This window comes from Aegilops tauschii, chromosome 2 (genome assembly GCF_002575655.3).
Source record: "Aegilops tauschii subsp. strangulata cultivar AL8/78 chromosome 2, Aet v6.0, whole genome shotgun sequence".
Lineage (NCBI taxonomy): Eukaryota > Viridiplantae > Streptophyta > Magnoliopsida > Poales > Poaceae > Aegilops > Aegilops tauschii.
Genome location: NC_053036.3, coordinates 381665621 through 381809799, shown reverse-complemented (window position 1 = coordinate 381809799; position 144179 = coordinate 381665621).

Below are 144179 nucleotides of genomic sequence, written 5' to 3'. Positions count from 1 at the left end.
TTAAAACAAGCAAACAACACACGAAAAACAGAATCTGTCAAAAACAGAACAGTCTGTAGTAATCAAATTTGTTCGAAAACTTCTGGAACTCCAAAAATCCTGAAAAACTAGGACAACCTAGAAAATTTTCGTACTGATCTACTGCAAAAAGAATTAGTATTTTATCACGTTCTGGTGAGTTTAAAAAATTATATTTGTGAGCGCAAAGTTTCTGTCTTTTTCAGCAAGATCAAATAATTACCACCCAAGAAGATCCTATTGGTTCTACTTGGCACAAACACTAATTAAAGAACAAAAACAAATCTAACCAGAGGCTAGATCAAAGATTTATTCCTAAACAGAATCAAAAAGCGAAAGAAAAAACTAAAATAAATTGGGTTGCCTCCCAACAAGCGCTAACGTTTAACGCCCCTAGCTAGGCATAAAGGCAAGGATAGATCTAGGTATTGCCATCTTTGGGAGGCAATCCATAAGTAGCTCTCATAATAGATTCATAAGGTAATTTAATTTTCTTTCTAGGAAAGTGTTCCATGCCTTTCCTTAATGGAAATTGGAATCTTATATTCCCTTCTTTCATGTCAATAATTGCACCAATTGTTCTAAGGAAAGGTCTACCAAGAATAATAGGACATGAAGGAGTGCAATCTATATCAAGGACAATGAAATCTACGGGCACATAGTTCCTATTTGCAACAATAAGAACATCATTAATTATTCCCATAGGTTTCTTAATGGTGGAATCCACAAGGTGCAAGTTTAAAGAACAATCATCAAATTCACGGAAACCTAGCAAATCACACAATGTTTTTGGAATCGTGGAAACACTAGCACCCAAATCACACAAAACATAGCATTCGTGATCTTTAATTTTAATTTTAATAGTAGGTTCCCACTCATAATAAAGTTTTCTAGGGATAGAAACTTCCAATTCAATCTTTTCTTCATAAGATTGCATTAAAGCATCAACGACATGTTTAGTAAAAGCCTTATTTTGACTATAAGCATGCGGAGAATTTAGCACGGATTGCAACAAGGAAATAAAATCTATTAAAGAACAATTATCATAATTAAATTCCTTGAAATCCAAAATAGTGGGTTCATTGCTATCTAAATTTTTGACCTCTTCCATCCCACTTTTACCAAATTTTGCATCAAGATCTAAAAACTCCGAATCATTGGGACGCCTTTTAACTAAAGTTGACTCATCTCCAGTCCCATCATTATCAAGATTCATATTGCAAAACAAAGATTTAATAGGAGACACATCAATCACTTTTAGACTTCATCTTTATTATCATGAAAACTAGAAGAACACACTTTCACAAAGCAATCTCTCTTAGCACGCATCCTAGCGGTTCTTTCTTTGCACTCATCAATGGAAATTCTCATGGCTTTGAGAGACTCATTCATATCATGCTTAGGTGGAATAGATCTAAGTTTCAAAGAATCAACATCAAGAGATGTTCTATCAACTTTCCTAGCCAACTCATCAATCTTAGGCAATTTTTCTTCAAGCAAAGCATTGAAATTCTTTTGGGAAATCATAAATTCTTTAACACTAGTCTCAAAATAAGAGGGCATCTTATTAAAATTTCCATAAGAGTTGTTGTAGGAATTACCATAATTATTAGAGAAATTACTAGGATACGACCTAGGATTAAAGTTTCCTCTATAAGCGTTGTTAGCAAAAAAATTCCTACCAACAAAATTCACATCCATAGATTCATTATTATTCTCAATCAAAGTAGACAAAGGCATATAATTGGGATTAGAAGAAACACTCTTATTAGCAAACAATTTCATAAGTTCATCCATCTTTCCACTCAAAACATTAATCTCTTCAATTGCATGCACCTTTTTACTAGTAGATCTTTCAGTGTGCCATTGAGAATAATTAACCATAATATTATCTAGGAGTTTAGTAGCTTCTCCTAAAGTGATTTCCATAAAAGTGCCTCCCGCGGCCGAATCTAAAAGATTTCTAGAAGCAAAATTCAATCCGGCATAGAAATTTTGTATAATCATCCATAAATTCAAACCATGTGTAGGGCAATTACGTATCATTAATTTCATTCTCTCCCAAGCTTGTGCAACATGTTCATGATCAAGTTCCTTAAAATTCATAATATCGTTTCTAAGAGAGATGATCTTAGCGGGAGGAAAATACTTAGAGATAAAAGCATCTTTGCACTTATTCCAAAGACGAAAACCAAGTTTTAGCACGATCTCTAAGCGAAAAAGGAAATAGATTCAATTTAACAATATCATTGTCCACATCTTTCTTCTTTTCCATATCACACAAATCAACAAAACTATTTAGATGGGTAGCGGCATCTTCACTAGGAAGGCCGGCGAATTGATCTTTCATGACAAGATTCAGCAAAGCAGCATTAATTTCACAAGATTCATCATCGGTAAGAGGAGCAATCGGAGTGCTAAGAAAATCATTGTTGTTGGTATTGGCAAAGTCACACAATTTAGTATTATCTTGAGCCATCATGACAAACAAGCAATCCAACACACAAGCAAACAAGAAGCAAGCGAAAAAGAGGCGAACGGAAAAAGAGGGCGAATAAAACGGCAAGGGTGAAGTGGGGGACAGGAAAACGAGAGGCAAGTGGCAAATAATGTAATGCGAGGGATAAGAGTTTGTGATGGGTACTTGGTATGTCTTGAATTGTGCGTAGACTCCCCGGCAACGGCGCCAGAAATGGCTCGTTGTCGGGAGATCAAATCTTGACTTGACTTGGTGTACACCTCCCCGGCAACGGTGCCAGAAATCCTTCTTGCTACCTCTTGAGCATGCGTTGGTTTTTCCCTTGTAGAGGAAAGGGTGATGCAGCAAAGTAGTGTAAGTATTTCCCTCAGTTTTTGAGAACCACGGTATCAATCCAGTAGGAGGCCACACGCAAGTCCCTCGTACCTACACAAACAAATAAGAACCTTGCAACCAACGCGATAAAGGGGTTGTCAATCCCTTCACCGCCACTTGCAAAAGGGAGATCTGATAGAGATGATAAGATAATATTTTTGGTATTTTTAAGATAAAGACTAAAAGTAAAGAAAGCAAAATAAACGGTGACAGAAATAGCTTGTTGACGGAAGATTAATATGATGGAGAATAGACCCCGGGGCCATAGGTTTCACTAGTGGCTTCTCTCAAGATAGCATAAGTATTACGGTGGGTGAACAAATTACTGTTGAGCAATTGATAGAAAAGTGCATAATTATGAGAATATCTAGGCATGATCATGTATATAGGCATCACGTCCGTGACAAGTAGACCGACTCCTGCCTGCATCTACTACTATTACTCCACACATCGACTGCTATCCAGCATGCATCTAGAGTATTAAGTTCATAAGAACAGAATAACGCATTAGGTAAGATGACATGATGTAGAGGGATAAACTCAAGCAATATGATATAAACCCCATCTTTTTATCCTTGATGGCAACAATACAATACGTGTCGTTTCCCCTACTGTCACTGGGATCGAGCACCGCATGATTGAACCCAAAGCTAAGCACTTCTCCCATTGCAAGAAAGATCAATCTAGTAGGCCAAACCAAACTGATAATTCGAAGAGACTTGCAAAGATAACCAATCATACATAAAAGAATTCAGAGAAGATTCAAATATTGTTCATAGATAATCTTGATCATAAACCCACAATTCATCGGATCTCGACAAACACACCGCAAAAAGAGTTACATCGAATAGAACTCTAAGAAGATCAAGGAGAACTTTGTATTGAGATCCAAAGAGAGAGAAGAAGCCATCTAGCTAATAACTATGGACCCGAAGGTCTGTGGTAAACTACTCACACATCATCGGAGAGGTATGGTGTTGATGTAGAAGCCCTCCGTGATCGACGCCCGGTAGAGCGCCGGAAAGGCCCCAAGATGGGATCTCGCGGGTACAGAAGGTTGCGGCGGTGGAATTAGGTTTTCGTGATGCTCCTCGATGGTTTCGGGGTACGTAGGTATATATAGGAGGAAGAAGTAGGTCGGTGGAGCCACAAGGGGCCCACGAGGGTGGAGGGCATGCCCGGGGGGTAGGCGCGCCCCCAGCCTCATGGCCTCCTCGTTGATTGCTTGACGTCCACTCCAAGTCCTTTGGATCACGTTTGTTCGAAAAATCACGCTCCCGAAGGTTTCATTCCGTTTGGACTCCGTTTGATATTCCTTTTCTGTGAAACACTAAAATAGGAAAAAAAACAGCAATTTGCACTGCGCCTTGGGTTAATAGGTTAGTCCCAAAAATAATATAGAAGTGTATAATAAAGCCCATTAAACATCCAAAACAGAATATATAATAGCATGGAGCAATCAAAAATTATAGATACATTGGAGACGTATCAAGCACCAGGGGGCCCGCGAGGCAGGGGGCGCGCCCAGGGGGTAGGCGCGCCCCCACCCTCGTGGACAGGGTGTGGGCCCGCTGGCCTTGATTCTTTCGCCAGTATTTTTTATTAATTCCAAAAATATTCTCTGTGAAGTTTCAGGTCATTCCGAGAACTTTTATTTCTGCACAAAAATAACACCATGGCAATTCTGCTGAAAACAGCGTCAGTCCGGGTTAGTTCCATTCAAATCATGCAAGTTAGAGTCCAAAACAAGGGCAAAAGTGTTTGGAAAAGTAGATCCGATGGAGACGTATCACTGCCTCCTTCCCTTGATGAACAGTGAGTTTGTTGGGGGGGGGGGGGTTGGATGAACAGGACCCCGTGGTAGTAGAGGCCGTTGCCGCTGGATGAATAGGACCCCGGTCGAGCCAGTAGGGGTGGATGAACATGACCCCATGGTGGGCTGGATGAAAGGACCCCGTGGAGGGCTGGTTGAACAGTAGCCGGTGGAGGGCTGGATGAACAGTAGCCCGTGGAGTGGTGGTTGAACAGGACCCCGTGGAGAGGGCTGGTTGAACAGTAGCCGGTGGAGGAGCGGTGGAGGCTGGATGAACAAGAGACCGTGGATGAACAGTCATAGGTGGAGGCTGGAGTAGGTTGACGGTGGATGAACAGTAGCCCGTGGAGGCAGCCGACAGTGGAGATGAACAGTATCCTGTGGAGTCCCGTTTTGCGGTACGCCACACCCCTCCCGATGAATAGGACCCCCGTTTCGACCGTAGCGCTCCAACACAAGTCTGTTTCCTCCGTTTTGTGGTATGCCACATCCCTCCCGATCAACAGGACCCCGTTTCAACCGTAGGAGATCCAAGAGAAGTCCGTTTCCTCCGTTTTGTGGTACGCTAGACCCCTCTCGATGAACAGGATCCCGTTTCGACCGTGGCCGGTCGAACACAAGTCCGTTTCCTCCGTTCTGCAGTACGTCAGGCCTCATTTCGATCGGCTGTTCTGTCCAAACCGGTTGGCTCCCGATGAACTCGACGCATTCCGACCCAGTCGGTTGCCTCCCGATGAACATGATGCTGTTTCTCCGTTCCGACCCAGCCGGTTCGCTGCCCGATGAACAGGACACCGTTGCTACCGTCCATTGCCTCTCCATGTACACAAGCCCTGGCCATCCGTATATATGCGCGAGTACGCGCTCGAGACCCCACCCATATGTACGTACGTGGCTGTATTTTTTGCCCTGTGGCTGTACGTACGTGTACAAGACTTAGACATGACTGCGTGAACTGCTATGTCGGGTGCTCTACAACGACACGTGCCGCTACTTACTTGGCCATGGTTCATACTTGTAGAGAGACTGATCGACTAGTATGTACGTACACGTTCGCGACCAGAATGACAATGCTACGTACGCTTCGACCAGGTGGGTCCCAACTATCAGGCACTTCCTTGCGTGCGAAGATGTAGCTGGTGGATCCCAGCAGTCAGGGGGAAATATATTTTTTGTGAAATATAGTGGCCCGTCCGGTGGGTCCCTGCTGTCAGGTGGAGGAATAATTATTTTGCGTGTAATAAGGAGGCACTTCCTTGCTGCTGCCATGGGCCCAGCTGTTAGCCTCTCCACGTACAGTACTCTTCCGATGGAAGTCGTTCGTTGACCACATTGACCACGCCACTCCGAGAGCACCAAGGCGGTGGACGACGGCGAGGCTTAGGAAGGGGACGACGCGGAGCGGGGAAGACGCGGCAGTGGATTGATACATCAATTTTGCATCATGCTTTTATATCGATATTTATTGCATTATGGGCTGTTATTACACGTTATGTCACAATACTTATGCCTATTCTCTCTTATTTTACAAGGTTTAAATGAAGAGGGAGAATGCCGGCAGCTGGAATTCTAGGCTGGAAAAGGAGCAAATATTAGAGACCTATTCTGCACACAGCTCCAAAAGTCCTGAAACTTCACAGAAGTTATTTTTGGAATTAATACAAAATACTGGCGAAAGAATCCACCAGAGGGGGCCCACACCCTGGCCATGAGGGTGGGGGGCGTGCCCCCTGCCTCGTGGGCCCCCTGGCAGGCCTCCAGTGCCCATCTTCTGCTATATGAAGTCTTTCGTCCGAGAAAAAATCATAAGCAAGCTTTCGGGAAGAAACTTCGCCGCCACGAGGCGGAACCTTGGCGGAACCAATCTAGGGCTCCGGCAGAGCTGTTCTGCCAGGGAAATTCCCTCCGGGAGGAGGAAATCATCGCCATCGTCATCACCAACGATCCTCTCATCGGGAGGGGGTCAATCTCCATCAACATCTTCACCAGCACCATCTCCTCTCAAACCCTAGTTCATCTCTTGTATCCAATCTTTGTCCCAAAGCCTCAGATTGGTACCTGTGGGTTGCTAGTAGTGTTGATTACTCCTTGTAGTTGATGCTAGTTGGTTTATTTGGTGGAAGATCATATGTTCAGATCCTTTATGCATATTAATACCCCTCTGATTATGAACATGAATATGATTTGTGAGTAGTTATGTTTGTTCCTGAGGACATGGGAGAAGTCTTGCTATAAGTAGTCATGTGAATTTGGTATTCGTTCGATATTTTGATGAGATGTATGTTGTCTTTCCTCTAGTGGTGTTATGTGAACGTCGACTACATGACACTTCACCATTGTTTGGGCCTAGAGGAAGGCATTGGGAAGTAATAAGTAGATGATGGGTTGCTAGAGTGACAGAAGCTTAAACCCTAGTTTATGCGTTGCTTCGTAAGGGGCTGATTTGGATCCATATGTTTCATGCTATGGTTAGGTTTACCTTAATACTTCTTTTGTAGTTGCGGATGCTTGCAATAGGGCTTAATCATAAGTGGGATGTTTGTCCAAGAAAGGACATCACCCAAGCACCGGTCCACCCACATACCAAATTATCAAAGTAACGAACGCGAAATCATGTGATCGTGATGAAAACTAGCTTGACGATAATTCCCATGTGTCCTCGGGAGTGCTTTTCTCTATATAAGAGTTTGTCCAGGCTTGTCCTTTGCTACAAAAAGGATTGGGCCATCTTGATGCACCTTATTTACTTTCATTACTTGTTACCCGTTACAAATTACCTTATCACAAAACTACCTGTTACCGATAATTTCAGTGCTTGCAGAGAATACCTTGCTGAAAACCGCTTATCATTTCCTTCTGCTCCTCGTTGGGTTCGACACTCTTACTTATCAAAAGGACTACGATAGATCCCCTATAGTTGTGGGTCATCAAGACTCTTTTCTGGCGCCGTTGCCGGGGAGTGAAGCGCCTTTGGTAGGTGGAATTTGGTAAGAAAAAATTTATATAGTGTGCTGAATTTATTGTCACTTGTTACTATGGAAAGTAATCCTCTGAGGGGCTTGTTCGGGGTATCTTCACCCCGACCAGCAGAGCAAAGAGTTGCTCCTCAACCTACTGAAACTACTGAAAATGTTTACTTTGAAATTCCTTCGGGTATGATAGAGAAACTGCTAGCTAATCCTTTCACAGGTGATGGAACATTACATCCCGATTTGCACCTAATCTATGTGGATGAAGTTTGTGGATTATTTAAGCTTGCAGGTATGCCCGAGGTTGTTATCAAGAAGAAGGTCTTCCCTTTATCTTTGAAGGGAGATGCATTTACATGGTTTAGGCTATGTGATGATATGGGATCATGAAACTACAACCGATTGAAATTGGAATTTCTTCAGAAGTTTTATCCTATGCATCTTGTTCATCGTGATCGCAATTATATATATAATTTTTGGCCTCACGAAGGAGAAAGCATCGCTCAAGCTTGGGGAAGCTTAAGTCAATGTTATATTCATGCCCCAATCATGAGCTCTCAAGAGAAATGATTATTAAAATTTATGCTCGGCTTTCTCTCAATAATCACTCCATGCTCGATACTTCTTGTACTAGCTCTTTTATGATGAAGACTATTGAATTCAAATGGGATTTATTGGAAATAATTAAACGCAACTCTAAAGATTGGGACCTCGACGAAGGTAAGGAGTCAGGTATAACACCTAAGTTTGATTGTGTTAAATCTTTTATGGATGCCGATGTTTTCCGTGAATTTAGCACTAAATATGGACTTGACTCCGAGATAGTAGCTTCTTTCTGTGAATCCTTTGCTACTCATGTTGATCTCCCTAAGGAGAAGTGGTTTAAATATAATTCTCCCATTGAAGTAAAAGTAGTTGCACCTATTAAAGTTGAAGAAAATACTATCACTTATAATGATCCTATCGTTCCTACTGCTTATATTGAGAAACCACCTTTCCCTGTTAGAATAAAGGATCACGCTAAAGCTTCAACTGTGGTCAACAAAAGTAACATTAGGACACCCAAGCCCCCTGAGCAAATTAAAGTAGAACCTAGTGTTGCTATGGTTAAAGATCTCTTTGCTGATAACATTGATGGGCATGTTATTTACTTCTGTGAGGAAACTGCTAGAATTGTTAGACCTGATACTAAAAATAAACATAGACCTGTTGTAGGCATGCCTGTTATTTCTGTTAAAATAGGAGATCATTGTTATCATGGCTTATGTGATATGGGTGCTAGTGCAAGTGCAATACCTCATTCCTTATATAAAGAAATTATGCATGATATTGCACCTGCTGAGATAGAAGAAATTGATGTTACAATTAAGCTTGCCAATAGAGATACTATTTCACCAATCGGGATTGTTAGAGATGTTGAAGTCTTGTGTGGGAAAGTTAAATATCCTGCTGATTTTCTTGTTCTTGGTTCCCCACAAGATAACTTTTGTCCCATTATATTTGGTAGACCCTTCTTGAATACTGTTAATGCTAGGATAGACTGCGGACAAGATGTTGTTACTATTGGTTTGGGGGATATGTCTCATGAGTTTAATTTTGCTAAATTTTGTAGACAACCCCATGACGAGGAATTGCCTAGTAAAGATGGAATTATTGGTCTTGCTTCTATTGCCGTGCCTCCTAATGATCCTTTAGAACAATATTTGCTAGATCATGAAAATGGTATGTTTATGAATGAAAGAAGGGAAATAGATGAAGTATTCTTTAAACAGGGACCTATTTTGAAACACAAGTTGCCTGTTGAAATCCTGGGGGATCCTCCTCCACCCAAGGGTGATCCCGTGTTCGAGCTTAAACCATTACCTGATACTCTTAAATATGCTTATCTTGATGAAAAGAAGATATATCCTGTTATTATTAGTGCTAACCTTTCAGAGCATGAAGAAAATAAATTATTGAAAACTCTGAGGAAGCACCGTGTTGCTATTAGATATACTGTTGATAATCTTAAGGGCATTAGTCCCACTCTATGCCAGCACAAAATAAAATTGGAGAAAGACGCTAAACCAGTTGTTGATCACCAACGACGGTTAAATCCTAAGATGAAAGAAGTGGTAAGGAAAGAAATACTAAAGCTTCTGGAGGCAGGTATAATTTATCCCGTTGCTGATAGTCAGTGGGTAAGGCCTGTCCATTGTGTCCCTAAGAAGGGAGGTATTACTGTTGTTCCTAATGATAAAGATGAATTGATCCCACAAAGAGTTATTACAGGTTATAGAATGGTAATTGATTTCCGCAAATTAAATATAGCTACTAAAAAGGATCATTACCCTTTACCTTTAATTGATCAAATGCTAGAAAGATTATCCAAACATACACATGTTTGCTTTCTAGATGGTTATTCCGGTTTCTCTCAAATACTTGTGTCAAAAGAGGATCAAGAAAAGACCAATTTTACTTGTCCTTTCGGTACCTTTGCTTATAGACGTATGCCTTTTGGTTTATGTAATGCACCTGCTACCTTTCAAAGATGCATGATGGCTATATTCTCTGATTTTTGTGAAAAGATTGTTGAGGTTTTCATGGATGATTTCTCCGTATATGGAACTTCTTTTGATGATTGCTTGAGCAACCTTGATCGAGTTTTGCAGAGATGTGAAGAAACTAACCTTGTCTTGAATTGGGAGAAGTGCCACTTTATGGTTAACGAAGGTATTGTCTTGGGGCATAAAATTTCTGAAAGAGGTATTGAAGTTGACAAAGCTAAAGTTGATGCTATTGAAAAGATGCCGTGTCCCAAGGACATTAAAGGTATAAGAAGTTTCCTTGGTCATGCTGGTTTTTATAGGAGGTTCATTAAGGACTTCTCCAAAATCTCCAGGCCTTTGACTAATCTCTTACAAAAAGATATTCCTTTTGTCTTCGATGATGATTGTGTAGAAGCATTTGAAATACTTAAGAAAGCATTGATTTCTGCACCTATTGTTCAGCCACCTGATTGGAATTTACCCTTTGAAATTATGTGTGATTCTAGTGATTATGCTGTAGCTGTTGTTCTAGGGCAAAGAGGTTATAAGAAATTAAATGTTATTCATATGCTAGTAAAACTCTAGACAATGCCCAGAAAAATTATGCTACTACTGAAAAAGAATTTTTAGCTGTTTTTGCATGTGATAAGTTCAGACCTTATATTGTTGATTCTAAAGTAACTGTTCACACTGATCATGCTGCTATTAAATATCTTATGGAGAAGAAAGATGCTAAACCTAGACTTATTAGATGGGTTCTCTTGCTACAAGAATTTGATTTGCATATTATTGATAGAAAGGGAGCTGAGAACCCCGTTGCAGACAACTTGTCTAGGTTAGAGAATGTTCTTGATGACCCACTACCTATTGATGATAGCTTTCCTGATGAACAACTAGCTGTCATAAATGCTTCTCGTACTGCTCCATGGTATGCTGATTATGCTAATTACATTGTTGCTTAATTTATACCACCTAGTTTCACATAACAGCAAAAGAAAAAGTTTTTCTATGATTTAAGACATTACTTCTGGGATGACCCACACCTTTATAAAGAAGGAGTAGATGGTGTTATTAGACGTTGTATACCTGAGCATGAACAGGAACAGATCCTACGCAAGTGTCACTCTGAAGCTTATGGAGGACACCACACTGGAGATAGAACTGCACATAAGGTATTGCAATCTGTTTTTTATTGGCCTATTCTCTTCAAAGATGCCCGTAAGTTTGTCTTATCTTGTGTTGAATGTCAAAGGATTGGTAATATTAGTAGACGTCAAGAAATGCCTATGAATTATTCACTCATTATTGAACCATTTGATGTTTGGGGCTTTGATTACATGGGATCGTTTCCTTCCTCTAATGGGTATACACATATTTTAGTTGTTGTTGATTACGTTACTAAGTGGGTAGAAGCTATTCCAACTAGTAGTGCTGATCATAACACCTCTATTAAGATGCTTAAAGAAGTTATTTTTCCGAGGTTTGGAGTCCCTAGATATTTAATGACTGATGGTGGTTCACATTTTATTCATGGTGCTTTTCGTAAAATGCTTGCTAAGTATGATGTTAATCATAGAATTGCATCTCCGTATCACCCACAGTCTAGTGTTCAAGTAGAATTGAGTAACAGAGAGCTCAAATTAATTTTGCAAAAGACTGTTAATAGATCTAGAAAGAGTTGGTCCCAGAAACTTGATGATGCATTATGAGCCTATAGAACTGCATATAAAAATTCTATGGGTATGCCTCCGTATAAAATGGTTTATGGAAAAGCATGTCACTTACCTCTCGAACTAGAACATCAGGCATATTGGGCCATTAAAGAGCTCAATTATGATTTCAAACTTGCCGATGAGAAGAGGTTATTTGACATTAGCTCACTTGATGAATGGAGAACCCAGGCTTATGAGAATGCCAAATTGTTTAAAGAAAAAGTTAAAAGATGGCATGACAAAAGGATACAAAAGCGTGAGTTTAATGTAGGTGATTATGTGTTGCTATTAAACTCTCGTTTAAGATTTTTTGCAGGAAAACTTCTCTCTAAATGGGAAGGTCCTTACGTTATCGAGGAGGTCTATCGTTCCGGTGCCATATAAATCAACAACTTCGAAGGCACAAATCCAAAGGTGGTGAACGGTCAAAGAATCAAACATTATATCTCAGGTAATCCTATAAATGTGGAAACTAATGTTATTGAAACCGTAACCCCGGAGGAATACATAAGAGACATTTTCCAGAACGTTTCAGACTCCGAAAAGGAATAGGTATGTGGTACGGTAAGTAAACCGACTCCAAAACAGTTCTAATGGCATTTTTTCTCCGTTTTGGAATATTTAAGAAAATAGGAAAAATAAGAAGTAGTTCGGGAAGGACATGAGGCTTCCACGAGGGTGGAGGGCGCGCCCCCTTGCCTCGTGGGCACCTCGTGTGCCCTCCGGACTCCGTTTTCTTGCACGATACTTCTTTTGGTCGGTAAAAATTCATTATATAATCTCCCGAAGGTTTTGACCACCGTATCACGCAATTATCCTCTGTTTTTGTTTCGAGCTGTTTCTGCCGCAGATTAGAGCAAGATGTCTTCTCAAGAGTCGGTCGGGGAGAGCCGGGTGTTTAATCCGACACCGAGACCAAGAGCAAACAGTGATGCTGACTACTTTGGGCCATCAACGGAGGAAGAGATGGAGGCCGACTTGAAAAGGATAGATGCCATGGAGGAGGATCAAGAAGTTACTTCCCGTTTCTGAGCTGGATTCACGATGGGGGAACTACAGAGCTCATCCATTCCAACCTCTGTCATCCCTTCCAATGTTAAATTTCTCTCTTACGAAAATATGAAAAATAGTGTTACTTGTTCTCCCACAACTATGCAACATCCATGGGTGCAAGGAGCTTTATCCGTCACGGGTAAGCTCTGTAAGGAAGTAATGGATCTCAAGCAACAAGTCAATAAGCTCGAGGAAGAGAATCGTATCCTGAAGGGCATCATCGCCAAGAATATCACATCACCACCTCCGAAGAAAGAGACATAATCACATGGGTATGGGCACTTCCCTTGGCAACTGCCAAGCTTGGGGGAGGTGCCCCGGTATCGTATCACCATCACACTCCTATCTTTACTGTTTTTCTTAGTTCGATCCTTTTGGTAATATCTTGATCTAGTAGAATAAAGTTTTAGTCTGATTTAGTTTTGAGATTTGCCTTTTGATCCTTCTATGTAATCGAGTCCGTGAGCTATATATATATAATAAAGATTAGTGTTGAGTCAAGGGCTTGATTATCTTGCTATGATCGTGAGGGAATTAAAGAAAAAGAAGGAATAAAAACAAATAAAGAGATCATATTGATCTTATGGAGAGTAATGACTTCACATATAAAGAGTGTGATGAATAAAAGTTGTTGAAAGTTGACAAACATAGTTTTGGTCATCGTTGCAATTAATAGGAAGTAATAAAGAAAGAGAGGTTTTCACATATAAATATATTATCTTGGACATCTTTTATGATTGTGAGCACTCATTAAAGTATGACATGCTAAAGAGTTGATGTTGGACAAGGAAGACAACATAATGGGTTATGTTTTCTTATATCTGAAATAAAGTATATTGTCATGGATCATCCAACATGTTGAGCTTGCCTTTCCCCCTCATGCTAGCCAAATTCTTTGCACCAACTAGAGATACTACTTGTGCTTCCGAATATCCTTAAACCCAGTTCTGCCATGATAGTCCACCATATCTACCTATGGATTGAGTAAGATCCTTCTAGTAAGTTGTCATGTTGCTTGCAATAAAAATTGCTTTCTAAATATGTATGATCTATTAGTGTGGAGAAAATAAACTTTATACGATCTTGTGATGTGGAAGAAATAAAAGCGACGAACTGCATAATAAAGGTCCATATCACAAGTGGCAATATGAAGTGACGTTCTTTTGCATTAAGATTTCGTGCATCCAACCATAAAAGCACATGACAACCTCTGCTTCCCTCTGCGAAGGGCCTATCTTTAACTTTTACCTTATGCAAGAGTCATGGTGATCTTCACCTTTCCTTTTTACATTTTATCCTTTGGCAAGCACATTGTGTTGGAAAGATCCTGATATATATATATATATATATATATATATATATATATATATATCCAATTGGATGTAAGTCAGCATGAATTATTATTGTTGAAATTACCCTTGAGGTAAAAGGTTGGGAGGCAACACTATAAGCCCCTATCTTTCTCTATGTCCGATTAAAATTCCATAACCATAAGTATTGCGTGAGTGTTAGCAATTGTGAAAGACTAAATGATAGTTGAGTATGTGGACTTGATGAAAAGCTCTTATATTGACTGTAACATCCCAAAATTCTAAATTTTGGAATGTTATAATAAACAGATAGATTGGATTGATTGTTTGATTGATTGAGTGAAATTGAGTGGAATTCGAAACTTTTTGAAAGTTAAATGAGAGGGAATAAAAGGACTTTCCCAAACTTTCATTTTTGCTGTTATGATCTCCATGAATTCAAATTCTTTTCACCACAAAACCCTGGAGAGAAGATGACATGACTTCTTCCATTTATTTAAATGACAAGGGGTGTTGAAAATAATTGAATTTCATCTGAGAATATTTCCAATCCTGAAACTTTATGCAACTCAATGATTTTCACGAGCAAAGATAAAATGACTTCTTCAAAACATATGAAATAGGAGTTGGGAGTTTCAAAGGATTAAATTCAAAGTCCCATTGAAATTATTTTTTCCAATATTGGACTTATTTGAGTTTTATTCAAATTATTTTTCTCCAAAATAAAAATATACAGAAAATAGGGTAACATGATTCCCTACATTAGAAAATTGGAGAGAAATAAATTTGAAATCATTTTGGTATTTTAAAAATGATTTTTATTGGATTTTATTAAGGCAGTAGCACTTTTTGCTTTATTTACATTTGTGAGGATTTTATTTGACTTTACAAAAATGTTCATGTTGTAGAAAATCTTTTTTTGAAAATTTTAATATATAATATGCCTATATAAAATTTTAATTTATTTTCTTTATCCGGTTTTACTTCTGTTTCAACTTAAAAAAAACTGTACATGCAGCCCATAGTTATTTACCGCCCACACGCGTAGCATAGTGGCAGCGGGCGCCTCATTGGTTTTTCCCTCTCCTAAATGGGCCAGGCCCAGCCATCCTTTTTATTTTTTTACTTAGGCCGATTTTTGTTAAAGAAAAAAAAACTGCAGTGTACGCGCGCGCAGCCTGCCCGTGGTGCTTTTAGCCCATGCGTTCCCCGTTTATTTTATTTGTTCGTCTACGTTTAGTCCCACATTGCCTAGTCTTTAACCCCTAAACTTTTTTTCACCTATAAATATAGACCCATAAAGCCTCCAAAAATTATCCATTGCGGGTTAAATCAATATATTGGTTTGACTAGCTAAAAATATATTTCTCCTCTCCGGCGGGACTTTTGGAAGTTGTCTCCACACTCCGAAGTCGTCTTTTCTATACCTTATAAAGGTATATTTATTCATTCTCTGTATTTATACGTTAGATCTAGAATTCTTTTATCCGTAGCTATTTATTTTAATTCTGTAAAACAGCTTGGCCCTGATTTTTCAAATAGCCATAACTTTTTACTCGTTCATCCGAATTAGATGAAACCAGCGTCTAAAGTTTCGTCTTGTTTTCACCTATCCGGTGAACCTGTCACATTAATTTTTTTAATTTTCAAATTTCGAAATTTGTTTCATAGTCAAATTTCTTTTGATCATATCTTTTTATCCGTACCTCCGTTTTCGATGAAACCAACGCCCACTTTTTCGTTACGATCCCCTCTATCCAGTTAAACAACTTAAACATGTTTTTGAAAGTTTTAAATTTGATTTCAAACAGATTTGTATTTAAACTACTTTTGTTCATAACTTAAGTTTCGTAGCTCCGATTTAGTTGATTCTTTTTGCAAATCGAAGCTCTTGACCTAAACTTTCTGATAAGGCCAAATTCATATAATTTTGGTACTGTTAGAAATTGTTTTATGTTGCAAGAGTTATTTGCTTGGTTTTGATGTTTCCCGAATCATCTTCTTCGTTCTTCTCGATCTTTTGAGTGATTGCTTATGTGTGGTTACTATTGCTTGCTTACGATAGATTGACCGGAGTGTGACGAGTAGATCTATCAAGAGTTTTGAGTGCGAATCATCTTCATCAACATTGCAGGCAAGTTCACACTTTGATCATACTTTCCATACCCAGTTTTATTGCATTAGATCTTTTCCTCAAACAATTGCATGGTTAGGATCTAATTAAATTGTGGGTATTGGGAAGTAGTTGAGGTAGTACCTATTACTTGTTTTATTTTATCAAACCCTTGGGAGTTACTTCTACGTTGCTATTATATTGCCATGCTATGCTCGTAGACGTGGATTGGGTTTGAGAGATATTCATGACAGATGTGAGATTGTTAATAATGGTTTACTTAAGGTGGCAACTAAAACTCACATCTGGGTGGATTGAGGCACCTGGAGAACCCAGTGTTGTCTGTTTGTATAAGGACCGCCACCCAGGCTCAAAGGGATCATAAGATTATTCATGCTAGAAACTTCCGTGTGCAGCCGCAAGCTATTATGGGCTCTAGCATAGTTGAGTAAGTTGTGGGAAACCTTTCCATGATGGGCTAGCAGATGTAGGGGATTGTAGGTGTACCGGCCTATCTATCGGTTAAGGGGACCTCTTCGGAAAGACTGTGTCTCGGTCATCCGTTTCTCAAACATCATGTAGTGCGAGAAATCAAACGGAGGCGATCGAGTCTTGTGGGAAAAGTGCACAAACCTCTGCAGAGTGTACAAACTAATCATGATTAGCCGTGTCCCCGGTTATGGACATCTTGAGTATCTAGTTCTTGGATTATCCCGTTGATCTCATCATGTTACTTTAATTAATCTTGTTGGGTTAATGATGATACTTAATTGGGATTGAGATGCTGTCAATCATCTCAATGTTTCACAACCACCATGATAGTTAAATAAAATTTATTCCTTTGCAGTAGGGAAAAATTGGCTTTTCGCAAAAACATTATAACCATAAAGCTTTTCCACCAGCCATATATGCATGTAGTGATAGCCTTTGTTCATCATTTCTCTATGGTGTGAATTTGCCAGTACATTCAATGTACTGACCCGTTTTCGGGCTGCAACGTTTCATGTTGCAGGATATCTTACGACGAGTAAGTGATACGTTAGGGTTACGATTTCTACACTCAACTTTGCCGTTGGTGTTGATGGGAATCCACAACCTTGTTACTTCCGCTATTTGAATTGAGGTAATAGTTTTTACGTTACTTTATGCATGTGATTTACCTCTGTTATAAATCCTCGAGTACTGTGTGTGTCAGCATACCGATCCAGGGATGACACTTAAGCACAGAGACTTGATCCATTCGGGTCGGGTCGCTACATTGACTCTTTCCGATGTTATGATAAATTGCAATTGCTTCAATGACTGAGATTACAGTTTGTTGGTTCTCAATGAAGTTTCTGATTCATACTTGACATTGTGAATAGATTATTACTTGAGCAAAAGAAATAATATGACAATATCCATATATGTTGCTGTTATAAGAATGATCATGATGCCCTCATGTCCGTATTTTATTTTATCGACACCTCTATCTCTAAACATGTGGACATATTTATCGTTATCGGCTTCCGCTTGAGGACAAGCGAGGTCTAAGCTTGGGGGAGTTGATACGTCCATTTTGCATCATGCTTTTATATCGATATTTATTGCATTATGGGCTGTTATTACACGTTATGTCACAATACTTATGCCTATTCTCTCTTATTTTACAAGGTTTACATGAAGAGGGAGAATGCCGGCAGCTGGAACTCTGGGCTGGAAAAGGAGAAAATATTAGAGACCTATTCTACACAGCTCCAAAAGTCCTGAAACTTCACGGAAGTTATTTTTGGAATTAATAAAAATACTGGCGAAAGAATCCACCAGAGGGGGCCCACACCCTGGCCACGAGGGTGGGGGCGCGCCCCCTGCCTCGTGGGCCCCCTGGCAGGCCTCCGGTGCCCATCTCCTACCATATGAAGTCTTTCGTCCGAGAAAAAAATCATAAGCAAGCTTTCGGGAAGAAACTCCGCGACCACGAGGCGGAACCTTGGCGGAACCAATCTAGGGCTCCGGCAGAGCTGTTCTGCCAGGGAAACTTCCCTCCAGGAGGGGGAAATCATCGCCATCGTCATCACCAACGATCCTCTCATCGGGAGGGGGTCAATCTCCATCAACATCTTCACCAGCACCATCTCCTCTCAAACCCTAGTTCATCTCTTATATCCAATCTTTGTCCCAAAGCCTCGGATTGGTACCTGTGGGTTGCTAGTAGTGTTGATTACTCCTTGTAGTTGATGCTAGTTGGTTTATTTGGTGGAAGATCATATGTTCAGATCCTTTATGCATATTAATACCCCTTTGATTATGAACATGAATATGATTTGTGAGTAGTTACGTTTGTTCCTGAGGACATGGGAGAAGTCTTGCTATAAGTAGTCATGTGAATTTGGTATTCGTTCGATATTTTGATGAGATGTATGTTGTCTTTCCTCTAGTGGTGTTATGTGAACGTCGACTACATGACACTTCACCATTGTTTTGGCCTAGAGGAAGGCATTGGGAAGTAATAAGTAGATGATGGGTTGCTAGAGTGACAGAAGCTTAAACCCTAGTTTATGCGTTGCTTCGTAAGGGGCTGATTTGGATCCATATGTTTCATGCTATGGTTAGGTTTACCTTAATACTTATTTTGTAGTTGCGGATGCTTGCAATAGGGGTTAATCATAAGTGAGATTTTTGTCCGAGAAAGGACAGCACCCAAGCACCGGTCCACCCACATACCAAATTATCAAAGTAACGAACGCGAATCATATGAGCGTGATGAAAACTAGCTTGACGATAATTCCCATGTGTCCTCGGGAGCGCTTTTCTCTATACAAGAGTTTGTCCAGGCTTGTCCTTTGCTACAAAAAGGATTGGGCCATCTTGCTGCACCTTATTTACTTTCATTACTTGTTACCCGTTACAAATTACCTTATCACAAAACTACCTGTTACCGATAATTTCAGTGCTTGCAGAGAATACCTTGCTGAAAACCGCTTATCATTTCCTTCTGCTCCTCTTTGGGTTTGACACTCTTACTTATCGAAAGGACTATGATAGATCCCCTATACTTGTAGGTCATCATGGATGCCCACGCGGAGAGGAGTACGAGGATTCACTGGTTTGGCTGTGGCGTGAGGCTGCCGTCGCCGCAGGGCCTGGCCATCGGTGGGAATAGTAGGGGCGGTGAGGCCTCAACGGCAGCACAGCCGGCCACAGGAGGCAAGAGCACGCGGTGGTCTGGATGGCTGGAGCAAGAAAATCAGAGGCTGAAGAAGCAGGACGACCGTTGGATGTTAACAATCCAACGGTCAGTGGTGATAGAATTGTTTGTTGACTAAGTTGACAAAGCCCTCCGTCCGCGTCAACTTAGTAGGCCCACAAGTCAGCCTCCCACTATGGTGGGTCCCAGATAGCCGGGGGAGTATTCATTTCTTTGTGCGTAATAAGGAGGCACTTCCTTGCGTGCAAAGATATAGCTGGTGGGTCCGATTGTCAGCGGGAGTATTCATTCTTTTTGGCGTAATAAGGAGGTACTTGCTTGCGTGCAGCCATGGACCATGTAGGTCCCAACTGTCAGCCTCTCCATGTACATCCATCTTCCGATGTTGTCGTTTGTTGACAACGTTGACCACGCCGTGCCGAGAACACCAGCGCGATGGACGACGGCGAGACCCAGGAAGGGAATGACCCGGAGGCGGCGAAGCCACAACAGTGGAGGGATGTGGGTGAGTAGAGGGAGGGCCTGGCCAACGGTGGGAGTAGTAGGGGGCGGTGAGGCCTGCGGGGCAGCACAGCCGGCCACGGGAGGCGGGAGAAGGCGGTCCCGCCGGTGCTGGATTTGGCGGCTGGAGCAAGAAGATCAGAGATTGAAGAAACACGACGGCTGTTGGATTGACATTCAACGGTTACGTCTGCTAGAATCGTTTATTGACGTATATAATAAGTAAAAAAATCTTTCATACGCGTCAACTTAATAGGCCCACAAGTCAGACCATTCCCTACTTTTCTAATAATTTATATATAGCTCATTGCAACTTTTTATACAATTTATTGCAGTCCGTTTTTATCGTTGGCCAGGGCCAGGGTTAAAAATTTGAACGAAATTTCGCATATTTTTGTGGGTTCCAAACTATTTTTAATACCGAAATATCGAGCCAGATTTAAAGTACTTTGAAGATATATTTAAATTAGGTTAAGCCCATTGAAATTGGAATATGAAAATGTGAAAAAATTCAGAAATTATAAAGTAATTGCCAATTTGTCATCTGTTTTTATATTACAACCCATTTCATATTACTTTCAAGATTTGCAGGCGTCTTGAAAGAGTTGCAACCCATCAGGGCATAGAAAAATAAGTAGGCCTGGATTGGGTATTCTTCAGAAAAAATAAACAGGGCTCATTTTCAAAAAGAAAAAATAGCTGGGCTGGTCATATGGTGAACATAAAATATAAGCCTGGGCTAGACGGGCCACAGCCCAGTTGAAACCCTGCTCCGTCTCAACAATAACAAAAAAATACTACTCGAGCAGCTACGTCCCAGGTGTCAGCCAACATTGTGTTGTTCTCTTGTCTATTGACTATATATGCTGACAATGTCATGGGTCCCAGATGTCAGGAAACCACTAGGAGGAAGCATTTTCTTTTTCCATACGCTGACAATGGAGTATATATAACAAAAAATGAAGAACTTCCTTGCGTCCGGCCATGGACATGCTGTGCCCATACTGTCATCCTCTCTAGGTACAGTGCTCTGCCGATTCCTGTTGTTTGTTGACCATGTTGACAATGTGAGAGGGCGGCACCGCGGTGAGCACACCAAAGCGCACAGAGCACGACGGTGAGGCCTCGGACACCGGCATGAACGATTTAGGAGACGGTGGGGCGGCGATGCATGCGCTGAGGCGCAGCCAGTTGTGGGAGGCGGAAGCAGGCGGCCCCGCGGGCACTGGTTTGGTTTTGGCGGCTGGAGGAAGACAGGACTGAAGAAACACGATAGACTGTAAAAGCAGCAGGAGTACTTAACAACCTTAACTGAAACCAGCAGGGGCACTTAACAACCATAGTTGAAAGCAGTATGAGTACTTATACAGGTTCAACCGTACAAAGCACGCCTCGAACAGTGCTACTTTGCCTACAGTTAACCAAGGGTGAGGCCGCCAAGCCCCAGGACAAGGCCCAGGCGTCACCCCGCGCATCCAAAACCTTCTGAAAGCGGCTTCATCTCGCAATGTGGTCAATAAACAGGATATTCGCTTTAGAGCCATGGAAAAGCAGGAACATAATCTTTTGTCCTATTCTCCAAGATGGACGGGCCTTCATTATTTGAGACCACCCATGAATATGTATCTTTTCACCTCCAAGGGGAATGGAGTAGGTCCACATAAACATCATATTGTGACCAAGCGCAAGTCTGACCCGACCATGGTCAGGCATCTGTATAGGAACAATAGAACTAGGCAGTTTCTATTTCAAGAAGATCACAGCTGTAAAACTATGTATAAGCAAGAGTTTATGAACAACATATATAACAGAAAATAGCTCGTACCATAAGTTTCTCGACACAGTTGGACCTGTTCAACGAGTGCAGCAGTGGCACACATATCCCACGTGGCCTTCCACCATTGAAACGCCCCACAAGGACCTCAAGATGATCAATAAAGTGTAGGAGCTTGTGGATGTCGTCCCAGTGTCGGTGTACAAAAGTAGGGGTCCCTTTTTGTACCCCTTTACTTGTGCGCGGGCAGTCGCAGCCCCACACCCGTGCCACGCTTGGCGGGGCAGAAGAAGCAAAGATTACCAAAGCCGTGCTCAAGACCAGAAGCATGAAGAGCCGAGGGGCGAGGTGAACCTCCCCCAGAAAGGTCCTTGCCGGGGCGGCCTTCATGGCCCCGGCAAGAACCTTGCCGGGGCAACTTACCCAACACCAGCAGGGCTGCCACCCTTGAGCCTAAGAGTTCCGACGTCCTCAACCACATTGGAACCAAAGCTCGGGAGGCGCCTCCGTGGTGGCATACAGATCTTTGTGAAAACCAAGAACATACAAGACTAGATGAGAATCAGAAGACGAAGATCCTCGGCAAGATCCTTGCCGAGGATACCCACGAGACCCCCCGGCAAGACCCTTGCCGGGGACACCAACGACACCGCGGCAAGACCCTTGTCGGGGCCCCGACAAGACTCTTGCCGAAGACATCCGCGGGGCCGCAGCCAGGCCCACATCCGCCAAGGCTCCACTGCCATTCCCACACAGCTGCCAGCCCACCAACTAGGCAGGCACCTGCGTGGTGACATGCGGCTTCCAGGCCAACTCAGCAAGCACATGCGTGGTGGCATGCAGATCTTCGTGAAGACTCTGCCACCGCACCAACTCAGGAGCTAGCCAGCCAGCATGGCGCTACACGCCTCGTCAGCTCGGACGCGTGTCGGAGCGAGGCGAGGCGGCAACAGGTGGGACGAGCTTCCTTGCCGTCCCCAATAAAGCGAGAAGGGCACGTCGGCAGCGCATTAAATGCGTTTGTCCTACGGTGCCAGGAGACAGACTCGACCACTGTACAACTTTCCACCTCCTGTGTGCCACTGTGGCAGCCCTTTTTGACTATAAAAGGAGGCCCGCGCCATACTAAGAGAGGATTCAGACTTTTTGGACCCGGAACGCTTTGTAGCTAGTCCAAGAACACCAGATATACCCAAATAAAGGAGGAGTAGGGTGTTACGCATCACTTCCGGCCCGAACCTGGATAAATCTCCCGTGTTGATCCCTCAAACCTGCTCTTTCCACAGCCCCGCGCCCGCCGACCGTAGAAGGGATTCCCCGTGATTCCATAGGTGTCGTTTCCACCGACATCTTTGGCGCGCCAAGTAGGGGGCGCGAGCTGTGAAAATCCGGTTTGAAGGTCAGCGCATCGACTTCTTCATGGGGATGGCTGGAGAGGAGAAGGCGACGTGGCTCAGCCGCCCTTTGGCGCCATCCGCAACCACAACAGCTATCCGTGTGGCCACGAAAAGCTAAGTCGCGCAAAATTTGGAGTAATTTCATTTGAATAGGTCTGTCTTCCTCAAAAGATCTCGTTCCTTGTATGGGAAACCTGCACACAATGGGACCCTTCCGCTATTGGCAACACCCTTGATCTGTTTCGAGCCTGCTCAACAGTTCAAGCGTCCGCGCTGAGAACGGCAAGGTGGCCTACTCGCTACCACCAGCGCTCTTATCCTATTTCGAGCTCGCTCGACAGCTCAAGCGACCGCGCTGGGGGCGGCAAGGTGGCTTGCCCGGCAGCAAGTGCCCCCCGGCAGGCTACTAAGGATCCGTCCTCTAAGCACCCGGCATGGGTTTGCACGCCGGCAGCCTTATCCAACCAAGCGTAGGGTGCGAACATACAAAGAAAGATCTGGCAGGAAGATAGCACGCTTGATCTTAAAGTGTTGCAGAGTTATATTACATCAATTGTTGTTGTGGTTCTAACTTAAGATAAAATTGTCTTGGCCATGAACCCGCAACGGCGATGGGAAATGGGGTGCCTAGTCCCGGCGCTGGCCCTCCTCCCTCTGGACTCCATCGATGTAGTCGGTGATGGGCTTGATACGCTCCTTGAGCGCCGCGAAGTCCGCCTCCTACGTCAAGCTCTCCAACGCGTTGGCGAAGTTAACAGTGGGGTTCCAAAACGCCACCTTGGCCAGGGCGCCCTGGCAGAGCCTCCGGGACCCGTTGGCCAGGTAAGTTGCCCGGTTGGAGCGGAGTTGATCCAGGGCGTCGAGGATGCGCTCGAAGAACAAGGTCAGCCTGGCGTTGGGGCTCGTGTTCCTGTCCTCGGAGAGCCTGACGTCCGGCATGCCCATGACGGCTAGCTGGGCGGTGAGCTTCCCGGCGACGTCGACGAGGCGGTCGATCTAGAGGTTCACGCCCTTCGCGTAATCCTCGTACTCGGCGGCGCCGTCCCTCCGCAGTCGTTTCTCCTCCTCCAGGTCCTTGGTCAGGGTCTCTTCCCGGGCCCTGACCTCCGAAAGCGTCCCCTCAAGGCCATCCAGCTTCAGCTTTAGGTCGTTGGTGGAGTCGTTGGCCTTGGAGAGTAGCTCGGCCTTGCCGAGGACTGTGGCCTGCGCCTCCGCCAAAGCACCGTTGGCCGCGTCCCTCTCCTCCGTCAGCTCCAAGACCTGTTTCTTCAGCCCATCCCGCTCCACCTCCAGCTCTTTCACCTTGTCGGCATGGACTAGGGCCTGAGCATTGAGTGCCTCCTTGTGCCTCTGCTCCAGCTCCTAGGTCCGCTACGCGACGAGCTTCTCGACCTCCTCATCCTTGCCGCGGAGTGTGGCGGCGAGCGCCTCCTCGCGAGCGGCAAGGTCCTCCTCCTGGGAGTTTAGCTCAGCCTGGTGCTGGTGCCGAGCGGCCTCATCCTTGGCGGCCTGTTCCTTCACCGCCTCCTGGGCTTTCTCGACATCAGCCTGCTTCAGGATAAGCTCCTGTTTGCGCTCGGCCAGTAGATCCTGGGCAACCTTCAGTTCTTCGTGGGCCTTGCGGAACCATGCCTGCGTCTCGGCAACGCGCTCCTCAAGATCCGTCTCTGCCTTGTCCGCCGCCGCCATCCTGGATTTTGCCTTGTCCAGGCGGGCACGGTGGAGCGCCTGGAGCTTTTGGAAGTTGACGCTCATGGCCCGAAGGAGCTGCTCCTCTTGGGAACCGCCGCCATCGGCGGTCCGTTCGTCAACAACCTCAAGCCCGGCGGTGGCGAGCGCCTCGTCGTCGAACACCTCCCCCTCGGTTGGCGCCCTAGTGCTCGCCGTTCCTGGGAGGTGGACGAACAGGTCGTCGGCCACCTTCAAGTGCTTTCCCAAGCCGGAGGCTACAGAGGAGGAAGGTTGGTCGTTGACCACCCCCTCCCCGGCAGGCCCCTTGCCGGCCTCCTCGGCAGCAGCCCTGCCGGCCTCCCCGGCAGGCCCCTTGGCGGCCTCTTCGGCGGCGGCCTTGGCGGCCTCCTCGGCGGCGATCTTGTCGGCCTCAGCCTCGGCGCCCCTGGCGACCTCTTCGATCACGGTGTCAATGTCCTCCCAGTCCACCGAGGAAGGGTTTGGATACCAAGAAGGGGAATAAGACAGGGGAAAGGTCAAGGTTCAAAAAGGAGAAGAAATCGACGAAGAAGGGGTATCGATTTGGGCCGACCTTGGCGAAATCGGCAGGGACGACGCGCATGGCAGGGTGCCCTGTCATTTTCCTTCCCCATAGGGGCAAGAAGTAGTTCCTGAGGTGGACCGCATCGACCGTCGAAGGGAAGTAGGCAAGCTGCATCCGCTGCACCGCCAACTCGCTCTCCGGCACCTCCTTCTCCACAGCGTCCTTAGCCGCTCCCTTGCCCTTGCTAGTTTTGGGTGCCATGGCGGCTGGGAGAGGGCGAAGAAGCAAGAAAAATGGGGGCGCGGCGGCAGCGAGCAGAGGCGAGAGCTTCGAATCTTTCGCCCGAGGAAGAAGATGGGAACGGCGGTTCCGAGATTGGAAAAGGCGCAGAGGGTAAATGAGCCGTGCCCCTGCATTTTCCCCTTTTTATGGGGAAGGCGCGGGCCGCCTCTTTACCACGATGTGACGCATGCGTGCAGCAGCCACCCCACGCACGACCCCCACGTCACGCATTCAACGCGGGTCATGGGGAAGCGCAGCGAGCGAGGGAGTTACTGCAGTAAAAACTCCGCCGCCCGCGCGCCGCGCACCGTTCTGGGCCTGGCCCAATAATGCCCCGCGCTTATATGTGGCCCAGGCCCGGGGGCTCCTGTCGGTGTACAAAAGTAGGGGTCCCTTTTTGTACCCCTTTACTTGTGCGCGGACAGTCGCAACCCCACGCCCGTGGCCACGCTTGGCGGGGCAGAAGAAGCAAAGATTACCAGAGCCGTGCTGAAGACCAGAAGCATGAAGAGCTGAGGGGCGAGGTGAAACTCCCCCGGCAAGGTCCTTGCCGGAGCGGCCTTCAAGGCCCCGGCAAGAACCTTGCGGGGGCAACTTGCCCAACACCAGCAGGGCTGCCACCCTTGAGCCTAAGAGTTCCGATGTCCTCACCACATTGGAACCAAAGCTCGGGAGGTGCCTCCGTGGTGGCATGCAGATCTTTGTGAAAACCAAGAACATACAAGACTAGATGAGAATCAGAAGACGAAGATCCTCGGCAAGATCCTTGAAGAGGATACCCACGAGACCCCCCGGCAAGACCCTTGTCGGGGACGCCCACGACACCGCGGCAAGACCCTTGCCGGGGCCCCGCCAAGACTCTTGCCGAAGACATCCGCGGGGCCGCAGCCAGGCCCACATCCGCCAAGGCTCCACCGCCATTCCCACACAGCTGCCAGCCCACCAACTAGGCAGGCACCTGCGTGGCGACATGCGGCTTCTAGGCCAACTCGGCAAGCACCTGCGTGGTGGCATGCAGATCTTCGTGAAGACTCTGCCACCGCACCAACTCAGCAGCCAGCCAGCCAGCGTGGCGCTACACACCTCGTCAGCTCGGACGCGTGTCGGAGCGAGGCGAGGCGGCGACAGGTGGGATGAGCTTCCTTGCCGTCCCCAATAAAGCAAGAAGGGCACGTCGGGAACGCATTAAATGTATTTTTCCTATGGTGCCGGGAGATAGACTCGACTACTGTACAACTTTGCACCTCCTGTGTGCCACTGTGGCAGCCCCTTTTGACTATAAAAGGAGGCCCGCGGCATACTGAGAGAGGATTCGGACTTTTTGGACCTGGCATGCTTTATAGCTAGTCCAAGAACACCAGATATACCCAAACTAACCAGGAGTAGGGTGTTACGCATCACTTGTGGCCGGAACCTGGATAAATATCCCGCGTCGATCCCTCAAACCCGCTCTTTCCACAGCCTCGCGCCCGCCGACCGTAGAAGGGATTCCCCGTGATCCCATAGGTGTCGTTTCCACCAACACCCAGTCAACTTCAGTGCCATCAGTAACAGCCGAGTTCTTATAGAATAACAAACGAGTAGCCTTCTTAACTCTGAAAAAACCTACATGTGCCACCAATTATAAGAAAATATTAGTTAGAAGTAGCATCTTCGTGAGAGATTCTTTGCTACTTCTCAAGTTAAATTGTGATTAGTTAGACAAAATAGGTGGATTAAGAAGTAATCGAGGCAACAAGCAAGAACCAGATACGAAACTAACATGGATGAACAATTGGAACGACGTCGGGGTGGAAGATCGCAGTGAAGATGAGACCAGGTTCTGCTATTTCCATCAACATTTGTGCGCCAACTTTCAGTCTGTAACACTTGAGAAAGTTTATCCAAGTTCGGCCATAAAAAAGCAGAGATCTTCTTGGTTCATGAACCCAACTCAGAACTTATATCCATGGCTTGTCTTCACTATGACCATTAAACTGGTGCATTCAGTTCTGGCAAGGCCGAGCATCTTGAGTACATGTGTTCTGGCAAAGCAAGGGATGCACTGCAGGAAAAATAATATGAGAACACAATGTATTCCCTATCCAAATCTAGAAATAATTTCCTCCTTCACGTCAGTGTTGACGATGGTACTAGTACCTTTTTTCCAAATATAGCAATCCAAATATCCAAATTAGTCGACAACATGTTCAAAAAACCCCACCCTCCCGGATAGAAAAGAGGATTCTAGGAACATACTGTGCGCGTTTTAAAATCCCGTGTTAGGATGAGAAGGAACAAGTGTGGCATCTCGCCGAGGGTGCAGAAACCTGTAGGGTCCTCGCACTTTGGGCACTGCAAATGAAACACACTAGATTCAGTAGGAAGAAAAATGCATCAACAGCGGCGGCTACCATCCTAGGATTACCCGCGACCAAGGGACTTGGATTTATTGGGGATGGATGAGGAATTCATACCTGGTTCTCCATGAGAAAACCCTATGCAATCGCCGAGAGGGGGTTTTCTCTAAACAAGCAGACGAGGGAGAAGGGAGCCCTAGTGAAATATTGCCGCTTCGTCCGTCCAGCTTACTGTTAAAGCTGAAAAGGTGGGGGTTTTTGTGATTTGACGGCTCATTGGGCACTACTGCGGCGCTACGACCGGGGTGTGTCTACCGTGCAGTTGTGCACTCTAATTTGGTGCATATGGCACGTGGACCCCGTTTCCGGATGCCCCACATATCAGCGAAAGGAAGTAGAAAGACAGGAGTAACTAGTTACACATAAATATATTTTTGACAGAGAGATACTCCCCTTTTAAAGAAATATAAAAATCTTTTATATCAAAACTTTATACATAAGAAAAATCAAGGGGAATATATAACATATATAATTATAAAAACGGAGTTTTTTAACATAATATAGACGAGTTGGTGATGATGGTGTGCCCGCCATCCTACAATATAGGTCGTCCGATTTATATCTGACGGATAGGATGGAAACTATGGCAATTTTGCAAAAAGGTACCCACACACCTCTCCACATTTGCAAATAAGGCCTTCCCTCGTTCATCCTTTTCTCTCACAAGATAAAATACTCATACAAATGCATCTTGATGTTACGTGCAATGCACGGGCATTATGCGGGTTCAGCTCATTATGGTGGTTCACCTGAGAATATAATACTTAGACAGGCTCACGGTTCTGGACTTTGGGCCACAGGCCGGTGGGCCTGCATGTTTGGGGGGCCATGTGTTCTACCTCAGCGCTTTTCATATTGCAAGCGATCGGTATGGCGCTGGTTTTAGATGCTGTCGCAAGGCGAATACACAAAATTGAATAAAGCACGACAACTGTTAGAATGAAATCGGACGACAGTTCCTAACCAGCAATCAAAGTTGCAATTCTATCAACGATATACCACGTGATAAATAATATTGTCGTACTACTTAGACGCACAAGACACTTGTTTCACCATGCCTGATTATGACATCAAAATCTCTCGGAGGATAGATCAGTTCGGCAGTTGCATGCTGCTACTGAAGAATTTCAAAGTTGATTTGGACCAGCTCTCCTTGCCGAGAAAGTTCGATTTTGACATCATCCCCTACCTCAAGATATGATTTAGATTTGAACCTTGACTATCCTTTAGCAGCAATCATCATGCGACTATCCGTTGTACTTACGGTATATTGAGCAGGTTCATTCACACCAAGGTTGCGCATGGTAAGAGAAACTTGGCCACGGTCGCCCGGATTGTTGAATGACTCCCTCGTTGCTCTAGGAATTCTCTGTTTGCAAACAAGAAGACATACACAAATAGTTAGATCAACACAATGAATCATGTGAAACAACATGGAAAGAAAAAAGAACGAAGCACTTGGGTAGCAATGCTTACCAAGAAGGTGGACATGTCAGTTTTTGTAAGGACTTTGGTATAAGAAGTGCGAACTGCAGCCCAGTCTGTTGCCGGTGCAACTGCTGGTTCCGTTGCCGCTACACGGGCCGGAGCAGATGTAAGTGCAAGTGTTGGTGTAGGTGCCGAAGCCGTTGCTGGTGCCCGTGCGACTGGTAGTGCCGCTGCTGCTGCCGGAGATGGTGCTCCTTGTAGAGCTGGTGCCGGTGTCGGAGCAGGTGCCGGTGTCGATGCCCGATCCTCCAGTAGATCAGCCTGAACCACTGATGTGGTCGGTGCCCAATCCTCAGCTCGATCAGACTGAGCTACTACCGCTGTCAGTGCTAGAGCAACTGCCGGTGCTCGATCCGTTGCTGAAGGTGGTACCGATGTGTGAGACAGCGGCGATCGTGTCTGGTCTGCTATGATCAGCTTTCTAACTTGACTAGGCTCCGTGACCGTGATCCAGTCTTTTTCTTCATTTCCTTTAAACGCGAGAAGGACTAATTGTGGCGTGTTTGTTAAACCAAACTGCAGTTCATCATAGGGATTCAGCTTGTACTCAGACAATAGACTGGTCCAATTTTTTCCAGTAATATAAGTGATGGATAGTGCCTTCGTTACTGACATGACGTAAGAAGTGAAACCTGCAAAAATAGCCATCGTCGAGCAAACCAAACGGTTTATTCTGTGATGAATGTCACATGGCAAAACCTTCATCGTAAAATTGCAGCAAAAGAAAGAAAACATGACATTAAATCAATACGATTTACTTGATGTGACATGAGTGAATCCTTACCAGGAAATCACTATGTTGAAGTACTAAACAAAAGATTGATCTTCCAACTACGCGTGGCATGTAGGGCCCCGCCTACTCCCACAAGCAGGACAATCCAAAGGTCGTGACAAATCGTATGGACCGAACATCCATGGGACTAGAAATCCTGGTGGGTGCGATAAACCCTGCAATGCATATTGGAGTGTAACCATAATTGATAAACCGTCCTCACAAAAAAGATGATCTGGATACTTCAAAATATACAGACTGAATTGAGTGGACATATGTTAACATAGACTGTTCTCATAACTCACCACACACCAAAAGCGGCAGTACTAAACAATACAGGGTTCACAAACACAAATCAAGTACTGAACAATAGTACTTACTACAGACAAGCAAAGTTGCACTAATTAAACTCTGCAGACTATTTCTTGCCACCGACCTACGGGATGAACCCCGCATAACTAACTAGGCCATGGACTTCGTGAGAGATGTCTACCTGCACCATCACCATCTCGTCAACCTTGGAGAACCTAACAGAGTGGTCTTTCCACTCATAAACATGACGATGAAGATAGGCCGCATCAGATTTGTTGGGAAGCTTTACAAGAACCACACCCTTCATAATCGAAGGCACAACCACAAAATTGTTGTGGTCAAGTACAGCCTCGAGAACACGCCTGACAACAATGCTACAGGAAAACACTAGTTCAGGACACGTGGCGACAAGGACACAACAGATGGATAGTTTAGCAGTACAACTCATCGTCAGGTCTTCCAGTTCACACGGCATGACTTTGAGAACTTCATCTTCACTGTGGACATGGTTCTAATTCAAACAGAAACCAAATATTTTATTACTACCTCTGTTCAGAAATATAAGATGATTTTCGATATTTTACTCCATATGTGACTACATATACGCACAGAAATGAGTGAACAAAGACACTAGAACATGTCTTCAAAGGCATGAGAGCAGAGGGATTACTTGCAATATCCATAACACAAGTTACTGAGGCAAATATACCCTCTTCAAAGGTAGCATTGATGTTCATAAAGTAGTTTAAAGTAATCTATAAGAAATCAGTGTCAACTTCTCGCATCTTTTGGTCAAAAGAGGAATTTAGAACCATCATCTGGCACACAAAAATCACATGCAAGATCACCCAGAAAGTTGTACTACTACTACTAGTACCGCGTGTTAGATGAGAAAACACGATCAAGATCGAGAAAAAGATCGTCAAGAAGAGATATTACCTGGACTTGCTTAATGAGGGATCCCGGAGAGGGGGGGCTTGGACAGGGCGATGTCTTTGAGCTTGTCTCTGGTAGTCTCGGCGGGGTGCTTGCACTTCTTCATACCATGAGCCTCGACAGTTTTGGTCAGAGCCATAGACATCACTTCGGCCGGTGCTCCAGCGTCCATCAAGAAACTGTCAAATAGAAATAAAGAAAAGAAACTATAATCACAAACCCAAAAGAAGAACAGAGAGGGAGTTATAGGATCAGTCTCGGGGTTGCAAGACCGGGCCTTGGCCAGAATCAACACCATTGATGCGCTCACCTTTCCTTCTTTGGGAGAGAAGAACAATGGCAGAAGCAGGTCGGGGTTTTCTTGAAGAAATGAGGAACAAGATGAGGGAGAAGCGAGTGGGGGTTTTCTTCAAGAGAGGAAGCTGAGAGAAAAGAGTGAAATGATGGTTGCTTCGTCCATCCAAGTTACTGCTGGAACGAAGGGGTTTTTGTGATTTGACGGTTCATTGGGCATTACTGTGGCGGTTCGATCGGGGTAGTCTACCGTGCAGTTGGGCACTCTACTACGGAGTAATTTAGTGCATGGCTAGTGGACCTCGATGCTGGCAGTCCCACACGTCGCCGAAAGTGAGTAGCAAGGTTCCCGACGACCATCGAGGAGGATCCGCACGGTAGAGCGTGTCCACTACTTTTCTGAAGAAAAAAATGATTACAACAAGCGTTTCCACTCTTACAACAGAGGAGTGAGAAACGTGGCAGCCACTTGAACATACACAGTGCTCCTACTACTAGGCATGTGCAGTGGTTCATATGTCAGTACTACATAATCTTGTTGCTAGTGTAGTAAGATATGACGATAACAAATGATGTTGTGTGCATGTCAACTATATGAACAATAATGTAACATAGTACCGCTTTTTCGACTGTCCGGTCGAGAATGAACGGTGATCAATATTAACAGAACTAGGTCTACAGCGCACGGAGAGTACGGTGCTACAGTACTCCACGAAACATGGACCATATGAAGCACGAATCAGTTTAGGCAGGGTGTATGAAGGGTGCATGGGATGGGAGCAAATGTTCCCTTCTCGACCCACTTTTGGGTGTTTGGCAGAGTGCATGAAGGGTGCATGAGTCCACACTAGTAGGTTAACACAAATACATGAAGAGGGAACAACTATATTGAGATGAGAATGCAACCAAACACACCCACACGCTTTGTGCTACAGTGACTGATCTGCACCATCTGAGTTTGATCCAACGGTCATGTTGCACCGAGACATGGACATGCCCATGCAGAGGACGCCTAAACACCACCGAAGTCCCTCTGCTTCTCGAGGCACACGACATTGGTGATGCAGGGTGCAACCGCCCGCAGAGCCCGCTCCCGGTCGACGGGAGCCTGCAACCCCTCCTTGTCCAGCTCCGCCCCCAATGGCACGAATGTATTCTGATGACGGAGCCCTAAGAGGATTTGCCCGGCAATAGTGAGGGCAGCCCGCAACGCCTCCTTGTCCAGCTCCGCCCCCACCATCGCGCGGATACGGCTCAGCTCCTTGGAGATATAGGTGAAGAAGGAGACCAGGCCAGGAAGCCGCAGCTCGTTGAAGTTGACGGGGTGGTCGAATGGGTTTAGCCCGACGGCCGGCATGGTCGCGCTGGCACGACGCTAGGCATTGCGCAGCCGCAACACGTGTGTGGCAACTTGGTCCACCAAGTGGCTGAGGTGATCCTGGACCTCGTCACGATCGGCCCGCTCGCGCTCCCGGTGGCTCCCCTGACGGCCTATCGTATCTCCCGCTTTCTGCAGCAACGCCGCCGACGCCTCGAGCATCTTTGTGGTGGACGCGTGCCGCTTTTGAAGCTCCGTGAACTCCCGCACATAACGGAGGAGCATGGCACTCCTCTCCTGCTTAAGCTCACGGAGCTCCACGTCCTTGGCCCTGAGCTCCGCATCCTTGGCCTGGAGCTCCTGTGTCAGGCGCCTCACCTCGGACTCTGTGATCTGCGGCGCCACCATGGCACTAGGTAGAAGCAATGGGGAGAGGAAGCAAAGGGGGTGAAACGGCTGAAAGGCAATGCAATCTACGGGAAGGCAGAGGGAGCCAGCCGAGGAGCAGGGTGAATCTTTTGGTTTTCACCATGGGAAAACACCATTCGACGATTTTTCACATCAGCGAGCAGTGGGTTTTACAGGCGGAGTCATCATGACTAATTGCTGTCGCGCCTGCTCCCATGAATAAAAAAATTAAAAATCCCGCCGTGCCTACTCCCGTCAATCAAAAAATTAAAAATCATGCCGTGCCTGCCGCACCCAAACACCAGAGCCATACCGTGGTGGATATTTAAATTTACCTGCCGGCAAGGAGATAAAAAAGGGGTGAAAAAACAAATGTGGCGGCGGCCTAGCTAATCGTTCGCACTAGTCCAATTAGCTAGCCACTGTGCTTCACTGATGTACTCGGCGGGAAAGGTGGTCTTTCGTGGTTTGACGACTCATTTACTTGCTTCGATGCTATGAACGAGGAGGACCCAGAAAACGTGCGGTAGGGTGTCCCATGTCTCGACAAGGAAGAATATATGCGTGCACCACCCGGGAGGACCCCAAAACCGCGCGGTAGGGTGTGCCATGTCTCGGAACGAAGGAAAAATGTGCGTGTAAAAATATACTATATCAGACGTAGTACCTATAGTTCAACCTCGGGATCCAGCCAGTTGGTCAAAAACACCCCACTACCACACAACTTCATCATGCTAACGTGGCATGGAGGATAGGTGTGGTTAGCTCCATCTCGACCGGCCGCAACGTCTCTTGTTCTAGGAGATTCTTCTATTTTCCAAGCTCTTTTGAGTTATAATAACACCACGGCAAGCTAGCGCCGCTCTTCGTGTGTGCCCGTGCGTCTAAAGGTTAGACGATGGAGAGGAGAGAGAGATCGCAGACCTAGGACCCACCAGTAAGTGAGTCAATGGTCATGCACATGGTGATGAGGCACTCCCTCTACTCTACTCAACGTAATACTGTATAAAATCAAGTTATGGGACAAAGCCAACAACCGTTGTTGTTTCAGGCTATCGACTTATGCTTTGTAGTCCAGGTTGCCAGTTCGAATCTCGTCTTTCAGATTTGTTAGTTTTAGGTCCAAATTTGATCAATGACAAGTGGGACCCCCGTGTGTTGTTCTGATATTTCAGTGTAAGATGGTTTTTTGAACAAACACTTTGCGCGGTTAGACAAGTAACGGCATGAGTTACACGTATTTTGCAAGTTTATGAACAAAAATGACAGCGGCATAGAATATCACATCCACCCCCAGCTTAGATGCTATGGTGATACGAGTTTTTACATCGTTGGAACTGAGATCCAATGGCTTGGGAGTAGTCTTTGTAATTATGCGCAATTTCCAAACTCTCCAAGGTTTTTTTGCAAATAAAACATTCAGGCCTCATGTGTGCCATTGCATCTTGGATCCAACGGCTCCCCGTTGCTCATATTAGGTGCTCCCTGTAGCTTAATTAGCCGCTACGGTGATACAAGCATCTAGGTCATATGATCTGTGATCAGATGCCACATGTGTAGTACTTGTACTTTCTGCGCAATTCCCAAACTCTCTCAGGCGTATATTGCAAAAACATTCAAACATCCTACTGTGAGCCGTTAGATATCCGTGAACTCGTATCACCATAGAATCTACGCTGCGGGAGCACCTCATATTCTCCCGTGCGAGAAAACATCAGGTGCTCTCGTAGCTTGGATGCTACGGTGATACGAACTTCAAGGTCGTTTGATCTGAGATCCAATGGCATCTGAGCAGTCTTTGTGCTTGTAAGCAGTGGCGAACTCTTTGGGGGCTTTTCTGCAAAAAAACATTTGAACCACGAGGAGTTGTTGGATCACAAATCCAACGGCTCTAAAGAGCTTGTATCACCAAAGCATCTAAGGTGTGGTAGCACATGATATTCTTACATACAGGAGAATATGATGTCCTCCTTCATCTTAGATGCTATGGTGATATGAGCTATGAGGTCGTTGGATATGGGATCCAAGGGAATCTGAGTAGTTTTTGTACAAATTGTGTGCAATTCTCAAACTCATTAAGGTTTCCTGTAAAAATATTAAGACATCCTGTGAGCTGCTATATCTTAGATCTACAAGCTCCAAGCAACTCGTATCTAAGGTGTGGGGGCACATGATATTCTCCCGGGGAGGAGGGGGTGCACAACCAATCGGTGTTTGGGAGGGTGGGGACAAATATAATCTAAACAATCCTAAACAGAGCTCCACAATTTTATCTAAGGTCGAGGGGTTAACCCCTGGCAATCTACATAGCTCTGCCTAAACACAACATTTGCATGTACTGTTATACTAGACTTAATATTCATGTTTCAGTTTCCTGTTCATTTTAAATATTGAATTGACGACCATGCATGTCTTACATTTTACTCCCTTCGTTCCTAAATATTAGTCTTTTTAGAGATTTCAAATGGACTGCCACATACAGATTTATATAGACATATTTTAGAGTGTAGATTCACTCATTTTGCTCCGTATGTAGTCACTTGTTGAAATCTCTAAAAGACTAATATTTAGGAACAGAAGGAGTATTTTTGAATTCGTGTCATACATGCATGGTTTGGAAAAATAGATGCACTATACTTATTGGATTGTTGTTGTGTTCGTGTGTGTGTGTGTGTGTCGGGGGAAACGACACCTACAGGATCACATAGAATCCCATTTGCTACGGTTGGCGGGCGCGGGGCTGTGGGAAGAGCAGGATTAGAAGATCGACACGGGGGGATTATCCAGGTTCGGGGCGCAAGTGATGCGTAATACCCTACTCCTGCTGGTTTATGTTTATCTGGTGTTCTTGGACTAGCTACAAAGCGTGCAGGGTCCAAAAAGTCCGAATCCTCTCCCAGTACGCCTCGGGCCTCCTTTTATAGATTAAGGGGCTGCCACAGTGGCACACAGGAGGTGGAAAGTTATACAGTGGTCGAGTCTATCTCTTGGCACCGTAGGACAAACGCATTTAATGCACTACTGACATGCCCTTCTTGCTTTATCGGGGGTGGCGAGGAAGCTCGTCCTAGCTGTCGCCGCCTCGCCTGGCTTTGACGCGCGTCCGAGTTTACGAGGCGTGTAGTGCCATGCTGGCTGGCTGCTTAGTTGGTGGGGTGGCAGAGTCTTCACGAAGATCTCCATGCCACCATGCAGGTGCTTGCTGAGTTGGCCTGGAGGCCGCACGTCGCCACGCAAGTGCTCGCCTAGTTGGTGGGCTGGCAGCTTTGTGGGAACGGCGGTGGAGTCTTGGCGGGTGGGGGCTTGGCTGTGGCCCCGCGGATGTCTTCGGCAAGAGTCTTGCCGGGGCCCCGGCAAGGGTCTTGCCGCGGCGTCGTGGGCGTCCCCGGCAAGGGTCTTGCCGGGGGTCTCGTGGGTATCCTCGGCAAGGATCTTGCCGAGGATCTTCGTCTTCTGATTCTCATCTAGTCTTGTATGTTCTTGGTCTTCACAAAGATCTGCATGCCACCATGGAGGCGCCTCCCGAGCATTGGTTCCAATGTGGGTGATGGTGTCGGAACTCTTAGGATCAAGGGTGGCGGCTCTGCTGGTGTTTTGCAAGTTGCCCTGGCAAGGTTCTTGCCGGGGCTGTGGAGGCCGCCCCGGCAAGGGCCTTGCCGGGGGAGTTCACCTCGCCCTTCTGCTCTTCGTGTTTCTGGCTTGGCGTTGCTCTGGTCGTCTTGTGTCTTTGCTTCCTTCCTCTGCCCCGCTAAGTGTGGCCGCAGGCGCGGCTCTAACTGCCCGTGCACAAGTAAAGGGGTACAAAATAGGACCCCTACTTTTGTACACCGACAGGAGCCCCGGGGCCTGGGCCACACATAAGCGTGATGCATTGTTGGGCTGGGCCCAAAACGGTGCGCGGGTATGCGGGGCCGAGTTTTACTGAAGTAACCCCCTCGCCAGTTGTGCTTCCCCATGACCCACGTCGAATGCGTGACGTGGGGGTCGTGCGTGGAATGACCGCAACATGCTCGCGTCATCCCGTGGTGGATAGTAAAGAGGCGGCTTGCGTGTCCCTTTAAAACTGCAGGGCTGCTGCTCATTTACTTTCTCTGCCTTGGAACCATCGTTCCACGTTTCCCACTACATCTGCCCCTCGCGCCACGTACGCCGCATGCACGGCATGGGGTAGGTGACAGACGCATGGAATATGGGAAGGCGCGCGGGGGCCGATACTCACATGCCTTTGATTGGGCGGGGAGGGCGGTCGATGGCCTTGCTCGTTGCCACTTAATGAGCCGGACCTAAGCGGGCTCTTCAGAGGCGTAGAGCTAGTCTTTTGGCCTTCCACGCTCGGCTATAAAAAGGGAACTCAGGGTAGGAGGAAGAGCATCTCCCTGTGCTTCCCCTCCGTCTCCATTCTTCATCCACTGTCATGGCGAGAGAGCGTGGTCGCGGCCGTTCTTCCGCGGAGGCGACCAGGTCCTCCTCCCGCCAGAGAGCTGCGGCGGTCAAGGAAGAGCCAGATGCCCAAGGTGAAGGCCATGCTCGAGGCGGGGGCGCCAGACGAGGCCCCGGTCGGCGAGGCGGCCGAGGCGGAGGCGACTGAAGCAGAGGTGGGCGTGGAAGGGGGACGCCTGCGTCGTTTCCATCTCTGTCGCTATCTCCTCCACCATCTCCTCCTGCTTCATCGAGTGGTCACATTGGGGACACGGCGCTCAACTTTATTCTGCAGCTGCGTGGGCCGCCGTGCAGCCGCCTTTGCCTTCCCGGGGCGTTCGCGAGTGTGCTGGAGATCGACCGGCCACCGCAGCTGAGGCTTCATATGAAGGGGTGTTGCCACGGCGACATGTGGGTGAACACAAGGTTTCCTGCTCCTCATGTGATGCTCCTTCGTCGGGGCTGGAAAACCTTCGCATGTCTTGAAGGATGGGCACGTCCTCTGCTTCAAGCTAGCAGAGAGCGACCTGCTCTCCATCAAGGTCTTCGCGCGCTCGGGACATAGGCTAGGATGTTGTGCGGAGAGCTCGACCGATGATGAAAGCTCCTCCTCGGGCGACAGCGACGAGGAGGACAGCGACATCGACAACAAGGGTAGCGGGCGGGAGGATGACGGGTCCGACTAGGTGTCGGACACACCGTCCCTGGGCGACGCCGGCAGCACCACCATTTGCATCACTAGCTCCTTGAACCTCTCGGGGCCGCTGCTTCTGGTGGCTGGCGGTGGAGGGCCGGAGAAGGCGAAGAAGGCGGGTGGCGGGCCGTCAACTTGGAGTACGATGGCACCGACGCCTTCATCGCGTATTGCCGGCCCGCTGCCTCATCTTTCGGCCCCTTCCCTGGCACCGTCATCACCAGCCTTCTCTTGGCGTCTTCTGCTGCTCGTACCTCGCCTAGGCGCCCCTTTTCCCGTCCCGCTTATCCTGATCTGTTTCCTGAGGAGAGGGACAAGAAAAGGATTACGGGCATCTTATCCTTTTTTAGTTTATAAGCCTGCGGGCATTTGTCAGATTTAAACCTTGTAATCCCCTTGCTCATGTTTACATTCTGTACGAACTGTACTTGTTTGGAACGTATTAATGAAAAAGGGTGCTTGCCGGGTTCTTTGTGCGTGAGCGAGGCCCATGCCAAGGGATGAATCCTTGTTATTCCTAAGATAAACATTGTCACCCGGCAACAGGCCTCGCCGTCCCCTTACTTCATAGCACGACCGTACTCACGCTCTCGGCGGAGGCAGGGGCGAAGTAGGATTAGGCCCTTCGTTTGCTTCCTTGTCACCGCAACTACAACCAAGTTCCGGCCCAAAGAATAGTTCTTGGGCACAGGAAAGGGGGAGCACGGTGGCCCAGGAATAAACGAGGCTTCATACGTCCCAGTTCCATACGGAAATGCATAACAGGGGATAAAAGACTTATCTGAATCTGCAGCCCCCGGCAACCTTGGCTTGCCGTGGTTGGATACTTGAATCTACAGCCCCCGGCAATGGCTTGCCGGGGTCGAGGATGTCGATCTGTTTCCCTGCCCTTAAATGGCTTGGCAGAAACGCATGTGTAGCCTGCGAACCAAAGAAAGGACTGGAAAGGACGGAAAGACACACACCCGACCTCTATGCTAGGGGTTAGCTGAGCACTATCAACCCTACCAAAGAGAGAGACTTAACCTAGCATGCATGCTAAAACTTAGGGAGCCCGCGCTTCATTTATTTATGCTCAGGCTCTTCGCCTGGCTCTGTACAAAGGGTTACATGCCTTGTCGGCAAGGCTTGTACAAAAGGTGGTTTGCCGGGAGGCCCGACGACCGCGCCTCATGGGTAAAAATTACGAAGATGTTCGATGTTCCAGGAGTTGCTCACTGGGATACCATCTTCGGTCTCCAGGCGGACTGCGCCAGGCCTGGTGACTCGTATTACCCGATAAGGGCCTTCCCACTTCGGCGTCAACTTGTTGGAATTCTTGGCTGACTGAACACGCCAAAGAACAAGGTCACCTTCCTCAAGACTTCGGGCATGAACCTTGCGGCTATGGTAGCGGCGCAAGGCTTGCTGGTAGCGTGCAGCTCGCACAGCCGCCCGAAGACGATCTTCCTCAAGGAGCGTCGCGTCATCTTGCCGCAACTGCTCTTGCTCAAGCTCGTCATAAGCGAGCACTCGAGGTGACCCGTATGTGAGTTCCGTGGGGAGAACTGCTTCTGCCCCGTATACCAGGGCAAAGGGTGTCTGGCCAGTGGTTCGATTTGGTGTCATCCTGATTGACCAAAGAACCATTGGTAACTCATCAATCCAGCGCCTTCCGCATTTGTGCAGCTTGTCAAAAGTTCTGGTCTTGAGGCCCTGCAGCACTTCCGCATTCGCCCTCTCAGCTTGCCCGCTTCTGGGATGGGCAACAGAAGCGAAACAGACCTTGCTGCCGAGGTCTTGAATGTACTGCATGAAGGCGCGGCTCGTCAACTGCGTGCCGTTGTCGGTGATGACTCTGTTCGGCACACCAAAATGGCAAACTAGCCCCTTGAAGAACTTGACGGCTGACTGTGCTGTCACCTTCCTCACTGCTTCCACTTCAGGCCACTTTGTGAACTTGTCGATTGTGACATACAAGTACTCAAAGCCCCCGACAACACGGGAGAAGGGGCCCAGTATGTCGAGCCCCCAGACCGAGAATGGCTAGGAGAGAGGGATTGTTTGAAGGGCTTGAGCTGGTTGATGAATCTTCTTCGAATGGAACTGACACGCTTCACACTTGGTTACTAGCACAGCTCAAACTGGACGGCTGTGGGCCAGAAGAAACCTTGCCGGAATGCCTTGCCAGCAAGGGCTCTTGACCCTATGTGGGAGCCACACATACCTCCATGTATCTCTGCCAACAGCTCCAGTCCGTCCTCTTGAGGAATGCACTTCAGCCTGACACCATTTGGTCTCCTCCTGTACAGGGTATCATCCACAAACCGGTACATGTTGGACCGACGAGCTACTCTTTCTGCTTCTTCCTGCTCCTCAGGGAGTTCCCCCGTTTGGAGGAAACGGACGGTGTGCTGTGCCCATGTCAGGGCCTGGGGCTCGACGGCGAGGACTAAAGGCTCATCTTCGGCCGTAGGGGCGGCCGCCTCTACGGTCAGGGCCTGGGGCCCTGCCGGAGGTGGTTGCCCCTTGGTAAGCTTGGGGTACCCGGATACCTCCTTGCCGGCGGCTCCTGGGAGCTCGGCGAGAAGGTACTTGCCGGGGCTTGTCTTCCTTCGCTTGTTCTGCCCTGCTGATGGCTCTACGGGTGGCTGAGTTAACTGAAGTACAAAGGTACCTGGTTCCACAGGCAACTTGAGGGCAGCGCATTTTGATAGGTTGTCGGCAATGCTGTTCTCTGCTCGGGGAACATGCTCTACCTGTAGGCTGTTGAAACGTTCTTCCAACTTCCTCACTTCATTCACGTAGGCCTCCATCAATGGGCTCTGGTAATCTTTGTTAACTTGCTTGACGATGAGCTGCGAATGACCTCTGATGACGAGCTTCTTGATTCCGAGGTCTGCCGCGATCCTGAGATGGGCAAGCAGCCCCTCGTACTCTGCCATATTGTTCGTTGATTTTTCCCGGGGAAAGTGCATCTAGATTACGTACTTGAGGTGCTCTCCGGTGGGTGCGACGAGTAGTACGCCGGCACCAGCACCTTGGAGTGAGAAAGCTCTGTCAAAGTACATAATCCACTCACTGCTCGTCTCCTTGCCGGGAAGGGAGGTCTCTTGAATCTCATCGTCGGGCATTGCGGTCCATTCTGCTATGAACTCTGCCAGGGCTCGGCTCTTGATTGTTGAAGTACTTTCAAACTTGAGGCCAAAGCTCGACAGCTCCAACGCCCACTCCACAATCCTCCCAGTTGCATCTGGGTTGTGCAAGATTCGTTGCAACGGGAGGTGAGTGACGACGGTGATCTCATGTGCTTGGAAATAGTGGCGCAGCTTCCTCGAGGCCATGAGGAGGCCGAAAAGTAGCTTCTGCATACCAGAATATCTTGACCTAGACCCCTGCAAGAGGGAACCGACAAAATAAACTGGGTGCTGTACCATCTTCTTCTTCTGTCCCACTTTGCTCATCTGCTCAGACTCCGCCTTGCCGGGGGTTCCGTCTTGCCGGGGTCAGACTCTGTCGGGGAGGGCCCCGGCCCGGCACCCGATGGCTCCGCTGCTACCGCTGCTTCTTCCCCAATTTCCCTCTGCGCCACCATCGCTGCACTGACCACTTGATTCGTTGCTGCCAAGTATAGCAGCAACAACTCTTGTGGTTTGGGCGCGACTAGTATTGGCGTGGAGGAGAGGTACCTCTTCAAATCTTGTAGTGCAGCCTCTGCCTCCGGAGTCCACTTTACTGGACCCGCCTTTTTCAAAACTTTGAAAAGGGGAGGGCGCGCTCAACAGATTTGGAGATGACCCTACTCAAGGCGGCAACGCAGCTAGCGAGCCTACGGACGTCTTTGACCCGCTTCGGTGCTTCAGACTGTTCGATCACCTTGATCTTGTCGGGATTTGCTTCAATTCCACGCGGAGACACAAAGAACCCAAGAAGTTTGCCGGACGGGGCACCGAACACACACTTCTCTGGGTTGAGCTTGAGGTTGATCTTGCGTTTGCAAATGTTTCCTCTAGATCTTGCACGAGCGTGGCCCTGTCCTTGGTTTTGACCACTATATCATCCATATAGGCTTCCATATTTCTATGCAGCTGGGGCTCAAAACCCATTTGGACCGCTCGGGCAAACGTCGAACCAACGCTCTTCAACCCAAAAGGCATCCGTACAAAACAGTACATACCACATGGGGTGATGAACGCGGTCTTCTTTTCATCTTCCTTCATCATGAAGATCTGGTGGTATCCTGAATAGGTGTCAAGGAACGACAACAGGTCACACCCGGCAGTGGTGTCTACAATCTGGTAGATGAGTGGAAGGGGAAAGGATCCTTTGGACAAGCTTTATTGATATCTGTGAAGTCAATACACAGTCTCCACTTCCCATTTGCCTTACGCACCACCACCGGATTGGCCAACCACGTGGGGTGGAGTACTCCTCTAACCAGGCGTGCCGCCTCCAACTTCCTGATCTCTTATATGATGAACTCTTGTCGCTCCAAAGCTTGCTTCCCGACCTTCTGCTTGACGGGCCGCGCATGAGGACAGACGGCAAGATGGTGCTCAATCACCTCCCTGGGAACGCCGGGGATGTCGGATGCTTGCCATGGAAATACATCGACATTCGCCCACAGGAAGGCGACGAGTGCGCTTTCCTATTTGCTGTCGAGGGTGGAGATTATGGTGAAAGCCCCGCCAGTGCCGTCCTCCTTGATGGACACCTTCTTGGTTTCCGGTGGTGCAGCCTTGGATTTCTTGCTCTTGCCGGTGGAGCTCTCTAGCACGTCCTCAATGGGAGCGCAGCACTTCGAAGAGGCATGCTTGCCGGAGTGGGTGCAAGAGGTCTCGCCGGAAAAGGTCTTGCCGGAAGGAGCCCTGCTGGCGGGTCGGACGACGCCGTGGAAACGTTGTCACAGGCGTCGGCCCGACGGGCCGGTGGCTGGTGTCGCGGCCGTGGGGGAGGGGAGTGCACCATATTCGCAGCATCTCTGGTCCCCTCACCGCCGACATGCACCAGCTCGACAGAACGCCGGTGTGAGGGTCCTGTTGGGAGCGGCTTGTTTTGGTTGGCAAAACTGACAAGGCTTCGAATGGTGGCCCTCCACTCGTCGAGCTTCTCCACAGTAGGGGGAAGTCGAGGAGCAGTTGCATGCGCGCCAGTGCTTCTGTGGGCGTGGGCGGTGGCGAGAGCTGCGTAGACCGTGACGCACTCCGGCTTCTAACCAAGTCAGAAGGGGCTCTGTCATGGTCTCGTGATCGCACGCCGCTTCCGCCGGCGTCCGAGCGCGCTCGCCTGCCTGGTGCGTCCTGCGAGTGGCGCACAGGGCTCTTTCCGTGGCGGTGCCCAGGGGCTCCGGCATCGCGGTGTTGCTCATCGCGCGCGGCCTGGGAAGGCCGCGGCGCGGGTGCCAGCTGGGGCGCCGTAGAGATTGCTGCGCCGCCCGTCGTCTTGGGCCCGTACAACATCGCTCGCCCGGCTCCGGGTGCCAGAGTGTCGTGGATGCTCACGGGCGGCGCCTCCGGCGCCATCCGTGGCCACCCCATCGCCCGCTCACGCTGGTGCGGACGGGCCTGCTCCAGGCGATCTAATCGCTGTCATCCCCTTCTTCTTGGGGGGCATCGTGAAGATGAAGTCGAGGCGTCGGCTTCAAAACTGAATTCTCACAGCTTGCGCCCCCTACCTGGCGCGCCAAAGATGTCGGGGGAAACGACTGATACATCCATTTTGCATCATGATTTTATATCGATATTTATTGCATTATGGGCTGTTATTACATATTATGTCACAATACTTACGCCTAGTCTCTCTTATTTTACAAGGTTTACATGAAGAGGGAGAATGCCGGCAGCTGGAATTCTGGGCTGGAAAAGGAGCAAATATTAGAGACCTATTCTGCACAACTCCAAAAGTCCTGAAACTCCACGGAAGTCAGTTTTGGAATATATAAAAAATGTTGGGCGAAGAAAGCACCAGAGGGGGGCCACCCACCATCCACGAGGGTGGGGGTGTGCCCTACCCCCCTGGGCGCGCCCCCTGCCTCGTGGGCCCCCTGGCAGGCCTCCGGTGCCCATCTTTGGCTATATGAAGTCTTCCGTCCTGGAAAAAGTCAGAAGGAAGCTTTCGGGACGAAGCGCCGCCGTCTCGAGGCGGAACCTGGCGAAACCAATCTAGGGCTCCGGCGGAGCTGTTCTGCCGGGGAAAGATCCCTCCGGGAGGGGGAAATCATCACCATCGTCATCACCTTCGATCCTCTCATTGGGAGGGGTCAATATCCATCAACATCTTCACCAGCACCATCTCATCTCAAACCCTAGTTCATCTCTTGTATCCAATCTTTGTCTCAAAACCTCATATTGGTACCTATGGGTTGCTAGTAGTGTTGATTACTCCTTGTAGTTGATGCTAGTTGGTTTATTTGGTGGAAGATCATATGTTCCGATCCTTTATGCATATTAATACCCCTCTGATTATGAACATGAATATGATTCATGAGTAGTTACGTTTGTTCCTGAGGACATGGGAGAAGTCTTGCTATAAGTAGTCATGTGAATGTGGTATTCGTTCGATATTTTGATGAGATGTATGTTGTCTCTCCTCTAGTGGTGTTATGTGAATGTCGACTACATGACACTTCACCATTGTTTGGGCCTACAAGAGGGCATTGGGAAGTAATAAGTAGATGATGGGTTGCTAGAGTGACAGAAGCTTAAACCATAGTTTATGCGTTGCTTCGTAAGGGGCTGATTTGGATCCATATGTATCATGCTATGGTTAGGTTTACCTTAATACTTCTTTTGCAGTTGCGGATGCTTGCAATAGGGGTTAATCATATGTGGGATGCTTGTCCAAGGAAGGGCAGCAGCCAAGCACCGGTCCACTCACATATCTAATTATCAAAGTAACGAACGCGAATCATATGAGCGTGATGAAAACTAGCTTGACTATAATTCCCATGTGTCCTCGGGAGCGTTTTCCTTTATATAAGAGTTTGTCCAGGCTTGTCCTTTGCTACAAAGAGGATTGGGCCAACTAGCTGCACCTTGTTTACTTTTGTTACTTGTTACCCGTTACAAATTACCTTATCACAAAACTATCTGTTACCCATAATTTCAGTGCTTGCAGAGAATACCTTACTGAAAACCGCTTGTCATTTCCTTCTGCTCCTCGTTGCGTTCGACACTCTTACTTATCGAGTGGACTATGATAGATCCCCTATACTTGTGGGTCATCAAGACTCTTTTCTGGCGCCGTTGCCGGGGAGTGAAGCGCCTTTGGTAAGGAAAAATTTATATAGTGTGCTGAAATTTACTGTCACTTGTAACTATGGAAAGTAATCCTTTGAGGGGCTTGTTCGGGGTATCTTCACCCCGACCAGCAGAGCTAAGAGTTGCTCCTCAACCTACTGAACCTACTGAAAATGTTTACCTTGAAATTCCTTCGGGTATGATAGAGAAAGTGCTAGCTAATCCTTTTACAGGAGATGGAACATTACATCCCAATTTGCACCTAATCTATGTGGATGGAGTTTGTGGATTATTTAAGCTTGCAGGTATGCCCGAGGATGTTATCAAGAAGAAGGTCTTCCCTTTATCTTTGAAGGGAAAGGCATTGACATGGTTTAGGCTATGTGATGATATTGGATCATGGAACTACAAACGATTGAAATTGGAATTTCATCAGAAGTTTTATCCTACGCATCTGGTTCATCGTGATCGTAATTATATATATAATTTTTGGCCTCGTGAAGGAGAAAGCATCTCTCAAGCTTGGGGGAGGCTTAAGTCAATGTTATATTCGTGCCCCAATCATGAGCTCTCAAGAGAAATTATTATTCAAAATTTTTATGCTCGGCTTTCTCTCAATAATCGCTCCATGCTCGATACTTCTTGTACTGGTTCTTTTATGATGAAGACTATTGAATTCAAATGGGATTTATTGGAAACAATTAAACGCAACTCTGAAGATTTGGAACTCGACGAAGGTAAGGAGTCAGGTATAACACCTAAGTTTGATTGTGTTAAATCTTTTATGGATACCGATGCTTTTCGTGAATTTAGCACTAAATATGGACTTGACTCTGAGATAGTAGCTTCTTTCTGCGAATCATTTGCTACTCATGTTGATGTCCCTAAGGAGAAGTGGTTTAAATATAATCCTCCCATTGAAGTAAAAGTAGTTGAACATATTAAAGTTGAAGAAAATACTATCACTTATAATGTTGATCCTATTGTTCCTACCACTTATATTGAGAAACTACCTTTCCCTGTTAGAACAAAGGATCATGCTAAAGCTCCACCCGTGGTTCGTAAGAGTAATACTAGAACACCTACACCCCCTGAGAAAATTAAAGTTGAACCTAGTATTGCTATGTTTAAAGATCTCTTGGCTGATAATATTGAAGGGCATGTTATTTACTTCTGTGATGAAGCTGCTAGAATTGCTAGACCCGATACTAAAAATAAACATAGACCTATTGTAGGCATGCCTGTTATTTCTGTTAAAATAGGAGATCATTCCTATCATAGCTTATGTGATATGGGTGCTAGTGCGAGTGCAATACCTCATTCTTTATACGAGGAAATTAAGCATGATATTGCACCTGCTGAGTTCGAAGGTATTGATGTTACCATTAAGCTTGCCAATAGAGATACTATTTCACCAGTTGGGATTGTTAGAGATGTTGAAGTCTTGTGTGGGAAAGTTAAATATCCTACTGATTTCCTTGTTCTTGGTTCCCCACAAGATGACTTTTGTCCCATTATATTTGGTAGACCCTTCTTGAATACTGTTAATGCTAAGATAGATTGCAAAAAGGATGTAGTTACTATTGGTTTAGGGGATATGTCTCATGATTTTAATTTTGCTAAATTTTGTAGACAACCGCATGATATTGCCTAGTAAAGATGAAATTATTGGTCTTGCTTCTATTGCCGTGCCTCCTAATGATCCTTTAGAACAATATTTGCTAGACCATGAAAATGATATGTTTATGAATGAAAGAAGGGAAATAGATGAAGTATTCTTTAAACAGGGACCTATTTTGAAATACAACTTGCCTGTTGAAATTCTAGGGGATCCTCCTCCACCCAAGGGTGATCCTGTGTTTGAGCTTAAACCATTACCTGATACTCTTAAATATGCTTATCTTGATGAAAAGAAGATATATCCTGTTATTATTAGTGCTAACCTTTCAGAGCAGGAAGAAGAGAAATTATTGAAAACTCTGAAGAAGCACCGTGCTGCTATTGGATATACTCTTGATGATCTTAAGGGCATTAGTCCCACTCTATGCCAGCACAAAATAAAATTGGAGAAAGACGCTAAACCGGTTGTTGATCACCAACGATGGTTAAATCCTAAGATGAAAGAAGTGCTAAGAAAAAGAAATACTAAAGCTTCTGGAGGCAGGTATAATTTATCCCGTTGCTGATAGTCAGTGGGTAAGTCCTGTCCATTGTGTCCCTAAGAAGGGAGGTATTACTGTTGTTCCTAATGATAAAGATGAATTGATCCCACAAAGAATTGTTACAGGTTATAGAATGGTAATTGATTTCTGCAAACTAAATAAAGCTACTAAAAAGGATCATTACCCTTTACCTTTTATTGATCAAATGCTAGAAACATTATCCAAACATACACATTTTTGCTTTCTAGATGGTTATTCTGGTTTTCTCAAATACCTGTGTCAAAAGAGGATCAAGAAAAGACCACTATTACTTGCCCTTTCGGTACCTTTGCTTATAGACGTATGCCTTTTGGTTTATGCAATGCACCTGCTACCTTTCAAAGATGTTTGACTGTTATATTCTCTGACTTTTGTGAAAAGATTGTTGAGGTTTTCATGGATGATTTTTCCGTATACGGAACTTCTTTTAATGATTGCTTAAGCAACCTTGATCGAGTTTTGCAGAGATGTGAAGAAACTAATCTTGTCTTGAATTGGGAGAAGTGCCACTTTATGGTTAATGAAGGTATTGTCTTGGGGCATAAAATTTCTGAAAGAGGTATTGAAGTTGATAAAGCTAAAGTTGATGCTATTGAAAAGATGCCGTGTCCTAAGGACATTAAAGATATAAGAAGTTTCCTTGGTCATGCTGGTTTTTATAGGAGGTTCAATAAAGACTTCTCAAAAATTTCTAGGCCTCTGACTAATCTCTTACAAAAAGATGTTCCTTTTGTCTTTGATGATGATTGTGTAGAAGCATTTGAAATACTTAAGAAAGCTTTGATTTCCGCACCTATTGTTCAGCCACCTGATTGGAATTTACCCTTTGAAATTATGTGTGATGCTAGTGATTATGCTGTAGGTGCTGCTCTAGGACAAAGAGTTGATAAGAAATTAAATGTTATCCAATATGCTAGTAAAACTCTAGACAGTGCCCAGAGAAATTATGCTACTACTGAAAAGGAATTTTTAGCATTTGTATTTGCTTGTGATAAGTTCAGACCTTATATTGTTGATTCTAAAGTAACTATTCACACTGATCATGCTGCTATTAAATATCTTATGGAAAAGAAAGATGCTAAACCTAGACTTATTAGATGGGTTCTCTTGCTACAAGAATTTGATTTGCATATTATTGATAGAAAGGGAGCTGAGAACCCCGTTGCAGACAACTTATCTAGGTTAGAGAATGTTCTTGATGACCCACTACATATTGATGATAGCTTCCCTGATGAACAATTAGCTATCATAAATGCTTCTCGTACTGCTCCATGGTATGCTGATTATGCCAATTACATTGTTGCTAAATTTATACCACCTAGTTTCACATACCAGCAAAAGAAAAAGTCTTTCTATGATTTAAGACATTACTTCTGGGATGACCCACACCTTTATAAAGAAGGAGTAGATGGTGTTATTAGACGTTGTGTACCTGAGCATGAACAGGAACAGATCCTACGCAAGTGTTACTCCGAGGCTTATGGAGGACACCATGCTGGAGATAGAACTGCACATAAGGTATTGCAATCCGGTTTTTATTGGCCTACTCTTTTTAAAGATGCCCGTAAGTTTGTCTTGTCTTGTGATGAATGGAAAAAAAAATTGGTAATATTAGTCGACGTCAAGAAATGCCTATGAACTATTCACTTGTTATTGAACCATTTGATGTTTGGGGCTTTGATTATATGGGACCGTTTCCTTCCTCTAATGGGTATACACATATTTTTGTGGCTGTTGATTACGTTACTAAGTGGGTAGAAGCTATTCCAACTAGTAGTGTATACCATAACACCTCTATTAAGATGCTTAAAGAAGTTATTTTTCTGAGGTTTGGAGTCCCTAGATACTTAATGACCGATGGTGGTTCACATTTTATTCATGGTGCTTTTTGTAAAATGCTTGCTAAGTATGATGTTAATCATATAATTGCATCTCCATACCATCCACAATCTAGTGGTCAAGTAGAACTAAGTAACAGAGAAATTAAATTAATTTTGCAAAAGACTGTTAATAGATCTAGAAAGAATTGGTCCAAAAAACTTGATGATGCATTATGGGCCTATCGAACTGCATATAAAAATCCTATGGGTATGTCTCCGTATAAAATGGTTTCTGGAAAAGCATGTCACTTACCTCTCGAACTTGAACACAAGGCATATTGGGCCATTAAAGAGCTCAATTATGATTTCAAACTTGCCGGTGAGAAGAGACTATTTGACATTAGCTCACTTGATGAGTGGAGAACCCAGGCCTATGAGAATGCCAAACTGTTTAAAGAAAAAGTTAAAAGATGGCATGACAAAAGGATACAAAAGCGTAAGTTTAATGTAGGTGATTATGTTTTGTTATACAACTCCCGTTTAAGATTTTTTGCAGGAAAACTTCTCTCTAAATGGGAAGGTCCTTACGTTATCGAGGAGGTCTATCGTTCCGGTGCCATAAAAATCAACAACTTCGAAGGCACAAATCCAAAGGTGGTGAATGGTCAAAGAATCAAACATTATATCTCAGGTAATCCAATAAATGTTGAAACTAATGTTATTGAAACCGTAACCCCGGAGAAATACATAAGGGACACTTTCCAGAACGTTTCAGACTCTGAAAAGGAATAGGTATGTGGTACGGTAAGTAAACCGACTCCAAAATAGTTCTAATAGCAATTTTTCTCTATTTTGGAATATTTAAGAAAATAGGAAAATAAAAAGTAGTCCGAAGAGGACACGAGGCACCCACAAGGGTGGAGGGCGCGCCCTACCCCCTGGGCGTGCCCCTGCCTCGTGGGCACCTTGTGTGCCCTCCGGACTCCGTTTTCTTGCACGATACTCCTTTTGGTCGGTAAAAATTCATTATATAATCTCCCGAAGGTTTTGACCACCGTACCACGCAAATACACTATGTTTTTGTTTCGAGCTGTTTTCTGCCAGAGTTGTCAAGGCCAGGCATCATGTCACCCCCCTCCTCCAACAATGAGGGCAACGAAGCTTGGCTAATGAAGATAGAGCTGAGGAGAGAAGAACCCGGGGAGATCAACAAGGATGGTAGGATCAAGGAGGCGATGGAGGATCAAGCTCCGCCAGCAGAAGAAGAAGACATCCTTCAACCTCATTACAATCTTCTTACCCCAACTGAGATTGAAGCTTTCAAGATGATTGAATTAGCTCGCATACAAAACAAGTATCTCCCACGTGAAAATATATTGTTGAAGGAGCATATCACCGCGCTCAAGGGCATTATCCGCAAATTGGAGGATCTCCTACGCTCGATGTGCGACACTACATCATCAACAACTCCCTCATCACCACCTCCATAGAAAGAGTCATAAACACATGGGTATGGGCACTCCCCTTGGCAACTGCCGAGCTTGGGGGATATGCCCCGGTATCGTATCACCATCACACTCCTATCTTTACCGTTTTTCTTAGTTCAATCCTTTTGGTAATATCTTGATCTAGTGGAATAAAGTTTTAGTATGATTTAGTTTTGAGTTTTGCTTTATGATCCTTCTATGTAATCGAGTCCGTGAGCTATATATAATAAAGATTAGTTTTGAGTCAAGGGCTTGGTTACCTTGCTATGATCTTGAGGGAATAAAAGAAAGAATAAAAAGAATTAAAGAGATCATATTGATCTTATGGAGAGTAATGACTTCACTTATAAAGGGTATGATGAATAAAAGTTGTTGAGAGTTGACAAACATAATTTTGGTCATCGTTGCAATTAATAGGAAGTAATAAAGAAAGAGAGGTTTTTACATATAAATATACTATCTTGGACATCTTTTATGATTATGAGCACTCATTAAAATATGACATGCTAAAAGGTTGATGTCCGACAAGGAAGACAACATAATGGGTTATGTTTTCTTATATCCAAAATAAAGTATATTGTCATGGATCGTCCAACATGTTGAGCTTGCTTGTCCCCCTCATGCTAGACAAATTCTTTGCACCAAGTAGAGATACTACTCGTGCTTCCAAATATCCTTAAACCCAGTTTTGCCATGAGTGTCCACCATACCTACCTATGGATTGAGTAAGATCCTTCAAGTAAGTTGTCATTGTTGCAAGCAATAAAAATTGCTCTATAAATATGTATGATCTATTAGTGTGGAGAAAATAAGCTTATACAATCTTGTGATACGGAAGAAATAAAAGCGACAGACTGCATAATAAAGGTCCCTATCACAAGTGGCAATATAAAGTGACGTTCTTTCGCATTAAGATTTTGTGCATCCAACCATAAAAGCACATGACAACCTCTGCTTCCCTCTGCGAAGGGCCTATCTTTTATTTTTTGCTTTATGCCTTATACAAGAGTCATGGTGATCTTCACCTTTCCTTTTTACATTTTATCCTTTGGCAAGCACATTGTGTTGGAAAGATCCTGATATATATATATATATATATATCCAATTGGATGTAAGTCATCATAAACTATTATTGTTGACATTACCCTTGAGGTAAAAGGTTGGGAGGCGACACTATAAGCCCCTATCTTTCTCTGTGCCCGATTAAAAATCCATACCCATAAGTATTGCGTGAGTGTTAGCAATTGTGAAAGACTAAATGATAGTTGAGTATGTGGACTTGCTGAAAAGCTCTTATATTGACTCTTTCCGATGTTATGATAAATTGCAATTGCTTCAATGACCACGATCATAGTTTGTTAGTTTTCAATGAAGTTTATGATTCATACTTGACATTGTGAATAGATTGTTACTTTAGCATAAGAAATCATATGACAATATATATATGTTGCTGTTATAAGAATGATCATGATGCCCTCATGTCCATAATTTATTTTATCGACACCTCTATCTCTAAGCATGTGGACATATTTTTCGATATCGGCTTCCGCTTGAGGACAAGCGAGGTCTAAGCTTGGGGGAGTTGATACGTCCATTTTGCATCATGCTTTTATATCGATATTTATTGCATTATGGGCTGTTATTACACATTATGTCACAATACTTATGCCTATTCTCTCTTATTTTACAAGGTTTACATGAAGAGGGAGAATGCCGGCAGCTAGAATTCTAGGCTAGAAAAGGAGCAAATATTAGAGACCTATTCTGCACAACTCCAAAAGTCCTAAAACTCCACGGAAGTCAGTTTTGGAATATATAAAAAATATTGGGCGAAGAAAGCACCAGAGGGGGGCCACCCACCATCCACGAGGGCGGGGCGCGCCCTACCCCCTGGGCGTGCCCCCTACCTCGTGGGCCCCCTGGCAGGCCTCCGATGCCCATCTTTGGCTATATGAAGTCTTTCGCCCAGGAAAAAGTCAGAAGGAAGCTTTTTGGATGAAGCGCCGCCGTCTCGAGGCGGAACCTGGAGAAACCAATCTAGGGCTCCGACAGAGCTGTTCTGCCGGGGAAACATCCCTCCGGGAGGGGGAAATCATCACCATCGTCACCACCATCGATCCTCTCATCGGGAGGGGGTCATTCTCCATCAACATCTTCACCAGCACCATCCCATCTCAAACCCTAGTTCATCTCTTGTATCCAATCTTTGTCTCAAAACCTCAGATTGGTACCTGTGGGTTGCTAGTAGTGTTGATTACCCCTTGTAGTTGATGCTAGTTGGTTTATTTGGTGGAAGATCATATGTTCAGATCATTTATGCATATTAATACCCCTCCGATTATGAACATGAATATGATTTGTGAGTAGTTATGTTTGTTCCTAAGGACATGGGAGAAGTCTTGCTATAAGTAGTCATGTGAATTTGGTATTCATTCGATATTTTGATGAGATGTATGTTGTCTCTCCTCTAGTGGTGTTATGTGAACGTCGACTACATGACACTTCACCATTGTTTGGGCCTAGAGGAGGGCATTGGGAAGTAATAAGTAGATGACGGGTTGCTAGCGTGACAGAAGCTTAAACCCTAGTTTATGCATTGCTTCGTAAGGGGCTGATTTGGATCCATATGTTTCATGCTATGGTTAGGTTTACCTTATTACTTCTTTTGTAGTTGCGGATGCTTGCAATAGGGGTTAATCATAAGTGGGATGCTTGTCCAAGGAAGGCCAGCACCCAAGCACCGGTCCACCCACATATCAAATTATCAAAGTAACGAACGCGAATCATATGAGCATGATGAAAACTGGCTTGACGATAATTCCCACGTGTCCTCGGGAGCGTTTTCCTTTATATAAGAGTTTGTCCAGGCTTGTCCTTTGCTACAAAAAGGATAGGGCCATCTTGCTGCACCTTGTTTACTTTTGTTACTTGTTACCTGTTACAAATTACCTTATCACAAAACTATCTGTTACCGATAATTTCAGTGCTTGCAGAGAATACCTTACTGAAAACCGCTTGTCATTTCCTTTTGCTCCTCGTTGGGTTCGACACTCTTACTTATCGAAAGGACTACGATAGATCCCCTATACTTGTGGGTCATCAACGACACCTACGGGATCACGTAGAATCCCTTTTGCTACGGTTGGCGGGCGCGGGGCTGTGGGAAGAGTGGGATTAGAAGATCGGCGCGGGGGGATTATCCAGGTTCGGGCCGCAAGTGATGCATAATACCCTACTCCTGTTGGTTTATGTTTATCTGGTGTTCTTGTACTAGCTACAAAGCGTGCAGGGTCCAAAAAGTCCGAATCCTCTCCCTGTACGCCGTGGGCCTCCTTTTATAGATAAAGGGGCTGCCACAGTGGCACACAGGAGGTGGAAAGTTATACAGTGGTCGAGTCTATCTCTTGGCACCGTAGGACAAACGCATTTAATGCGCTGCTGACGTGCCCTTCTTGCTTTATCGGGGACAACGAGGAAGCTCATCCCAGCTATCGCCGCCTCGCCTGGCTTTGACGCACGTCCGAGTTGATGAGGCGTGTAGTGCCATGCTGGCTGGCTGGCTGCTAAGTTGGTGCGGTGGCAGAGTCTTCACGAAGATCTGCATGCCACCACGTAGGTGCTTGCTGAATTGGCCTGGACGCCGCACATCGCCACGCAAGTGCTCGCCTAGTTGGTGGGCTGGCAGCTGTATGGGAACGACGGTGGAGTCTTGGCGGGTGGGGGCCTGGCTGTGGCCCCGCGGATGTCTTCGGCAAGAGTCTTGCCGGGGCCCCGACAAGGGTGTTGCCACAGCGTTGTGGGCGTCCCCGGCAAGGGTCTTGCCGGGGGGTCTCGTGGGTATCCTCGGCAAGGATCTTGCCGAGGATCTTCGTCTTCTGATTCTTATCTAGTCTTGTATGTTCTTGGTCTTCACAAAGATCTGCATGCCACCATGGAGGCGCCTCCCGAGCCTTGGTTCCAATGTGGGTGATGGAGTCGGAACTCTTAGGCTCAAGGGTGACGACTCTGCTGGTGTTGGGCAAGTTGCCCTGGCAAGGTTCTTACCGGGGCTATGGAGGCCGCCCCAGCAAGGGGCTTGCTGGGGGACTTCACCTCGCCCTTCTGCTCTTCATGTTTCTGGCTTGGCGTTGCTCTGGTCGTCTTGTGTCTTTGCTTCCTTCCTCTGCCCCGCTAAGTGTGGCCGCATGCACGGCTCTAACTGCCCGTGCACAAGTAAAGGGGTACAAAATAGGACCCCTACTTTTGTACACCGACAGTGTGTGTGTGTGGTCATATGCTTGATACATACAAAGTTTTCTCACCACCATACCGTTCATCTTTTAAATTTGAATTTGCAATGAAAAAATTTACTAGGGATACCATGAAATGTGAATCCACGTTGAGATCACTATATCACAAACTCACTCTAATTCAAGAACTTGTCATAAATCAATTACCACGTTGAGATTACTATTTGCAAGGAAAATACGGGCATTGTAATACACATAGATTCGTTCGGCAATTTAAAAGATTCCTTTCGTATTCTCGAATGGTAGGACCCAACCGCGTACCAGCCAGACCATGGCTCGTGTTGATCCTAAAAAACGGGCTCGTGTCCTTCTGGTGGCGTGCGTGGTATGCACATTAGCCAACCCCAACCAGTCAAGCCTCCACGTTTTGAGTCGAAATATCTGGAGGCCAGAATTCCAGCCCTGGGAAATTCCCATCATGTCCTCGGTCCATAATGACTATGGATGAACAATGGAGGGATGCTTTAGTAACTAGACAACGTTACCTACCGTGCCGAGCACGGTTCAATTCCCTTGGTCGCCGCTACCCAAGATCACCCGTCAACTGCATTGCCTAGTACTACTAATAGGAGTACTACACCAGGATGAGCACATAATTGAGCCCATTTGTTCGTGCCTTGTACTTGATTTAATATATCAGGCAATGCACTGGTACGGAGGGATTATCCTTTTACTCTGCATATATAACTTGTCTGAAGTCTAACCAAGCAAAATGTTTGACCAAATCCTTTCTTATGAAAAACAACATGAAAGATGTATCGCTTGAAAATTTATTGCATGATGCAGGTTATGATATTGTTTCGAATCCTGGATTTTAAATTTTAGAAAATCCAAAAGTGATCGAAAATTCATGAAACTAAGCATGGGCACGTGATATGGCACAAATATTCCCACGTAATGTTTTTCTTCAATTTGAGAAAAGCTGCTTATGAGAAGTTGCACAAATGAAGAGCCAAGGTATTTTGGAACAAAGACCTGTCACGTTAAGGCGAACGCTTTCACTATTGAAACTGTGGGCGTTTACGTGCCGCCATGAGTCCCAATTCTCATCGGCAGGTGCCGTCCGAGCAAGCATGTGAGTTGATGGGAGGCGTGCGAGCAGACCGCTGCGCCGGCTGACAGGGAGGCGTGCGAGCAGACCGCTGCACAGGCTCACCGAGAGGCGAGCCCTTTGACCAGGCTCCGCCGCCCACCTTCGTCCCAACTACTCCCACTTTTAATGTCGCCGGCGCCGCAGTTTAAAATCAACCCCGCACTACCCGGTATCGCTACAATCTTCTCTCTTGCTCTCTGATTCTCCTGTCGTCTACCTCTAACCAGCCTGACCTAACCGTACGCCATGCCGCATCACGATGGTCTGCCCTTAGTCTTCTAGTTTCCTGAGGAAGACACCCAGCCGGAGTCTCAAGAACATAAGGCGCTTTGGGACGAGTTTGAACCGGCCTTGCGGGAAGACGTCACGCCTGTCCCCGCTCCCGTCGCCCCGACTGCGCCAGCGCCCATCCCCGTGGCATTGATGGGCTGGGAGCCGCACATTGTCGCCGAGCTTGATGCCACGGGGTTCCACGAGGTCCCCGCCAACTTTCACCCGCCCGTGCACCTGCCAGCGCATGCGCCTGCGTGTGCACTAACGTGCGCGCCCGTGCCGGTGCCCATGCACACGAATGTCTCCGCTGCGTCGCTGCCAGCGCCTGTCCCCACATGGGTGCCAGTGCCCCCCTCAGCGGCATGGATGGCTGGCGTCGACCGCTTCCTTGCACCAACGCCCGTCGTCTCCTCCTGCCAGTTGACTCGCTCCTGGAGACCGAAGTCCAGAACATTGTGCCCTTCCTTGAAGCTAGGGCCAATGTCCAGGAGTACGCCAACAACGGTGCAAGACGCCGCTGTCGCCGTCGCCGTCGGTCAGTGGCCCGACGACACACAGAGCACGGCAGAGGAGCCGCTTCCCACCGCAACATGCCCCCGCCGCCGTCGCGTAATCTAAATTTGCCATGAAAAACGTTCAGATTGCCATGCTTAAAATCTGAACGTTTACCATTTCCGTTTATTTTAGATCAATCGTCATATGAATGTAAAGTCGGAGTCAGACTGAATGAAATCTATGGTTTGATCGATTGAATGTTCTGCTAGAGCCGTATCAAATTAAATATAAAACGTCATCAAGCCACATGTATTCCTTCTCATCCAATGACCTAGACTGCTTCAATGTCGAGCGCTCAACACATTTAGCGTGCAGTTAATTTCATAATAACACACAAATAATTTCCTACTTAATATGCACATGCACTTAATATACTTCCAAATTAACGTGCATTGCACGTACACATTGACTAGTACTACTAGTACGTGAAACTGGTGCCGTAACTTGTGAACGCATCCAGATTTGGTCAACGGCAACATCGCCCGGGAGTTCTTCGTGTTTGCACGTGCGTCTAAACGCAGAAGGGGAGGAGAGAGAGAGCACACATGGAACCCACCAGTAAGTGAAGGCGAATAGTACGTGCTAATGAGCTGGTCCCACTAATGTACTAAAAATAATATTACATGTTATCCATTAAATAGGCTGTGGTAATAAAAAAACATTATATGAATAAGGGGGAGGGTACAACAAACATTGTTGTTCTATGTATTTTGCTTATTGACATGCGGCTTGAAGGCCCTGGTCGCATGTTCGATCCTCGTCCTTTAATTTTTAATTTGTATATGGGTCCAAATTTGTTTCATGATAGGTGGGCCCCCCGGTGTGTAGTTTGTAGCACTTTAATTTATGGGTCGAAATTTGGTCCATTCCAGGTGGACTATCGGTGTGTAGTTTTGTAGCTTATTTGTAATAATTAAAGAGAACAACAAAGTTTTTTGCAATAATACCATGGTGCGACGATGAAGGCGAGAAAGGATGTGCGAGAGAGCGATGACCGAGCTAGAGGGAAATTAATTGGGGGAGGTGCGGGGGATGCAACGTGATGTCGCTTGAAGCTACGTCGGTATTTCCCCAAAGAGGAAGGGATGATGCAGCACAGCGGCGGTAGGTATTTCCCTCAGATATGAAACCAAGGTTATCGAACCAGTAGGAGAACCAAGCAACACAACATAAACAACCCCTGCACACAAATAACAACCATTCGCAACCCGACGTGTTAAAGGGGTTGTCAATCCCTTTCGAGGTACGGCGCAAGAAACGGTGCGCGGACTGGGGAAAGTTGTGATAGATTGAAATAATAGATCGCAAATAAAATAAAGTGCAACAAAGTATTTTTTTTGTATTTTTGGTTTAATAGATCTGAATAAAAATGCAATGGAAAAATAGATCGCAAGCAAATATATGAGAAAGAAGACCCGGGGGCCGTAGGTTTCACTAGTGGCTTCTCTTGAGAAAAATGGCAAACAGTGGGTAAACAAATTACTGTTGGGCAATTGATAGAACTTCAAATAAATATGACGATATCCAGGCAATGATCATTACATAGGCATCACGTCCAAGATTAGTAGACCGACTCCTGCCTGCATCTACTACTATTACTCCACACATATGACATGATGTAGACAAGATCCGTTTATCTATTGCATAGATATATATCCTATCTTTTTATTCTTAGTAGCAACGATACATACGCGTTGTTTCCCTTTCTGTCACTGGGATCAAGCATCGTAAGATCGAACCCACTACCGGGCACCTCTTCCCATTGCAAGATAAATAGATCAAGTTAGCCAAACAAAACCCAAATATCGGAGAAGAAATACAAGGTTATAAGAGATCATGCATATAAGAGATCAAAGAAACTGAAATAACTTTCATGGATATAAAAAGATATGACTGATCATAAACTCAAAGTTCATCAGATCCCAACAAACACACCGCAAAAAGAGTTACATCAGATGGATCTCCAAGAGACCATTGTATTGAGAATTCAGTGAGAGAGAGAAAGCCATCTAGCTACTAACTACGGACCCGAAGGTCTACAAAGAACTACTCACGCATCATCGGAGAGGCACCAATGGAGGTGGTGAACCCCATCCGAGATGGTGTCTAGATTGGATCTGGTGGTTCTAGACTCTGCGGCGGCCGAATGAATATTTTGTCGATGTGCCTAGGGTTTCTGGAATATTTGGGTATTTATAGAGCAAAGAGGCGGTCCGGGGGCACCCGAGGTGGGCAAAACCCACTAGGGTGCGCCTGGGCCTCCTGGCGCGCCCTGGTGGGTTGTCCCCTCCTCGGGACCCCCCTAGGTGCAATCAGGGCCTGTTGTGTTCCTTCTGGCCCATAAAAATTCTCCGTGGAGTTTCGTGGCATTTGGACTTCGTCTGATATTGATTTCCTGCGATGTAAAAAACATGGAAAAAACAACAACTGGCACTTGGCACTATGTCAATAGGTTAGTACCAAAAATGATATAAAATGACTATAAAATGATTATAAACATCCAAGATTGATAATAAAACAACATGGGACAATAAAAAATTATAGATACGTTGGAGACGTATCAGCATCCCCAAGCTTAACTCCTGCTCGTCCTCGAGTAGGTAAGTGATAAAAACAGAATTTTTGATGTGGAGTGCTGTTTATCATGTCATATCATATTCTTTTCTTTTTAGCATGGACATTTGGACTTTTATGTGATTCAAAGCAATACTCTAGTTTTGGCATAATATTTTAGATACTCAAGCATATATCAACAAGCAACCATGTCTTTCAGAATATCAATGCTAAAACAAGTTATACCTAGCCCATCATGCTCAAACATTGATCCATTCATGAAACACACTCGAATATTAGCTACACCCAATACTTAAGCATGATCATACTGCCTCTTAGTTGGTGCTTTTATAAGAGAGGATGGAGACTCAAATTCAAAATAAAAATTGCATAAAGTAGAAGAAAGGCCCTTCGCAGAGGGAAGTAGGGATTTGTAGAGGTGCCAGAGCTCAAAGCGAAAAAAATTAGAGATAAAAACATTTTGGGAGGTGTATCCATCCCACCAACGAAAACGACTTAGAGTTCCCAACACTTTCCATGCTAGATATGCCATAGGCGGTTCCCAAACAGAAAATAAAGTTTGTTCCTTTTTCCACCATTCTTTCACTTTCCATGGCTAGCCGTATCCACGGTTGCCCTCCATACCAACACTTTTCAAGGAATTTATTATTTGACAACATAAAGTAAATTCATTTTTGCATTTCGGGACTGGGCATCCCTAAAACCTTTGCCTTACTCTCGTGCAATGACAAGTGAATAAACACTCATCGTGAGAATAACACATCCAGCATGGAAAATATTAGCCACCCGTTACCGTTCCGCGAGCGAAACAAACACAGAATAGAGAAATTTATTTTGAAAATTAGAGATGGCACATGCAAATTTGCTTAGAACAGCAAAAGAATACCGCATATAGGTATATAGTGGACTCATGTGGCAAAACTGGTTTAAAGGATTTTGGATGCACAAGTAGAGGTCATACTTAGTGCAAAATGAAGGCTAGCAAAAAGATTGAGAAGCGACCAACCAAGAAACGAATAATCTCATAAGCAAGCATTATGTGTAATTAACACCGAATAATGCAACACAAGTAGGATATAATTTTCATTGCATGATTATTGACTTTCGTGCATGCATAGGGAATCACAAACCTTAACACCAATGTTCTTACTAAAGCAATATTACTCATCAACATAACTCACATATCGCATCATCATATCCCAAACTATTACTAAGAACCAAGTTTATTTTGTCCAATGATCTTCATGACATTTTTTGCTTTATCCTTCTTGGATATCTATCACTTTGGGACTAATTTTCATGTGTTGCTTTTCATAAGCTCAAACAAATATAAGAGAAGATCAAGAGCATACATTTTTTCTTTCTCTCAAAATAATTTAAGTGAAGCAAGAGAGAATTTTTTCAAAATTTTACTAACTCTCAAAATAAATCTAAGTGAAGTAAGAGAGCATTTTTCAAAAAAAATTACTAAGCACGCTGTGCTAAAAAAGATATAAGTGAAGCACTAGAGCAAGTCCTAGCTCATAAAAGATTTAAGTGAAGCACAGAGAGCAATTCTAACAAGTCATGAAATAATTTTGGCTCTCTCAAATAGGTGTGTCCAGCAAGTATTGATGTCTTAAAACACAAAATAAAGCAAGAAAAGACTCAGATCATACAAGACACTTGAAGCAAAACACATATCATGTGACGAATAAAAATACAGCTTCAAGTAAAATACCGATGGTCGTTAGAAGAAAGAGGGGATGCCACTCGGGGGCACCCCCAAGCATAGTTGGTTGCTCATTCTTGGATAATAGCTTGGGATGCCGGGGCATCCCCAAGCTTAGGCTCTTCTATCCTTCTTTCATCCATCGTAAGATAACCCAAAACTTGATAACTTCAATCACACAAAACCTTCGTGAGATCCATTAGTGTAAGAAAAATAAATTACTACTATAAGTGCTGTATCAAACCAATTCATATTTTGTTTTTGTATTATCTCTACTCCTAATGGAGCAGTTGGTAGTCTCGCTTCCAGGTTTTTTTTCGTCCCACCTCCCATGGTTTTTTGGTACCTCCTCCCACTTTCGCTGGTTTTTTTCGTAGATTTTTTTCGTCCCCTCCCCTCACTTCATTGGTTTATTTTCGCGTCACCCTCTCACACAACGAAAGAAATCTAAACAGATCAGAACTTTTCATACTGGCGCAAGTTATTTTGTAATGTAGAATCAATCACGAACAATCTCTAAAGATAATATCTAAATTAATTAACCTTACCTTAAATCACTCAATCACATTAATTAGAAAACAAAGATTTGATTTTTAGAAAAATCGCTCAATCACATTAACCTTACCTTAACTCACGGATGGTAATCAATCTCCAAACAAAGGAAACAATACATCGAGGGAGCAGTAAATAAACTCCCTTTCTTGTGACATGTATATGATCTTCCCTTCCCTCTCTGTTGTCGAGCGTTCTTGATTCTCGAGGACGGCGAGGCCGGGTGCTGCGGCACCGCGTTGGCCGCGGCCGATGAAGGGGACGAAGAAGGGCGGCTTCCCTGGCCCTGGCCGTGGCCCTGGGAGTTGGTGTGGTGGAAGCGGCACTTGAAGGACCCGGCGTGGGTCGCCGACGCGCAGACGCACTTGGAAGCGGGCCCGTGGCCCACGCCGGACGGCGCCGACGCCGACCCAGGCCACCTCCTCCGCGTATTCTTCGAGCTGTGGCTGGCCGATTTACATGAAATTAATTCCCTCAGTTGTGGTGGCAAATATAATCCATATTGTTATGCACTAGCGTGTGTGTGTGTGTGTGAAATAGATGGATTATGGTCCCGTACCCAATAAGATGGATATGTGTGTGTGTGTGTTAGAGAGAGAGAGGGAGAGGGGGAGAGAGAGTGAGGAAGAGGGAGGGAGAGAGTGTGTGTGTGAGGATTTGATGGTAAAAAGGTCGCCACTGTCACTTGATATGTATGAAAATATTAATATTGAACTCTTAAAATTAATGTGGCCCCGTTGCAACGCACGGGCGTTCTTCTAGTATCTACAGTATTCAACCTTTTCTATGGCAAAAAATCATGAAAGAGAACCATAGAGCCATCAAAATAAGTACACAACACAAAGAAAACAGAATCTGTCAAAATAGAACAGTCTGTAGCAATCTGATTTGTTTGAATACTTCTGAACTCCAAAAATTCGAAAAAACTAGGAAAACCTGGGTAATTTGTATATTAATATTCTGCAAAAAGAATTGGCATTTTATCACGTTCTGGTGTTTTTTAACAATTATTGTCGCGAGCAGAAAGTTTCTGTCTTTTTCAGCAAGATCAAACAACTATCACCCAAGAAGATCCTATTGGTTCTACTTGGCACAAACACTAATTAAAACATAAAAAACACAATCATACCAGTAGCATAATTGTGTAAACACACAAGAGCAGAAAGCAAAAAGAAAAAAGAAAATTTATTCATTGGGTTGCCTCCCAACAAGCGGTATAGTTTTACGCCCTTAGCTAGGCGTAAGGCAAGGATCTATGTTTTGTCATCTTTGGTTCGAGATCCATAAGATGCCCTCATGATTGATTCATCAGGTGGCCTAATTTTTGTTCTAGGAAAGTGTTCCATACCCTTCCTCAAAGGAAATTGGAACTGAATATTGCCTTCTTTCATATCAATCACGGCACCGATAGTGCTTAAAAACGGTCTACCAAGAATAATTGGACAAGACAGATTGCAATCAATATCAAGAACAATAAAATCTATGGGCACATAATTCCTATTTGCAAGAACAAGAGCATCATTAATTCTTCCCATAGGCTTTTTAATAGTAGAATCCGCCAAGTGCAAATTCGAAGAACATTCTTCAAGATTAGTAAGACCAAGCACATCACATAAAGATTTCGGAATTGTAGAAACACTAGCACCCAAGTCACACAAAGCAAAACACTCATAATTTTTAATCTTGACTTTGATAGTAGGTTCCCACTCATCATGCAATTTTTTCTAGGAATTGAAACTTCTAATTCCAACTTTTCTTCCAAAGCTTTCATCATAGCATCAACAATATGTTTAGTAAAAGCTTTATTTTGTTCATAAGCATGGGGTGAATTTAGCATGGATTGCAGCAAAGAAATACAATCAATCAAAGAGCAACTATCATAATTAAAGTCTCTGTAATCCAAAAGAGTGGGTGCATCACTAGCTAAAGTTTTGACCTCTCCAAACCCACTTTCATCAATTTTCTCAACAAGATTTTCACCCTCCGAAATATTGGGACGCCTTCTACCTAAAGTTGACTCTTCTCCAGTCCCTTTTTCATCAATCTTAACTTTACTAAACAAGGAATCAATAGAAGAAACACCAATCGTTTTAAGATCTTCATCACTTTTGCGAAAGAAATCACTAGAAAATGCTTTTTCTAAAAATTATCTTTTAGCTCTAAGCGTAGCGGTTCTTTTCTTACTTTCATCCATAAAAACATAAAGAGCTTTAATTGATTCATCTACTTTAGGCACAAAAATTTTCATCTTGAGATTTTCCACATCAAGAGCAATTCTATCACCACTTCTAGACAAATCATCAATCTTATTCAACTTTTCTTCTATGAAAGTGTTGAAAACTTTTTGTGTGTTGATAAATTATTTAATATTATTCTCAAGATCAGAGGTATTCCTATTATTATTGTAAGATTGATTTCCATAGGAAAAACCACAATTATTAGAGGAATTACTAGGAAAAGGCCTAGGACTAAAATTTTCTCTATAAGCATTGTTGTTGAAATTATTGCGAGAAATAAAATTCACATCAATGGCATCACTATTTTGCTCAATAAAAGTAGACAAAGGCATATCATTAAAATCAATAGGAGCACTTTTACTAGCAACCAATTTCATAAGAGCATCAATTTTTTCACTCAAAGAAGAAATTTCTTCAAGCGAATTAACTTTGTTACTAGTAGGAGCCCTTTCGGTATGCCATTGTGAATAATTTGCCATGATATTATCAAGCAATTTGGTGGCTTCACCCAAAGTAATTTCCATAAAAGTACCACTCGTGGCGGAATCTAAAAGATTACGAGAAACGAAATTCAACCCCGCATAAAATTTTTGTATGATCATCCAAAGATTTAACCCATGAGTTGGGCAATTCCTTAGCATCATTTTCATCGTTTCCCAAGATTGTGGAACATGCTCATGTTCAAGTTGCTTGAAATTCTTGATCTGGGTTCTAAGGGAAATAATTTTTGCGGGAGGAAAATACTTATTGATAAAAGCATCTTTGCACTTATTCCAAGAATCGATACTATTACGAGGCAAAGAAGAGAACCAATTTTTGCAGAATCACGCAAAGAAAACGGAAATAATTTCATCTTGACCACATAATTGTCCACATATTTTTGCTTTTGCATATCGCATAATTCCACAAAGGTATTAAGATGGGACGCGGCATCATCATTAGGAGTACCGGAAAATTGGTCTTTCATAACAAGATTCAGCAAAGCAGTATTAATATCACAAGTCTCCGCACTAGTGGCGGGAGGAGCAAGCAGAGTGCCAATAAAATCATTGTTGTTGGTATTTGAGCACATAACTTGGTGTTCTCTTGAGTCATGATGACTACACAACAAGATTGCACTCAAAAATAGATCCGACGAGAAAACGACGAACGGAAAAAGAGAGGCAAATAAAACGGCAAATTTTTGTGAAGTGGGGGAGAGGAAAACGAGAGGCAAATGGCAAATAATGTAAATTGCGAGGACATGAGATTTGTGATTAGGAACCTGGTATATGTTGAAGATCCTCCCCGGCAATGGCGCCAGAAATTCCTTTTGATTGCTCTCTGACTATAGCGCCAGAAAAGCTCATGTCTGCTAGGACTACGTCGGTATTTCCCCAAAGAGGAAGGGATGATGCAGCACAGCGACGGTAGGTATTTCCCTCAGTGATGAAACCAGGTTATCGAACCAGTAGGAGAACCAAGCAACACAACGTAAACAACACCTGCACACAAATAACAACACCTCGCAACCCGACGTGTTAAAGGGGTTGTCAATCCCTTTCGGGTAACGATGCCAGAAATTTGTAATAGATTGAAATAATAGATCGTAAATAAAATAAAGTGCAGCAAAGTATTTTTGTACACTGGTATAGCAACGTCCTAAACAAATGGTTTAAAACCCCTTTCCGCGATGACATTTGGAACCGTCGCCAAGTGGGTGTGGGTGACAGGGGGGTCCTTCCCACACGACCCAGAAATCGTCGGGGATAGGCCCTCATGGGACCCAGGTTGGGGCCGTGTGCGATCGGGCAAGGCATGGAAACCCAATCATTTCTGTAGGTATGTTCATCCCACACGGTGAATCCCAGAAATCATTTCCGTAGGTATGTTCATCCCACATGGTGAATTCCAGAAATCATTTCCGTAGGTATGTACATCCCACACGGCGAATCCCAGAAATCATTTCCGTAGGTATGTACATCCCACACGGTGAATCCCAGAAATCATTTTCGTAGGTATGTTCATTCCACACGGTGAATCCTAGAAATCATTTCCGTAGGTATGTACATCCCACACTATGAATCCCAGAATTTCTGTAGGTATGTACATCCCACACAGTTCTTTGTGTGGAAACGTGTGTGCAAGGTGGCCTAACGCAAACAGTTCGCTGCCGGAAGCCGTGTGTGATTGTTAGTTGATCGAACACGCCTACTTTCTAGAAACCATGCGGGTTGTTTGAGTTCATTGCCCACGGTGCTGTCTGAGTAACCGTTTGCAATAGAAAACCCCAATAAGCAGGGTAATTAGCCTATTATTGATAATTCATGTACTAATAAAATTGATATTTCTTATAAAACACGCCAGATATTTCATATCCGTATAAAAGCAACCATGATTTCATAATCGAATTACATCAGATAGCTTCGGCACTCAGTTACGCCATTACACAACAGCACCAAGTTTCACATGCAGCATCAAAAACCTTTCGAAAGTAGCATCATACACGGTAAATAGACAGATGAATCTCATCTGGGAAACTACAGAAGCGGAAGGCAAATATTGAGCCTTCAGTGATGTTGAATGTCCTTGCAACTTTAGGCCAGTGGCTATGGATAATTGCCCGCCCAACCTTCGTCCTCTTCAGCAAGACTTCAATATTGTACCGTGGGTGTTGAATGAATACCCTCCTTGCCTCTTGACCATGCAGGTGGTTTGTGTCGGCGTTCTGGGAACGGGGGTCCCCAGACTTGCCTGCCTGCAGCCCACGGCGTGGCTGAGCAAGCAGGCCTGTACGGCCCATCTTCATCAACAAGGCATTCAAGACCCTCGCGAGGCGGACGACGCAAGACCTCCTCAGGAGCGGCCTCGCCAGGCAGGCTCGCGAGGGGTGGAGAGATCAAGGCAAAGCAAACCTCGCGAGGTCCTCGTGACGTGAGCCGTGACGATCGAGACCAGGCCGGCGCCAGGCGGGCGCTAGCACGCGCATCATCTTCGTTTCCTCTTTGGTGCTAAAGGGGCAAGTGCAGGCGCGGAGTACCGAGGCATCAAGCAAAGGTTTCCATATTGGTGCAACGAGACCATGACCAGCAGGACGGCAAGACGGAGGTCACCATGGAGCCCAAGACGGCGTCACCACCAGAGCCTTTTGCAGGCGAAGACTACTTTTGTCAGGATAAGCTGTACTAGCTGTCCCCTTTCAAATTGGCCGTTGTTGGCTCCCTTCCCGCTCAATATTTGGGGAGAGGACCAGGGCCTATATAAGTAGAACTAGCCACCACAGTAGAGGGCAGGCTAACCAGATCTAGAGACAACCCTTAGCCACACACCGAGCACAAGAACACCTCAACCTCAGGAGGCTGTTCTTCCCCTTGTACTGTTCATCATCAGCCAAGAGGCAATCCACCACCTCCACACTGGAGTAGGGTATTACACCACCATGGTGGCCCGAACCAGTATAAATCTTGTGTCTTTCTGTGTTGTGAGTTCGTCGAGTTCGTCCGCGAGATCTTAGCGAGCTAGGGCGTGGATCGGTAGGGAGGAAATCTTCGCGCCCACCCCAGTGTTCGAACCTTGAGGGTTTTGCCGGAACCTGTGATCCGACATTTGGCGCGCCAGGTAGGGGTGCGCCAGAACTTCCTTTCCGTCGTTCTGCGTCCAGTTGCTCCGTCGTCTCCATGGCAGACGCTCGCCGCGCTCGTGCTGAGCGCCGGGCTGCCCTTGCCACCCGTATCGCTCAAACGGCTCCCGTCGGTGGGCCACCCCGTCATTCCCTATCGCCTGCCGCCAACGCTGCCACCGGCCTGGCGGGGAACGAGCAGAAGGCATCCTCGCTGCAACCCTCGGTGCAGCGGGACGGCTGCACTGCCACTCCATCGCTGGCCCCAGCCGGTTCTTTGTCCCATGCATGTCGCGCTCCCATGGACGCGCGGGCCGCGCTCCTCATGGCGCACGAGCTCCTGCGCTACCGCCCAGTCGATGACCTCTACGAGGACTGGCTCGACCGCATCGCCGAGCTCGTCTGCGCTGCAGGGGGCTCCCCCGCGCCGTCCCTCTCTACCTCAACCTCCGCCAGCCACGGGCGACGTGGCTCATGGAGCACCTCCACCACCTCTGCATCAAGACGGCGCCCTGGCGCCAAGGCGCGCGGCTCCACGACGCGACCCACCGCGTCCGGCGCCCGCGCGTGAAGAAAGAAGCTGCCAAGAAGTCCCTCGACCGCGAGAGAACGCTCCGCCACTCCTCGCACCGCCGCGCCAGGATCGTTTGCCGCGGCAAGGCCCTGCACCGCTTGCCCTGGCGGCGCGTGAGCACCAAGGCGAACCTCCACCCCCAAGGCGGGCCCCGGTGACCATAGCCGGCTGTCGTGCCTTAACCCCCGAGCTGCGTAGCGTCGCCTGGCCAGGAAAGTTCAAGCCAGATATGCCTCCTCGCTACGACGGCACCCCCGACCCCGCGGAGTTCTTGTAGCTCTACGAGCTGAGCATCGAAGCGGCCAACGGCGACGAGGAAGTCATGGCAAACTGGTTTCCCATGGCTCTCAAGGACGACGCCCGCTCCTGGCTCCTGAACCTGCCCCCAGGCTTGATCTCCTCCTGGGACGAGATGCGCAACCGCTTCGTCGCCAACTCCCAGGGCACTCGCGACTGCCCGCCGGCCGCGGGTGACATGTGTCGCGTCAAGCAGCAACCAGGAGAGACCCTCCAAAAGTACATCCAGCGGTTCAACAACGTCCGCCTCAAGATCCCCAAGGTGACGGACGAGGCCATCATCTCTGCGTTCTCAGATGGCGTCCGCGACGTCAAGATGAAGGAAGAGCTCGCTATCCACGAGGAGCTGTGCACGTCTCTGGAGTTGTTCAACCTGGCGACCAAGTACGCAAGAGCTGAGGAGGGGCGCCTCTCCCTTCTCGAGCTCCCGGCTATAGACCCGGAAGAGAAGAAAGCCAAGGCCAAGGACGTGAAGCGCAAGGGAGCAGCCGTGCTCGCGGCGGAACCGGGCACCAAGCGCGGCAGAGACCAGCCCGAGTCATCCAAGAGCAGTCGACCGTTCTGCGCCTTCCACAACCTGAATACCCACAACACCAGCGACTGTCAAGAGCTCAGAGCCATTCGGGAAGGACGCTTCGGTCGACGCCCCGAGCACGGCTACCGGGGCTACGACCGAGGAGGAGGTCGTGGTGGCGGACGCTCGGACGACCGTGGCCCACGCCAGGAGTGGCGCGACCGGCCACGTGAGGACCGCTGGCAGGATCAGCCTCGCGAGGGCGCCTGGAGGGATCAGCCTCGTGAAGATCGCCCTCAAGGCAACACCGGACTCCCTCCGCTGCCGCCACCGCCAAGAAGGAATGACGACCACCATCAAGACGAGGGGGCTGGGGGCTTCTAGGAGCCACGTGCTATCGCCTGCATCTTGGGTGGAGCTCATGCCCCAGCCTCGCAGCGTACCTTCAAGCAGTTTGCTCATGCAGTGAATGCAGTCCTCCCCAAGCTCGAGGCCACACGCCCGCTTAGATGGTCTCATTGCCCCATCAAGTTCAATTCGGCAGATCAGCTCAAGTGCGCTGCTACCGCTAGCGCCCTCCCAATGCTTTGCTCACCAGTCATCAGCAACGTGCAAGTTACCAAGACCCTCATCGACGGCGGCGCAGGGCTCAACGTCCTGTCCGTCGACACATTCGACAACCTCCAAGTGCCATATGACCAGCTTCAGCCTACGAAGCCTTTCTCAGGAGTGACCGACGGTTCCACCACACCGATAGGGCAGGTCTGCCTCCCTGTCACCTTCGGAGAACGCAAGAACTACCGCACCGAGCTCATCGACTTCGATGTCGCGCACATCCGTCTGCCTTACAATGCCATCCTCGGGTACCCAGCCCTGGCCAAGTTCATAGTGGTGACTCATCACGGCTACAACGTCCTCAAGATGCTGGGAAGTGGCGGGATCATCACGGTCCCATGCGAAGAAAGAAATGCGGTGTGCTCCCTTGAGCGTGCCTTCCAAGCCGCAGCAATCGACGACCCCGACAGCAAGGGAGAGGGCCCTCCTGAGGCCATCCCCAGGAAGAAGAAACAGCTGCGCCGTGCAGGACCTCAGGAGGGTGGCGTCGCAGCTGGAGCCTCGTCAGGATCAACGCCCGCTCAAGGGGCGCCTCCCTCCATTGCATAGGAAGGCGCGCCCGGCGCCCTCCTCGGGCAGGGCTCGGGGGCTCTCTTCTGGAGGGCCTCGGACCTTGCCCACGTCACGAGAGAGGCGCTTGGGCACCACTTGGAGGCGTGCTTCGTGGCACATTTCCCTCAGGAGGACACAAGGCGAGGAGCGCCTACCGCTCAAGTGTTCATCACCAAGACCACTCAGGAATTGCAAGACGCAAGGGCCATGCGCGGAGACCACCGCTCACGAGGTGCAGCTTCCCATCCAGGCGAGGATGCCAGGCTGCACGTCTGCATCGACTTCCCAGGGCTCAACAGGGCCGCTTCTTAGGAGCTTTTCTGGCATTCATGCGTGGGACACTACGAGGGTCCACCGCACAGCTACGTTCGCATGCCTTTTTGGCCTGCCGAGCGTGGCGACCGCCTATCAGCGCAACATCCGGAGCATCCTGGCAGCTCAGGAGGCCAGGCACTACGCCATGCTGACGAAGATGGAGACAGTTCTCAAGGAACCACCTGAGCCCCTAGAGCCTCCCGAGGCTCAGGGCCCCGGTGGCTCCTGAGGAGCAACCCCTTCGCCACGTACCTTCAGCTGACCCAACTCTCCTTCATCAACAGAGCCAGGTGACATTTTCCAAGTTCATTTAGCTGGGAGCGCCCCTCGGGTTGCATCATTCCCAGACCGCGTGGGTCCGTCCCTGTGGCATGTATCCCTTTTTATTTCTTTAGCTTACCTTGTTGCGGGCGCCCCTCGGGCTACATCATCCCCGAGCCGCTCGGCCTGACCCAGTGGCATGTATCTCCCGTGCGTTTACTTAAGCCTGTTGCTTTGTGTGCTTAATCTACCTATGATTATTACCTGCTCGATCGCCACCCACTACGGGAACCGCGCGCCGGCCGTTTTTCTTCAGGTCCTTCGCGTGGGAAGGGTAAGCACGGCATATTTGCTCGGGCCCGTCCCTGTAGCGTTGATAAATCCAGCGGCTGAGCTCTGTCTGGCGGGCCGGCCCCGTTCACGTCACCTCCTAGGGCCGTTGGTGCTTGACCCTCTCACGCGATAACCTCAGGAGATTCGTTCGGCGCAGGTTGTCTGACCACCTTGTCGGACCAGCACAGCAAACAAGAACCAAGACTAGGCGCAACCCGCCTTGAGGTAGGGCCTCGTGAGTCCCGCGCTGGCTCACAGGTGCCTAGATACACCTCTTCTAGCCCTGCTGCGCAAGCCACGTGTTAGGGCGGGGCAGTACACGCCCCGGGGGCTCTCCGCAGAGGGAGCCCCCCTCCCACGCACAATTGGAAGCACCATGCTCCGCGCTGGCCATCGACACTGCCGCGGAGCGGCTATGCCCGTGCACAAGCGGAAGCACTATGCTTCGCGCTGGTGATAAACAACTGAGGGCAGCCTCACGGCCGTACCAACCTCAGGGAGCCCCAGAGCTCAGCGTCTGGCCTCACCGCAACGCCTCCCCTCGGGAGAGCAGCGCGAGGGGGCTGGGCACGGGGGCTGCTCTCGGGTCACGCCCAAGCGTATGCCACCCAACCAGGTCTCCCGGACCTGGTCGTTGCACGCCCCTCCCAAGCCGATCCTCGGAGAGGGCAAAGGTATGGAGATTGTTTGCACGTCAAGGGTGACTCCTGAGCATCGCTCAGGAGCCTAACTGGTCACGCAGCCCCTCACTCCTTGGTCCGTCCTGGTCTCCGGTCAGCTCAACGGCGGTTGAGGTATGCGCGGGGCCGGGCTGTGCCGACGCAGAACACAAAGCAAATAGGAAGAAAACCGCAAAATCTCGAAGCAAATATTACCAGACATATTGTTCTCACAATATCAAACGAACGTTTAATGCCTCCACGAGGCCTGATGCAGGATTGAAACAGGAAAGCAGCCGCAGGTCACCCCTGGGCACCGCCATCACCCACAAGAGGTGCCCCTCCCTTGGTAGCGTCGCCTTCACCTGCGCCGTCGGACAAGGGCGCGAGAGTGAAGCCGCGGAACTTCTTCAGCAGGGTCTCCACCTGGTCCTTCATGGCGGCAACAACAACCGCACAACGCTCCTCATCTACAGGCTCCAGTAGCTCGTCAAGGCGGGAGGAGGGATCGCGAAGGTAAAGGTGGCTGAAGACCCGCGTGAGCACGGTCGAGGAAAGGACGCGCGCCTCGTCCTCTGCCATGGGGCCAATGCCGGCCACGACCTCCTCAAGCGCGTCAACCAAGTAGGGAAGAAGCTTGGCGGGGCCGTCCTCATCGGTGGACAGTGGCCTCTCCAAGCCCTTCTCGTAGAGCGCCTTCAGCGCCACGCGAGACCTCTTCTCGAGAAGCGCGAAGGCCTCGCGGTCTTCGGCCAGGACTTTTGCCTTGGCGTCGAGATCGGCCTCCCTCGCCTTCGCCTTCTGCTCCAACTCCTCCAGCCGACCGCGCTCCGCGGTCTGTGCCTTCGCCAGTTCTCCCAGCTCGACGTCGCGGCCCTTGATGGCGTCCTCCCGGGCCCTCATCTCCTCCTCCTTCGCTTCGCGGCCGCGTGCTTCTTCTGCGCGCTCGTCGCGCAGGCTCTTCAGCTCATCCTCCAGCTCTCGGCAGCAGTCACGGGCGGTATCGGCATCCTTCAGCGCCGCCTTGCGGTCGGCTGCAGCGTTGGCGGCGGCTTGCTTCTCCTCCTCGGAGGCCGCCGCGTCCTGGTTCAGCGACGCTCGAACCGCCGAGTCAGAGTGAAGCAAGCCCGAGGCCAGCTCCAGGGGCCCAGCTACCAGGTGAGGGTCCGCGCTCAGGAGATCTTCCCGCAGCTGGGCCACCCCCGAAAGGATGCGCTCCAAGGCGGCAGAGGGAGTGGAAGAACCTGGGGCCAGAGGCGCGGCAGGAGGAGGGGGCAGCGTCGTCACCAGAGCCTGGGAGACCAAGGGCTCCTGAGCCTTTGGGACCTCATCAGCCGAGCCTGATGAAGCTATGTACCTAGTGTAGGGTCATAGGCCTGACCTAGACACCCTCCCCTAGGACATCTCCCTAAAGTCAGAAGTATTCAAAGGATAACAGCATCCACTCGACCAGAAGCATTCCACTCGGAAGATTCGATATCACTCGACCGTAACAGAAACCACTCGACAGATAGAAGATCCAAAATCACTCTGCGCAGCAACGGTCAAGCGTTACTCATAGACTTAATGATCATTTATATCACTTTATTATGGACGTTACCTCTAATGCTCCCTCTTTATGTACATTGAACTCCTTGTAACGTGGGCTGGCTGGGGTCCTGGCGCACTCTATATAAGCCACCCCCTCCACTCGCACAAGGGTTCGTACCCCCTGTAACACACACACACACACGCATAATTCAGTCGACCGCCTCCGGGCTCCGAGACGTAGGGTTATTACTTCCTCTGCGAAGGGCCTGAACTCGTAAAACTCATGTGTACAACTTCGCCGTAGGTAGGATCTTGCCTCCTCATACCTTCCCCCCATTCTACTGTCAGTCTTAGATCCACGACCGTTGGCACCCACCGTGGGGCAGGTGTCTTAGCGACTTTTTGACGAAGTTGCGATTTTTTTGATTCGCATCATGGTTTCCGGCGGTGGATTAGCTGAGGGCCGCGAGATCCGTCTCGGCGCGCTCGTCTTCGTTGCCGACGACTCCGCCTGGCTTAAAGAGGCTCCACTCAACGTCGAGGCGCTCCCCGTTCGCGGGGCAACGCACTTTTGCGCGTGTGTCCGCGGCGTCCTTCTCCGGCAGCCGTCAAGCCAGTATCGGTCGGCTCCTGTGGTGTCCTCGCTCCCCGCTGTTCGCCGGCACAAGCGTTCCCGTCGGTCGCGACTCCAGTGCTGGATAAGACACGCGGTGTCCCGTCAGTCAGCCACCCCACAAGTCGCGGCAATCAAGCCCGACGAAACTCTCTACGGCCTGTTCGACTGGCTCCGTCGAGACCGCATCCGAGTGTGATAGCAGCGATCCCGCGGTGGAAGTCTTGATGGTCAATGGACCACGTAGTCCTCCTGGCATCCCCTGCGACGACGGTGGCGATGGCGGCGCCGATCCGTTGCGGGTTCACGCGGAGTACCGCCCCGAGCCCCTTTCCTCGCAGCAGAGGGAAGAGCTTCGCCGCCGCAATATGGATGCACTTCACACTCCTATCGTTGGAGAAACCCCCGAGGCCCGAGCCTTGGAGGAGGCGTGCCTGGCCAACTTGGCTGAGCGCACTCGACTGGACTACCTCCAGCACGCACTCGACGAGCGTGCTCGGCAGCGGATCTCTGAATCCAGTCGACGGCAACTTTTTCCGCCTCAAACTCAGGTATACCGCACTTCGATCCAAAATCTCACAGCAGCAGCCCGAATAGCAGAGTCAATTCAGCCTTCCCAGTAAGAAGCTGGCAGAGGTTTGATGCAGATCCGGGCTTTGCTCCGGGCAGCCGGCAAGCAGAACACAGCAGTATCTCAGTCGCGGAATAGAATTCATAGCAGATCTGTGATGGCAGACACAGTCCAGTCGGCTCACAGCCCAAGATCACCTCCGCGAAGTGAGAGACGTGGGCACCGGCAAGATCAGTACAGAAACTACGAGCAATATGACGACCGTCGTCGAATGCCCACACCTCCTCCGAGGAGTGGGTCATATGTGCCCCGGCAGCACGATGACAGACGCCCTCACAGTGGCGGGCGAAGAATTCCAGTCGACCCCAGGGAGCCGGGCTTTGATGCGAGATCTATTCTCGTTCAAGGTCTGGTTGACAGGAACAGAACACACAGAGAGGGCCATGACAGAGATCACCCGACTGGCAGCAGAGTGCATGTTTCAGGTCCAGAATGCTTCAGCAGAGCCATCAGGGCTGCGGTGATTCCTCCCAACTTCAGGTTGGCGACTGGAGTCAGCAAGTTCACTGGTGAGTCCAAGCCTGCCACTTGGCTTGAGGATTACCAAGTGGCTGTACAGATCGGTGGCGACAATAATGAAGTGGCCATGAAGCACCTTCCTCTGATGTTGGAAGGCTCGGCTAGAGCATGGTTGACTCAGTTAGCACCTGGTAGCATATACAGTTGGGAAGAGCTCGCCTGAGTGTTTGTTAGAACTTTTGAAGGTACCTGCAAACGACTGGCAGGGTTAACAGAATTGCAGTCCTGCGTGCAAAAACCGAATGAGACCCTGAGAGATTATATCCAGAGATGGATCACGTTGCACCATATAGTGGAGAATGTGTTAGATCACCAAGCAGTTTGTGCCTTCAAAGAAGGCGTTAAGTATCGAGAGTTGAATCTGAAATTCGGTCGGACAGGGGATATGTCCCTGACTCGGATGATGGAGATTGCCACCAAATATGCTAATGGCGAAGAGGAAGACAGACTCCGAAGTGGCAAGCACAAAACAGTCGCCCAGGAAACCAGAGGAGGGAATTCCAATCGGAAATAGAAGTGCAAAGCCGAGCCAACTGCTCCGGGTGAGGCTTTAGTTGTGGCTCAAGGAAGGTTCAAGGGGAAGCCCAAAGGGCCCTGGAACCCCAAGAAAGTGAAAGATCAAGCCGGAAATGACGTGTTGGATTTGCCATGTCACATTCACATCAAGAAGGATGAAGAGGGTAATCTGATTTATCCTAAACATAGCACTCGACAGTGTCGAGTTCTGATATAGCAGTTCCGAGAAAAGCAACCCAATGAGAAGGAAAAGGAGTCAGACAAGGGTGAGGATAAGGAAGAAGATGATGATGGTTTTCCCAACGTCAATTCCACTCTGATGATTTTTGCTGATGTTGAGAGCAAAAGTCGACTGAAAGTTATCAACAGAGAAGTGAACATGGTTGCTCCAGCAACACCAAGTTATTTGAAGTGGTCCCAGACTGCCATCACATTCGACCAGTCTGACCATCCAGCACGTATAGCCACCCCTGGGAGGCAAGCGTTGGTGGTCGACCCAGTTGTTGAATGCACTCGACTGACTAAAGTGCTGATGGATGGTGGTAGCGGCCTGAATATCCTTTATGCTGAAACCTTGAAAGGAATGGGCATTCCGATGTCCAAGCTTAGTGAAAGTAATATGAGTTTTCATGGCGTTATACCTGGCAAGTAGGCTGAATCACTCGGCCAGATCGCCCTTGATGTGGTTTTCGGTGATTCCAAGAATTACCGCAAGGAAAAGTTGACATTCGAAGTAGTGGATTTCCAGAGTGCTTATCATGCTATTCTGGGTAGGCCTGCCTATGCACGTTTTATGGCTCGACCATGTTACGTGTATCTCAAATTGAAAATGCCTTGTCCCAGAGGAGTGATCACTATCACTGGCAATTGGCAGAAGGCGGAAGAGTGCTTCCAGAAGGGCTCAAAAATCGCCGATGCACAAATGGCAGCAGTCGAAATGCAAGAATACCGGAAGAATGCAGATCCGAGTGATTTGCTGCGCTCTAAGAAGCCTGCCACTAATTCTGCGTTTCAGTTGTCCGGTGAAACCAAGCCGATTCATATTCACCCGACCGATCCTGATGCTGCTCCTACTCATATCTCAACTTCACTCGACAGCAAATGGGAAGAAGCGCTCATCCAGTTCCTCCGTGAGAACTGGGACATCTTTGCATGGAAACCTTTTGACATGCCGGATGTACCCAGGGGACTGGCTGAGCATCGTTTGCGAGTCGACCCGAAAGTAAAACCAGTCAAGGAACATCTTCGACGGTCCGCCATACAGAAGAGAAAAGCAATTGGTGAGGAAGTGGCTCAGCTCCTGGCAGCTAAGTTCATCCGAGAGATTTACCACTCCGAGTGGCTCGCCAATGTTGTCATGGTCCCCAAGAAGGATGATTCACTTCGCATGTGCATTGACTTCAAGCATATCAATCGGGCCTGCCCGAAAGATCATTTTCCTCTCCCCCGCATCGACCAAATCATTGACTCGACTGCGGGGTGTGAGCGATTGTCTTTTCTGGATGCCTATTCCGGGTATCATCAGATCCGACTGTATGGACCCGATGAGATAAAAACGGCTTTCATCACTCCATTTGGATGCTTCTGTTATGTCACCATGCCATTCGGCCTGAAGAATGCTGGAGCCACATTCATGAGGATGATTCAGAAGTGTCTGCTCACTCAAATCAGTCGGAATGTGGAAGCATACATGGATGACATTGTGGTCAAGTCACGTAAGGGTTCCGACCTGCTGGCTGACCTTGCTGAAACCTTTGCCAACCTCAGAAGGTATGACATCAAGCTTAATCCATCAAAGTGCACATTTGGAGTTCCTGGCGGAAAGTTACTCGGCTTCCTCGTTTCCGAACGAGGGATCGACGCTAACCCAGAGAAAGTTGGTGCTATACTTCGGATGAAACGCCCTGTGCGTGTGCATGATGTCCAAAAGCTTACTGGTTGCTTGGCCGCCTTGAGTCGATTCATTTCTCGCCTCGGTGAAAAGGCATTGCCTCTTTACCGACTGATGAAGAAATCTGATAAGTTCGAGTGGACTCCTGAAGCTGATGCAGCGTTTGCAGAACTCAAAGCCCTGCTTTCCACCCAGCCGGTGCTCGCTGCCCCAATTAGCAAAGATCCTTTACTACTTTATATTGCAGCCACTGGACAAGTTGTCAGTACAGTACTCACAGTCGAGCGGGAAGAAGAAGGAAAAGCCTATAAAGGTCAGCGCCCAGTATACTATGTTTCTGAAGTTCTGACTCCATCCAAGCAAAGATATCCACATTACCAGAAGCTTGTTTATGGGATTTACATGATCACGAAGAAGGTTGCACACTATTTTTCTGATCACTCCATTACAGTCGTCAGCGAAGCACCATTGTCAGAGATCCTGAACAACAGAGATGCAACCGGTTGAGTGGCAAAGTGGGCGATTGAACTCCTTCCCTTGGATATCAAGTTTGAGGCAAAGAAAGCTATCAAGTCCCAAGCAATAGCAGATTTCCTCGCCGAGTGGGTCGAACAGCAACTGCCGACTCAGATTCACTCGGAGCATTGGACCATGTTCTTCGATGGATCCAAGATGCTGAATGGTTCAGGTGCTGGGGTGGTATTAGTATCCCCCCGAGGCAACAAACTCAGCTATGTTCTCCAGATTCATTTTGACTCCTCCAACAACGAAGGTGAATATGAAGCACTTCTGTACGGGTTGTGTATGGCCATTTCACTCAGCGTCCGTGGCCTCATGGTCTACGGAGACTCGGATTTGGTGGTTAATCAAGTAATGAAGGAGTGGGACGTCAGAAGCCCAGCCATGACTGGCTATTGTAACGCAGTGAGAAAGTTAGAGAAGAAGTTTGAAGGGTTAGAGCTCCATCACATACCCCGACTGAAAAATCAAGCAGTTGATGATTTGGCAAAGATAGGTTCCAAAAGGGAGGCCATTCCCAGCAATGTGTTTTTGGAGCATATTCATACACCTTTAGTTCAGGAAGATCCTTTCACTGAAGAGCCCCCACAACCTAAGAGTGCCACTGATCCGACTGAAGTCGAAGTCCCAGCCACGGTCGACGTGATCATGGAGGTTTTGGTCATCACTCCCGACTGGACTGTGTTGTACATCGCGTACATTCTAAGGAAGGAACTCCCAGAGGATGAAGAGGAGGCTCAACAGATTGTTTGTCGATCCAAAGCCTTTACTGTGATAAGAGGACAGCTGTTCAGAGAAAGTGTAACTGGAGTCAGCCAGAAATGCATAACACCAGAAGAAGGTCGAGTGATCCTCAACGACATCCACTCGGGGACCTGTGGTCATCATGCGTCCTCTCGGACCATTGTGGCCAAAGCATACCGAGCGGGATTTTATTGGCCACGAGCAAATGAGATGGCAAAAGAAATAGTCGACAAATGTGAAGGTTGCCAGTTTTACTCCGACATGTCTCACAAGCCTGCATCAGCCCTGAAGACCATTCCACTCGTCTAGCCCTTTGCTGTTTGGGGATTGGATATGGTTGGACCTCTGAGGACCGGTAGGAGCGGGTTCACTCATGTGCTCATGGCAGTCGACAAGTTCACCAAATGGATTGAAGCCAAGCCTATCAAAAATCTTGAAGCTAGTACTGCTGTCAGCTTCATCAGAGAGTTAACATTCAGATATGGTGTTCCGCACAGCATCATCACCGACAATGGGTCAAACTTCGATTCTGATGAGTTCAGAGCCTTCTGCGCTTCCCAAGGCACTCGAGTCGACTATGCTTCAGTCACCCACCCCCAGTCGAATGGACAAGCTGACAGAGCAAACGGATTAATTCTCAAAGGACTGAAACCCCGAATGATGCGTGATCTCAAACACGCAGCAGGCGCCTGGGTCGATGAACTTCCATCAGTGCTTTGGGGATTGAGGACAACTCCCACTCGGTCGACTGGACGAACTCCATTCTTCTTGGTCTACGGAGCTGAGGCTGTACTTCCGAGTGACTTGCTTCACAATGCACCCTGAGTCGAGCTTTTCTCAGAAGATGAAGCGGAACAGGCATGGCAAGATGCAGTCGATCTCCTGGAAGAGGAAAGAGAGATGGCCCTGATCTGGCCGACCATCTATCAGCAAGACCTGCGTCGATTCCACGCTAGAAGTGTGAGGGGTCGAGCATTTCAAGAGGGAGACTTGGTTCTTCGAGTGGATCAGCAGAAACCACACAAGCTTGCTCCTGCTTGGGAAGGCCCCTTCATTGTCACCAGAGTGCTCCACAACGGAGCGTACCACCTTTACAACGTCGAGCACAAGAAAGACGAGCCACGCGCTTGGAATGCGGAGCTGCTCCGCCCCTTTTACACTTAAGCATTCAGACTGTTGAGATGTAATAAGAAATACCTTCTAGTTTGATTATCAAAGACACAGTTTTACAGTCTCCTAAATGATTGCTGTTTCTTTTTTATATGTTTCAAATCCCCCAGTGGATGCCTTAGCTGCGAATCCGTTTCGCCTAAGTTTAAAAAATCCTACTGAGTGGTGAGCAAGCTTCTCCTTCGGGGGCTTAGCTGGAGTCCAGTACTCACCTAAGTTTAAAAAATCCTACCGAGTGGTGAGCAAGCCTCTCACTCGGGGGCTTAGCTGCAGTCCAGTACTCGCCTAAGTTTAAAAAATCCTACCGAGTGGTGAGCAAGCCTCTCACTCGGGGGCTTAGCTGCAGTCCAGTACTCGCCTAAGTTTAAAAAATCCTACCGAGTGGTGAGCAAGCCTCTCACTCGGGGGCTTAGCTGCAGTCGAGTACTCGCCTAAGTTTAAAAAATCCTACTGAGTGGTGAGCAAGCCTCTCACTCGCGGGCTTAGCTGCAGTCCAGTACTTGCCTAAGTTTAAAAAATCCTACCGAGTGGTGAGCAAGCCTCTCACTCAGGGGCTTAGCTGCAGTCCAGTACTCGCCTAAGTTTAAAAAATCCTACCGAGTGGTGAGCAAGCCTCTCACTCGGGGGCTTAGCTGCAGTCCAGTACTCGCCTAAGTTTAAAAAATCCTACCGAGTGGTGAGCAAGCCTCTCACTTGGGGGCTTAGCTGCAGTCCAGTACTCGCCTATGTTTAAAAAATCCTACCAAGTGGTGAGCAAGCCTCTCACTCGGGGGCTTAGATGCAGTCCAGTACTTGCCTAAGTTTAAAAAATCCTACCGAGTGGTGAGCAAGCCTCTCACTCGGGGGCTTAGCTGCAGTCCAGTACTCGCCTAAGTTTAAAAATCCTACCGAGTGGTGAGCAACTCTCACACTCGGGGGCTTAGCTGCAGTCCAGTACTCGCCTAAGTTGAAAAATCCTATCGAGTGGTGAGCAACTCTCACACTCGGGGGCTTAGCTGTAGTCCAGTACTCGTCTAAGTTTGAAAAATCCTACCGAGTGGTGAGCAACCCTCACACTCGGGGGCTTAGCCGGAGTCCAGTACTCGCCTAAGTTTGAAAAATCCTACCGAGTGGTGAGCAACCCTCACACTCGGGGGCTTAGCTGCAGTCCAGTACTCGCATAAGTTTGAAAAATCCTACCGAGTGGTGAGCACCCCCCACACTCGGGGGCTTAGCTGCAGTCCAGTACTCGCCTAAGTTTGAAAAATCCTACCGAGTGGTGAGCAACTCTCACACTCGGGGGTTTAGCTGCAGTCCCGTAATCGCCTAAGTTGAAAAATCCTACCGAGTGGTGAGCAACCCTGACACTCGGGGGCTTAGCTGCAGTCCAGTACTCGCCTAAGTTTGAAAAATCCTACCGAGTTGTGAGCAACTCTCACACTCGGGGGCTTAGCTGCAGTCCAGTACTCGCCCAAGTTTGAAAAATCCTACCGAGTGGTGAGCAACCCTCACACTCGGGGGCCTAAGTTTGAAGCACATCCCTATCCGCAAGGACAACGAGGTGCGGGTTGACTGCAACCATCTCTTCGGAGCTGCGCCACAAATACACCATGCGCTCCATCCTCATCCGCAAGGACGACGAGGTGCACATTGACTGCAACCTTCTCTTCGGAGCTGCACCACAAATACAACGTGCGCTCCATCCTCATCCGCAAGGACGACGAGGTGCAGGTCGACTGCAACCTTTTCTTCGGAGCTGCGCCACAAATACAACGTGCGCTCCATCCTCATCCGCAAGGACGATGAGGTGCAGGTCGACTGCGACCTTCTCCTCAGAGCTGCATCTTCTCAAGTACAAAGATTATTCCGAGTGAAGAATAGGTTCCACTCGAAGGCAAACACAAGCATATTCAGAGATAAACTAAGTTCAGATAAATCCTAAAGGTTCCGGACCACGGATTAAAGTACTCGGGAATCCAGCCCGAAGGAGTTTAACGGTTACAAAATCACTCGGCATTCCGAGGCAAATTTAAGGCGAGGCATAAAAGTTTGTTCACTCCGTAGGAGGAGGGCTAGCAGGCTCGATGAACTCGTCTAGGTTGATTCCATCAGCAATCCGAGTGGCAGCAGCGATAAAGGTTTCCATGAAAGACTGGAAGTCGTGCCTCTTGGTATTGGCAACCTTGATCGCCGCCAGCTTCTCTTCTCGCGCTTCCTTGCTGTGGACACGAACCAAGGACAGAGCCACATCAGCACCGCACCGAGCAGAAGACTTCTTCCATTCTTGCACTCGACCGGGAATCTCATTAAGTCAAGCCATCAGAGACTCGAGGTCATTTTGGAGCGTTGCCCTTGGTCAGAGTGCTGTGTCGATCCGTGACATCGCGACTTTCAGTCGAGTAAGATAGTCGACAACACCAGCAACGCGAGATTCCAGTCGGAGTACGTTCATGGCAGCTTCGTCCATCACTGGAGAGAGGATGGGGTCCAAGCTTGTCTCAACTCGCCCAGTCTCTTCCTCGAAGTTCTGGCAAAATTCTACACGCACAATTCAAAGATGAGTCAGTGGTTATATGATGAGTCGACGGTAACAAGCCAGTCGGGCCGAAGAAAATACCTTCAAGCATGACAAACAGCTTCTTGGCAAGGCCTCCCAGAAAGTCCTCCAGATCGTTCCGCTTGCGAGCAATACCTTCCATCTTTTCAGTCAGGTTCTTCTTGTCCTTCTTCAGACGAGTCGCCTCCTTGTTGGCCTCATCAAGAGAAGTTTTCAGCTTAGCATTCTCTTCCTCCAGCTTGCCGACTAAAGCCAGCTTCTGTTCAGCAAGGGCAGTTTTCTCATCAGCTGTTTTCTGTGCGACTGCAAGGTCTTGATCCTTCTTGGCCAGAGCTTGGTTCAGAGTTTCTGGAATAAAAAACACTCGGTTCAAAAAGGGCAAATAACATCCAGATTCAGAAACAAATCAGTCGACAAGTTTCTTCTTACCAGTGGCCTCATCCTTGGCCTTCTGCAGATTTGTCTTGGCCAGCTCCAGATCAAGGTTGAGCTGAATCTGCTTCTTCTCCAGATCGGCGAAACGAGCTCCAAGTTCACAAGATTTCTATAATCAAAAGACGGTCAATCGACGGATGAAGGGATTGGTCACTTTAGAAAAATAGTCTGATAAATTCACCAAGTTCTAAGACTACTGCCGAATCAAACATTCAACAGTAGTCTCGGGGACTACACCCAGTGGGTGCACTTAGCGTGCCCCCACTGGTCCAGTTTCCACTCGACGTGGTCTGCCCAAGCCGAGTGCAAAAAAAAAGAGCGTTCTCAGACCATAGTCGACTGCTCGCAGTCGATCACGGTCTTGGGGACTACACCCAGTGGGTGCACTGAGCGTGCCCCCACTGGTTCAGGTTCCACTAGACGTGGTCTGTCCAAGCCGAGTGAGGAAATTCCGATTCTAAGACCACAGTCGACTGCCCGCAATCAACTATAGTCTCGGGGACTACACCCAGTGGGTGCACTCTGCGTGCCCCCACTAGTTCAAAGATCCAATCGACACAACCTAGTTGACTCAAGATACAAATTTGCTTAGTGGCAAGTCAAAACACCCAGTGGGTGTACGAATGCGAAACGCAGACAGATGCAAAGATTCTTCAAAGAAAGTTTTCAGGTAGCATATCCTAACAGAACAAACAACAAGCTAAAAGAATCAGTCGGCAATCTGCTAACCTGGACATTGCTCTGGAGAGCGGAGCTGGCGTCATAAGCATCTTGACTGGCTTCTCGGACCATCTTCATCTGCTCCATCATAATGCCCGTCTAGCGTATAGCCTCTTTGGCAGCACCCACCTGGTCCTCCGGGATGTAATGTGCAGCAAAAAGCGAAGGTGGATTGGTTGGAGTCTGTGCGGCTGATGCTGAAGGCTGAGCACTTGACAGTGGTATGGCGAAGGAGACAGAAGTCCGATTGGCATCGCCGACCTCCTGGATTACCGGTTCCGTCGCCGGCGTCGACTGAGGCGTCTTACCAGTGGATGTTTTCCTGCTTCTTCTTCCCAAGGGCCTCAGCGGCTCATCCTCATCGTCGTCTGGGAGATCAATGATGTTGGGAGGAGCTGCAAAAAGATCAGTCGCCAGAATTCAGTCGACCACAATTCAATCGACAAAACGAAGACAACAGTACGAAGGTTATACCTGGGTTGGAAGTGACCGCATCTTCCATGTCCTCGTCCTTGTTTTTGTAAGCAGAAGTCCTAGAGGTAGCGGCACTGCTGGTTTCAAGATTCATCCGGTCAAATCAAGAGAAAAGTAGACAACATAGAATCTCGGGTAAAAAATGAAGACAGAACACTCACGCAGAAGCAACAGGGATGTCAATTTTGATTTTGGGCAGAGCCTTCCGAGTCTTAGGTGCTACAACCTTGGATTGCTTCGGGGCCTTTTCAGTCGGCGCCGGAGAAGACGTCTGAGGGCGCTTTGATGACTGCCCGGTCTGAGTAGTCGCTTTGTCACGGATGCTTGCCGGATCGTGACTGTGCTTGGATCGCCTTTCCTACGGGGAGGTGAGTCGACCTCTTCTTCATCACTCGGGTTGTCACTCTCCTCGTCCTCTTCACCATCAGAGTGCCACTCGCCTCTCTCGCCTCCGCCCGCCTCCCCCTCCGGATCCTGCTCTTGCTCCCCATTGGGCATCGAATACATCTCAGTAAGAGCCTGAAAGACAACAAGCAAATCAAAAATCAGTCGGTTGACGGCAAGTAGTTACATGATTAATAAAGAAAACACTCGGCAATTCAGAGTTGGACCTTGTCTGGTTCATATGAGTTGTCGAGTGGAGCGATCCTTCTGGACCCCCTAGGGTTATCCTTGTTGCCAGTAATACCCCTCAGCCACTTTTCCACTGTATCCTCGTCGACCTCCTCCGGGTGGATCCGAGTGGTGTCTTCAATGCCCGAATACATCCACATTGGATGGTCACGAGCTTGAAGCGGCTGAATGCGTTGTTTGAGGAAAACCTCCAGCAGATCCATGCCGGTCACGCCGTCGCGGACGAGCTGGACCACTCGCTCGACCAGCACCTTCACCTCCGCTTTCTCCTCCGGGGTCACTTTTAAAGCGGAGGGCTTCTCGACTCGAGCCATGGAAAAGGGGGGAAGTCCAGTCGACTGACCTGGAGTCGGCTGGTCTTTGCAGTAGAACCAGGTCGACTGCCACCCTCGGACTGACTCGGGAAGGATCATGGCTGGAAAAGCTCTTTTACCTCTCATTTGAATCCCAAGGCCCCCACACATCTAGATCACTTGCTTCCCCTCATCACTCGGATTGGCCTTTTTGACCGACTAAGAACGACACGTGAAAATGTGCTTGAAGAGGCCCCGTGTGGTCGACAACCCAAGAAATTCTCACACAGAGACATGAAGGCAGCAAGGTACATGATGGTGTTGGGGGAAAAGTGATGAAGTTGTGCCCCAAAGAAATTCATGAAACCTTGGAAGAAAGGATGGGGAGGCAGAGAAAACCCGCGGTCGACATGAGTGGCGAGGAGAACACACTCACCCTCCTGCGGATGCGGCTCGGTCTCGCCCTCCGGGAGCCACGCTGATTCGTGGGGGATCTGTCCCCCCTCGGCCAGATCGTCGAGGTCGTCCTGACGGATCATCGACCGAATCCAATCGCCCTAGATCCAGCCGCGCGGCAGGCCGGACCTCGACGAGGATCCGCCCTGGCTGGACTTCTTCCCCTTCGCCTTCGCCCTCGCCTTCTTCGCGCGCTCCAAGGCCACCGTCTTCTCCTTCCCCATCGCTGCGGCCGGGGCTCGAATAAAGCGGCAGCGCTGAGAGCAGAGGTGGCTGTGGCAGAGAAAATAGAGGAGGAAGAAGAGGAATGGGAACGCACAATGCGAAAACCCGAGGACAGCGCCTTATATGAGATCATTTCCGAGTGGCTGACCCGTGGGCCCAGGCGATCCTGTCAAATTCCGCAACAGCCGCGCACGCGATACATGGCGAAAAAGGCGGCGCGAGAATCGAGGCGGCCCTGCCTAATCCGTCCCGATTACTGCGGCCCCCTCCGCCTCGCGCGCTTCCCAAAATTCGGATCCCGGGAGATCCGCGAACAGCAGAGCAACCTGTCAGACTGAATATTATTTCCATTTCAGCACTCAAAGCTTAACAATGAATGTTCACTCGACAAAACCAAGAATGGATCAAGGTGACTGAAAAAGAAGTTGGATTCATCGTGTTGATTCATTGGACCAGGCAAGACACTTCCGAAGCGCAAAAATTGAGTCGGAAAAATTCGCAACTCCTTCCCCACTCAAACCCTAAACCATTCGGGGGCTAATGATGAAACTATGTACCTAGGGTAGGGTCATAGGCCTGACCTAGACACCCTCCCCTAGGACATCTCCCTAAAGTCAGAAGTATTCAAAGGATAACATCATCCACTCGACCAGAAGCATTCCACTCGGAAGATTCGATGTCACTCGTAATTTGAACTACAACCACATGCTCCAGTGCACCAAAGTTGTTTGAAAAATCACACGTGATTCCTTGGCCGAATTTCTAGGTCCCATGCAAGAGATGGGAGTGAAATTCAAACATCTGGGCGTCGTGGCTCAGCCGGAAAGATTGAGAAACATGGTTTTTTAATTCCTGTAATTCCAAAACACGCCTCAAAATCATGAAACTTGGCATGCTGTCATGACATGGCACCAAAATGCTACGGTAATATTTTGGCGGAATTGAGACAAGCTTTGGTGTAAGCTTTTTGCAAACCGGAGCTTCCCTCAAGAAGGCTCGTGGTTCCGAGAGAGAACGTGTCACCTCCGTGTGCGAAACGACATACGTACACCTCCTTCTCCCGCCTTATTTTTTTACACAGCCAGGTTCGACCAAATAGAAGTACCATGCTAAATTTTGGAATTATTCCGGGCTCATTTCGCCTTTTTTATACATTAATTGAGTTTCTGGGCATTTAATGTGCATAATTCAAATTCGAACTACAAGCACATGCTTTAGTGCACCAAAGTTGTTTGAAAAATCACATGTGTGTCCTTGGGTGAATTTCTAGGTCCCATGCAAGAGATGGGAGTGAAATTCAAACATCTGGGCGTCGTGGCACAGCCGGAAATATTGAGAAACTTGGTTTTTTAATTCCTATAATTCCAAAACACGCCTGGAAATCATGAAACTTGGCATGGTGTCATGACATGGCACCAACATGCTACGGTAATATTTTTGGCCGAATTGGGACAAGCTTTGGTGTAAGCTTGTTGCAAACCGGAGCTTCCCACAAGACTCGTGGTTCCGAGAGGGACCGTGTCACCTCCGTGTGCGAAACGACAAACGTACAATACCTTCTCCCGCCTTATTTTTTTACACAGCCAGATTAGACCAAATAGAAGTACCGTGCTATATTTTGGAATTATTCCGGGTTCGTTTGGCCTTTTTTATACATTAATTGAGTTTCTGGGCATTTAATGTGCATAATTCAAATTTGAAATACAAGCACAGGCTCCAGTGCACCAATGTTGTTTCAAAAATCACATGTGTGTCCTTGGGTGAATTTCTAGGTCCCATGCAAGAGATTGGAGTGAAATTCAAACATCTGGGCGTCGTGGCTCGGCCGGAAAGATTGAGAAACTTGGTTTTTTAATTCCTGTAATTCCAAAACACGCCTGAAAATCATGAAACTTGGCATGGTGTCATGACATGGCACGAACATGCTGCAGTAATTTTTTGGCCGAATTGGGACAAGGTTTGGTGTAAGCTTCTTGGAAACAGGAGCTTCCCTCAAGAAGGCTCATGGTTCCGAGAGGGAACGTGTCACCTCCGTGTGCGAAACGACATACGTACACAGCCTTCTCCCGCCTTAATTTTTTTAGACAGCCAGATTAGACCAAATATAAGTACCGTGCTAAAGTTTGGAATTATTCCGGACTCGTTTCGCCTTTTTTATAAATTAATTGAGTTTCTAGGCATTTAATGTGCATAATTCAAATTTGAACTACAACCACATGCTCCAGTGCACCAAAGTTGTTTTAAAAATCACATGTGTGTCCTTGGGTGAATTGTTAGGTCCCATGCAAGAGATGGTAGTGAAATTGAAACATCTGGGCGTCGTGGCTCGGCCGGGAAGATTGAGAAACTTGGTTTTTTAATTCCTGTAATTCCAAAACACGCTTGTAAATCATGAAACTTGGCATGGTGTCATGACATGGCACCAACATGCTGCGGTAATATTTTTGGCCGAATTGGGACAAGCTTTGGTGTAAGCTTCTTGCAAACCGGAGCTTCCCTCAAGAAGGCTCGTGGTTCCGAGAGGGAACATGTCACCTCCGTGTGCGAAACGACATATGTACATTGCCTTCTCCAGGCTTATTTTTTTACACAGCCAGATTAGACCAAATAGAAGTACCGTGCTAAATTTTGGAATTATTCCGGGCTCATTTCGCCTTTTTTATAGTACATTAATTGAGTTTCTGAGCATTTAATGTGCATAATTCAAATTTGAACTACAAGCACATGCTCCAGTGCACCAAAGTTGTTTGAAAAATCACACGTGTGTCCTTGGGTGAATTTCTACGTCCCATGCAAGAGATGGGAGTTAAATTCAAACATCTGGGCGTCGTGGCTCGGCTGGAAAGATTATGAAACTTGGTTTTTTAATTCCTGTAATTCCAAAACACGCCTGAAAATCATGACACTTGGAATGGTGTTATGACATGGCACCAACATGCTGCGGTAATTTTTTTGGCCGAATTGGGACAAGCTTTGGTGTAAGCTTTTTGCAAACCGGAGCTTCCCTCCAGAAGGCTCGTGGTTCCAAGAGGGAACGTGTCACCTCCATGTGCGAAACGACATACGTACACTGCCTTCTCCCAACTTATTTTTTTAGACAGCCATATTAGACCAAATATAAGTACCGTGCTAAATTTTGGAATTATTCCAGGCTCGTTTCGCCTTTTTATACATTAATTGAGTTTCTGGGCATTTAATGTGCATAATTCAAATTTGAACTACAACCACATGCTCCAGTGCACCAAAGTTGTTTTAAAAATCACACGTGTGTCCTTGGGTGAATTTCTAGGTCCCATGCAAGAGATGGTAGTGAAATTGAAACATCTGGGCGTCGTGGCTCGGCCGGGAAGATTGAGAAACTTGGTTTTTTAATTCCTGTAATTCCAAAACACGCTTGAAAATCATGAAACTTGGCATGGTGTCATGACATGGCACCAACATGCTGCGGTAATATTTTTGGCCGAATTGGGACAAGCTTTGGTGTAAGCTTCTTGCAAACCGGAGCTTCCCTCAAGAAGGCTCGTGGTTCCGAGAGGGAACATGTCACCTCCTTGTGCGAAATGACATACGTACACTGCCTTGTCCCGGCTTATTTTTTTACACAGCCAGATTAGACCAAATAGAAGTACCGTGCTAAATTTTGGAATTATTCCAGGCTCGTTTCACCTTTTTTATAGTACATTAATTGAGTTTCTGAGCATTTAATGTGCACAATTCAAATTTGAACTACAAGCACATGCTCCAGTGCACCAAAGTTGTTTGAAAAATCACACGTGTGTCCTTGGGTGAATTTCTAGGTCCCATGCAAGAGATGGGAGTGAAATTCAAACATCCGGGCGTCGTGGCTCGGCCGGAAAGATTGAGAAACTTGGTTTTTTAATTCCTGTAATTCCAAAACACGCCTGAAAATCATGAAACTTGGCATGGTGTTATGACATGGCACCAACATGCTGCGGTAATATTTTTGGCCGAATTGGGACAAGCTTTGGTGTAAGCTTTTTGCAAACCGGAGCTTCCCTCAAGAAGGCTCGTGGTTCCGAGAGGGAACGTGTCACCTCCGTGTGCGAAACGACATATGTGCACTGCCTTCTCCGGCCTTATTTTTTCACCGCCAGGTTGGACCAAATAGAAGTACCGTGCTAAATTTTGGAATTATTCCGGGCTCGTTTCGCCTTTTTTATACATTAATTGAGTTTCTCGGCATTTAATGCGCATAATTCAAATTTGAACTAGAAGCACATGCTTCAGTGCACCAAAGTTGTTTGAAAAATTACATGTGTGTCCTTGGGTGAATTTCTAGGTCCCATGCAACGGATGGGAGTAAAATTCAAACATCTGGGTGTCGTGGCACAGCCGGAAATATTGAGAAACTTGGTTTTTTAATTCCTATAATTCCAAAACACGCCTGAAAATCATGAAACTTGGCATGGTGTCATGACATGGCACCAACATGCTGCGGTAATATTTTTGGCCGAATTGGGACAAGCTTTGGTGTAAGCTTATTTCAAACCGGAGCTTCCCTCAATGAGACTCGTGGTTCCGAGAGGGACCGTGCCACCTCTATGTGCGAAACGACATACGTACAATACCTTCTCCCGCCTTATTTTTTTTTACACAGCCAGATTAGACCAAATAGAAGTACCGTGCTAAATTTTGGAATTATTCCGGGTTCGTTTGGCCTTTTTTATACATTAATTGAGTTTTAGGCATTTAATGTGCATAATTAAAATTTGAACTACAAGCACATGCTCCAGTGCACCAAAGTTGTTTGAAAAATCACATATGTGTCCTTGGGTGAATTTCTAGGTCTCATGCAACAGATGGGAGTGAAATTCAAACATCTGGGCGTCGTGGCTCGGCTGGAAAGATTGAGAAAGTTGGTTTTTTAATTCCTGTAATTCCAAAACACGCCTGAAAATCATGAAACTTGGCATGGTCTCATGACATGGCACCAACATGCTGTGGTAATTTCTTTTGTCCGATTTGCGAAGGCCCACACATTAACAACCAACAAAGTCATTTTGGAACAAGTGATGTCACGTTACAAATCGGAAACACAAGTAATATTGAAACCATGGGCGTTGGACTTACCAATTACATGCGGCCACGCGTCCCCTTTTTTTATTGGCTAGGAGGAGCCGCGCAGGGTAGCTATTTGAGTACAGGAGGCGTGCGATCAGACCCCTGCGCATGCTCATCGGCTGGAGAGCCCTTTGACCACTACCCGCCGCGCACCTCCCTCCCAACGTCTCCATTAATGGCGCCCGTGCACCTGTTCTGCGGCGTGGCTATATGTCTCACTGGACTGAGATTTTAGAGAGAAAAATGAAAATCGAAAAAGAAAGTTTTGCACGAATCTTGATGTAAGATCCGACGGACCTATATAGCATCGACTGCGACTTATAGCAAGCATGATGAATATAAGGACGATGACAGTGGATAATAATTGTCTTACATATTTAGAAATATAATTAAAAAAGCCACATGCGGCAACGCCCGAAATACACAAGGGCGAAAGAAGAAGGAAGACAACGATCTGGCTCGCTGATCTCTACTTTCTTCATGCGTTGCTGCAGGCCTCGGGAACTAGTCTTTGCGGCGAGCGGCGACGAGCTCTTTCTTGTCCTCAAGATGCTGCTTGAGAGCATCCACGGATTCCTCCACCAGCCTTCTGCGCTCGATGCACAGCTTGTTATTCTCATCCATAAGTTTCTCGACGAAGACGCCAGTCCTCTTCAACAAGGCAGTGGTCTGCTCCTGGTGCTCCGCACTTCCGACGATCTTCGCCCTCAGCAGGTCGCACTCGGCCTGGAGCTTCGCATTGCTCTCATTTAGTTGCCGGATGACGTCAGTAGACTGTTCAAACGAGGCTTGAAGGTCATCCCGCAACCTTGCCCACCTAGAGATCTGATTTATCTGCCTATGGATGAGGGCACGCATGCGCGTGTAAGAGTCCTCGCCTGCCGCGAGGCATTTTCCCAGGCCACCGCGGCAAGGGAGGACATCTCTGCTGCATTCGCGGCACGGCGGGACATCTCTTCTGCTTTCACGGCACGGCCGGACCAGTCTGCTGCATCGACGGTGCGGCGGGTCCTCCGTGCTGCTTCGGTGGCACGGCGGGACCTCTCTGCTGCTACGGCCATGCGGCAGGACATGTTGGCTGCTATCGCGGCGAGGCGGAACATCTCTCGTGCTCCCGCTTCTAGGCTCGCCTCTCCCTGGTCGCAATCTCTTGACCCAGAACTCACGCAGGCCATGGCGGATGCAAGGGAACAATGATGAATGACTTGTTTGTTTTTGAATTTTTGTGGATGAGGAGTTGAGGAGGAATGTGCAGTCATCTTGGAGTAGTAGTATTTATAACCGCGTAGTAATACACTCCTAAGTGGGAAACCGTTTAGGTTTTGATCGGTGTGAACAGGTTTGCAATTTGGAATGTCACGGGATGCATGCTCGAAATTTACTGATGGTTATAAGTGCGGCACTATTCCCGGAAGGCGTAGCGTAGGCACGTACGCCTTCTCGGCCGCGTATGTGGCATTTGCACCATAGGGTGCACCACAATAGGCAATGTCAGCACACGTCTTTTAATTAGAATGGGTGTGCCCGTCTAGCGCACACACGTTGATCTATCTAACTGTTTCAGTTTGTTGTGGCTAATCGCAAACAGTTCATCCATGTGAAGTGTATGCCATCAATCGCAGACACTTTGATCTCGCTTACCCATTTCTGTTCTGTTGCCTAATCACAAACAGTTAATCCTTCTGATGCGTATGCCCTCAATCACACACACCTTGATCTGGCTGACCGTTTCTTTTGTGTTGCCTAATCACAAACAGTTCATCCGAGTGAACCGTATGCTGTATATCGCACACACCTTCATCTGGCTGCCCATTTCTTTTGTGTTGCCTAATCACAACAGTTCATCCGAGTGAACCGTATGCTCTATGTCGCACACGCCTTCATCAGGCTGCCCGTTTCTTTTGTTCCGCCTCATCGCAAATAGTTCATTGGACTGAACCGTATCCCTGGATCGCACACGCAACTAAAATCTGAACCGTGTTTGATGCATCCTCCATCACAAACGTTTTCACCCTTTTTGATGGTTTTCATGCAGCACCGTTTGCGATTATGGCATCGCACACAGTTTCTCGAAGGGTCTCTGATCGTAGTGTCGCGTTAGCAGCATCCTGCAGTGGTGGTATTTTTGGTTTAATAGATCTGAATAAAAATGCAAAGGAAAAGTAGATCGCAAGCAAATATATGAGAAAGAAGACCCGGGGGCCGTAGGTTTCACTAGTGGCTTCTCTCGAGAAAGATAGAAAACGGTGGGTAAACAAATTACTGTTGGGCAATTGATAGAACCTCAAATAATTATGACGATATCCAGGCAATGATCTTTACATAGGCATCACGTCCAAGATTAGTAGGCCGACTCCTGCCTGCATCTACTACTATTACTCCACACATCGACCGCTATCCAACATGCATCTAGTGTATTAAGTTCATGGAAAAACGGAGTAATGCAATAAGAACGATGGCATGATGTAGACAAGATCCGTTTATCTATTGCATAGATATAGATCCCGTCTTTTTATGCTTGGTAGCAATGATGCATACGTGTTGTTTCCCTTTCTGTCACTGGGATCAAGCACCATAAGATCGAACCCACTACCGGGCACCTCTTCCCATTGCAAGATAAATAGATCAATTTGGCCAAACAAAACCCAAATATCGGAGAAGAAATACGAGGCTATAAGAGATCATGCATATAAGAGATCAAAGAAACTCAAATAACTTTCATGGATATAAAAAGATATGACTGATCATAAACTCAAAGTTCATCAGATCCCAACAAACACACCGCAAAAAGAGTTACATCATATGGATCTCCAAGAGACCATTGTACTGAGAATTCAGCGAGAGAGAGAGAAAGCCATCTAGCTACTAACTACGGACCCGAAGGTCTACAAAGAACTACTCATGCATCATAGGAGAGGCACCAATGGAGGTGGTGAACCCCATCAGAGATGGTGTCTAGATTGGATCTGGTGATTCTGGACTCTGCGGCGGGCTGGATGAATATTTTATCGACGTGCCTAGGGTTTCTGGAATATTGGGGTACTTATACAGTAAAGAGGCGGTCCGGGGGGCACCCGAGGTGGGCACAAACCACCATGGCACGCCTGGGCCTCCTTGCGCGCCCTGGTGGGTTGTCCCTTCCTCGGGACTCTCCCAGGTGCAACTAGGGCCCATTGTGTTCCTTCTGGCCCATAAAAATTCTCCGTGGAGTTTCGTGGCATTTGGACTTCGTCTGATATTGATTTCCTGCAATGTAAAAAACATGGAAAAAAACAGCAACTGGCACTTGGCACTATATCAATAGGTTAGTACCAAAAAATGATATAAAATGATTATAAAACATCCAAGATTGATAATAAAACAGCATGGAACAATCAAAAATTATAGATACGTTGGAGACGTTTCACACAGCAGGTACATTTTCAAAAATATATTTGTGTAACAGGTTTGCTGTTGTAACTTGTTGCTCTAATCAAGTTACTGACTGCTCAACTTTTTAGGATCCAAGAGAAACTCCAATGCCACAACAGGTTCCTTTTGCAAAACTTGTTTGTTTAACTGCTTTGCTACTGCAACTGGTTGCTCTAATCACGTTACTGGCTACTCAACTTTTCAGGATCCAAGAGAAACTCCAATGCCACAACAGGTACCTTTTGCAAAACTTGTTTGTTTAACTGCTTTGCTGCTGCAACAACCGGTTACAATGATGTTAATAACTACTTTTCAGCATCCAATTGGAACTCTTTAATTCCTTGTTTGTTTAACTGGATTGCTGTTATAACTCCTAGTTGAGATGTTTTGCTAACTTAAACTTTTCGGAATCCAATCGGAACTTTAATGGCAAAACAGGTTAGCCCAAGATCAAAGAGCGAGGTCCCCACGGACGTTGTATCATGCCACAGCAGTGGCACCGGCCCAATCGTGCATCATGAATTGCCAACTGCTGATGCTCTAGAGGCTAAACTATTGGTAGAAAGAGATTCTGCTTCTGCACTTATAGATGAAGTTGACATGTTGAGGAAGCAAACAACACAATCACAAGCAGTACTCAAGACAACCATTAAATATTTTGTGGATTTCAAAATGAAGCAAGCTGAGACTGACTGCATTGTTAAGGTCCTGAAGGAAAAAAGGAAATTAAATTCCAACTTGGTAAATCATAGGTGAAATGTTCTTTCCATCGTTGAATAACCTTTGTGTTGTTTGTTCATGTAATCGATCAAACCATTTGTTTTAGAGACCATGTAATAATTGTTTTTTTGTTTGTAATTTTATTTGAGCACAAGTCTGTATTAATTGATAAGACTCGGAGACATTTCATTTTGATTGTTGTGCCAGACCTACAAATATGCCAATAGGGCTGAATGTGCATTCAGCAATAATAGTAGTATAGATGGACCTTAAGTGGCACACATCGGAAAGGGCCAAGATGTTGTACTAGCTTCGCTAAAAAAGGACGCTCTTCTACCAAAAAAAAGTATAGCGGCCTGGCTTATGTATGTTAGTTGATATTATTGATCCATATACTCTATAAGTGTTTATTTGTCTGCTAGTTTTGTACATTATTGGTTGATTGACTCAGTATTTGGATCTTGATACATCGCTTGTGTACATATCTAAGTGGGAGTACACATTATGCTGCGTGTGACACTTGAGTTGGACATAAAGTGTTCCAAATATTCGAATTCACCTTAAACTAGATTCTAGCTTCTGAATTCGAGTATCGCCATTTGTAAATGATATTCATATATGACAGTGGAATACATCTTTGTCATGCTTTTGAAGATATATAAAAACACACAGAATGATTTATAAAGATTCATATAGGAATACAAAATGGATTCGAATTTAGTTGCCAGGGTAAACGTGGATGCTTATTGTCCCAAAATTTGAAAGAAGCGGCAAAATGTCCACTCCCACGTCGGCTGTCCAAAGCCAAGTGTTTGGGAGATGGAAATTACTGTTGTCGGGGGAAACGACACCTACGGGATCACAAGGAATCCCTTTTGCTACGGTTGGCGGGCGCGGAGCTGTGGAAAGAGCGGGATTGAGAGATAAACGCGGGGGGGGGGGGGGATTATCCAGGTTCGGGCCGCGAGAGACGTGTAATACCCTACTCCTGCTGGGTTCTGTTTATCTGGTGTTCTTGGACTAGCTACCAGGCGTGCAGGGTCCAAAAAGTCTGAATCCTCTCCCAGTACGCCGCGGGCCTCCTTTTATAGATAAAGGGGCTGCCACAGTGGCACACAGGAGGTGGAAAGTTATACAGCGGTCGATTCTATCCTCTGGCACCGTAGGACAAACGGATTTAATGCACTGCCGACGTGTCCTTCTTGCTTTTTCGGGGACGGCAAGGAAGCTCGTCCCAGCTGTCGCCGCCTCGCCTGGCTTCAACGCATGTCCGAACTGACGAGGCGGGTACTGCCACGCTGGCTGGCTGGCTGCTGAGTTGGTGCGGTGGCGGAGCCTTCACGAAGATTTGCATGCCACCACGCAGGTGCTTGCTGAGTTGGCCTAGAGGCCGCACGTCGCCACGCAGGTGTTCGCCTAGTTGGTGGGCTGGCAGCTGCATGGGAACAATGGCGGAGCTTTGGCAGAAGTGTGCCTGGCTGCGGCCCCGCAGATGTCTTCGGCAAGAGTCTTGCTGGGACCCCGGCATGGGTCTTGCCATGGCGTCGTGGTCGTCCCCAGCAAGGGGCTTGCCGGGGGTCTCGTGGGTATCCTCGGCAAGGACCTTGCCGAGGATCTTCGTCTTCTGGTTATTTATCTAGTCTTGTATGCTCTTGGTCTTCACAAAGATCCGCATGCCACCACGGAGGCGCCTCCCGAGCTTTGGTTCCAGTGTGGTTGAAGGCGTCGGAACTCTCAGGCTCAAGGGCGGCAGCCCTGCTGGCGTTGGGCAAGTTGCCCCAACAAGGTTCTTGCCAGGGCTGTGGAGGCCGCCCCGGCAAGGGCCTTACCGGGGGAGTCCACCTCGCCCTTCTGCTCTTTATGTTTCCGGCTTGGCGTTGGTCTAGTCGTCTAATGCCTTTGCTTCTTCTGCCCCGCCAAGCGTGGCCAGGGGTGTGGGGTTGTGACTGCCCACGCACAATTAAAGGGGTGCAAAAAGGGACCCCTACTTTTGTACACCGACAGGAGCCCCCGGGCCTGGGCCACATATAAGCATGGGGCGTTATTGGGCCAGGCCCAGAACGGTGCGCGGGCGCGCGTGCGGCGGAGTTTTTACCGCAGTAACTCCCTCGCTCGCTGCGCTTCCCCACGACCCGTGTTGAATGCGTGACGTGGGGGTCATGCGTGACGTGCGGATCATGCGTGGGGTGGTTTCTGCCCTCATGCGTCACATCGTAGTAAAGAGGCGGCTCGCGCCTTCCCCATAAAAAAGAGGAAAACACAGGGGCGCGGCTCATTTACTAAGTGGCCTCGAGTCATGGCCTTCAAGGCGCCCGTGCCCCACGATCATGGGGTGGAAAGCGGTCGCCTCACTCGTCTCCTCGATTCTGGCTTGCTCGCCACGTGTCCCCCATGCCTCGAAGATGGTAGGCGGTGGACGCGGGGGGCACGGCCTTAAATGACGAGGCGGGGAACCGGGTCGTCGCTGGTTGGAGCAGCGGGTCGGTCTCGATTCCCTGTGCCCCTGGTGGCTAGATTGGTTTAGTGGGGCGGCTGAGCCCCGGCCCCGCCCCTTCATAAGGAGGGGAGGGGGATGGCACCCCCAATCTTTCATCATTCATCTCCTTCTACCTTGGATCCTTCCTTCCTTCTGCTATGGCGAGAGGGCGCGCCGGCACTCCGATGGCGGCGACGAGGGTCTCTGCTCGACAGCGCGCCCCTCCTTCCCAAGAGCTCGTGGCGGCGGAGCCGGCCATGAGAGGAAGGGGGAGGGGCGCGGCCGAGGTCGCCATGGCGCTCGGGAAAGAGGAGGACGGGGCGGCGCACCAGCCTCGCCTCCTCCAGCGGCCCCTCCCCCAGTGGAGGGCCACGTCGGAGATCAGCCCCGCGAGTTCGTCATCAGGCTGCACCGGCCAGTGCACCGTCGTCTTCGTCTTCCTACTCCGTTCGCTCGGGAGATGGATCTTGACCCGCCACAGGCTCTGAGGTTGCATATGAGGGGCTGCGGGAATGGCAGGGTGCGGGTCGATGTCGACTTCCCCGCCCCTCACGTCATGTATCTTCGTTGCGGATGGAAGACCTTCGCTCGTGCCCACAGCCTATCGGAGGGGCTCGTTCTCCACTTCAAATTAATGGAGAATGGCCTGCTCTTTGTCAAGGTCTTTGAGCACTTGGAACTCGCCTAAGTTGTTGTGTGGAGAGCTCCTCCGATGATGAAGACTCCTCCTCAAGCGGGAGTGCCGAGGATGACAGCGACGACGAGGGCGTCAAGCTGGAGGACGCCGACTCTGACTGACCGCATCGCTCTCCTCCCTCGGCCACACGCCCTGCCGAGGGCCTTCCTCCTCAAGCTCTCCATCGGCGAGTTCCCCGTCGCCTCCTTTTTGCCTTCACCTGCCGCACTTGGGAGGAAAGGGGCAAGAACGGGGATCACGGGGCACTTACCTTTTTTAGTTTTTAAGCCTGCGGGCACTTGTTAGATTTAAACCTTGTAACCCCCTTGCTCATGTTTGCATTCCGTATGAACTGTACCTGTTTGGAACGTATTAATGAAAAAGGGTGTTTGCTGGGTTCTTTGTGCGTGAGCAAGGCCCATGCCAAGGAATGAATCCTTGTTATTTTTAAGATAAACATTGTCGCCCGGCAACAGGCCTTGCCATCCCCTCACTTCATTCACGACCATACTCACGCCCTCGGCGGAGGCAGGGGCGAAGTAGGGTTAGGCCCTTCGTTTACTTCCTTGTCACCGCAACTACAACCAAGTTCCGGCCCAGGGAATAATTCTTGGTCACAGAAAAGGGGGAGCACGGTGGCCCAGGAATAAACGAGGCTTCATACGTCCCAATTCCACACGGGAATGCATAACAGGGGATAAAGGACTTATCTGGATCTGCAGCCCCCTGGCAACCTTGGCTTGCCGTGGTCGGGTGCTTGAATCTGCAGCCCCCGGCAATGGCTTGCCGGGGTCGGTGAGGGAGTCCTGGACTAAGGGGTCCTCGGGCGTCCGGCCTATTATCCATGGGCCGGACTGATGGGCTATGAAGACATGAAGGCCGAAGACTGTACCCGTGTCCGGATTGGACTCTACTTGGCGTGGAAGAGCCAGATGCGAATAAACACTCCGTGATACAGTCCAAACGCGGCGCCCTAAACGCCGCTCTAAGCCTCGTCGCTTAAAAGACGGCAACACCGGCACCGGAGAAAACAGTACTCCGGGCGACACCGAAAACAATGAAGACCCTGTTGGAGCCGCATCCGAACAGGAGGAACAAGACAACGAGCAGGCTAACCCTGATAAACAGGCCACACCCAATGACCCGGATGATGATAGTTATCGTCCACCCTCCGAGGATGATGAGAGCCTTGGCAATGAAGACTTCATCGTGCCAGAGGCACCCCTCGAGCAGGAGCGCTTTAAGCACTAGCTCATAGCTACTGTAAGAAGCCTAAAGAAGAAGCAACAACAGCTCCAAGCAGATCAAGACCTACTCACCGACAGATGGACAGATGTCCTGGCAGCCGAAGAATACGGCCTTAAGCGCCCAGCCAAGAGTTACCCAAAACGCATAATGCTACCTCAGTTCGATGAGGAGGCACCAGACCCCATACCCCCCTCACGCAATGCGGACCGACCACCACGCGGTCGGGATAGTGCGGCAGACCAACCACCCCGCGGTCAGGATAAAATGGCAACTTAGGCCGAACAACAGCCCGCACCGCCTGGCAAACACAGAGACAGACCAGCTCGGGACCATACATACGATCTTTGGCAGGAATTGGACAGTAGAGCAGGATACACTAGATCTATATACGGATCGCGAGGATGCTTCCCTACTCGGGATGACAGCTACCTATTCGGACGTGACAAACTTAATCACACCCGGGCCAATAACCACAGACGGACTTCGTTAGAGGTGCGCCGCGACGCAGCCTGCTATAGAGGCGCCGCACACCCTCTCTGCTTCACAGATGAGGTGCTGGATCACGAATTCCCCGAGGGGTTCAAGCCTGTCAATATTGAATCATACGACGGAACGACCGACCCCGCAGTGTGGATCGAAGATTTTATTCTCCACATCCACATGGCCCGAGGAGATGATCTCCACGCTATCAAATACCTCCCGTTAAAGCTCAAAGGACCATCTCGACACTGGCTAAATAGTCTGCCTCAGAACTCCATTGGCAGCTGGGAGGACTTGGAAGAAGCCTTCCTTGATAACTTCCAAGGTACATATTGTCGGTGTTCTGGGAACGGGGGTTCCCAGACTTGCCTGCCTGCGGCCCATGACGTGGCTAAGCCAGCAGGCCGTACGGCCCATCTTCATCAACAAGGCATCCAAGACCCTCGCGAGGGTCCCAGCGTCGCGAGGCGGACGACGCAAGACCTCCTCAGGAGTAGCCTAGCCAGGCAGGCTCACGAGGAGCGGAGATATCAAGGCGGGGCAAACCTCACGAGGCTCTCGTGACGTGAGCCATGACGAACGACACCAGGCGGGCGCTAGCACGCACAGCGTCCTTATTTCCTCTTTGGTGCTAAGGAGACCAGCAAAGGCGAAGAGTACCGAGGCATCAGGCAAAGGTTGCTATATTGGTGCAACGAGACCAAGACCAGGAGGACGGCGAGACGGAGGTCATCGTGGAGCCCAAGACGGCATCACCACCAACGCTTTTCGCAGGCGAAGACCACTTTTGTCAGGATAGCTTGTACTAGCTGTCCCCCTTCAAATTTGCGTGCCGTTGTTGGCTCTCTTCCCGCTCGATATTTGGGAAGAGGACCAGGGCCTGTATAAGTAGAGCTAGCCACCATAGTAGAGGCATCTCATCTTAGCTTGATCCAACCCGATCGAGAGCCTACCCTAGCCACAAGAGCACCTCAACCTCAGGAGGCTGTTCTTCCCTTGTACTGTTCATCATCAGCCCTAGAGGCAATCCACCACCAGCACACTGGAGTAGGGTATTACACCATAACGGTGGCCCAAACCAGTATAAACTTTGTGTCTTTTTGTGTTACGAGTTCGTCGAGTTTGTCCGCGAGATCTTAGCGAGCTAGGGCGTAGATCGGTAGGAGGGAAAGACTTCGCGCGCACCCCAGTGTTTGAACCTTAAGGGTTTGCCGGAACCCCACATCCGACATTTGGCGCGCCAGGTAGGGGTGCGCGGGAGCTTCTTCTCCACCAACTGGCTCGCCGACGCTCCCCAGCCATGATGTCCGTCGACTCAAGGGCCGACTCTGACCGCTGGGTAGCGCTGCCAGCCCATGAAGATCTCGACCCCGCACTCCAGGCGGCGCGAGCGCCGCCAAACTCCGCCGGGCGCGGGCAGCGCGGCCAGGCGTCGTCCACCCTCACCCCGCGGCAAGTACGGGCCGCTGCAAGAGCAGCGAGCCATGCCGCAGCATCGGCGCCGCACTCACAACGGGAGCAAGCAAACATACGGGCAGCGCTCACCGTGGCAAGGGAGCTGCTGCGACGCAGGATGATGGAATGCGGCCGGGATACACTGCTGGAGCATGTTGCCGAGCTGCTGGATGCAGTGGCGTCGGGAGCACCACCCTTCTGCTATCGACTTCCTTCTCAGGCCACAACAGGGCCGTGCGGTGAACCTCACCACATCCGCGCGCCATCAACTACGCCCGGGGGCTTCATCAACATCAGCACAGCCAGCGGCGTAGGGGGCTCCGACTCCCCCATGCCGCCCGCGACAAGCACGAGCGCAAGCGTCGCCCTCCATGGTCCCAGTCGGATGCCACGCTACCATCCTCAGGATGCCACCCTGGGCTGAGCAACATGGAGCGTGGGGCACCACGGCGAGGTGTTCGGGGTTACGGCCCTGGAAGCCTACGTGCCCCGCATGATGGACCAAGAGTACGCACCAGAGGACGACGCCGGCTCATTCATTGGAGAAGATTGGGGAGAGGGGGCGCTAGGAGCCGAAGCCTTCCAAGAACCAACGGAGAACCACAACGATCGCGCCAGCAACGGCAACTACAGGGTACGGCTAATCTCTCAGGAACAGGCTTATGCTAACCATGGGCTGCAGATGAATCAAGTTGCAGTGTCGATCGACGACCCTGGCATGGCAGCACCCGTTCCAACAAGGGAGACACGCTGGGGGCTGCCGGGAGGGAGCCAGGAGCAAGGCCCCTCCCCGCGGCGCGCGACGCCTGGCGACACCCGGAGGTAGGCCCTCTGTCGGGGAGGCCTCGACAACCCTTCCTCCGGCAGAGGACCTGTGGTCGCCGGGGGAACCGCTGGCATCCGCTTTCCCTCCTTTGTGTCGTCCCGTTGACCGGTCGGCTCAAAGGAGGTCAAGGGTGGCGCAAGGCGGGGCCCTCGTCTAGCGATATGAAGCAAGGCCGGTACCTGTGAAGAAGGCCCAGTGCCTGTGAAGCTCGCCGCCCGTGACACTCTCACGTAATAATGAGTTGGGGCTGTACACTCCCTGGAGTCTCAGGGGTGCCGGCCTCAAGCCCTGGGGCTCCCTCCCACGCCTAGTGGCAGCACTTAGCTCCACGCTGGTGAGAAGACTTGAAGACCAGAAGACTAGACTAGGTGCCGGACGCGGTCTTTTGCTTTGGACCTCTCTCTTTGTAGCTTTGCTTTCTTGATCTGGATTTGAGTTGAAGCTGAGTTTTTATTGATGCGCGCGGGGGGAGCCTTTTCTCGTTCGAGTAATTTCTTGCCTTCTGGATCTCATTTTGTCTAGGACTCATGTCCGTCGCTTTCCCCTCATGAGCTCCTCGCGAGCGGGACAGCGTGAAGCGTGCACGCCAAGTGCGTGCTAGCACTACAACTGGTGCTCACCTCTAGTGGGGCCCCTTCTCACGGGGCGACGAGCTCCGCAGGGTTCTCAGAAACTCGACGCGTCGCGACCCAGCTCAAAGCTGGCGCTGACTAAGGTAAACCACGACAGAGAACTCGCATCCGAATTCACGAGCTCACAAGGACACAAACTCGCATCGCATAGGAAAGTAAAAACTGCAATTTGGCTTCTTCCCCTTATCCGCTTTGTTTGGCCGCCATGGCAACGAAGCAGGGGGGCAAGTCAGATCGGAGAAGGGAAGCAGAGTCTCAAGGAAGCAGGGGGATTGGGGAAGCGAGGTGCAGACGACGGAGGAATAACTATGTAGGCTGCGGGGGCCGCATAGCTAGGCGGATTCAAAGGCAGCGTGGGGAAGCGGATACGCCCACGTCCAATCAACCGCCATGCGTCAACCGAGGCTGTAGGATTTTGGGGCCTGCGGTGCTCCAAACTTGACCCTTGGCTTCGCCGCGAAGCAAGCCCAAGCGCACCTTGGGCCCGGGGGCTACTGTCGGCGTTCTGGGAACGGGGGTCCCCAGACTTGCCTGCCTGCGGCCCACGGCGTGGCTAAGCCAGCGGGCCGTACAGCCCATCTTCATCAACAAGGCATCCAAGACCCTCGCGAGGGTCCAAGCCTCGCGAGGCAGACGACGCAAGACCTCCTCTGGAGTGGCCTAACCAGGTAGGCTCACGAGGAGCGGAGATATCAAGGCGGGGCAAACCTCACGAGGCTCTCGTGACGTGAGCCATGACAAACGACACCAGGCGGGCGCCAGCGCGTGCAGCGTCCTTATTTCCTCTTTGGTGCTAAGGTGGCCAGCGCAGGCGAAGAGTACCGAGGCATCAGGAAAAGGTTGCTATATTGGTGCAACGAGACCAAGACCAAGAGGATGATGAGACGGAGGTCATCGTGGAGCCCAAGACGGCGTCACCACCAGCGCTTTTCGCAGGCGAAGACCACTTTTGTCAGGATAGCCTGTACTAGCTGTCCCCCTTCAAATTTGCGCGCCGTTGTTGGCTCCCTTCCCGCTCGATATTTGGGAAGAGGACCAGGGCCTGTATAAGTAGAGCTAGCCACCATAGTAGAGGCATCCCATCTTAGCTTGATCCAACCCGATCGAGAGCCTACCCTAGACACAAGAGCACCTCAACCTCAGGAGGCTGTTCTTCCCTTGTACTGTTCATCATCAGCCCTAGAAGCAATCCACCACCACCACACTGGAGTAGGGTATTACACCACAACGGTGGCCCGAACCAGTATAAACCTCGTGTCTTTCTGTGTTGCGAGTTCGTCGAGTTCGTCCGCGAGATCTTGGCGAGCTAGGGCGTAGATCGGTAGGAGGGAAAGACTTCGCGCGCACCCCAGTGTTCGAATCTTAAGGTTTTGCCGGAACCCCACATCCGACACATATGTCCGGCCACCCGATGCCAATGACTTAGGCCACATAGTTCAATAAACTGGAGAATCAGCCAGAAAATTCTGGACTAGGTTCCTAACGAAAAAGAACTAGATCGTTGATTGTCCGGACGCCGAAGCCCTAGCAGCCTATAAACAAAGCATCCGTGACGAATGGCTCGCCCGCCACCTCGGCCAAGAAAAGCCGAAATCCATGGCAGCCCTCACAGCACTCATGATCCGCTTTTGCTTGGGTGAGGACAGCTGGCTGGCCCGAAGCAAAAACACAGCCAACGAGGCAGGCCCCTCTGAGGCCAAGAACAGCACCGGCAAGCTCCGGCGCAATAGACACAAATGCCAAAGCAATGGCGATAACAATGACGACACCACAGTGAACGCCGGATTCAGCGGCTCCAAGTCTGGCCAACGGAAGAAGCCCTACAAGAGGAACAATGAGGGACCTTCCAGCCTGGACCGCATACTCGACCGTCCGTGCCAGATACACGGCACCCCAGACAAACAAGCCAATCACACCAACAGAGATTGTTGGGTCTTCAAATAGGCTGGCAAGTTAAATGTCGAAAACAAAGAAAAGGGATCACAAAGTGAGGACGAGGACGAAGAGCCCCGGCAATCGAACACTGGGGGGCAGAAGAAATTTCCCCCTCAAGTCAAAATGGTGAACATGATATACGCCACGCACATCCCCAGAAAGGAGCGCAAGCGGGCACTTAGGGATGTCTACGCGGTAGAGCCAGTCGCCCCAAAATTCAATCCGTGGTCATCATTTCCGATCACCTTCGATCGTTGAGATCATCCAACTAGTATCCGCCATGGCGGTTCGGCCGCACTGGTCCTTGACCCAATCATGGGCGGATTCCACCTAACACGAGTCCTGATGGATGGTGGAAGCAGCCTCAACCTGCTCTACCAGGATACAGTATGGATGATGGGCATTAATCCCTTATGAATCAAACCCACAAAGACTACCTTTAAAGGAGTCATACCAGGCGTTGAGGCCCGCTGCACGGGCTCAATCACGCTGGAGGTGGTCTTCGGTTCTCCGAACAACTTCTGAAGCGAAGAGTTAATCTTCGATATCGTCCCCTTCCGCAGTGGCTACCACGCACTGCTCGGACGAACCGCGTTCGCTAGATTCAACGCGGTCCCACACTATGCTTACCTCAAGCTCAAGATGCCCGGTCCACGCGGTGTCATAACAGTTAATGGAAATACGGAACGCTCCCTCCGTACAGAGGAGCACATCGCCGCCCTAGCAGCAGAAGTACAGAAAGGCCTTTTTAAGCAGATCCGCAATCCGGCTTCCGAGCCCACGGACGCCGTCAAGAAGGTCCGGCCTACGCTGCCACAGGACAACTCAGCCCGTCAAGAGCTCGACTAGCAATTCGGCCTCCGTCCCAGCCCTGATCAAGTAGTGGCATTCGTACCACGTGCACATAATTACGCACTCAAAATCCCATGGGCATCGACGGAGGCACAACTTGTGGTCCACAGTATGGCCTGACCGACCCCGGACTCACACATACTTTCACCCTTCTTATTTTTTCTTTCCTTTCGTTTCAAGTTCTTTTTCCCGCGTGCCTGATAACCAGTCCTTTTGAAGGATCGGCATACAAAGACAGCAAGCAGCATACGTGCGTAGGGTAACCTCTACACGTTCTTCTTGACGGTATTTCTACTTACTTCTCAAGACCCGCACGCTGCGCCCTCTTAATTCCGGCATGTTAAATAGCCCGGATGCTTATCGCACTTTTTGTACAGGATACGCCTTGACGTATCCATACAGTTATTATGAAAATGGTTTGCGACCAAGTTTCTGTGGTTTTCGTTTCTTACCTCATTTTTATTCGATCGCATCCGTACAATATGGTATGTCTCATATGCGCCAGGGGCTCCCCATCGTCCCATAATACGGCAGCAAAGTCCGAACACTTCTTATAGATAAGTTCGGCACCCCAAATTTAGCATTATATGCATTGGCTCCGAATCATGTCTTTGGTCAATAGTTGGGTTGCCCGGCTCCTGTGCTTGCTACCCTACGTTCCGCTGAATCGGCTAGGGTAGTAAAGGCAGAACTACTGTGATTGTGCCCTGGCCTTGACCAGATGAGCACCTCATTAGAGAAAGCCGAAAACTGACTGTCATGATATGGTGAGAGCCGGTCAGCTGTTCGAGGGTTACAAAACGTTGGAGATTTTTTCCGCGTTATGCGAGAGATCGGCATTTCCTAATCAGATGCTGACAGCACTAGGGTTTAAACCAGGGGCTACGCCCATGCTTTATTATAAAACTTCTATGGCTAAGTGAGGGCGTTTAAGCCATATAGTCTTATTGCCTTGTTCGTTGCGCTAAACAACTCCTTCCAGGACCATATAATTGGATCAAGATTGTTTAGATCCCATCCCGAACACCTCCGTACTACCTACGTGAGGGCAGAAGCCAACGACTGGCCAACCCTCAGATTAAATGCAACATGGCCGCACAGAAGGAAACAATTAAAAGCATAATAAAATTACAAAAACAGGCTTTGTTTTCATAATACAAGGCAAAGGCAACATGAATACATTTATTCAAATACAATGTCTTGTGAACATTGCGCCGCCACAAGTCGAGACCCCTCTATGACATCCGCAAAATATCGCTCGGGTGTGCGGTGCTCCTTGCCCTCCGTCGGCCCGCTGGCAACTTCAACGGTGTTCATCTTTGCCCACCACATCTTCCAGCGAGCGAAGGCCATTCGGGCACCTTCAATACAGGCAGAGCGCTTGACGACGTCCAGCCGAGGACAGGCGTTCACCATCCACCTCACGAACCCGAAGTAGCTGCTAGGCATAGCTTCGGCTGGCCATAGCCGGATTGTCGAATCCTTCATGGCTAATTCGGCCACTCTATGCAGCTCCACCAGCTGTTTCAGCTGATCGGTGAAGGACACGGGAGGCTCTGACACCGCATATTGCGACCAGAAGAGCTTCTCCGTAGAACCCCCTCCTTCGGCTCGATAGAACTCCACGGCATCTGATACACTGCATGGTAAATCAGCAAAAGCCCCTGGGGAACTCCGATCCCGGGTTAGTAAAAGGTACTGCTTCTCCGCATACTTGCTTTGCATCTTATAAGCCTTACCCGCAGTGATCTTCTTGGCCTCCTGGATCTCCTGGAGGGCGGCCTGGGCCTCATTCCGTGCGGTCTCCGCGCTCTGACGAGCCTTGGTGATTTCGGCCCCTTGAGCCGATGCATCATGCTCCAAGGTCTCACATTTTTTCACCGCATCTTGAAGCTCCTGCTGGACTTCTTTGACCCAGGCCTTGAGCTTCTTACGAGCGGCTTGCTGCTGGACAACCTTCTCCTCGGCCTCGCCCAGGGCCTTCCTCAGGGCCTCGACCTCGGTCGCGGCTCCTGCACATATCATGACACCACGGTCAATATACATCGCTTATTCTTTTCCGAACACATAGCAAGTCGTCACTCACCTTGCTTCTCCTGGAGCCGAATTTTAACCTCGCCGAGCTTGTTCTCGGTCCGCTCCAGCCTCTGCTTAAGTTCAGAGACTTTGGCGGCCTGTGAGGTTGCGGCCAACAGTGAAGCCTGTTTATTGGTATATATTACGTTAGTCTCCTATAACAAAGGATTGATCCCCTGGCCGGTTCTCCTTGTCGGACGCTGGACAACGTCTCAGGGGCTACGGTCTACACGGGGTTTTTCTCTTTCTTACCTCAAAACCTGCCAACAGGTTGCGGCAGGCTTCATTCAGTCTGCTCTTGGCAGACTGAACCTTCTCGATCACCGCACCCATAAGGACACGGTGCTCGTCCACGACGGAGGCGCCTCGTAGCGCCTCCATCAGGTTATCCGGTGCCCCTGGATGGGCGGGGGCCGCCAGTGGAAGCGGCGCACCCCCCCCTCTTTCAAAGGGGGCTGCTCGCCCGATTCTGGAGCCATATGAGTGTTCGGAATCATATTCGGTTGAGGGCCGAACTGGATGCGGCCCTCTTCGCCAGTCTCCATGGGGCTCGGCTCCCCCATGTGTCCGGCAGTGGAGGTCTCGCCTCGTGGCGCCTCTCGGACAACATCCTGGGCTTCTCCCCGGTTCGGGGCGATCCTCCGGGACAACACCTCCGTGTCACCCCTGGCCCCGGGGGAATAAGAAGGCGGTGGCGACATGCTCGCCATCTCCGACGGAGCCAGCGAACCTCCGGATGAGGATCGCTGGATAAGGTCGCGGGCCGGACTGCAATAGTATAGTTAACTATGTCAAAATAATGAAGAGAAAGGGTTGGATGTGCGCATGAGCAGGCCATGTCACTTACGATGCGGCCTGGGGCTTAGTGCGGGGGCGTCGTTCCGGACTACTATCAACGTCCCACGCGGTATTGACCGCTGGGACGCCCTTCCCCTTCTTGGGCGTTTACGCTTCCGGATGCGCCGAGCCGCCCTCTTATTTCTCCTCTCCTCAAGGGGAGGCTTGTTTTCCTCTTCCTCCTCCTCTTCCTCATCATTGTCCTGAGGGACAGAGGAATGACCGTCGTCGTCTTCGGACGTCACGTCCGAAGTTTCCTTGCGACGGGGGCCACTCTTGGCCCCCTTGATCTTCTTCTTGGCCTTCTTCTCCGGCGCCTTGTATGGCGCCGACACCAGCATCTTCGCTAGGCGCGGGATGACCGGTTCTTCAAGCAGTGGAGCTGGACACCGAATCCGCTTCGCCCTCTCCATCCAGTCCTGAAAAAGCAATAATAAAAGCTCAGACATCATCCTTGAAACAATTAAGTTGGGGATACATCAAAAGTAACATACCTCGCTGGCAGGGTGTTTACAATCGTGACCACGGTCTGAATCCGTGGCCGGCAGTTTCTCGTTGCCCTTAAAAAGCAACTTCCAGGCATCTTCGTGGGTGGTCTCGAAGAGCCTTACCAGGGTCTGGTGCTTCTTCGGATTAAAATCCCACAGAGGGCGCCCTCTGCGCTGGCATGGAAGAATCCAGCGAACTAGCATCACCTTGATCACATCGACGAGCTTGACATCCTTAGCTATCATGCTCTGGACGCGCGTCTGCAGCGCTATCAGCTCATCGGGCGAACACCAGTCCGGACTCTTCTTGACCTAGGAGGTGAGTCGCATGGGAGCTCCGGAGCGGAATTCGGCAGCCGCGGCCCAGGTGGTGCCGCGGGGTTCTGTGATGTAGAACCATTGTCTCTGCCACTCCTTCACTGTCTCCACGAAAGTACCTTTCGGCCAGGAGACGTTGGGTAGCTTGCTCACCATGGCTCCTCTGCACTCCGCGTGCTGGCCGTCCACCACGTTCGGCTTCACGCTGAAGACTTTGAGCCATGGCCCGAAGTGGGGTTGGATGCGGAGGAAGGCCTCACACACGACGATAAACGCCGAGATGTTGAGGAAGGAATTCGGGGACAGATCGTGGAAATCTATCCCGAAATAATACATCAGCCCGCGGACAAAAGGGTGGAGAGGAAACCCTAGCCCGCGGAAGAAATGGGGGATGAATACTACCCTCTCAGTGGGCTTTGGCGTGGGAACGACTTGTCCCTCGGCCGACAGATGGTGGGCGATCTCCTTCGCCAAATAGCCGGCCGCCCGAAGCTCAGTAATGTCCTCCTCCTTGACGGAGGAGACCATCCACTTGCCCTGACCTCCGGATCCGGACATGGTTGCTTGAGTGGAAAGGAGATGAGTACTTGGGCGCTGGAGCTCGAGATTGGAAAGACGGAGACAGAGAAAGGGCGTGAGAGAGGAAGAGGGAGACCTTATCCCCTTATAAAGGCAGCGAATATTAAACGCCTCCTCACTCGCCCTGAAAACTCGCCTATTCCCAAGGGCCGTATAAACGGCACGGTGGGGTTACCCATGCCCGCATTGATGAGAATCCCGCGATAAGGGGACACGATCTCTGCTTTGACAAGATGTGCCTATGGCAACCGCGTCTCAAAACATGGAGCGGCAGACGAAAAACGGTTCGAAATTATGACCGGACAGACGTGATGCCGTGTTATAAAAAGTTGTCAGCGGATGGAACTCGTGTAAAAATATATATTCTCTCTGCGGTTTTGTATGGTGTATATGTAACAGGTCCGGATATTATCATCGCGTCCGAAGACTATCTCAGAGTTCGGAAAGGGGAACCCGCCTTGCAATGCCGGAGATAATCTGCGCGCCGGACTCCTCGTCATTGAAGCCAGGTTCAGGGGCTACTGAGGGAGTCCTGGACTAAGGGGTCCTCGGGCGTCCGGCCTATTATCCATGGGCCGGACTGATGGGCTGTGAAGACATGAAGGCCGAAGACTGTACCCGTGTCCGGATTGGACTCTACTTGGCGTGGAAGGCAAGCTAGGCGACTGATTATGAAGATTCCTTCTTATGTAACCGACTCCATGTAAACCCTAGATCCCCCCGGTGTCTATATAAACCGGAGGGGTTAGTCCGGAGAGAACACACATGACCATAGTTATATAGCCTAGACTTCTAGGGTTTAGCCATTACGATCTCGTGGTAGATCAACTCTTGTAATACTCATATTCATCAAGATCAATCAAGCAGGAAGTAGGGTATTACCTCCATAGAGAGGGCCCGAACCTGGGTAAACATCGTGTCCCCGTCTCCTGTTACCATTGATCCTAGACGCACAGTTCGGGACCCCCTACCCGAGATCCGCCGGTTTTGACACCGACACTCGGCGATGTCGATCCGTCTCCCTGCCCTTAAATGGCTTAGCAGAAACGCATGTGCAGCCTGCGAACCAAAGAAAAGACTAGAAAGGACGGAAATACAAACACCCGACCTCCATGCTAGGGCTTAGTTGCCATCGGGCACTATCAACCCTACCAAAGAGAGACTTAACCTAGCATGCATGCTAAAACTTAGGGCGCCAGCGCTTCATTTATTTATGCTCAGGGTCTGCGCCTGGCTTTGTACAAAGGGTTACATGCCTTGTCGGCAAGGCTTGTACAAAAGGTGGCTTGCTGGGAGGCCCGGCAACCGCGCCTTACGAGTAAAACTTGCGAAGATGTTCGATGTTCCAGGAATTGCTTACTGGAATACCATCTTCGGTCTCCAGGCGGACTGCGCCGGGCCTGGTGACTCGTATTACCCGATAAGGGCCTTCCCACTTCGGCGTCAACTTGTTGGAATTCTTGGCCAACTGAACACGCCGCAGAACAAGGTCGTCTTCCTCAAGACTTCGGGCATGAACCTTGCGGCTATGGTAGCGGCGCAAGCCCTGCTGGTAGCGTGCAGCTCGCACAGCCGCCCGAAGACGATCTTCCTCAAGGAGCATCGCGTCATCTTGCCGCAACTGCTCTTGCTCAAGCTCATCATAAGCGAGCACTCGAGGTGACCCGTATGTGAGTTCCGTGGGGAGAATTGCTTCTGCCCCGTATACCAGGGCAAAGGGTGTCTAGGCGGTGGCTCAATTTGGCGTCGTTCTGATCGACCAAAGAACCGTCGGCAACTCATCAATCCAGTGCCTTCCACACTTGTGCAGCCTGTCAAAAGTCTTTGTCCTCAGGCCTCGCAGTACTTCAGCATTTGCCCTCTCCGCCTGGCCGTTGCTCCATGGGTGTGCCACCGAAGCGAAACAGACCTTGCTACCGTGGTCCTGGATGTATTGCATGAAGGTGCGCCTTGTGAACTGCGTGCCGTTGTCGTGATGACCCTGTTCGGCACACCAAAATGGCGAACTAGCCCCTTGAAGAACTTGACGGCTGACTGTGCTATCACCTTCCTCACTGCCTCCACTTTGGGCCACTTTGTGAACTTGTCGATTCGACGTACAAGTACTCAAAGACTAGTATGTCGAGCCCCCATACCGAAAATGGCCAGGAAAGAGGGATTCTTTGAAGGGCTTGAGCTGGTTGATGAAGCTTCTTCGAATGGAACTGACATGCTTCACACTTGGTTACTAGCGCAGCTGCATCCTGGAGGCCTGTGGGCCAGAAGAAACCTTGCCGGAATGCCTTGCCGGCAAGGGCCCTTGACCCTATGTGGGAGCCACACATACCTCCATGTATCTCTGCCAACAGCTCTAGTCCGTCCTCTCGAGGAATGCACTTCAACCTGACTCCGTTTAGCCTCCTTCTGTACAGGGTATCATCCACAAACTGGTACATGTTGGACCGACGGGCTACTTTCTCTGCTTCTTCCTGCTCCTTAGGGAGTTCTCCTGTTTGGAGGAAACGGACGGTGGGCTGTGCCCATGCCGGAGCCTGGGGCTTGACGGCAAGGACCAAAGGCACATCTTCGGCCGGAGGGGCAGCTGCCTCTACGGTCAGGGCCTGGGGCCCCGTCGGAGGTAGTTGCCCCTCGGCAAGCTTGGGGTACCCGGCAACCTCCTTGCCGGCGGCTCTTGGGAGCTCGGTGGGAAGGTACTTGTCGGGGCTTGTCTTCCTTCGCTTGTTCTACCATGCTGATGGCTCTACGGATGGTTGTATTAACTGAAGTACAAAGGTACCTGGTTCCACAGGCAACTTGAGGGCAGCGCGTTTCGACAGGTCGTCGGCAATGTTGTTCTCCGCTCGGGGAACATGTTCTACCTATAGGCCGTCGAAACATTCTTCCAACTTCCTCACTTCATTCACGTAGGCCTCCATCAACGGGCTCTGGTACTCCTTGTTGACTTGCTTGACGACGAGCTGCGAATCACCCCTGATGATGAGCTTCTTGATTCCGAGGTCTGCCAGGATCCTGAGATCGGCAAGCAACCCCTCATAACCCGTCGTATTGTTCGTTAATTTTTCCCGGGGGAATTGCATCCGGATTACGTACTTGAGGTGCTCTTCGGTGGGTGCAATGAGTAGCACGCCAGCATCAGCACCTTGGAGTGAGAAAGCTCCATCAAAATACATAATCCACTCACTGCTTGTCTCCTTGCCGGGAAGGGCGGTCTCTTGAATCTCCTCGTCGGGCGTTGCGGTCCACTCTGCTATGAACTCTGCCAAAGCTCGGCTCTTGATCATTGAAGTACTTTCAAACCTGAGGCCAAAGCTCGACAGCTCCAATGCCCACTCCACAATCCTCCCTGCCGCATCTGGGTTGTGCAAAATCCGTTGCAAAGGGAGGCGGGTGACGACAGTGATCTCAGGCGCTTGGAAATAGTGGCGCAGCTTTCTCGAGGCCATGAGAAGGCCGAAAAGCAGCTTCTGCATTCCAGAATATCTTTACCTAGCCCCCTGCAAGAGGGAACTGACAAAATACACTAGGTGCTGCACCATCGTCTTCTTCTGTCCCACTTCGCCCATCCGCTCAGGCTCTGCCTCACCGGGTTCGGGCCTCGCCGGGGGTTCTGGTTTGCCGGCGTCAGGCTCTGCCGGGGAAGACCCCGGCCCGCCATCCGATGGCTTTGCCTCAACTGCTGCTTCTCCCTCAGGTTCTCTCTGCGCCACCAGCGCAGCACTGACCACTTGATTCGTTGCTGCTAAGTACAGCAGCAACGACTCTCATGGTTTAGGCGCGACTAGTATTGGCGTGGAGGAGAGGTACCTCTTCAAATCTTGCAGTGCTGCCTCTGCCTGCGGAGTCCATTTTACTGGACCCGCCTTTTTCAAAACTTTTAAAAAGGGGAGGGCGCGCTCAGCAGATTTGGAGATGAACCTACTCAGGGCAGCAACGCAGCCGGCGAGCCTACGGACGTCTTTGACCCGTTTTGGCGCCTCAATCTGCTCAATCGCTTTGATCTTGTCGGGATTTGCTTCGATTCTGCGTTGAGACACAAAGAACTCAAGAAGTTTGCTAGAGGGGACACCGAACACGCACTTCTCTGGGTTGAGCTTGAGGTTGATCTTGCGCAGGTTTGCGAATGTTTCTTCTAAATCTTGCATGAGCGTGGCCCTGTCCTTGGTTTTGACCACTATGTCATCCATATATGCTTCCATATTTCTATGTAGCCGGGGCTCAAAACCAATCTGGACTGCTCGGGCAAACGTCGAACCAGCGCTCTTCAACCCGAAAGTCATTCATTCAAAACAGTAGGTACCACATGGGGTGATGAACGCGGTCTTCTCTTCATCTTCCTTCATCAGAAGATCTGGTGGTACCCTGAATAGGCATCGAGGAATGATAGCAGGTCACACCTGGCAGTGGAGTCTACAATCTGGTCGATGCGTGGCAGAGGGAAAGGATCCTTTGGACAGGCTTTATTGATGTCTGTGTAGTCAATACACAGCCTCCACTTCCCGTTTGCCTTACGCACCACCACCGGATTGGCCAACCACGTGGGGTGGAGTACTCCTCTTACCAGGCCTGCCGCCTCCAACTTCCTGATCTCTTCAATGATGAACTCTTGCCGCTCCAAAGTTTGCTTCCGGACCTTCTGCTTGACGGGCCGCGCGTGAGGATAGACATCAAGATGGTATTCAATCACCTCCCTGGGAACGCCAGAGATGTCAGATGCTTGCCATGCAAATACATCAACATTCGCCCGCAGGAAGGCGACGAGCGCACTTTCCTATTTGCTGTCGATGGTGGAGCTTATAGTGAAAGCCCCGCTCGTGCCGTCCTCTTTGACCGACACCTTCTTGGTTTCTGGTGGTGCAGCCTTGGACTTTTTGCTCTAGCCGATGGAGTTCTCTGGCACGTCCTCAATGGGAGCACAACACCCCAAAGAGGTGCGCTTGCCGGAGTGGGTGCAAGAGGTCTTGCCAGAAGAGGTCTTGCCGGAAGGAGTCTTGCCGGCCTTCTTCCTCCCTGGAGCTTCAGTGGCAGGAGCAAGTGCCCTGGCAGCAGTTGCTGCAACTGCCTCTCGGTAGAGTTGGTCGGCACAGATGGGTGCATCTTTCTTCTCAGAGTGGACGGTGATGATGGTCAGCGGCCCCGGCATCTTCAACGTGTTGTAGGCGTAGTGGGATGCCGCCATTAACTTGGCCAGCGCCGGGCGGCCAAGGATCCCATTGTATGGCAAGGGGATCTCCGCGACACCGAAGACGATCTTCTCTGTCCTATAGTTCAGCTCACCCCAAAACATAACGAGCTGCGTTATTTTACCTTTAGGCTGGCTCCTTCCCGGGTTGACCCCTTGAAACGTGCCCGTCTCTTCGAGGTCTCCATCAGGAATCTGCAGCTTCTTGATCACAGCGGGCGAGATCAAATTCAGATCGGCCCCACCGTCAACCAGCGCTTTGGTCACCTTGAGGTTGCGTATTGTTGGTGAAACCAACAATGGCAAACACCCGACCGCAGTTGTGCGGTCAGGGTGATCCTCGGTGTCAAAAACGATGGGCGTGTGGGACTACTTTAGTGGCTTCTGGGCATCGAACGATGGCTCCGCCGCAGTGACCTCACGCACCCACTACTTCAGCTGGCGGTGTGAGATGTGCAACGAGGCGCCACCATCGACGCGCATATCCTCTGTAGCCTTCTAGAACTCGTGCTCGCCGAACTCGTCGTCCTCGTCGTGATCATCATCCTCCTCTTTCTTGTCGCGGCTCCGAGCGGGCCTCTCTTGTTGGTTATCTTTGCCGCGGAGACCCCCTTGGCCGCCACGCTTCTTGTCGGATCCCTCAGCATCAACCTGACCCTTCTCCTTGTCTCGCCTTTCATATTCAGCCTTCTGCTTATCTACAAGCAGCTCAACTTGTTGGCAGTTCTGGAGGTCATGGCCCTAGGTGCGGTGGATCTTGCAGTACTGCTTGTCAGAGCCTCCTGGCTTGCCGGCGGCCGCCAGGGCCAAGCAGGCGGCACACCCAGCAACCTCCTAGCCGGGGTCGTCAGCCTTGGCCTTGTTAGCAGCGCCGAGCTCGCCGGATCCCTCAACGGCAAGCACGGTCTTGCCCTTGCGCTTCCTATTGCGGCGTCGGCCTTTCTTTGTCGGGGCGGCGGTGTCTTCGTCTGTGGAGTCGGTTTCCGCACGGGCGTCCTCGCCGGGGAACTTCCTCCCCTCTTCTGCTCGAGCACATATATCGGCCAGAACATAAAGTTCGGCCACATCCTTGACCTTGTTCATCGCCAACTCTTCACGCATCTTGCGGTTGCGCACATTCTGATGGAATGCGCTGATAAGGGCGGCGGGATGAACATCTGGGATGTTGTACTGCACCCAGCTGAACCTCTGTATGTACTTGCGCAGGTTTTCACCTTCTTTCTGGGGGATGATATGCAAATCGCTTGCCTGGCCATGAGCTTGGTGGCCTCCAGTGAAGGCGCCAACAAACTCATGACACAAATCCGACCAAGAAGAAATGGAATCCACTGGCAAGTGCATCAACCATGACATGACGTTGGGTTTGAGTGCCAACGGGAAGTAATTGGCAAGCACCTTGCCGTCGCAAGCTCCAGCAGCTTGCATCGCGATGGTGTAGATGCTGAGGAACTCTGACGGGTGGGTCTTGCTGTTGTACTTCTCGCCAACATCGGGCTTGAACGTGCGGTGGGAGGGCCACTGAAACTGCCGCAGCTCTCGGGTAAAGGCTGGACAACCCACCTCGTAAGGCAGGTCGCTGGGGCCCCCCGGTACCGGGTGGTCCATGGTAGGCCCCGCACGCCGATCTGACTGATGGCGCGTCTCCCATCGTCGTTTGATGGTAGTTTGAGCGTCTTCCTGGGCCCGTTCCGGAAGGACTTGACGTTGGTCGTGGTGTGTTCGCGGGTCGGACGACGCTGTGGAAACATTGTCACCGACATCGGGTCGATGGGCCGGTGGCTGTTGTCGCGGCCGCGCGGGGGGGGGGGGGGGGGGGGTGAGTGCATCGTGGTCGCAGCGTCTCTGGTCCCCCCACCGCTGGCATGCACCGACTCGTAAGGACGCCGGTGCGAGGGTCCCATCAGGAGCGGCTCGTCTTTGTTGGCGAAGCCGACAAGGCTTCGGATGGTCGCTCTCCACTCGTCGAGCTTCTCCGCAGCAGGGGGGAAGTCGAGGAGTAGCTGCACGCGCGCCAGCACTTCTGCTGGCATAGGCGGCGGCGAGATCTGCGTAGACCGTGAAGTGCTCCGACTTCTAACTGGGTTAGAAGGGGCTCTGTCGCGGTCTCGCGGTCGCAGGCCGCCTGCATCGGCGTCGAGTGCGCACGCCTGCCTGGTTCGTCCTATGAGTGGCGCACAGTGCTCTTTCCGTGGCAGTGCCCGGGGGCTCCGGCATCGCGGTGTTGCTCATCGCGCGTGGCCTGGGAAGGGCGCGGTGCGGGCGCCGGTTGGGGTGCTGTAGAGGCAGTTGCGCCGCCCGCGGGCAGCACGGCCCCGCCCCCGGACCCAGCGGCGCGTGGCTCGTCGTCTTGGATTCGGACGACGCCACTCGTCTGGCTCCGATCACCAAAATGTCGTGGATGCTCGCGGGCCACGTCCCTGGCCCCATCCGTGGGCACCCGGCCGACTGCTCACGCTGGCGCGGACGGGCCGGCCTCGGACAAGCTGATCGTTGTGATCCCCTTTTTCTTGGGGGCCATGGTGATGACGAAGTCGGTGTGCTAACCTTCAAACCGGATTTTCACAGCTTGCGCCCCCTACCTGCCGTGCCAAAGATGTCGGGGGAAACAACACCTACGGGATCACGAGGAATCCCTTTTGCTACGGTTGGCATGCGTGGGGCTCTGGAAAGAGCGGGATTGAGAGATCAACGCGGGGGGGGGGGGGGGGGGGGAATTATCCAGGTTCGGGCCGCGAGAGACGCGTAATACCCTACTCCTGCTAGTTTCTGTTTATATGGTGTTCTTGGACTAGCTACCAGGCGTGCAGGGTCCAAAAAGTCTGAATCCTCTCCCAGTACGCCGTGGGCCTCCTTTTATAGATAAAGGGGCTACCACAGTGGCACACAGGAGGTGGAAAGCTATACAGTTGTCGAGTCTATCCTCTGGCACCGTAGGACAAACGCATTTAATGCGCTACCGACGTGTCCTTCTTGCTTTATCGGGGACGGCAAGGAAGCTCTTCCCAGTTGTCGCCGCCTCGCCTGGCTTCGACGTGCGTCCAAACTGACGAGGCGGGTAGTGCCACGCTGGCTGGCTGCTGCGTTGGTGCGGTGGCAGAGCCTTCACGGAGATCTGCATGCCACCACGCAGGTGCTTGCTGAGTTGGCCTAGAGGCCGCACATCGCCACACAGGTGTTCGCCTAGTTGGTGTGCTGGAAGCTGCATGGGAACGGCGGCGGGAGTTTGGCAGAAGTGGGCCTGGCTGCGGCCCCACGGATGTCTTCGGAAAGAGTCTTGCCGGGACCCCTGCAAGGGTCTTGTCGTGGCGTCGTGATCGTCCCCGGCAAGGGGCTTGCCGGGGGTCTCGTGGGTATCCTCGGCAAGGATCTTGCCGAGGATCTTCGTCTTCTGGTTATTTATCTAGTCTTGTATGCTCTTGGTCTTCACAAAGATCCGCATGCCACCACGGAGGTGCCTCCCGAGCTTTAGTTCCAGTGTGGTTGAAGGTATTGGAAATCTCAGGCTCAAGGGCGGCAGCCCTACTGGCCTTGAGCGAGTTGCCCCGGCAAGGTTCTTGCAAGGGCTGTGGAGGCCGCCCCGGCAAGGGCCTTGCCGGGGGAGTCCACCTCGCCCTTCTGCTCTTTGTGTTTCTGGCTTGGCGTTGGTCTAGTCGTCTTGTGCCTTTGCTTCCTCTGCCCCGCCAAGCGTGGCCCGGGCGTGGGGCTGCGACTGCCGCGCACAAGTAAAGGGGTGCAAAAAGGGGGCCCTACTTTTGTACTCCGACAATTGTCTACCCCTTACACGGACAATCCATCGTCCCGATTTCCACTGCTCTCAATAGGGGTAGGTTAGTAACTTCAATTAGACGTGACACGACCGCCTATGAGACCATTCCGACATGGTGGGCGCCAAACATGGGCGGCGAAACACATTTGATTCAAGATCGTCCGAAAGGCTTCTGTCTCTCCCTCCATTTCCCCATTCATACACGGTGGGCGGCAAAACAAACTCGACTCGGCCGAAATCGATGTAGGCAAATATTTTCAATAGGGGCAGGTTTGTAACTTCACTCAGACGTGACACAACCGCCCTACCTGTCAGCCCCGTTCATACACCGTGGGCGCCAACCATGGGCACCAAAACACCCTCTCCTCCCCGAAATCGCTCTGGGCAAATATTGGTGAGATGCGAGATTACCGTCCTATCCCCAACTGACGAGACGTCCAAATTTTAAACGGGGGCTAAGTTCGTAACTTCACATATTTCAGACAGGCGCGTCCCCAAAACATGGTTCCCCATATCTCTCCCTCCATTTTCCCATTCATACACCGTCCATGCTAGAACACCATCCCCACACCAGCCTCCTCCGTCCGCCACCCCATCCATCGCCGCCGTTCTCCACCCCATCCATCGCCACCGTCCTCCACCATGTCGGAGCCCCTACCAAGACCACGTCGTCCACTGCTAGAGATGGACGTTTCTCATCCACGGGGATGGACCAAGAGCCTTGCATCGCGTCCTATTGCTTCATCGGTGCCGTCGTCCTCTTTGCCGGGGCCGCTCACACGACCTTCTCTTCCACCGCAATGGGACTTATCCCCCGATGCACCCGTCAACTGTCGCAGATCTGCTTCAACACCACCGACAGCCATCGCGCCCCCGATGCCTACACGGCGCCGCTAAGAGAGGTGGTACTTCATATCTGCTCAACTTTTTGATCTCAACCAGAAAATAGATAGTAACTTGGTTACTGCACTTTCTTTTCAGCTCTTAGAATTTAGTTCTTAGTTCGAAGCAAACAATGGATGCTAAATAGCATTTCTCCAGTTTGCAGCTTTAAATCTGCCATGGCACAGTCATAATAGGTTTTAATTGATCATGCTTAGGGTTTAATTGATCATGCTTAGGGTTTAATTGATCATGTTGGTTCTGTGGTGGTTTCTTTAATAGAAATCGGAGGGGAAACCATCTTTTGCTCAAAAAATGTCACAGCCTGATTTTTGGCCCTTTCTTTTTCTTTTGTTTTTCTGAGATTTTTGCCTGAGATTTCTTTTTCTATGGCTTTGTGGTCTGGAAACTGAAAAAGATGACCTCTTATTTCTTTCCAGAGTGGCTTGTCATCTTCAAATCCTTCCCAAGACCTTGCCATTTCCATCTTGGACCAACCCCAATAACCTTTTCCTTGGGAATATTCCTTTTTCTGTTAAAGGTAGGTTGTGAAGCAACCTATATTTCCATCACTCCCAAAATTCCCAAATAATTCTTATAAATTTTTTGCGTCAGATCTTCCTCAAATATGGCAAAATATTTCACTGGCCATGTTTCCCATCATGCTCAATTAATTCCTTTCCTATTCTGTCCTGAATAGCAGTTTGTGAAGCAAGTGCTATTTATCTTTGCCCAATTGACCCCAAACTTTTTGGACACCTTTTAATGTCCAAATAATTGCCTCATGACAAAACTCAACTTAATTTTCCTAGCAAATTTTCCTGAGCAAATTTTCAAAGTTCCTGCCTGAGGGAATTGTTTGTGAAGGAAGTACTAGCTAGGGTAACCCAATTGAGTTGAAATTTTGCATGGTCCTTGATATCATCAAATCAAAGCCCTCCTCAAGATTTGAGCTCATGCAATGCATCCTTGTGAGCTGAGCATCAATTCTTTGTTTCTGTCCAAATTTTCAGTTAGTGAAGCAAGTATATTTTATCTTGCTGCATTATAGCTGAAATTTTTCCTAAGCCTTCTCCTATCCATATAACTTATCTCCACCAAATTTGGGCTCATTTCATTCATCCATTCTCCATCAGGATTTTTCCTAAGTTTCTGTCCAGAGAGGTGCTGTATGAAGGAAGTACCATTGTGGCTTGGCAAAATGGAATGAAATTTTTATGGCACACTCTTAAGCCCAAATCACCCTGCCATGACCAATTTCAGCTCAATCCAAGCTAGTATGTGAGTGCCACTTCTTATTTTGTATTTATGTCTAGTCTGGTGGTTTGCACTACAAGTACTAGCTAAACCCCTATGTATGAGCTGAAACCTTGTCATCTTAATCACCTTAGTGAGTGATCAACCCCTGCCAAAGCTTAGTCTAATCGTCCTGACCAATCTTCCTCAGAAAGTTACAACCACCTTGCTATTCCCTTGGTTTTCTTGCTACCTGTGATCACACCAGTGAGCACTATGCATGGTTTCTTCCTCCTTGGCATCTTTCTCTGCTTCCCTTGTCCCCCAGACATGATTTGGCCGATCGCTGTGCCCCGCTTGCGCCAACTCACATGGTGACCACCGCCCTGGCATGCCATGGATGCGAGCTGAGCGTCTTCTTGCTTCGTTTGTTTCCCCGGTGAGCCGTCACCGTCGCTGCACAGTTCCGGCCCGTGACCGCGTCATCTTCCTCCTCGGTGTCCTCTTCCTCTTCTTGTCCCCGAGTTCTGCTCGTCTCCGTGACCTTTGCGACTCGTCTGTTCCCTCCCTCGTCACCTTCCCGCGCCCTCCTGTGATCGCTGCCCATTGCCAGGGCCTCGAACGGACAGGAGCGGTGGCACCCGAGCCAACCGCCTCGCCCCGCCTATATATAGGCCTTCCCCGAGCCCTCCGAGCACACCATCGTCCTCACCACACTCCACTAGCCCTCCCTAGCTACTCACCCGAGCCTCGGAGCTCCTCCCCGCCTCTATTGGCCGCCACAGCCGCCGGACCGCCTCGGCTAAATTCCGGCGAGCCCCTCCTCATCTCTCCACTCTACCACGACCTGAGGCCTACACCATCGTCCTAGACCCCTCCCCGTAGCTCCTCCCCTCACCTACACCACCGGGGCGCGGTGTCCAATTTCGGCCGACACCGCCGTCCGCCGCGGCCGAGGTTGTGCCCGCTCCGGTGCATCTCAGCGAACGAGAGGAGGTCAAGCAGGAGCGCCTAGTCGTCCTGAGTCCTCCGATGTGCCGAGCGTCGCCGGAGATGGCCCAGGGTGCCGAAACGGCTGCCCACAGCGTGTGGCTACTCTCTGCGTCGTGAGCTAAGGAAAGAGGAGGAAGAAGAACCTGCCAGCAGGCCCCACCACCACGCGGGCCCCGCACGTCAGTCTCACATGCGTTGACCCGCCCAGCCATGTCACTTAAGTGGAGGCGTATTCTTTGGAATACGTCTTCCCAGGTGGAAAGCGTACTTTAGTTCTGTTTCAGCTTAAAGTACGTTTCCTCTGTTCTGAAGGCGTAATCCTGTAAATACGCTTTCTCTTTTTCAGCTCAGCCGGCTGAAGTGGTTATTTTGTGAACGTTCACTGTTTAGCCCCTTTTGTGCCTAAAAAGTGAGCGGCCACAACTTTTCGCTCGTAACTCCGATTGAGGTGAATCCAAAGCCTACTTCTTCGTCTCGTCGAGCCCTTCGTGTTGGTACCATTTTCAAAATGTGTTCGCAAAGTAAAAATGACCATTTTGCCCTTGCCCCTAATCAGCCCCCTTTAGGAAAGAAACCTTTCCGGCGATTCGTTCCGCGATCTTTCTGCACTTCTCCCTGGTGGCTTTTTCATCCCCAAGCAAGCCACAACACCCACTTGTATGATGGCCATGCACTAGCCATGGTTTCAACTTGAATATTTAATAAATGTCTGCTTGTTTTGATATGGTTATCATTGTTTCGGTGATGATTATGGATTTGTGTTCATTGTCACGTTATGCTTTATTGCACTACTTGCTAGTATTACTTTCATATTGCCAGGCTTGATAGTAGTACATGTTGGGCTGGTCATGTTCTTCGGTGCATGACTAACGTCGGTTACCGAGTACCGTTGCTATGCATGTTTCCTTTGCACCTAGTTGTTTACATGCTTACTTGGTAGTATTCTTGCTATGTTCTTGCTTGGTATTTATCGTTGATGCTAGTGATCATGTTATGCTATGAGTAGTGTTATGCTTGTGATATTCATGCTCGTCAGTATGCCCTGCTCATTCGAATATATGATTTAATGTTGTTGATATGCTTGATGATTATGTTGCACCTCCATGCCCATGTTGATATCATGCTCATGCATTATAGTTGCATCATGTTATTTTTAATATGACTCAGCTTATTGTGTTCAAGTTTAACCGGACTTAAATGAACTTGAACAACTATTGGCTGAGTCATGGCGCCACCATATCGAGCTGACAAGTGCAGCCACATTTGCCTTTATGGGAAGGTCCTAACCGGGTCTATTGTCATGCCTCTCGCCGGTGCCTCCAATGAGGTAAGGTTATGCGCGGGCGCTACCCTGATCAGGTAGGACGGCATAAGCCTTGTGTGCCCGTTGTTGTGACTGGTATACCATTGTCCCTGTTTGGGACCATTTATTCTTTTGCCACGATGGTGGCCGTTGATGCCTTTGGTAGGCATGGGGCCACCCAGGACTTAGCCCAAAAGGGAGTTGGTCGGAGTGGCCGGGAGAGTGTCATGGGCAGTAGATCGGTTTTGTCGGAACACCGTTGGTCCACCCGAATGGGAGTGCGAGGCCATGGGTTCCGTGGTGTGGGTAAAGTGCGCTACCTATGCAGAGTGTGTGTGTTTAATCTATCGATATCCGCGCCCGCGGATAAGGGCCCAGTTCGTAGTTGGTCACACTATGGGTCAATAGTAATAATAATAATGTGCTTAATAACAACGCTGGTTCGATGATGCAAAAGAGGTTGATTGTAATCGTGATATGATCACCGTGGTATCAAGGATACCGAGTTGTTGGATATTTGTGGTGTTATGCGAGAGTCAAGGGAAAATGTCAAGCTCCTTGTGGTCATGAATGATTACTATGGTATTGTTAATACCAAGCTTGATCGGATCCTGAGATGATCGAGTGATGTCCATGATGGTAAGTGATGCATGTGATTGCTACGAGGTAACCGAGCAGAGTAAGTTGGTGCATGATAGTGTCATCATGTTGCATGCTAGCATCACCATGTTTACATGTTCATGCCATGTTAATCTAATAGTACCATGTTAATCCTTGTTAACATGTAATTGCCATGTTGTTGTTTGTCTTGATTGCTTTTGGTTGCTGTGAGGTTGCAAGTACATTCAATGTACTGACCTGGCATGTCATGCCAGTTTGCAGGACATGCCGGATTTGATTACTTGTGTTGTCGTGGATTCCTTGCATGTGAGCTAGGATAAGCATTCCAGTCAGAGTCCCTGCGAAGTGGAGTTCACCACCGTCATAGTTGTTCCGTTGCCAGTAGTTATTCCACTGCTTCGTGTTGTTCTACTGCTTGCATAGAGCAACCGTGGTAGGCATAGTGTCGCTATGCCGATCTAATCCCCTTGTACCCAATATAGATTGTAATAAAGAGCTGATTTGTTCTATGCTAAGTAGTGCCGTATTCCAGAAGACTTCTCCACGATCTCTGGGCCGGAATACGGTGCGTTCCGGTTTCTCTGAGCTGAGGTGCCACAAAAAAATGCTTAGAGTTTCCCTCTTTTATGATCACTATATGATCAACATACATGCTTCGTGTCATAATAGCACTGCTCCACCCATCAAGCTAAACAAGCTTAGTTGTTCAAATACGAATCTGATATTATTAAAACAGAGTCATTTAATTGGTGAGCTAAATGTTCCTAATTTAGTTTCAAAAATGCATGTTCGCCGCTCGGGTGTGTATCTCTACAGGGTGCCCAAGGTGGGCCGCGGCCCACCCTGGGATTTTGGGTCAGCCCAGGCCCCGATTCCCCTCTATTCTGTTGTGCGCTTCCGATCTCTACTTGGCCCCAGCTGCCTGCCTCGTCGGCGACTTGCCATCCCCGGACGGCATGACTCTAGGAGGAGAAGCCGGACTAACAGGAGGTCAGGAGCCGCTCGCCCAACAGCGTCACCGCTGCCCGGGCGCGCCGCCGTGCCTACCTTCCCAGTCCGTTCAGGGCTCAGGCGTGCAGCACCCACTAAGCCAACCCGATTTATCCTGAGATACGTCCTCAACACTCAACAACCATTCCTCATCACCCATTTTCTAATTGATTCATTACTGATTAGGCATGACTGTCATTAGGGTTTGTTGTGCGCTGAGTGCTACCTACACTTAATGGTTCAGATGTATTTCTGTAATCTTTAGTACCTGTAAAGTTCACAGGGTTTCAAAATTCCAGCCCTAGGAACAGACACTAGTCATTTTGGATTGTTGGTCATAGTGACATTGACCCAGATTACTACTGCAGGCCAGGTTTGTTGACAATTTTACTTGTCTTTCTTACCCATTCGATATGGTATCCAATTATTCACGTCGATTAGTTGCAAACAATAAGTGCTAGACAAACTTCTTGATTTAGATTTTGGATGGTCTCTTACTGCAGTTACAATTCTGCATACTTGTCTTAGTAAGCTCACAAGTAAATGATTGATTCACTACATCTATGCTTTCCCTTGTCATATTTGTTGTCAATATTCTTTTATGGTGGACCACCCTGTTTCAAAATACTGGAACCGCAGACATGAGTGAATAATATTTCTCTGTGTGATCTCTTCCATCATGTGTGGGCAACGAACACTGCATTATATAGAAAGAAAGTGACATTTCCAGCTTTTACATAGACTACGATCTTTTACATGGAATACAATCTGCCTACTCGCTTTGTGTCGCACTACCAGCACTCCACCCTTGAAGCTAAACATTATGCCACTCACAATTCCTTAGTTTATTCATTCAAATACGAAATTGATATGATTCTAATGTTCCTACTTTAGTTTTGAAATGTGTGTCTGCCTGTTATAGAGACATAAGAGGTTTGTATTTCTGTGTGTGGTCTGGTCAGCATGGTTGGGGGTGAACTTTGCATATGCAGGGGTTTATAGGGGGACACTCTTCGAGTTGAATCCGCAATGCATTCCATAGATAATCTGACTACTTTTTATGTTTTCATGAATCTCAGATTTTGAACAGCATTGTAATGATTATGAGCATGCGCGCATGAAAAGAATAAAGTAGAACAATGCCATGGCTGTCAAACTTGGCATTAAGGGACTGAAATCAAGTCTGGATGCAATGCAATGCAAACGCTCTCCACCTACAGATTCATGCTCAGAATATGATCCTAACAGTGATTCTGAGCTAGAGGGAAACCTAAGTCAATGTAGCTCCCTAGCGGAGGAGTCAGAGGCAGATGCCCTATCTTATTCACCCATCAAGGTGCTTGCTCCAACTTTCCAAGGTTATATTGGTCGCACATACCTTGCAACTGATGCTTTGCATTGCTTCTACTTTGTTGCACTGCCATTAACTTAGTTTACACATCGTGTATGTGAATACGCCCTGCCTATCCATTTTCAGTACATATTCCATCTATCATCATACCATATTTATCCATTCAAATGTTGTTCTTGTGTATCAGACGTTCAAAAGGAAGAGGGCGATTGCTGATCGCGAAGGAGCACGAGCAAAGTATTTGGAAAAGATAGTGACACCTGATAAATCAAATAGCCCGTTAAGTGTAGTTGCAATATCACCTGACCCACAAAACACCCCAACTCTAGCAGACTCTATCCCTACTACATTGGTCATTTCTGATGCCCCAACTCAGCAGACCCCAACTACAGCAAACAGTATGATGATGCCAGTTGACATAGCACCAGCTCTACGATGCAAAACCCCCATTCCAGCAAAGAGAATCCCTTTTCGAACCAGAGAGCCCTAATTGCAGCAAATAGGACCCATGTTCCATTTCTTCCCAGTTTAGAAGACAAAGCTTATATTGTTGTCAGGAACTTTGAGCACATCTTTCCTTCATGGAAAGATTATATCGCAGACACAGAACAATTTCCAGTCTTACACCACAACTTATGCGTAAGTAATGTACTAATGTTATTCATGGTAATTACTGGATATGTTTTTGCTGACAACAAGATTTCATTCTTTTAAATAGGCGATGATCAAACTGGATTGTCAAGACGAGCAAGGGTTGGTTGCGCTTTTCAAGCACTCGTTGATGAAGTATCGTTCCTACCCGAGGCAAGCGCACTTCGATGGCAAGCCTCTAAACGAAATTTCTGTAAAGTCTTCGGTGATACATTTATGAGATAGTGACTAAAATAATCTTTTTACACATTGGTCTCGTCTGCAGTGTAAGGTACTGTCTATGATATCACATCACAATTTGAACTATATTTCTGCATTTGCCTTAACATCTCACTTGTACAAAAACTGTTAGCAGAAGAACATTCATTCTCAAGGGACCACAAAATCTCGCAACTATACTGCACACTGCATTGCTCTTGTGAGTACCTCTTGCCCTGTATGACCATACTTACTTTCATAGCTGTTTGCTTATGTAGCATCACTGCACGTGTTAGCCTCGTTATCGTCCATTTGGTGGACATTATAAGATCCATATGGACTCTTACATAAATTTAGAATCAGCCCAATGCTTTTGAAGAGGTTTAGCTCTGCAGTCCTCTTGTAAGGACTGAACGTCGTCTATCACTGTACTTACATTAACAACTACTCCCTCCGTCCCATAATATAAGAACGTTTTGTATAGTACACTAGTGTTCAAAACACTCTTGTATTATGGGAAGAGGGATTGGTTCATTGTGTAGCATTCTGCATCTTATCTCCCTCGTCCACCATTTACTAAAAAATATTAGATCTATATTTAATCTTACCAAAAAGTTGAATACATAGACAATGCCAATGCAGAAGTGTAGCCCATTGCTCTTGTCAGTACATTTTGTCCTGTAACGCTTGTACTTCCAGGGATTGGTAGTTGATTATATAGCATCAATCTACATCTTATCTTCATTATCCTCTATCCCTTCAAGTATTATCATATCTACAATTACTCTCTACAAAATGTAGAGTTCAGGCAATGCTTACGAAGAAGATTCTATGCTGAAATTCTTGAGTTATCCTTCCCTTGACATGGAGAAGGGCATTATAAAGCCGGTGTTAACTGTTAATGTAAGTCAGTCCTTCTAAATCCTTTATCCTCAACTGCTATTTAATTTTCTCATACTCCCTATCGTTAATTGCTGTTTAGTTTGCTGTTTCTATCAAAATGCATGTTTGCAACAACCGTAAGTTCCAAGTTTTACTTGTAAATCCTTATTCATACCATGCACATTACTCAATACTCCCTATATGTATGCTTGTTTTTTGTGGATCTATAATCCAGTGTGTGGTGAAGTAGCCCACGTTTACACCTTGTCATCTCCTGTTTTATCTTACTGATGTGGCTGATGATATGAACAACATGCCATGCACATTAACAAAAATAGATACAATGATTGTCTTTGCCCTTCATCTATGCTTGCTATGTTAACATGGTAATCCAGTAGTGTGGTGAAGCTCCCCGCATTATGAACAATGCCAAATTATGCTATTGATATTTGAACTTACTCTTTATTTTCTAATTTGAAATTGGATGGAATTGATAGCACAATTATCATCTTTGTTTATACACGTGCAAAACCTGGCATCTCTCTGCTTGTTTCAGGGTGATATGCATGATGGCATGCACAAGTCAGCTGAAGGCTGTGAGACAAACCCAACATATATTGCAGCAAAGAAGGCAAAACATCTTGAAGATAGCGAGACAACCACAAAGTCTTGTTTTGATGCAGCGTTCAAGTTACTTGAGACTAGCAGTCAGACAAGCTCACAGAATTCACTGTCTGAATTAGTTCGACTTCTTTAGTCCCAAGTTCTAGCAGAAAAGCATTCCGCAACTCAACTTCGACTTGAAGTCCTATCTCTAAGAAAGATTGCGGAGAACACCAATGAGAACCTCATTGCTAAACAGATACACCTGGAAGCTATGACCGACATGCTAGGCCGGTCTCACAGCCTTGCTCAGCAGCTTGCGCAGCAGTTCCCGCACAAGGCTAACCTTTCTTGAATTGTCTTGGAAGTGGTCTCGGTTCAGTATTATTTTGTCACGCTGCAATGGTGCCCGGTTTTTGTAATCTGCTTCTTCGTTGCGCTTTATGATCACTAGTGGCGAACTTTGATGCCCAGTGGATGTAATATACCATAAATCCTTTGTTGTATAGTGTAGGTTTATTCTAAGTTACTATGCCATAATTTGTTTATTCTATAGAGTAGGTTTGTTCTTAATTCCTACCAGTTACTGCCATCATTCGCTATCTGAAAAAAAATCTGATGTAGTCGACCGGGCTGAAACATTCGCCTCTAACGGGCCTGGTTTTTAGTGGGCCACAATTGGCCCGGCCTGCAAATTTCTTGGGCTTGAATGGCCATTGGGGCCTTCACACTTTGCACCAGGCCCACAACTTACTCCGGCCTATATTCAGCCCAAATTTTAGTTGGACCTTTTGTGGACACAACGCTTGGTTTGGCCCATGTAGCTTTGGGCCATTAACAGGCTGAATATTCTGCTGGCCTGTCATGGCCCAGAAGAAACCATGGGCCTTTAGCAGGCCGAAATGCATGTTGGGCCTCAATTTTCACTAGTCATCGACGGCCCTTCAGCAGGCTGAAATGTAGACCGGGCCTTTTTGGCCCAGTTATATGATGGGCCGCTACCAGGCCGAAACATATCTCGGGCCTTAGTTGGCCCACTGATATCATGGGCCTTTAAGAGGCCCAAAGCTTAGTACAGGCATCAACGGGCCGAATTATACGACAGGCCTTTAACAGGACCAAAGTCACGTTGGGCTGAACTGTTGCCACCTTTATCACGGGCCGTTAGAGGGACAGATGTCGCGTCGGACCATATATGGCCCATGGGCAGCACAGGCCATTCCCAGGCCGAAAGACACACCGGGCTGAAATGGGCCCATGTCTACATCGGGCCCCTAGCAGGCCGAAAGTCACTGGGAAGTAATTGGGCCCAAATATTCGGCGAACAATTAACGGGCCAGATCTGGCTTCAGGCCGTAAATGGGCCTTGTTTAAACAGGCCATTATTGGGCTGGCCCACTAGTACCTGAGTAAGTACTATGGGCCTTTGACTGTGCCGGCCTTTTTAACCTATATGGGCCTCTGTTGGGCCCTGCCACGTGTCGACGTATCATAGGCATGTCTCCTCCAATGGATGGACGACATCTGGCCCACCGAGGAGCAGACACGTGGTTCCTCCAGCCAATGATGATTTTACACGTGGAAAATGCCTGTTGGTCCGGGATGTTAACGGGTTATCGGATCCAAACCGGAACCCAATAGCTTACACTCGACCCATTACGGTGGATGCCATGTGTCGGTCACCCTTGACGAAAGCACTTCTATGACGCGCGATTTATCGTCATGGAAGTGGACACTTCAGTGATAATAATTTTGGTAATGTCATGGAACACTTCTACGATAGCACAGGTATGACTATCTTGGTTCTGTCATAAAATCGTCACGGATGTACATGCATGACAGAAAACGTGACCTACTGTGACAAACACGTATAATCACGGAAGTGTATTTTTTTGTAGTGCTAGTTCATCTCTTCTGTTCAATCTTTGTACCAGAACTACAGATTGGTACTTGTGGGTGATTAGTAGTGTTGATTACATCTTGTAGTTGATTACTATATGGTTTATTTGGTGGAGGATTATATGTTCAGATCCATTATGCTATTTAATGCCCCTCTGATCTTAAGCATGATTGTCATTTGTGAGTAGTTACTTTTGTTCTTGAGGTCATGGGAGAAATGTTGTTGCAAGTAATCATGTGAATTTTATATGTGTTTGATATTTTGATGGTATGTATGTTGTGATTCCCTTAGTAGTGTCATGTGAACGTCGACTACATGACACTTCACCATATTTGGGCCTAAGGGAATACATTGTGGAGTAGTTATTAGATGATGGGTTACGAGAGTGACAGGAGCTTAAACCCCAGTTTATGCGCTATTCCATAAGGGACTGATTTGGATCCAAAAGTTTAATGCTATGGTTAGAATTTATTCTTAATACTTTTCTTGTAGTTGCGGATGCTTGCGAGGGAGTTAATCATAAGTAGGAGTTTTGTTCAAGTAAGAGCAACACCTAAGCACCGGTCCACCCACATATCAAATTATCAAAGTAGTGAACACAAATCAAACCAACATGATGAAAGTGACTAGATGAAATTCCCGTGTACCCTCAAGAACGCTTTGCTTATCATAAGAGACCGTTGGCATGTCCTTTTCCCAAAAAGGATTGGGCTACCTTGCTGCACTTTTGCTACTACTATTGTTACTTGCTTGTTACAAATTATCTTGCTATCAAACTACTCGTCACTTATAATTTCAGTGCTTGCAAAGAATACCTTCCTGAAAACCACTTTTCATTTCCTTTCGCTCCTCATTGGGTTCAACACTCTTACTTATCGAAAGGTCTATGATTGATACCTATACTTGTGGGTCATCAGGCCCACGGGGGTCTCCTCCACCGCCTCTCAGCTCTATAAATACCCAAATATTCCAAAAACCCTAGGAGAGTCAACGAAACACCATTCCAGCCGCCGCAAGTTCCAGAACAACGAGATCCAATCTAACACAATCACGCAGGGGCTCATCATCCTCATTGGTGCCTCTCCGATGATGCATAAGTAGTTCACCATAGACCTATGGTCCGTAGGCAGTAGCTAGATGGCTTCTTGATAACCCACAAGTGTAGGGGATCACAACAGTTTTTGAGGGTAGAGTATTCAACCCAAATTTATTGATTCGACACAAGGGGAGCCAAAGAATATTCTCAAGTATTAGCAGCTGAGTTGTCAATTCAGCCACACCTGAAAGACTTAATATCTGTAGCAAAGTATTTAGTAGCAAAGTAGTATGGAAGTAACGGTAATGGTGGCAAAAGTAACAGTAGCAGTTTTGTAGCAATCGTAACAGTGGCAACGGAAAAGTAACTTAGCAAAGATCAATCTGAAATGAGCTCATAGGCAATGGATCAATGATGGATAATTATGTCGGATGGCATTCATCATGCAGCAGTTATAACATAGGGTGACACGGAACTAGCTCCAATTCATCAATATAATGTAGGCATGTATTCCGTATATAGTCATACGTGCTTATGGAAAAGAACTTGCATGACATCTTTTGTCCTACCCTCCCGTGGCAGCGGGGTCCTATGGGAAACTAAGGGATATTAAGGCCTCCATTTAATAGAAAACCAGACCAAAGCATTAGCACTTAGTGAATACATGAACTCCTCGAACTGCGGTCATCACCGGGAAGTGTCCCGACTATTGTCACTCCGGGGTTGCCGGATCATAACACGTAGTAGGTGACTATGACTTGCAAGATAGGATCAAGAACACAAATATATTCATGAAAACATAATAGGTACAGATCTGAAATCATGGCACTCGGGCCCTAGTGACAAGCATTATGAAGGAAATATGCCCTAGAGGCAATAATAAAGTTGTTATTTATATTTCCCTATATCATGATAAATGTTTATTATTCATGCTAGAATTATATTAACTGGAAACTTGATACATGTGTGAATACATAGACAAAAGAAAGTGTCCCTAGTATGCCTCTACTTGACTAGCTCATAAATCAAAGATGGTTAAGTTTCCTGACCATAGACATGTGTTGTCATTTGATGAACGAGATCACATCATTAGGAGAATGATGTGATGGACAAGACCCATCTGTTAGCTTAGCATACTGATCGTTAAGTTCTATTGCTATTGCTTTCTTCATGACTTATACATATTCCTTTGACAATGAGATTATGCAACTCCCGAATACCGGAGGAACACTTTGTGTGCTATCAAACGCGACAACATAACTGGGTGATTATAAAGATGATCTACAGGTGTCTCCGAAGGTGTTTGTAGGGTTGGCATAGATCGAGATTAGGATTTGTCACTCCGAGTATCAGAGAGGTATCTCTAGGCCCTCTCGGTAATGCACATCATGATAAGCCTTGCAAGCAATGTGACTAATGAGTTAGTTACGGGATGCTGCATTACGGAATGAGTAAAGAGACTTGCTGGTAAGGAGATTATACTAGGTATGAGGATACCGACGATCGAATCTCGGGCAAGTAACATATCGATGACAAATGGAATGACGTATGTTGTCACTGTGGTTTGACAGATAAAGATCTTCATAGAATATGTAGGAACCAATATCAGCATCTAGGTTCCGCTGTTGGTTATTGAGCATCCAAGTCTCGGTCATGTCTACATAGTACTCGAACCCGTAGGGTCCGCACGCTTAACATTCGATGACGATTCGTATTATGAGTTATTGTTTTTGGTGACCGAAGATTGTTTGGAGTCCCGGATGAGATCACGGACATGGTGGGGAGTCTTGAAATAGTCGAGAGGTAAAGATTAATATATTGGACAATAGTATTTGGACACCGGAATGATTTCAGGACGTTTCAGATATTTATTGGAGTACCGAGGGGTTACCGGAACCCCCCGGCGAAAGTAATGGGCCTCATGGGCCATATGGGAGAGAGGAGGCAGCCCACAAGGGGTGGCCGCGCCTGTAACACCCCGGTGTAATGATGCTACAGTAATCCATAGGGTTAAGATAATCATTTTGCTAAATAAGTGTTTGATCATCATTGTCTCATGTCTCTTCCAAATTCCGCTTTGAATGCAAATTCAAATGCTAAGTGAAATTCACAATTGCTCAAACATGAAAACTAAAATGTTCATCTTGTGCCAAATAATGCATAATTAATATTGGTGGTGAACCAACATTTTTTGCAAAGTGTCTAAATGGCCTAAAATAGCTAAAACAGAAAGTTTTTAAAAGAAAAGGCAAAAGTTAAAAAATAAAAGAAAAGGAAAAGCAGAGGGGAGAGAAAGCCCCTGCCCCACTTGGGCTTCAGCCCACGCCCCCTCCTGGGTCGCTCCTTCCCCTCCCTGTTCCTCCGACCGTGCCCACGGTCGCCGCCGAACCCACCTTGCCGACTACGCCGCTACAGGCACCGCGGGGAGGATAAGGACGCCAGCGTCGGCGCCCTGGCTTTCGCCGAGATCTTTTCCCCCTCACCCACTTCCCTCTTCTCCCTCTCCCTCTCCTTCGTTTTGGAGAGGAGGCCGACGCGGTCGCCGCCGTGCCTCGCCCGTCCTCGCGGCCACTGAGCCCCGTTCGCCTCGCCATCGTGCCCATCATCTCCGCCATCGTCGTCTACCCCGTCCCTGTCCGTGAGCGCGTGCCTGGAGCCACTACGGGGAGCGGATCGAGCCGCCCCCTTTCGCCTCTGTCACCGGCGAACTCCGTCGTCTTCGACAACTGCTGCTGCTACTAAGCTTACACCAGCCCACCTTGTGCCTCCCCGGTGAGCTCCTCTTCCTTCTCCCTCTCCTTGCTGACTTTGGCGCGCCCCCTAGCTGCTTCCCCCACACGCGCCCGAACGCAACACCGCGGAGCTCGTCGCCGACGAGTCTCCGGTGACCAGTTGGTCACGGGCGTATGCCCATTAGCTTCACCACGTCACGCAGCACCTGCCTAGCCCTTTCGCCCGAGCAGTAGCATGCCGTAGCTCCGTTTCATCGTCACCCATAGCCGCTCTGCCGCAAACCTTGTCGCCGGCGCCATTTCCGGCCAAGTCCGTCCATGCCACCTCCACCAATCGACGCGGCGTCGAGTGGCCGTTTGAACGGACCTAGCCGTGCACCGAACGGCGCCGTAAAATGCGAATCCCACGAGGCCCAAGCGGCTCCGCCGCATTCTAGCATCACCGGCGGCGAGACGCCGGCCGCCGCCGACGTGGCTGGCGGAGCCCCACCCCTGGCTCACTGCCAGTGGGCCCCATGGGCCCCAGTTGACTGGGTTGACCCAGTCAACTGCTGACTAGGCAGCCCAGTGCCACTGACATGCGGGCCCCACCGCCGAGTTAATTAATTAAAATGATTTTTTATTAAACTTAATTAGTTTAGTCAATTACCTATGACAGGTGGGGTCCAGTAGCTAATTAACCCAGATTAGTTAGCTTAATCCACTCTTAGACTAACAAAGGCAGACATGTGGGTCCCAGTGGCCCCACTGGTCAGGTTTGACCTGGTCAGCCGCTATGTTGACTGCTTACGTCATCAACACATCATGCTGACATCTTTTTCCATTTATGTTATTTTTTAAATAATTTCAGAATGTGTTTTAAACTTGCAAAAATCATAGTAATTAAACCGTAGCTCCAATGAAAATGTTTTCTATATGAAAGTTGCTTAGAAAAACGTGTGGGCGTCCTAGGAATGGGAGTCCCCAGACTTGCCTACCTACGGCCCACGGCATGGCTCCACCAGCGGCCCTGTATGGCTCATCTTCATCATCAAACACTCAAGACCCTCGCGAGGGGCCAAGCCTCGTGAGGCGGACGACGCAAGACCTCCTCGGGGCGGGGGGGGGGGGCTCACTAGGCTGGCTCGCGAGGGGCGGAGAGATCAAGGCGAGGGGCACCTCACGAGGTTTCTGTGACGCAAGCCATGACGACCCAGGCTAGGTGGGCGCGACAGCGCGCAGCGTACTCGTTTCCTCTTTGGTGCTAAAGGGGCAAGCACAGGCGAGGAGTCCCGAGGCATCAGGCAAAGGTTTCCATATCCGTGCAACGAGACCAAGACCACCAGGACGGCTGGATGGAGGTCACCGTGGACCCCAAGACGGCGTCATCACTAGAGCCTTTGGCAGGCGAAGATCACCTTTAGTCAGGATAATATGTACTAGTTGTCTCCCTTCAAATATGGCCTTTATTGGATCCCTTCCCGCCTACACTTGGGAAGAGGATCAGGGCCTCTATAAATAGGACTAGCCACCACAGTAGGAGGCAACTGATCTTGGGCTACTCAGATCATCCTCATCCACACAAACTCATCAAGCACAAGAGCACCTCTCCTCAGGAGGCTGTTCTTCCCCTGTAACTGTTCATCCTCAGCCCAAGAGGCAATCCACCACACCACACTGGAGTAGGGTATTACACCACATCGGTGGCCCGAACCAGTATAAACCTTGTGTCTCTTGTTTTGTGAGTTCAACGCGCTGAGCTTTGAGATCACGGTGAGGGCGTGAGCTAGGGGGAGGAGAGATCTTCGTGCACACCCCAGAGTTCGAACCTCAAGGGTTTTGCCGGAACCCAAAATCCGACATTTGGCGCGCCAGGTAGGGGTGCGCCGAAGCCTCTCTACCATCAGCAGACCCGCCAGCACTCCACGGTGCCGATGTCCGGCGACCTGAGAGCCAACGCCGACCACTGGGCGGCTTGGCCAGCCCGGGCGGTGTCAACCGCCCAAGAAGACCCCAACTCCGCGCTTCAGGCGGCACACGCGCCGCCAAACGCTGCAGGGCACGGGCGGCGCAGCCCGACGCCATCCACCCTTACCCCGCGGCGCGCGCGGACCGCTGCAAGGGCCTCAAGCTATGCCGCGCCGATGGCGCCGCACACCTGGCGGGAACAAGCGAACATGAGGGCTGCGCTCATAGTGCCGCGGGAGCTGCTGCGGTGCCGACTAATGGAGAGCGGCCAAGATGCATTGCTGGAGCACGTTGCCGAGCTATTGGATGCCGCAGCCAGGGGTACGCCGCCTTTGTGCTCCTTGCTTACACCTCAGGCTGCGGCCGGATCGCACGGTGGGCCTCGACGAGCCCGCGCGCCCCCGAGCGCACCAGGAGATTTTGTCAGCATCGGCGCAACCAGCGGCGCCGGACACCCAACTGCACATGTGCCTTCCCCGATGGGCGCAGGCGTGAGCGTTGTCACCCACGGTCCCGGCAGGATGCTTCCCTACCATCTGCAGAGCGGCGCACCGGGCCAGGCGATGTGGAGCACAGGGCACTTCGGTGAGGTTTCCGAGGCGACGCCTCCGGAGGCCTATGTGCCCCGCATGATGGACCAAGAGTACACGCTGGAAGATGACCCTGGCTCGTTCCTCGAGCCGGGTTGGGAAGAGGAGACGCTAGAAGTTGAGGCCTTCCAGGAGCCACCCGGGAGCCTCGCCGACCACGCCGGCGACAACGGCTATAGGGTACCACTAATATCTCAGGAGCAGGCTTACGCTAACCATGGGTCACAAGTGAATCAGGTCACAGCGATGGATGACGGCCCCAGCACGACAGTCCCCCTTCCACCAGGAGAAGCGCACTAAGGACTGTGCGGGAGGAACCAGGAGCAAGGCCCCTCCTCGCATCGCACGGAGCAAGGCGTCGCCCGGAGGTAGGCCCTCTGCCGGGGAGGCGCTGGCAAGCCATCCCCCCGGTAGAGGGCCCGTGGTCGCCGAGGGCGCCGCTAGCGTCCCCTTTGCCCCTTGGCATTGTCCTGGTTTCCGGACGTCCCAACGGTGGTCGAGGGCGGCGCAAGGCGGGGCCCTCGCCTGGCGATATGAAGCAAGGCTCATGCCTATGAAGGTCTCCACTCGTGACACTCTCACGTAATAATGAGTGGGCCTGTACACGCCCCGGAGTCTCCGGAGTGCCGCCCTCGGGCCTCGGGGACTCCCGCCCACATCCTAGTGGAAGCACCATGCTCCGCGCTGGTCATCGACACTATCCCCCAATGACTATGCTCACAGCTAGTGAAAGCACTTAGCTCCGCGCTGGTGGGAAGACAAGAAGACTAGATAGGTGCCAGACGCGGCCATTTGCTTTTGCTCCCTTTTCTGTAGCTCGGACTTGTAGCTTTCAATTTTGAATTTGAAGTCGTATTTCCATTAGCAGTCATGGGGTGGGCATCCTTTCTCGTTCGTGTTGATTTCGTGAGTTTGTGGAATCGTGTTTTGTTTGGGATTTCCGTCCGCTATTTCCCCCCCTTCCTAGTGCCTCGCGGGCGGGGGCTGGCGGCAGCGTGCACACGCTATGCGCGCACCTTGCCATTACTAGCGCTTGCTTCTCGCGAGGCCCTCTCGGGTGGACCGGCAGACCCCTCAGGAAACCAAAACCTCATGAGCTAGTGAGGGGCTCCCTTCAGAGGGAATGCACATCCGTAACCGCCAAACCAGCTTGAAGCTCGACTGAACCAAAGTAAGTTACATCAGCAAGCCCGCAAGGGGTGTCGCGAGCTCACAAAAGCACACTTTAAGCCTAGCCTAGGGAATCAAGTGGTGGTCTATTTACATGAGGGGCTCCCCCTCCACAAAATTCTCTTACATCAAGAGGGGCCGTACCGAAGCTTTTTGCGTGCAGGTTCAAAATAAGGGAGTACGGGCTCAAACGGACATGTCGCTCGCCTCATCTCTTGAATCGCTTCCGGAGAGGCTGCCGGCGCCGTCGCTGTCGTCGCCTCCACCGCCATCAACCACGTCGCCCTCATCTGCTGCAACCACCACCGCGTCGCCGTCAGAAGCAAAGGCCGTAACAAGGGCATCCACATTGTCATCCACCCAGTGCGCTAGGTTGTCTTGGATGACCTCAGGCACTGGGGCAATGGCGGCGTCAAAATTGAAGTCAGGATTGGTGTTCAGAAGGTGGCTGAAGACGCGAGAGAACGCGCGCCCAAGGAGGCCCCGACTCTTTTCGTCCACAAGCTCGCGAGCCCTTTCAGCTCGGCTCTCTAGGCACGTCACGACGTCTGTGAAGAAGCGAAGATGGCTGGCATAGTCCTCGGCGTGTCGGTGGGGAGCGTGCTCATCGCAGATGGTACCAAGCGTACGATTGGCTCTCGTCCTGAGGTCTCGAAGCATGGGGACATGCTCGCGCAGTAGCGTCTGACGGCGAAGCGCCTCCTCCCTGCTCTGCTGCGCGAAGGACTCGGTGCTGGCAACCCGCTGCTGAAGGGAGAGCAGCTCGGCACGGGCGGAGGCCACCTCGGCCTGCACAGAGATTAGGGCAGCCGCAACGGCTTTCTCGCGCTGTTCCGCCTCGGCCAGCCCTAACCTGAGGGCAGTGGTCCTGCCCACAGCTTCGGCTTCCACGAGCTTCAACTTCAGGTCGTACCTGCCAACGAGGTCCGCGCGAGCCTCGGCCACCCGGCGGTCGACCTCCTCCTGGGCCTTGGCCTCGCACGCACCGACATCATCCTCTGCTTGGGCGACCTAGCGCTCCCTCATCTCCAACCGCTCAACCTCGAGGCTGCGCTCCGTGGCCTCTAGCAGCAATGCTTCCTCGCGCCTCGAGATCTCTTCCCCGTTGAACGGTGCATCCATCATCGACGCCAAGGCGGCTCTGCGCGCCTCCACCTGCTACTCCAAGGAAGCGTTGAAGGCCTGGAGCTCCCGCCTGCGCTCCTCGGCAACCGCGCAGCGATGGTCTGCCTCCCTGGCCTCCTCCAAGGCTTGGGCGCTGGCCTCGCGCGAGGTTGCCAGGGATGCCTCGGCCTTTGCATTCGCATGCTCATGCTGAAGGCGCCCGAGGTTAATAACCACCTTCAGTTGATGCCACTCCTCCACCAGCCGGAGACCCTCGGCCTCAAGGCGCGCGTCAACATCCACGAGTTCTTTGCCGAGTCGGCTCAGCGCGCCCATTGCCTCCTAAAAGAGCTCGTGGCGGATGACACTCCGCTCGTGCGCAAACTTAAGCGTGCGACTAGGTCCGTCCCCCACGGCGGGGGTTGCCGAAGGGATCCGAAGTGGCTCGCTCCCTTCTAGCAGGGGGCTGGGGGTTGGCGCTTCCCCAATCGCCGTTCGAGCCTCGGCAGGGGCCCGGACGGGTGAGAGCTTGTTGCTTGAAGAAGAAGCCGGGATCAGGGTCATCCAGCCGCCGTCCATAACCAAGGGTGGAGCCCTTGGCACACTTCCCGTGCTCCGGACTGGGCCACGAAGGAAGGGCAGCAGGAGTGCAGGATCAAGGCGCCAGACCGGCGCGCTCATCTCCCCCGCCGATCTTGCACAAAGCATGGCAGGCCGGCGTGGGATGCTCAGAGTCAGCGAAGTGTGCGAGGTAGGAGGAGGTTGCTCTTCAGAAGATCTCGTCATCCTGGCGAAAGGGGGCCTGAGAAGCCATGATTAGGAGGGAAGATGGCACCCAAGAAACCACAAGGATAAGGTACTTACTCGTCCACGGCGATGTACTTCCTCTGCTTCAATGGCCGGAAGGCATCACCACTGCAGCTTGGAGACCCATTCCTCTTGCGGAGCACATCAAAGTCCAGACGGAGCCGGCCGAAGCCTTGGACACGGCAACCAGCGCAGGGCGCGGCCGGTGAGGCGCCCGAGGAGATGACCTCGGGAGTGTTGGGCTGAGGGGGGCCCTCGGGCTCCGCCTCATGATGACCTGCTGAGGCCTCAGGGGCTTCAGCCTCAAGAGCAGCTGATCGTGTCGCCCCCTCAACCGTCACCTCAGGGCAGAAGTCATGAGCTCCAGGGGATGGCGCCTCAGGAGCTTCGAGCGGTGTTGGCGCCCCAGCAGCCGCGCCTCCATCCTCCAGCAGCATTTGCCCCCCTGCATCCACTCTTGCGGTGAACTCGGCGCTGGCGGCAAGGAGGGGAGTCATGGGAACAGGGTTCTCGCGGGGCCCTTCAAGGCCAGTCGGGCGCAGCCCCCACTCATCGAAAGGGGGCACCTGCTTCGAGAACTCCACCCTGTTCGAGCAGCAGTACAGAAGACAGCCTTCCTGCGGCATGTCGGCTGGTGAAGGGTCGCCGGTAAGAACCTCGAGCTCCGTTCGACGTGCCTCAAGGGGAAGCCTGGACTCTTGTAGCCACATATGGTCCGTGCTGCCGGACAGGGCCCACATCGGACGGGAATGGCGCTGAAGCGTAGCGACGCGGCGCCGGATGAACTCCATCACCATGGGCGCAGTTATGCCAAGGCCTTTCAGCCTCTTCAACCGGAGCCAGACGAAGGCAAGGCGCGGGTCGGCGAGCCGCTCGTGGCCCCAGCCAAAGCTGGGGACGGCGGGAGCCGACGGAGGCGAGAGCAGGGGGCTGAGCACTCCGACATCCACATACACCCACCGTGTCCGAAACCCGCTCACGGTCGGTGGGAGTTCAAAGTCAATCCCCGAGCCGGCCGTCGCCGCCACAGCCTGGAAGCTCAGGCACCCCAAGCACTGCCGAGGGTCGGTTAGGTGCAGCAAGAAGAAATGGCCCAGGAGGGCCACGGAGGGGGCAATACCCACCATGGCCTCACAGACGAAGGCAAAGATGGCAAGAAGGGCGACGGATTGGGGATCTAGGTGCAGCATATGGATCTGATAGTGGGAGAGCATGGCGTTGAAGAAGGCGGAGAAGGGAGGAACTAGGCCAGCCCACAGAGCGTCAATGAAGAATTGGACATCGGTGGCTGCCCTGTCAATGGAGGCGCAGGATGCGGGCTAGGCCACCGTCCTCCCCCATTCGTTGAAGTCAGCGGCGAGTGCTGGGCGGACCTTGTCCATGGCTTCCTGGTTGAGCGCCAACGACCGACCCACGGCGGGTTCGACGGCCGGAGGTGGCCCGGCAGAAGACTGAGACTTCTTCTTCCCCTTCTCTGTCCGCCGTGGCACCATGGCGATGAGGAGGGCCGAGCTCAGGTCGGATTGGAAGAGGAGGTTATTGTTTCGGGAAGGCGGAAGAGTTGGAGGGGCGCGTCACCAGCAATGGGGGGATAACTATGTAGGTCACGGTGGCCGCCTAGGCAGGCGGATATCAAGGCTGCGTGGGGAAGCGGGGCCGCCCATGTCAGATCAATTTGCACGCGTCAGCCGAGGCTGCAGGGTGTTGGGGCCCGCGGCGCTCCGCACTTGCCCCTTGGCTTTGCCTCGAAGCCAAGTCCGAGCGCGCCTTGGGCCCGGGGGCTACTGTCGGCGTCCTCGGAACGGGGGTACCTAGACTTGCCTGCCTGCGGCCCACGGCGTGGCTCCACCAGCGGCCTGTATGGCCCATCTTCATCAACAAACACTCAAGACCCTCGCGAGGGGCCAAGCCTCGCGAGGCAGACGACACAATACCTCCTCGGGGGCAGCCTCAATAGGCTGGCTCGCGAGGGGCACCTCGCGAGGTTTCAGTGATGCAAGCCATGACGACCCAGGCCAGGCGGGCGCCAGAGCGTGCAACATACTTGTTTCCTCTTTGGTGCTAAAGGGGGAAGCGCAGGCGAGGGGTCCCGAGGCATCAGGCAAAGGTTTCCATATTGGTGCAACGAGACCAAGACCAGCAGGACGGCAGGATGGAGGTCACCGTGGAGCCCAAGACGGCGTCACCACCAAAGCCTTTGGCAGGCGAAGACCACCTTTAGTCAGGATAATATGTACTAGTTGTCTCCCTTCAAATTTGGCCGTTGTTGGATCCCTTCCCGCCTACACTTGGGAAGAGGACCAGGGCCTCTACAAATAGGACTAGCTACCACAGTAGGAGGCAACTAATCTTGGGCTACTCAGATCATCCTCATCCACACAAACTCATCAAGCATAAGAGCACCTCTCCTCAGGAGGCTGTTCTTCCCCTGTAACTGTTCATCCTCAGCCCAAGAGGCAATCCACCACACCACACTGGAGTAGGGTATTACACCACATCGGTGGCCCGAACCAGTATAAACCTTCTGTCTCTTGTTCTGGGAGTTCGACGCGCTGAGCTTTGAGATCGCGGTGAGGGCGTGAGCTAGGGGGAGGAGAGATCTTCGTGGGCACCCTAGAGTTCGAACCTCAAGGGTTTTGCCATAACCTGAAATCCAACAAAACGAGACGAATCCGAATACGCGGTCCGTTTACCTGTTAGATGCCTCTAACTATCTGGACATGGAGCATTCCCCCTCCGGTCATGTGTTTGACATAGGTCCGGAACCGGGACAACATTCCCGGTTGAATTCCCCCTTCACCTATATCGTGTAGTACTACGTTAGGTCGACCCTAGTTCTGCTTTTCGTCATGTCATGCTTAGTGTTGCCTCTGTTTGCTCTGTATTTACTGTTTCTTCCCCCTCTTCTCTCCAGTAGACCCCAAGACCGATGATGCCCCTATGATCGACTACGTCACTGACGACACTTCTTCCTTTTCAGCAGAGCTTCCAGGCAAGCCCCCCCCTTTGATCATCCCGATATCGCCCATTCCATTCTCTCATGCTTGCATTAGATTTTGCTACTGTAATTGATTGCTCCTATTCTGATGCATAGCCTGCTTATTGTTACCTACCTGCTTATCCCAAACTGCTTAGTATAGGTTGGTTAGTGATCCATCAGTGACCCCCACCTGGCCCTTGTTGCCCCTGCTTCATCATCGACGACTTGATCAATGTGATCGACGACCAGAGCCCGACAGCTCATGCCCCTTTTGTTGCTCGACTCTGCAGAGTTACCATCGAGTGCCGAGGGTGGAACCTCATACATCACTCCTGATGATATCTCTGTAGTGTAGCTATTAGGTCGTGGTCATCGAGGGTGATTTCCTCCTTAACCACTTCCGATACAACTCTGTCGTGCAACCCCTCAAGTGAGAACCTCAAGGGTGGTTCCTTAGGGTTCCCCTTGGTGTTAGACACACAGTTACTATGGTAACTATGACTTTACACTGAACCATGTTACTAAAGACGGGTCGGCCCTGAGGGGTACCCGCGCGAGCTTAATTGCGAGTGATGTGGAGTCGGGTTGACCTGGAAGGTGCCCGCGAGATACTTACGAGGTGTGGCCGGGCATTCTTAGCCCTTGCCGCAAGTCCTCGAGACGGGTGACAGGGTCACATCGATCGTGAGTCTCTGCTCGTTACCGCGTGCTCCTAATCCACTACGATTTGGATATTTGATCTGAGGGGCCTCGGCCTGATAGCACTAAC